General features: G+C 43.8%; 10 protein-coding genes and 1 long non-coding RNA gene across 25 annotated transcripts; 9 read left to right on the top strand and 2 right to left on the bottom strand.

The window, feature by feature from the left end:
- Nucleotides 1-3,607: 3,607 nt before the first annotated feature.
- Nucleotides 3,608-9,798, bottom strand: LOC115174038 (fructose-bisphosphate aldolase B). Of its 2 annotated transcripts, none has more exons than XM_029732654.1 (9): nt 9,686-9,798; nt 8,500-8,612; nt 8,049-8,254; nt 5,483-5,537; nt 5,159-5,319; nt 4,856-4,939; nt 4,448-4,622; nt 4,056-4,255; nt 3,608-3,860 (listed from the first exon to the last, which is right to left on the bottom strand). In XM_029732654.1, the coding sequence occupies exons 2-9, from the start codon at nt 8,609-8,611 to the stop codon at nt 3,765-3,767; spliced, it is 1,089 nt and encodes a 362-aa protein (XP_029588514.1). In that variant the 5' UTR covers nt 8,612; nt 9,686-9,798; the 3' UTR covers nt 3,608-3,764. The 2 variants fall into 2 exon arrangements, with proteins under 2 accessions (XP_029588514.1, XP_029588520.1); XM_029732660.1 differs by having other exon boundaries at nt 9,743-9,761.
- Nucleotides 9,799-16,410: 6,612 nt separating this feature from the next.
- Nucleotides 16,411-32,516, top strand: LOC115174023 (E3 ubiquitin-protein ligase BRE1A). 3 transcript variants are annotated; one of them, XM_029732643.1, is made up of 22 exons: nt 16,411-16,501; nt 17,243-17,429; nt 17,585-17,653; nt 17,763-17,861; nt 17,986-18,133; nt 21,486-21,671; nt 23,693-23,808; nt 23,938-24,084; nt 24,282-24,356; nt 24,522-24,641; nt 25,282-25,461; nt 25,606-25,741; nt 25,883-26,004; nt 26,178-26,334; nt 26,435-26,699; nt 26,805-26,922; nt 27,282-27,431; nt 27,884-28,096; nt 28,287-28,412; nt 28,565-28,705; nt 28,882-28,986; nt 31,337-32,516. In XM_029732643.1, the coding sequence occupies exons 2-22, from the start codon at nt 17,253-17,255 to the stop codon at nt 31,511-31,513; spliced, it is 3,027 nt and encodes a 1,008-aa protein (XP_029588503.1). In that variant the 5' UTR covers nt 16,411-16,501; nt 17,243-17,252; the 3' UTR covers nt 31,514-32,516. The 3 variants fall into 3 exon arrangements, with proteins under 3 accessions (XP_029588503.1, XP_029588494.1, XP_029588488.1); XM_029732634.1 differs by having other exon boundaries at nt 24,522-24,767; nt 27,887-28,096; XM_029732628.1 differs by having other exon boundaries at nt 24,522-24,767.
- A 1,632-nt stretch (nt 32,517-34,148) lies between these two features.
- On the top strand, nt 34,149-37,943 carry LOC115174013 (uncharacterized). Of its 2 annotated transcripts, XM_029732607.1 has the most exons (4): nt 34,149-35,260; nt 35,797-35,856; nt 37,006-37,108; nt 37,490-37,943. In XM_029732607.1, the coding sequence occupies exons 1-4, from the start codon at nt 35,027-35,029 to the stop codon at nt 37,846-37,848; spliced, it is 756 nt and encodes a 251-aa protein (XP_029588467.1). In that variant the 5' UTR covers nt 34,149-35,026; the 3' UTR covers nt 37,849-37,943. The 2 variants fall into 2 exon arrangements, with proteins under 2 accessions (XP_029588467.1, XP_029588477.1); XM_029732617.1 differs by lacking the exon at nt 35,797-35,856 and having other exon boundaries at nt 34,153-35,260.
- Nucleotides 37,944-50,670: 12,727 nt separating this feature from the next.
- On the top strand, nt 50,671-53,014 carry LOC115174008 (macrophage migration inhibitory factor). The gene is made up of 3 exons (XM_029732593.1): nt 50,671-50,896; nt 52,457-52,626; nt 52,715-53,014. The coding sequence occupies exons 1-3, from the start codon at nt 50,789-50,791 to the stop codon at nt 52,779-52,781; spliced, it is 345 nt and encodes a 114-aa protein (XP_029588453.1). The 5' UTR covers nt 50,671-50,788; the 3' UTR covers nt 52,782-53,014.
- A 1,485-nt stretch (nt 53,015-54,499) lies between these two features.
- Nucleotides 54,500-57,593, top strand: LOC115173995 (zinc finger protein 629). 2 transcript variants are annotated; one of them, XM_029732580.1, is made up of 3 exons: nt 54,500-54,726; nt 55,990-56,451; nt 56,530-57,593. In XM_029732580.1, exons 2-3 carry the CDS (start codon nt 56,133-56,135, stop codon nt 57,459-57,461), a joined length of 1,251 nt encoding a protein of 416 aa, XP_029588440.1. In that variant the 5' UTR covers nt 54,500-54,726; nt 55,990-56,132; the 3' UTR covers nt 57,462-57,593. The 2 variants fall into 2 exon arrangements, with proteins under 2 accessions (XP_029588440.1, XP_029588431.1); XM_029732571.1 differs by lacking the exon at nt 54,500-54,726 and adding an exon at nt 55,246-55,418.
- A 431-nt stretch (nt 57,594-58,024) lies between these two features.
- On the top strand, nt 58,025-66,710 carry LOC115173979 (uncharacterized). 4 transcript variants are annotated; one of them, XM_029732550.1, is made up of 8 exons: nt 58,025-58,388; nt 58,482-58,920; nt 59,092-59,599; nt 59,708-59,825; nt 59,971-60,038; nt 60,572-60,666; nt 64,214-64,323; nt 66,378-66,710. In XM_029732550.1, exons 2-8 carry the CDS (start codon nt 58,668-58,670, stop codon nt 66,702-66,704), a joined length of 1,479 nt encoding a protein of 492 aa, XP_029588410.1. In that variant the 5' UTR covers nt 58,025-58,388; nt 58,482-58,667; the 3' UTR covers nt 66,705-66,710. The 4 variants fall into 4 exon arrangements, with proteins under 4 accessions (XP_029588410.1, XP_029588400.1, XP_029588420.1 ...); XM_029732540.1 differs by having other exon boundaries at nt 58,478-58,920; XM_029732560.1 differs by having other exon boundaries at nt 58,025-58,920; nt 59,095-59,599.
- A 491-nt stretch (nt 66,711-67,201) lies between these two features.
- On the top strand, nt 67,202-71,021 carry LOC115173969 (zinc finger protein 436). 2 transcript variants are annotated; one of them, XM_029732517.1, is made up of 5 exons: nt 67,202-67,453; nt 67,995-68,348; nt 68,492-68,631; nt 68,840-68,897; nt 68,990-71,021. In XM_029732517.1, the coding sequence occupies exons 2-5, from the start codon at nt 68,072-68,074 to the stop codon at nt 70,336-70,338; spliced, it is 1,824 nt and encodes a 607-aa protein (XP_029588377.1). In that variant the 5' UTR covers nt 67,202-67,453; nt 67,995-68,071; the 3' UTR covers nt 70,339-71,021. The 2 variants fall into 2 exon arrangements, with proteins under 2 accessions (XP_029588377.1, XP_029588368.1); XM_029732508.1 differs by having other exon boundaries at nt 68,837-68,897.
- Nucleotides 71,022-74,628: 3,607 nt separating this feature from the next.
- LOC115173952 (zinc finger protein 500) lies at nt 74,629-77,628 on the top strand. Of its 3 annotated transcripts, none has more exons than XM_029732487.1 (5): nt 74,629-74,929; nt 75,299-75,623; nt 75,718-75,842; nt 76,002-76,140; nt 76,334-77,628. In XM_029732487.1, exons 2-5 carry the CDS (start codon nt 75,326-75,328, stop codon nt 77,116-77,118), a joined length of 1,347 nt encoding a protein of 448 aa, XP_029588347.1. In that variant the 5' UTR covers nt 74,629-74,929; nt 75,299-75,325; the 3' UTR covers nt 77,119-77,628. The 3 variants fall into 3 exon arrangements, with proteins under 3 accessions (XP_029588347.1, XP_029588355.1, XP_029588340.1); XM_029732495.1 differs by having other exon boundaries at nt 75,169-75,623; nt 76,026-76,140; XM_029732480.1 differs by having other exon boundaries at nt 75,169-75,623.
- Nucleotides 77,629-85,320: 7,692 nt separating this feature from the next.
- On the top strand, nt 85,321-104,680 carry LOC115173927 (serine/threonine-protein phosphatase 2A 55 kDa regulatory subunit B gamma isoform). Of its 2 annotated transcripts, XM_029732446.1 has the most exons (10): nt 85,321-86,006; nt 88,874-89,034; nt 92,175-92,272; nt 92,517-92,682; nt 93,124-93,236; nt 95,709-95,886; nt 98,128-98,292; nt 98,689-98,858; nt 102,459-102,550; nt 102,698-104,680. In XM_029732446.1, exons 2-10 carry the CDS (start codon nt 88,953-88,955, stop codon nt 102,975-102,977), a joined length of 1,344 nt encoding a protein of 447 aa, XP_029588306.1. In that variant the 5' UTR covers nt 85,321-86,006; nt 88,874-88,952; the 3' UTR covers nt 102,978-104,680. The 2 variants fall into 2 exon arrangements, with proteins under 2 accessions (XP_029588306.1, XP_029588314.1); XM_029732454.1 differs by lacking the exon at nt 88,874-89,034.
- A 457-nt stretch (nt 104,681-105,137) lies between these two features.
- LOC115173920 (wolframin) lies at nt 105,138-118,572 on the bottom strand. The gene is made up of 10 exons (XM_029732434.1): nt 118,371-118,572; nt 117,176-117,550; nt 112,932-113,008; nt 112,581-112,725; nt 111,294-111,467; nt 111,053-111,133; nt 110,804-110,961; nt 108,783-109,019; nt 107,656-108,531; nt 105,138-107,407 (listed from the first exon to the last, which is right to left on the bottom strand). Exons 2-10 carry the CDS (start codon nt 117,546-117,548, stop codon nt 106,622-106,624), a joined length of 2,907 nt encoding a protein of 968 aa, XP_029588294.1. The 5' UTR covers nt 117,549-117,550; nt 118,371-118,572; the 3' UTR covers nt 105,138-106,621.
- A 68-nt stretch (nt 118,573-118,640) lies between these two features.
- Nucleotides 118,641-122,228, top strand: LOC115173937 (uncharacterized). Of its 3 annotated transcripts, none has more exons than XR_003871697.1 (5): nt 118,641-119,229; nt 119,454-119,518; nt 119,756-119,962; nt 121,034-121,113; nt 121,599-122,228. It is a non-coding gene; the product is annotated as an uncharacterized LOC115173937 (long non-coding RNA). The 3 variants fall into 3 exon arrangements; XR_003871701.1 differs by having other exon boundaries at nt 121,577-122,228; XR_003871698.1 differs by having other exon boundaries at nt 118,641-119,241.
- The last annotated feature ends 450 nt before the right edge of the window (nt 122,229-122,678 follow it).

Genomic DNA, 122,678 nt, shown 5'->3' with positions numbered 1-122,678 from the left:
GCAGGCTGTTGATCATTGCTAGACAGCAATTTGTCTTGCCTTATATTTTCAAGCCGGTTTAAGTGTAAACTGTAACTAGGCCACTCAGGAACATTCAAAGTCGTCCCATCTATATTTGGCCTTGTGTTTTAGGTTCTTGTCCTGCTGAAAAGTGAATTTGTCTCCCAGTGTCTTTTGAAAAGTAGACTGAAACAGGTTTTCCTCTAGGATTTTGCCTGTGCTTATTAGCTCTATTCCAATAGTTTAAAAAAAGTTTTTTTGGTTTTTATCTCTTGCCGATGACAAGCATATTCAAAACATGATGCAGCCACCACCATGCTTGAAAATATGAAGAGTGGTACTCAGCAATCTGTTATGTTAGATTTGCACCAAACATAATGCTTTAATTATGACAGTTAATTTCTTTAACAAATATGTGGCATTCTGTGCAAGCTTCCTTCTTTTCACTCTGTCATTTTGGTTAGTATTGTGAAGTAACTCCAATGTTGTTGATCCGTCCTCAGTTTTTTCCTATCACAGTCATTAAACTCTAACCGTTTTAAAGTCACCATTGGCCTCACGGTAAAATCCCTGAGCGGTTTGCTTCCTCTCCGGCAACTGAGTTAGGAAGCTCCCGAGTGGCGCAGCGGTCTAAGGCAGTGCATCTCAGTGCTAGAGGCGTCACTACAGACCCTGGTTTGATTCCAGGCTGTATCACAACCGGCTGTGATTGAGAGTCCCATAGGGCGGCACACAATTGGCCCAGCATCGTCCGGGTTAGGTCGTTATTGTAAATAAGAATGTTCTTAACTGACTTGCCTAGTTAAAAAAAACAATTTAATGGAAAGATGACTATCTTTGTAGTGACTGGGTGTAAACTTCACCATGCTCAAAGGGACATTCAATATCTGCTTTCTTTATATTGACCCATCTTCGAATAGGTGCCCTTCTTTGCGAGGCACTGGAAAACCTCCCTGGTCTTTGTGGTTGAATCTGTGTTTGATATTCACTGCTCGACTGAGGGACCTTACAGATAATTGTATGGGTGGGGTACAGAGATGAAGTCATTTAAGAGAGAGATCTTCCATAATATTTGGAACCAAGGACTGATCACCCCAATCCACAAAAGTGGAGACAAATTTGAGCCTAATAATTATTGTGGGATATACATCAACAGCAACCTTGGTAAAAAATCCTCTGCATTAACAGCAGACGTGTACATTTCCTCAGTGAAAACAATGTATTGAGCAAATGTCAAATTGTATTTTCACCAAATTACCATACGACAGACCACGTATTCACCCTGCACACCCTAATTAACAAAAAAAGGAAAGGTCTTCTCATGCTTTGTTGATTTCAAAAAAGCTTTCGACTCAATTTGCCGGACATTGGTGTTGTAGGAAAAAATACGACAAAACCCATGTACACAAACAAATGTGGTAAAAAGACAATTCTTTCAACAAGGCAGTGAGGTGAGAGAGTGATGCAGCTTAAACACCGCCCTCTTCAACATGTACAGTACCAGTCAAAAGTTGACACACCACATTCAAGTTTTTTTTTTTATTACATTGTAGAATAGTGAAGACAACTATGAAATCATGTAGTAACCACAAATGTTAAATCAAATTGTATATTCTTCAAAGTAGACACCCTTGGCATTCTCAACCAGCTTCATGAGGTAGTCACCTGGAAAGCATTTGAAGTAACAGATGTGCCTTGTTAAGTTAATTTGTGGAATTTCTTTCAATGCATTTGACACAATCAGTTGTGCTGTGACAAGGTGGGGGCGTACACAGAAGATAGGGCTATTTCGTAAAAGACCAAGTACACGAAGAAAAACCCTTGTTTTGACTGGTACTGTGTGTATATATATACACACACACACTACCGTTCAAATGTTTGGGGTCACTTAGAAAAGCAAATTTTTTTTGTCCATTGAAATAGTGTAGACATTGTTAATATTGTAGCTGGAAATGGTTGATTTATGGAATATCTACAGAGGCCCATTATCAGCAACCACCACTTCTGTGTTCCAATGGCAGATTAGCTAACACATTAAAAAAAACTTCTGCAATTGTTAGCACAGCTAAAAACTGGCCTTCTTTAGACTAGTTGAATATCTGGAGCATCAAAATGTGTGGGTTCGATTACAGGCTCAAAACGGCCAGAAACAAAGGACTTTCTTCTGAAACTCGTCAGTCTTCTCAGAACAAGAATAATTAAGGCTATTCCATGCAAGAAACTGAAGATCTTGTACAATGCTGTGTTCTACTCCCTTCACAGAACAGCACAAACTGGCTCTAACTAGAATAGAATAGAGGCCCCAGTGCACAACTGAGCAAGAGGACAAGTACATTAGTGTCTAGTTTGAGAAACAGATGCCTCAAATAGCAGCTTCATTAAATAGTACCCACAAAACACCAGTCTCAACGTCAACAGTGAAGAGGTGATGCTGGCCTTCTAGGCATAACTGCAAAGAAAAAGCCATATCTCAGACTGGCCAATAAAAAGAAAAAAATGGACAGAAGAACACCAACACTGGACAGAGGAACTCTGCCAAGAAGGCCAGCATCCCAGAGTCACCTGTTCACGTTGAGACTGGTGTTTCGTGCATACTATTTAAGGAAGCTACCAGTTGAGGACTTGTTTCTCAAACTAGACACTGTACTTGTCCTCTTGCTCAGTTGTGCACCGGGGCCTCCCACTTTCTATTCTGGTTAGAGACAGTTTGCGCTGTTCTGTGAAGGGTGTAGTAGATAGCATTGTACAAGATCTTCAGTTTCTTGCCAATTTCTCTCATGGAATAGCCTTCATTTCGCAGAACAAGAATAGACTGACGAGTTTCAGAAGGTCTTGGTTTCTGGCCATTTTGAGCCTGTAATCAAACCCACAAATGCTGATGTTCCAGATACAACTAGCCTAAAGGCCAGTTTTATTGCTCATTTAAATCAGCACAGTTTCCAGCTGTGCTAACAATTGCAAAAGGGTTTTAAGATGATAAACTTGGATTAGCTAACACAGCCTGCCATTGGAACACAGGAGTGGTGGTTGCTGATAATGGCCTATGTAGATATTACTTTTTTTAAATCAGCCATTTCCAGCTACAATGGTCATTTACAACAATAAGTGTCTAAACTGTATTTCTGATCACTTTGTTATTTTAAATAGACCAAAATAAATGATTATTTCTAAGTAACCAAACTTTTGAATGGTAGCATATAAAATATATATATATTTTATTTGTTTTAAGTACCCACCTCATGAAAGTCACCATTACAGTTCAACATGTAGGTTCTATACATTGTTAATGTCACATTTTCAGCAAATGGCGTTGTTAAATGTTTTGTCCATTTATTAATTAACAGACAACACCCTAAATGTATTCCCCCCACACACAGCATTCGACACATTAACAGCAATTTTTTAAACCTTTATTTAAGTAGGCACGTCAGTTAAGAACAAATTCTTATTTACAATGACGGCCTACCCCAGCCAAACCCTAACCTGGACGACGCTGGACCAATTGTGCGCCGCCCTATGGGACTCCCAATCACAGCCAGTTGTGATCGAACCAGGGTCTGTAGTGACGCCTCTAGCACCGCTGCGCCACTCTGGAGGCCCAAGTTAATACATTTCACATTTATTTTATTTACTCAATCTGTTTATGTAGTAAAATAACTCATACAACTGGGTTGTCATAGGGGAATGTTGTCATTGCAGGAATGGGACGTGTATAGGTGACATTTTCTGCATTCTGTGGTCCTTGTCTGATGTGTGTTGTCTAGTTAGTAGACGTAGTTAGCTGTGTGCAGGGACTGCATGGAGGCCTGGTCAGCGCCGCTCACCGCTGTGTACTCTCCCTTGGAGGCAAGGCCATTGCTCTGAAAATGTACATTTGTGATTCAGTAATCAAGGTATGTGGTTCCAGAATGAAGCTTTGAGAGAGAGAAAGGAGAACGCAAATGGGACACTACTTCAGGATACAAGAACTCCACCATACAATGATGTCCATGTAGCCTGCACCTCTAAGCAAGGTGTCAACCCTACCCTAAAATAGCATAGCCCCTCCATCTTACCTTGGCTCTGGAGGTGAAGGCATCCTGTGCCGCTTTCTTGTTGGCGGCCTTGCCTTTCCAGGCGGCGAGGGCGGAGGCCTGGAGTGCACGGCCGTAGGAGAAGGAGAGCTTCCAGGGCCGGTGCAGGGCCGTCTGGTTCATGGCGTTCAGGTTCTGAGTGGCCTCTTCCTCACTCTGGCCTCCAGACAGGAAGGTAATGCCTTAGGGGGGGGTAGAATGTTTAGCAATTTGGTGATGGTTTCATTTTGGCATCACCGATCAATCAAATATACGTTTTTTTACTTCAAGACTACCTTTACACCTAACCCCACCTGTTTGGGACATTCATTGTATTGATCACATCCCACTACCTACATTACCATCACCTTGACAAACCCCCAACCCAGTCTCACCAGGCACGGCAGCAGGGACGGTGCGCCTCAAGGCAGTGACGGTGGCCATGCCGACCTCCTGAGGAGTGAACTTCTTGGGGCAGGAGTGTCCGGCGGTGACCATGTTAGGCTTCAGCAGGGTGCCCTCCAAGTAGACATGGTGATCATTCAGGGCCTTGTAGGTGGCAGCCAGGACCTGGTGAGGGGAGGGTTGGGTTTAGAGAGGCGTTTGGTTCAGGTTCAGTGATGTGAACTTAAATTGGAGCATGACTAAGAAGAGAATGAGGTATGAGTTTGTAATTACATGCTGGTAAAACAGTCCAGCACTGGCTTTGTGAAAGGGAGAGAAAATGAGGACAGAAATGTGATTCACAAGTGTTTAACTGAAAGCCAACAAAGTATTTGAGAGGATAACAAGGTTATGATCACCTTCTCAGTGACGTACTGAGTGCGCAGCAGGTCATGGTCTCCGTCAGGCAGAATCTCTGGCTCCACAATTGGCACCAGGCCATTCTGAGGAGAGGACAGTTATCACATGTGGACACAGTGTGTGGACAAACCTTGCCTTTGAGGAATTTCTCAGCTCATATGTTAGTTTTGTGCGTGAAGTCAGGTAGTGTATACAGTAGCAGTACTGTGCATCTAAGACAATTTCCCCCTCTGGGACATTATTTTATCCTACCCTAAACACTACAGTTTTAAGACGAAGAAGTTCTCACGGCATGCACACACCTGTTGGCAGATACTGGCGTATCTGGCAAGTACGTTAGCGTTCTCTGCAATGGCGAGGGTTGAGGGGCAGGCGTCTGAAATCTTGAGCACACACCTCCACTTGGCGAAGTCACAACCATCCTTCTTGTACTGAGCACAACGGCCCGAGAGGCCATCAAGACCTGATGAAAAAGGTTTTTATATTACATTGCTTCCATGGTCATGCCATCATGTCAAACTGACTAAATGTGGGCTATGGAGATTGGAGAAGCTGGTTGGTTTTAATGTATAGCTTTAATGCATTTGTTACTTAGAGTTGCAAAAGAAATGAAGAGCTATTCTTACCCTGTGTGGTCATCTCTCCATCTGTTCCATTCAGACCAGCTGTGCCACTGTCCACCTAGAAAACAAACGGTCAAACTATAACCCCTTTCCTAGGGTTGGGCGGTAGACAGATTTGCATACAGTGATAGCGATTTTGTACCATACCGGGGTATGTATTACTTGAAAGTGCACACAGGGGGCGCCATTTCCCCCAAACCTTTTATGGGGGGGGGCACAAAACAATTTAAATCTAATTTTATTGGTCACATACACATGGTTAGCAGATGTTATTGTGAGTGTAGCGAAATGCTAGTTCCGACAGTGCAGCAATATCTAACAATTCCACATGTTGGGTTCTGAGAATATGAAATATGCTTATTCATGTCACTGAGGGAGTGCTGAGGTTTAGAGGGTCTACACCAGAAGTTAATGGTTATAGGAGGAAGGTATATAGTGTGTGCAATTAAGCTTGGAATGTGTTGAGTGCAGGAAAGCGATTACATGTGGCAGGCATTAAGGGGAGAAAGCCATGGATTAGTGATGGAGTGGGGTTGAGGTCAGGTCACCTTTAATAAGGGAAAAATAAAAGTTTATGACTTATCACTTAGTGTCCTGCCTAGCAGTAAAGAACAATGTTTGTACAGAGGTGTAGGAGGAGACTCATCCTATGAGGAACGGTTAAATATCAGCGCTTGTGTGAAAATGTCTTTGTCTGATGCAGTTGCATTGACACTCTGGGAATTAGAACCTCACAACTACCTAATAAACACAAATCTAAGTAAAGGAAGAATAAGAATATATAAATATATGGATGAGCAATGACAGAGCGGCATAAGCAAGATGCAATAGATGGTATAAAATATAGTATATACACATATGAGATGATGCAAGATATGTAAACATTATTAAAGTGGCATTATTAAAGTGACTACTGATCCATTTTTTAAAAAGTGTCCAATGATTTCAAGTCTGTATGTAGGCAGCAGCCTCTGTTAGTGATGGCTATTTAACAGTCTGATGGCCTTGAGATAGAAGCTGTTTTTCAGTCTCTCGGTCCCAGCTTTGATGCACCTGTACTGACCTCGCCTTGTGGATGATAGCGGTGCGAACAGGCAGTGGCTCCGGTGGTTATTAGCCTTGATTATCTTTTTGGCCTTCCTGTGACATAGGGTGGTGTAGGTGTCCTGGAGGGCAGGTAGTTTGCCCCCGGTGATGCGTTGTGCAGACCGCACCACCCTCTGGAGAGCCTTGCCGTTGTAGGCGGTGCAGTTGCCGTACCAGGCGGTGATACAGCCCGACCGGATGCTCTCAATTGTGCATCTAAAAGTTTGTGAGGGTTTTAGGTGACAAGACAAATTTCTTCAGCCTCCTGAGGTTGAAGAGGCGCTGTTGCGCCTTCTTCACCACACCGTCTGTGTGGGAGGACCATTTCAGTTTGTACGTGATGTGTATGCCAAGGAACTTAACTTTCCACCTTCTCCACTGCTGTCTCATCAATGTGGATAGGGGGGGTGCTCCCTCTGTTTCCTGAAGTCCACAATCATCTTTGTTTTGTTGACGTTGAGTGAGGTTGTTTTGCTGACACTACACTCGAGGGCCCTCACCTCCTCCCTGTAGGTTGTCTCGTGGTTGTTGGTAATCAAGCCTACTACTGTTGTCTGCAAACTTGATAATGGAGTTGGAGGCGTGCATGGCCACACAGTCATGGGTAAACAGGGAATACAGGAGGGGGCTGAGCATGCACCCTTGTGGGGCCCCAGTGTTAAGGATCAGCGAAGTGGAGATGTTTCCTACCTTCACCACCTGGGGGCGGAACGTCAGGAAGTCCAGGACAAAATTGCACAGGGCGGGGTTGAAACCCAGGGCTTCAAGCTTAATGATGAGCTTGGAGGGTACTATGGTGTTGAATGCTGAGCTATAGTCAATGAACAGCATTCTTAGATGGGTATTCCTCTTGTCCAGATGGGATAGGGCAGTGTGCAGTGTGATGCGATTTCATCGTCTGTGGACCAATTGGGGCAGTAAGCAAATTGAAGCGGGTCTAGGGTGACAGGTAAGGTGGAGGGGATATGATCATTTAGGCAACAGGGATCTTGATCGAGGAGGGGATTGAATGTCTCGGCTGTAACCAAGAAGCTTGAGCTTGACATTTAGCAAACAAATGCATAGCTTGAGCCCTGAGCTGGAAATAGTTCATTTGACACATCATAGATTTCTTATAGTTATGCCACCACTTATTACAAAGTTAAGTATAACACACACTTTCAAAATACCCCAGTATATACAGTATAGAGCCCAAGCCTACCCTTTCCCAGTAGTGTTTGATCATTATAGTGCCATTAGATTACATCACACACAACCTTGATAAGTGAAACCAGTAGATACTCCAGGAGTGAGTTGTTGGCTGGTTGGGCATATGGTTATAATTGCCTTCACCTAACCAATCTTATCAGTAGACTATGGGAAGAGTGTGGCTGTGTCCAAATACCCATACTAGCCTACTACATACTTAAACTGCATACTAATTTCAGCGTTTGATCTAGTACAATTCACTGCCCTGATCAAGGATGGCATTGCTGGTCCTCACCTTGATGCCGACAACAATGCCCTTGTCCTTGACGACCTGGGGGAAGAGGACACCCTTGTCAGACTTCTGATACAGTGTCTCGTGAAAAAAGATGATTCCACCAATGCAGTTGGGGTCAACTGCAGAGAACAGGAGGTCGCGGAAAGTCCGACGGTTCTCCTCAGTGTTTTCCACGTTTATCTTCTGCAGGCGGTTACTCATGGTGCCTGGATGGAGAAATTATTGGCAGGAAAGAACATTAGTGGCATTTCAGGGGGGAGAACAATACCTAAGAATTACAGATTCCTACAACTTCTCAAATTAAGGCTACCTCCAACTCTTACACTTCAGATGCCAAACCCATACAGGCCACCACTACTTGCTGAGAAAATGCAACAGCTGTTTCCCACCTCGCCAACACCCTCTCCACCCCACTCATCCAGTCCCTCCATGGCCAGTTTGGCCTACTCACCTGTGGACTCGTCTGCTGCCAGAATGCCCTTCCCTGGAGCCACAATCCTCTGGGCTATGTCAGAGAGCTCCTTCTTCTGCGCCGGAGAGAGGGATGGGAACTGGGTAGTCATCCTGTGTAGGTGAGAAATGTCAGTTAAAAGAAAACAAAAAGGAATGTAATAAATTAAATCCAGTAACCTAAATCCAGTTATGTAGGCTAGTTTGTCCTGATGGTGGTTCAAGTATGGTTTATTCTCAGACACTGACAGTACCCACTACCACTGTACAGGACCTTCACCCTCCGTCGTTGTAAATAAGAATTTGTTCTTAACTGACTAGCCTAGTTAAATAAAGGTTACATAAAAACATTGGCTTTGGAATTTCCATTATAAAGCGGCAAAAATCAGTTTGTCATTTTATAATGCATTTAATATTTTTTTTAAAGTAATCAAAAACTGTGATTATCCTAATAGAACTGACAACGACCTCGAAATGCATTAATCACTCAGCACTATCGTTTATGTACCCAACAGCTTTTACGTCACATTTAGTGTTTGGTATAAAACGTTTTGCAACAGAATCTGATAATGAATACACCCCTGATAAATTACCCTCTCCCTAGGACAAACAGGTTCACAGTAAACTGGAGTCAGTCGAACCATTTAAATTATAATTGAAAGAGCGTTCCGGAGGACCATAAAAGTATATTTGCCAACACATTCGCGATAACAAGATTACCCTACATAATTAACACAAGTTAAGCCAGCCAGAACATAAGTGCAGGTAAAACGCGGATTTAAATCTACATTTTGTGGGGCATTTCAGACTACCTAAACACTGACAATCACGCGCTGTCGAATTACAGAAACCACGATTTCAATTATATACGTGTATAGTTACATTTGAGATAAGCAAAAAAATTGTAGGCTTACACTTGCATTAAAAATGGTTAGCCTACACTGTTTTGACTAGACCGAAGAGGTATCTGACGCATAGGTTGCAGAGTTTCGCATACTTCATTGAGCCTAAACAAAAAATGCTAACTCCAAAAGACTGTCTTGCAACATCGGGCTGAAACATTGTAACCTACTACAATTCCATTGCAACATTTCAGAGCATCTACTTTCAGCTCTGCTGTGCACCGGAAACCTTTTCCAACGTTTTAATACGTTTAGGCTAAGCATGAAGCTGAAAGGAAAACTTACTTAAAAGTATGACAAAGTCGACAGCTGCAGAAAATGAATAGACAAACGGTCACCTACTTCCAAGCAACAATTATGACTAGTTGAGAAGGCCGAATCCGTCTTACAAAGCATTATTTATTGGACGGGATGACGGAGGCGGGAGGCTGCAATTGGTCGAGAAAGTCGGACCGGGGCTTGTTAGTGTATCAATGCATCTTTTGTGTACTTTGAGTTGTATCAGAAGTTGATAGTATGACTTCCAAGATAAAAGGAACACCACATACACTCAGCAAACCCTTTGTTATACATTACAGCACGCATTGAGTGCATGATGATGGTGTTTATTTTTTTATTTCACCTTTATTTAACCAGGTAGGCTAGTTGAGAACAATTTCTCATTTGCAACTGCGACCTGGCCGAGATAAAGCAAATCAGTTCGACACATACAACAACACAGAGTTACACATGAAATAAACAAACATACAATCAATAATGCATTAGAAAAATCTATAAACAGCATGTGCAAATGAGGTAGGATAAGAAAGGTAAGGCAATAAATAGGCCATGGTGGCGAACTAATTACAATATAGCAATTAAATACTGGAATGGTAGGGTGTGCAGAAGATGAATGTGCAAGTAGAGATACTGGGGTGCAAAGGAGCAAGATAAATAAATAAATACAGTATGGGGATGAGGTAGATTGGATGGGCTATTTACAGTTGAGCTATGTACAGGTGCAGTGATCTGTGAGCTGCTCTGACAGCTGGTGCTTAAAGCTAGTGAGGGAGGTAAGAGTCTCCAGCTTCAGAGATTTTTGCAGTTCATTCCAGTCATTGGCAGCAGAGAACTGGAAGGAGAGGCGGCCAAAGGAAGAATTGGCTTTGGAGGTGACCAGTGAGATATACCTACTGGAGTGTGTGCTACACGTGGGTGCTGCTATGGTGACCAGTGAGCTGAGATAAGGCGGAGCTTTACCTAGCAGAGACTTGTAGATGACCTGGAGCCAGTGGGTTTGGTGACGAGTATGAAGCGAGGGCCAGCCAACAAGAGCATACAGGTCGCAGTGGTGGGTAGTATATGGGGCTCTGGTGACAAAACGGATGGCACTGTGATAGACTGCATCCAATTTGTTGAGTGGAGTGTTGGAGGCTATTTTGTAAATGACATCGCCGAAGTCAAGGATTGGTAGGATGGTCAGTTTTACGAGGGTATGTTTGGCAGCATGAGTGAAGCATGCTTTGTTGCGAAATAGGAAGCCGATTCTAGATTTAATTTTGGATTGGAGATGTTTAATGTGTCTGGAAGGAGAGTTTACAGTCTAACCAGACACCTAGGTATTTGTAGTTGTCCACATATTCTAAGTCAGAACCGTCCAGAGTAGTGATGCTGGACGGGCGGGCAGGTGCAGGCAGCGAACGGTTGAAGAGCATGCATTTAGTTTTACTTGCATTTAAGAGCAGTTGGAGGCCACGGAAGGAGAGTTGTATGGCATTGAAGCTCATCTGGAGGTTAGTTAACACAGTGTTTACAAAATAGCAAAATGTCAAACAAATACACCAATAACAAAAAATAAATACAAGAAATTGCACTTCAAATGGGGAGGAGGCTCACAGTAATGGCTGGAACGGAATTTCTGCTGATCCAGTTTCTGCCGTTTTGCCTGTGGCCATGGAACCTCCCTGACCTGTTTACCAGACGTGCTATCTTGTCGTGTTGCTGCTCCAGTTTCAACTGTCCTGCCTGCGGCTATGGAACCCCTGACCTGTTTACCGGATGTGCTACTTTGTCCCGGACTTGCTGTTTTCGACCCTTTCTCTCTCTACCTACCACACCTGCTGTCTCGACCTCTGAATGCTCAGCTATGAAAAGCCAACTGACATTTACTCATGAGGTGCTGACCTGTTGCACCCTCTACAACCACAGTCATTATTATTTGACCCTACTGGTCATCTATGAACGTTTGAACATCTTGAAGAACAATCTGGCCTTAATGGCCATGTACTCTTATAATCCCCACCCAGCACAGCCAGAAGAGGTTCCATCCTTTCTAGGGAGTTTTTCCTAGCCACCGTGCTTGTACATCTGCATTGCTTGCTGTTTGGGGTTTTAGGCTGGGTTTCTGTATAAGCACTTTGTGACATCTGCTGATGTGTTTAATACAATTTGAATGATGAAATGGTCTCAAACACATCAAACACCTGGTTTCCATCACAGGAGGTTGGTGGCACCTTAATTGGGAGGACGAGCTCGTGGTAATTGCTGGAGCGGATTTGGTGGAATGGTATCAAATACATCCAAAAAATCGAATACAATTTTATTTGTCACATGCACCGAATACAACATGTTCAGACCTTACAGTGAAATGCTTACTTACAAGCCCTTAACTAACAATACTTTAAGAAGTTTGAAGAAAAAAGTGTTAAGTAAAAAATAAATAAATAAAATAAATGTTTAAGGCCGTCCTCTGACACCGCCTGTTATAGAGGTCCTGGATGGCAGGAAGCTTGGCCCCGGTGATGTACTGGGCCATGGTTTCCATGTGTTTGATACCATTCCATTCACTCCATCCCATTCATTATTATGAGCCGTCCTCCCCTCACAAGGTATACTAAGAAGGATATGTACAGCAGTACATATATTAGAGCGAGCTATGTCAAGAATCCAGTATATAAACAAATATGCGGTGTGTGTATAAACAGTGTTAGCTCATTCTACTGTACATTGCATTTTAGTTATGTCGAGAACACAGTATTTAAATACACAGTACAAAACCCCTTGGCATCTGAGACATCTTTCTCTACGTCTGGGTTTGTCGGTTTTAGAATGGAGTTATCGTCTACAATGGATTGGTGTCGAAATTACAGAACCCCCTAAAACTCAACTAATAAGTAATTTATGTCTGCATAGGTCAGCAGTATCTGATATATTGCTCTGATAAGGTTCCTTTGGAATCACGCTATACCACTTTATAACAGTTCAGGAAGACAAAGGTCAACTGATGTGTGCCAACCAAGTAAGTCATGTTTGAAAAATAACTTATTTGGTGGAAATTGAATTGTGTTATGTGGTGCACACATTGTAATCATTTACTGGGGACAGATAAGTATTACTCTAATGGCCATGGGCAGGGACAACCTACAGTGCCTTCAGATAGTATTCACACCCCTTGACTTTTTCCACATTTTGTTGTGTTACAGGCTGAATTTAAAATGGTTTAAATTGAGATTTTTTTGTCACTGACCTACACACAATACCTTATAATATCAAAGTGGAATTATGTTTTTCTAAATGTTTACAAATTATTTAAAAATTAAAAGCTGAAATGTATTGAGTCAATAAGTATTCAACCCCTTCGTTATGGCAAGCCTAAATAAGTTCAAGAGAAAAAAATGTACTTTACAAGTCACATAATAGGTTTCACGGACTCACCTTGTGGGCAATAATAATGTTAATAATAACATGATTGGTTAATGACTACCTCATCTCTGTACCTCACACAAACAATTATCTGTAAGCTCCCTCTGTCGAGCAGTGAATTTCAAAAACAGATTCACCCACAAAGACTACGGAGGTTATCCAGTGCCTCGCAAAAAGGACACCTATTAGTAGATAAAAAAATTCTAATAAAAAAAATAACCTGACATTGAATATTCCTATGAGCATGGTGCAGTTATTAATTACACTTTGGATGGTGTATCAATACACCCAATCACTACAAAGATGCAGGCGTCCTTCCTAACTCAGTTGCCGGAGAGGAAGGAAACCGCTCAGGGACTTCCCCATGAGGCCGATGGTGACTTTAAAACAGTTACAGAGTTTAATAGCTGTGATAGGAGAAAACTGAGGATGGATCAACAACATTGTAGTTACTCCCCTATACTAACCTAATTGGCAGCGTGAAAAAAGGAAGAATGTACAGAGTACAAATATTCCAAAACATGCATCCTGTTTGCAACTAGGCACTAAAGTAATACTGCAAAAAAATGTGGCAAAGCAATTTACTTTTTGTCCTGAATACAAAGTGTTGTGTTTGGGACAAATCCAACACAACACATTACTGAGTACCACTCTACATATTTTTAAGCATAGTGGTGGTTGCATCATGTTATGGGTATACTTGTAATCGTTAAGGACTGGGGTGTTTTTCAGGATAAAAAAGAAACGTGATGGAGCTAAGCACAGTCAAAATACTAGAGAAAAACCTGGTTGTCTGCTTTCCACCAGACACTGGGAGATTAATTTACCTTTCAGCAAGACCATAACCTAAAACACAATGCCATATCTACACTGAGGTTGCTTACCAAGAAAACAGTGAAGGTTCCTGAGTGGCCGAGTTTCAGTTTTGACTTAAATATGATTGACAATATGGCAAGACCTGAAAATGGTTGAATAGCAATGATCAACAACCAATTTCACAGAGCTTGAAGAATAAAAAAAAAAGTAATGGGCAAGTATTGTTGTATCCAGGTGTGCAAAGTTCTTAGAGACTTACCCAGAAAGACTCACAGCTGTAATCGCTGCCAAAAGTGATTCTTACATGTATTGACTTAGGGTTGTGAATACTTATCTAAATGAGATATTTCTTTATTTCATTATCAATCAATTTGACATTTCTAAAAACATGTTTTCACTTTGCCATTATGGGGTATTGTGTGTAAATGGGTGAGAAAAACAACAACTTTTTAATCCATTTTGAATTCATGCTATAACACAACAAAATGGTGTATGAATACTTTCTGAAGGCACTGTAAATCCCTGTTCCACTAGAGATATCAGTCATGAAAGAAACGCTTAGATTGATCGAGATAACAGGCCAAAACAACAACGTTGTGTGAGAATGACATTGGGAAGGGGTGCTCTGCTACACAGCAGGGGTTGTGTGAATGACTGCATCAGACAAACGTATTCGAACCCTGGGTATGAGGTAGGCAGGGTGGGACGCTAATGCACAACCTCTTGCAAATCAAGCTTACACAAGATGGACCATGAACCCCTGATCAATGGTCTTACAAATACTCTCGGTCAAAGTACATTCCCATCAGACTCTCATTCACTTGAGAGAGGTGTGTGCATGTGTAGCGGGTCTACTATGCACCACAGGAGAACCAAGAAATGAAGAGCGACACCACGGCTGTCTTTTAGGCTTTTATGTTGATCTGCAATAGTATTGTGAAAAGACAGGACAGGAACACATTGTCTCCAATGCACCACCTGACAAGTTGTTCTTTCTCTCTCAGTGTTTTCTCACTCTCACAATCACACTCATACATAAAGCCATAATGTATAGTATAAAATAATAACCAGTCCTTAATACAAAGAATGTATAATCTTAATTCTTAGACAATAGAACCATACCTGCAATAGTATTGTGAAAAGACAGGACAGGAACACATCAGTCTCCAATGCAGAACCTGACAAGTTGTTCTACACAGGAGCATGAAGAAAGGTAAAACACATATCCTGTCTCACATCCCCAATACATTGCTAGGTGCTTTCAGTGTTGACAGTCCCAAAATACAACAACTCATGTACAAAAACACTGCAACACAAACAAGTTACAACGTGAAATCGCCTTTATCCCATTCAGACCTTAGAGGGCCAAAACTACATGTCCCATAATGCAACACCACCACTAGTCGGCAGCTCAGCTAGCCGTCTGCATCACAGAAAGGCATGCTAGCTAGCAACACTTTTAGCACTCTGTAAACTATATTAATAACAACAATACAACTCTGAAAGTTACGTGTTTCAATAGTCTCACACTCCCTTATAACAATATCTACAGCATTAACCTTGGGACGTTTTATTTATTTCACGTTACGGACTTCTACAAAGGAGTAATCTGCAACCCATACCTTTCTCTCAGTGTTTTCTCAGACTGAGGAGAACGGGAGCTACGGGTAGTACCAGAGTGTTAGTAGGTGACGCAAGCACCCAGATAAAATAAAATACATTTAATGAAACAAAACCCGAAGATGTTAACATCATTCAGCTACTGTAGCTGCCTACCTAACATCAACAGGCAGCACCAGTAGCGCAACAATTAAAATTAGAAACCAAAAGTAAAATTCCTGGCGATCATAGCGATCTGACTCCCCCCTTCTGTCTGAACTTGGAATATTCCTGTTCGTGGGTTTTGGCCACTGACCCTCAACCTGATTGTTCTGTTCTGCGTTGTGTACTATTCTAATAATTTGAAGTTTGATGGAATAACCATTTTAACTCTACTACACATGTGTTAGAACGAGAGAGCCACTTCTCCATCTGCATAAAGCCAAGCCTGTCTTCAGCTGCCCTCACTGACCTGGTCACATTCCTGGTAGCAATATGATCTCTCTCTAGTTCTCCAGCTGCAGTCTGCGATCTAGTCTAGTCTACACTACACTACACTATCTATTGCATCTTAGCCGCTCTGTCACTGCTCATCCATATATTTTATATTTATATATTCTTATCGCATTCCTTTACTAGATTGTGTGTATTTGGTTTTGCTGTGGAACTTGTTAGATATTAGGTTTTGTTGTGGAATTGTTAGATATTACCTGTTAGATACTGCTGCACTGTCGGATCTGGAAGCATAAGCATTTCGCTACACTCGCAATAACATCTGCTAAGCATGTGTATGCGACCAATACAATTTGATTAGTCTACATGATTGCTCATTTATTTTATCCCACCACGTGGTGGCGGCCTTTCAAATGATGAGTGGTTCAGCCAAAGATTGTTATATCTGTGGTTCGGCTTTCAATATCAGTGGCTACTTCCGTTTCTGGAAGACAGGCGAAACATCAACATTCACAGACAGAATCAGTAAATAACACAATTTTATCAAAATTGGTAAGGAATTGAAATCAAACCACTGAATATTCATGAAATAACAGATAAAATGTATTGATTGAAAGTGCCCCAGTAAAGTTTCTGCCCAGAAAGGCTATTTTATAGCATGTGGTTATTTGAATTAGCTAGCGTACTAACTGGCTAACATTAGCTAAACGTTACTGCTATCTAAGTTACAAAGTATTTGTCAATTAGCCAATTATCTAGCTAAATAGCTAAACGGGTTAATTGAACATGGCCAAATAGCCGAAATGGCTTTGGCATGAATTAAAACAAATGTCTGTTTTGAAATTATATAGCTAGCTTATGACTCTAGCTAGCTAATGTACCGTTAATAACGGCGTTATGTAGCTAGCTATGTGGGGTTTCCAAAACGAATATTTAAAGGTAGACTCAGCGATATGACGTATGTGCAAATAGTAAACAGCATAGCGGGTAAATGTCCATAATAACTAAGAGCGTTGAAGCCAATGATGTGTATAAACCCATCGCCTACAAGTGTGATTGGGGATTTCTATTGGAGAAGCAGTTTTAGCCTATCTTCATAGCGTACTGCCTTTGCTACCACGCTCTAACAACTTCAAGCTAACCCATGCGCAGATACTGTGCGTGACTGTTTTAGAACGTCCTGCATCTCACTCATTGCAATATCTGCGGTGCTGCTCGTGGCAACGTAATTTCGCTGAGTAAAGCCAGGATGTTAATGTACTAATATTTAATCTCTCCTTTTATCTACTGCAGTGGTGTGAGGATGTCGGCACAGAAGCGTCTGTGTGACTCCAGCATCCCCTCTTCTTCCTCCAGTGCTCCTCCCGAGAAACGGAGGGAGCGAGAGGGAGGAGAGGATGGGGGTCCAGGGGTCAGCTCTACTGCAGGAGGGAGCACTGCTGTGGAAACAGTCATCAAACTTGGAGGGGTGTCCAACTCGGTGAGAGAGCTGAAAAGTGCCTAGCCTGTATTTCTCCTGCTGTGTCTGTTTGTCAGTCTGTCTGCCTTTACATCTGATAGTTGTTATGACTCATCAGCAGTGTCAGTGATCATGTTGTTTCCATCATTTGATTGGTCTCTTTCTCTTGTGCTCAGGAAGAACAAGATGTCAAAGCTCTCCAGGTGAAGAACAGGAAGTTGGGAGAATCTCTCGATCAGAGACAGGTATATACAGTCGGTCTGTCTCACTCACTCACTCTCACACATACACACACAATCCCTGTTTTCATCCCGTACATCTATAATACTCAACAAGGGGATTGATGCTTTGCAGGTGATTGAGGACGAGCTGAGAGAGAGAATCGAGAGACTGGAGACTCGTCAAGCTACTGATGACGCAAGCCTACTGATCCTGAACAGATACTGGAATCAGGTAACTATTCAAATAATGAACATTATGCAATTAAAACATTGCACATAGATCAACATTTGCAAATTAAACTATTATCTGTATTCTTAATAACATCGACTTCCCCCCTCTCTCTCCTTCCTCTTAGTTTGACGACAATGTGTGCCTGATTGGAAGGCGCTACGATGAGTCAGGGAGCGAGTCTGTGGAAACCCCGGCTGGAGAGGGGCGGAGCCTGAAGCCTGACACCCCAGAACCCGACGGCGACTCCAACCAGGAGAGAGCCAAAGACAGAGGTACAGCAGGAGAGAGAAAGATGTGTAGAAAGGAGGGATGGAGAGAGGAGAACACTAAGAGGAGAGGACGGGAGTTTGGTCAGGAGCAAGAGACCGAGGAAGAGGGTACTCTGATGAGTTTGTGACAGGGTACCTAAAGCAGAGCAGAAGAGTACAACGTACAGAGATTGATTAAATAAAGCCTTTTTTGTTCAGAGTAGAGAGCTGTTATCTGTTGTATGCCTTTTACAGGGATGAAAACTCCCTTTTCGGGGGAATATCGTCGTGATGATTTCAAAATAAGTCATCCACGTGAATCGTGAAGATCTGAAGAAAAACATTGACATTTTTTGGTGGGGGGGTATATTTCTCATATTGAAAATGATTGACTGAGCACAGAATGCCACCCTACAGCTGCTTCTCTCAATCAGTTTTAAAATGTAATTTAGCCGTGATGTCCATCTGGGGTGTGCAGATAGTGATGAGGCTTCTGTTGTTACATTTCTTTACTTATTGGAGCGTCTCGCAGCGCAAGCGAAGTGGATGCAATGTATCTTTTAACTTTGTCTGTAAGAACAAGAGCAAAAGCCAGTCTGACTAGGCTTCACTGTCACGCAGCCTCTGAGTGCCAGAGGAAAAACAGAGCACAGTGACAGTCATGCTTGTGCCTTTACATTGCTGAAAACCGCATGTCTCTAGCCCAAACCCACTCAAAGGTTATGCACCGTATTACCGGAGCTATATCTTCTCCCCTTTCTACCAGCATTGGCGTACATGTGATATAATTCCAGAAACCATGTCACTGTCCCCATTTTGTCACTGATCCAAAAATGACGGAGGGCACTGTTTATCTGAATTAGAAATCTCTTTCTCTGGTGTTCTTTCAATTCTGTTTGGTGCATAACTTTTGTCTGAGAGTGGGAGAGAGAGAGAGCAAGAGGGTGTGTGTGTTTGAGGGATGTAGAGGGGGAGGAAGGGGAGGGAGAGTGTGCAGGCTATGTGTGTAGGCTATGTGTGTAAAGTTGTCTGAAGAGTAGGCTAAAGATGGTTTTCCCCCTTACTGCCACAAGGAAAATGCAGATCATTATGCATTTCTATTCTTTACTACATTCCTCCTGCTAAATCACAGGTAGGCCTTTGGATATGAGAAAACCTGCAATTTTCGCAGTAGCCTATTCTATTGAGCAGTAAGCAGTGTGAAGTTAAATTCAATGGTTTGTATTGGGTAGTGGTGTGAATATCAGGGGCAGGTTTTTGTGCAGAACGTATTGAAAACGGTATAGTGATACTTGACCTGGTATCACATCGTTAGTAAAATGTTGGTATCGTGATAACCCCACTCTGAAAATAAGCACATTTTCTTGCAATTTACTTGTGTTTGCGCCCTCGACAGTTTGCATCCCTGGTGTTAAAAGCACCAATTTGTCGTACTATTCACTTAGGCTCATTCTTGGTCCTTTGAGTTCAGTAGCCTACCTCTCCTCTCTTTTTATGAGCATGCAATATCATGTATTTAATATGTATTTTAATATGTATCATGTATAGCTAATATATATTTTCTCAATTAAATAGCCTGTAGGCTATATGCATGGGCGGCAAAGCATGGTGCAGTTGTCTTTCCATAGACATTCATTTCCTAAATATGATAGGCTATTATACAGGACTATACAAGACTAACATTTTCCCCTGGTGGCACTAACTTTTTCAGTTGGTTGCACCAGCCCCTAATTTGGTGGCACAGAGAAAGAAAAAAAAATGTTTTAGCGGTGTCGCACAATAGAATCAATTTGAGTCATCATCTTATAAAGTAGTTCAATCTTTTATTAAAGGGATACTTCTCATGCTAGACTTCTGGTCATTGCGCTAACGCTAGTTAGCATTGGTATGCAACACTAACTCTAACTTCCTTCATAGTGGACACAGAGACATAAAAATGGTATCCACAAGTTCGTTTGACTCTGGGGAAGTAGTTAAAGGGCCTCGTTGCCAAAATCCCGAAGTTTTCCTTTCAGAAGTGTATTAGACTACTGAGATGGTATTCAATAAAGAAGTTGTTACATCTAACATGTCCAAGCAGGAATGCATGATTCTAAATATTTTGATATGCAACCTAATCCAGTGATTGGGTTGACAATTGGGCTATTTTTTTATTAACAGTACCAGTCAAAAGTTTGGACATACCTACTCATTCAAGGGTTTTTCTTTATTTTTACTAAATTCTACAATGTAGAATAATAGTGACGACATCAACACTATGAAATAACATATGGAATCATGTAGTAACCAAAAAAAGTGTTAAACAAATCAAAATATATTTTAGATTCTTCAAAGTAGACACCCTTTGCCTTGATGACAGCTTTGCACACTCTTGGTATTCTCTCAACCACCTTAACCTGGAATACTTTTCCAGTAGTCTCGAAGGAGTTCCCACATATGCTGAGCACTTTTTGGCTGCATTTCCTTCACTCTGCGGTTTGTGCGCTCTGTATATTTCTTATAAGATATCTTGATTGTAAAACAGTGTGCTTTGAACTCAATAACAATCATTGTGAAATAAAAATCATACCTACAGAAAGCTAAGACCCTTGTGTCTTTTAAGAGTTGCATTTTTAAATTATATACAATCCCAAGGGAGGAGAGTGAGTGTGAGAGGCTCGCTCATTACAGCAGCCGGACTCTGCAAAACAGGTAGGCACAGCGGACACTTTCATTACAGGAATCATGAGGATAATGCGCCTTCCTGTTTTAACTTATTCATGTTTTTATCTGCCCAAAAAATAGGTTGTTTTGATTGAGGTGACCAGGTAGAATGTGCAGCTCGCACCAGTGCGGTCAATCAAACATTTAACTCGCACAGCCAAGTTAAAGGGACGCAAAATGTGACTAAATGGTCAGTCTGGAGTCCTGCTATAATTTAGGCTCTGACATTGACTAGAAATAAATATTAATAACACATTTATTTTACTCTGCCTGCAAATCGTCCCAACCCTAAAAGTTATCCAAAACATATCTCAAGTCAAGTGAAAGTGTCCGCTATGCTATTCTATTTTGCCTCAACTCTGCTCTTTCAAATTACGTCTAGCCTATTGGCTGATATAGCCCAATAATACCCATAGTCTAATATAATGGGCCACGTGAGAATCACTGGTCTTTAAACCGATTTCTTAGGCAATATTATTTACATTTTGGGGGGATCTTACACCTAAAATAACATTGTGGGACTGCGGTCGTGTTCGGGACCAGTTCTTGCAGAAGTAGGTGGGAGTTGGACAAGAAGTCAGCGGGCGGGAGCGGGATGAAGAAATCAGTCCCACGGAGACCTCTAGTTCAGAGTAGTATTAACTCCTGTCTTCACCTTGTGGTTGTCCTCCAGGCCACCAGGGGGAGACGACCACATCCTTCCTGGCCACGCTGGCCAGCAGCAGCAGCGAGGAGATGGAGGCAGAGCTGCAAGAGAGGGTAGAGTCCAGCCAGAAGCAGGCCAACCGCGTGGTGGAGATCTACGACAGCCTGAAGACCACCGTGGAGCAGCTAAAGAAGGACCAGGACTCTGGAGCAGGTGACAGGGGAGAGAGGGGCTGGGGGGAAAGGGAGGCATGGAGGGGGGAGAGGGTTGAAGACTGATGTGGGGTAGGGGTTAGAGGAGTGAGGGAATGAGATGTGAAGGAGTGTAAGCAAGTGAGGATTGTGGGTAGGTGTGGAGGGTAGGGTTTTCGGGATGGTGAGAGCAACAAGGGTGTTGAGTGTCTTTTGTCGTTTGGGGCAGGTACAGTGGGGGGAAAAAGTATTTGATCCCCTGCTGATTTTGTACATTTGCCCACTGATAAAGAAAGGATCCGTCTATAATTTTAATGGTAGGTTTATTTGAACAGTGAGAGACAGAGTAACAACAAAAATATCCAGAAAAACGCATGTCAAAAATGTTATAAATTGATTAGCATTTTAATGAGCGAAATAAATATTTGACCCCTCTCAATCAGAAAGATTTCTGGCTCCCAGGTGTCTTTTATACAGGTAACGAGCTGAGATTAGGAGCACACTCTTAAAGGGAGTGCTCCTAACCGCAGCTTGTTTCCTGTAAAAAAGACACATGTCCACAGAAGCAATCAATCAGATTCCAAACTCTCCACCATGGCCAAGACCAAAGAGCTCTCCAAGGATGTCAGGGACAAGATTGTAGACCTACACAAGGCTGGAATGGGCTACAAGACCATCGCCAAGCAGCTTGGTGAGAAGGTGACAACATTTGGTGCGATTATTCACAAATGGAAGAAACACAAAAGAACTGTCAATATCCCTCGACCTGGGGCTCCATGCAAGATCTCACCTCGTGGGGTTGCAATGATCATGAGAACGGTGAGGAATCAGCCCAGAACTACACGGGAGGATCTTGTCAATGATCTCAAGGCAGCTGGGACCATAGTCACCAAGAAAACAATTGGTAACACACTACGCCGTGAAGGACTGAAATCCTGCAGCGCCCGCAATGTCCCCCTGCTCAAGAATACATATACATGCCCGTCTGAAGTTTGCCAATGAACATCTGAATGATTCAGAGGACAACTGGTGAAAGTGTTGTGGTCAGATGAGACCAAAATGGAGCTCTTTGGCATCAACTCAACTCGCTGTGTTTGGAGGAGGAGGAATGCTGCCTATGACCCCAAGAACACCATCTCCACCGTCAAACATGGAGGTGGAAATATTATGCTTTGGGGGTGCTTTTCTGCTAAGGGGACAGGACAACTTCACTGCATCATTTGACGGGGCCATGTACTGTCAAATCTTGGGTGAGAACCTCCTTCCCTCAGCCAGGGCATTGAAAATGGGTCGTGGATGGGTATTCCAGCATGACAATGACCCAAAACACACGGCCAAGGCAACAAAGGAGTAGCTCAAGAAGAAGCACATTAAGGTCCTGGAGTGGCCTAGTCAGTCTCCAGACCTTAATCCCATAGAAAATCTGTGGAGGGAGCTGAAGGTTCGAGTTGCCAAACGTCAGCCTCGAAACCTTAATGACTCGGAGAAGATCTGCAAAGAGGAGTGGGACAAAATCCATCCTGAGATGTGTGCAAACCTGGTGGCCAACTACAAGAAACGTCTGACCTCTGTGATTGCCAACAAGGGTTTTGCCACCAAGTACTAAGTCATGTTTTGCAGAGGGGTCAAATACTTATTTCCCTCATTAAAATAGAAATAATTTTATAACATTTTTGAAATGCGTTTTTCTGGATGTTTTTGTTGGTATTCTGTCGCTCACTGTTCATATAAACCTACCATTAAAATTATAGACTGATCATTTCTTTGTAAGTGGGCAAACGTACAAAATCAGCAGGGGATCAAACACTTTTTTCCCCCACTGTAGTATTGTCATTGAGTGAGTGAGTGAGTTCCTTGTTGTGTGAGTGAGTGAGTTCCTTGTTGTGTGAGTGAGTGAGTTCCTTGTTGTGTGAGTGAGTGAGTTCCTTGTTGTGTGAGTGAATGAGTTCCTTGAGTGAGTGAGTTCCTTGAGGCAGTTCCTTGTTGTGTGAGTGAAGTCAGGAGTAGTAGTAATGTCATGACATCAAGTCTTGGTATTTCCAGAGGGCTCCGTGTGGCAGGTCGCCGCCCAGCTCAACACCCTCCTGTCCAGTGAGAATGACCGGCTGCGTCAGCTGACTGAGGACCTTCAGCAGAAGCACAGTCACATGACTAGCGAGGTGATTTGATGTCTTTCATCATAACACGTCGGGTCTGTTTTATTTATCTCCCGCTACACTATGTACATTACTAATGGATCCCCACCGCGATCATATTAACAGTGATTCTGGGTCCCTGTCCATCTGTAGTCTCGTTCTCTGGGCACGGCAGTGGCGAGGGCAGACACGCGGGTCAGTGAGCTGCAGGGCCTCATCGAGGAGCTCCAGTGGGACATGGAGAAGATCCGACGTAGAGAGAACCGCCTCAACACACACCTGGGGGAAATCCTGGAGAGGGTAAGACTGCGGCTGTATGTTTTTGTGAATCCACGTCAGACTGAGTGTCTCTTTCTTTGCAGTAATGTGTGTTTGACATCTACTGTGGTCTACCATTTGGTAATGAAGTATTTCTGTGTCGTGTTCATATACCACAGAACTATATTTATGTGAATGTAAAAGTGTTTATTCCATGGCCACTGTGCAATTCCTCTCAGGTGAACAGTAAAGGCTACAAGGTGTGTGGGGAGGCCAGCAGTGTGTGTGGAACCATTACCATCAACAAGAGAAAGGTACAAAAACATCCTCTTTGTTCTGCCATTTGTACTTGTCAGAAACTGCATGGACCTGGAGTTATAACTCTCTTTCATTCTCCATCCCTCTTCCTCTCCTTTCCCTTTAACCCCCTCTTTCTCTGCCCCCCTCCTCATCATCCCACTCTTCTCGCTCCCTGTCAGTTTGAGGAGATGAACAGTGAGTTGGAGGAGAACAGGGAGCTGGCGGAGAACCGTCTGAGCGAGCTGCAGCGGCGGCAGCAGGACCTGCAGACGTTTAACCAGGAGAACAACAACATGAAGGTGAGCCTGCAGAGCCTGACCCAGGGCCTGGGCCGCCAGAATCCTATGGCTCTCTCCCCCAACCCAGCCATTGGATTAGCTGAGGTCCCACATCCTTATTCTGCCATCCAAACCAGTCAAATGAAGGTAAATAGATAGGTGGAGGTTTTTACTGCTTTCTCTGTTGCTTTGCTCACTACCAATCTGTGTCTCCTCTCTCTCACTTCTCTCCCCCTTTCATGTCTCTCACTTCTATCCCTCTCTTTGATCTCTCACTTCTCTCTCTCACTTCTCTCCCTCTTTTCTGTCTCTCTCTCACTTCTGTCTCTCACTTCTGTCTCTCTCTCACTTCTCTCCCTCTTTTCTGTCTCTCTCTCACTTCTCTCTCTCACTTCTCTCCCTCTCTTTTCTATCCCTCTCTCACTTCTGTCTCTCACTTCTGTCTCTCTCTCACTTCTCTCCCTCTTTTCTGTCTCTCTCTCACTTCTCTCCCTCTCTTTTCTATCCCTCTCACTTCTATCCCTATCTTTGATCTGTCTCTCTCACTTCTATCCCCCTCTCATGCTGTCTGTATCTCTTCACCTCTCTCTCACTCCATTTCATTTTTCTCTTGTCTCCCTTTCTCTCTCCTTCTTTCTCTTTCTCTGCCTCTCTCTGTCAGGTGGAGTTGTTGAGTCGTGCTGAGGGGGTGGTGAGAGAGAGCTCAGAGTATCGCTGTCTCCAGTCCCAGTTCTCTGTCCTCTACAACGAGTCTGTGGGCCTCAAGTCTCAGCTGGACGAGACGCGCACACGCCTCAACACCACCAGGACGGCACGCCTCCGACAGCTAGAACACATGGAGGTGTGTTTGCGTGCATGCGTTAGTGCCTGTAAGCGCGTGTCTGACTTTAACGTCTTTTTAATCGAGAGTGACGTGTGTGAGTTTAGCCTCTTTATTCAACAACGACGAGGCTGTGTGTGTAACCGCCTCTTGTCTGTGTTCCAGAATGACGAGGTGTCTCTCCAGAGGAAGGTGCGTACTGAGGTGTTCCAGCTAGAGGACACTCTGGCCCAGGTCAGGAAGGAGTATGAGATGCTCCGGATCGAATTTGAACAGACCCTCGCTGCCAACGAACAAGCAGGTCAGCGTCTTCACCACAAATGAAAATAAATTTGGCCTCACGCTCACCGGCCAGTGTTTAGGCACAGTTTTGAGATACTCCTTCAAAACGTCATCTCTTTCTTTTTTTCATCTTTTCTCTCTCTCTCTATCCCTCTCTCAGGTCCTATCAACAGGGAGATGCGTCACCTGATCAGCACCCTGCAGACACACAACCAGCATATGAAGGGAGAGGTTGTGAAATACAAACTGACACTCAGAGAGGCACAGGCTGACCTCAGCCAGGTAAGGGAGGGAGGGAGAGAGCGAGAGAAAGAGAGCAAGAGGGAGATGGAGAGAGCGAGGGTGTAAGAGGCATGCAGGGAGGGAAGAAGAGAGACTGTAAGGGAGTGAAGACCATAAAGAGAAAGATATTGTCTATCTGCAAAATTAATCTGTGCGATTCCCTCCTCTCATAGGCTCGTACTACGAAGGGCAGTGCTATCCTTCAATCACAATCCAGTACGGAGCTGGACCTGAAGGAAGAGACCACCTCCCCCCAGACACCCGCTGCCTCTGCTGATGTCACCATCAAGATGGAGTCTGACAATGGTTCAGCCACGCCCACCAGCACCAGTACGTGTTATTAAGTGTTAATCATTCATTAACTCTTTATTAACTCCTTATTAACTGATATTCATCCTCTCTCTCTCTCTCTTTCTCTCTCTCTCTGTAGTTACCTCAGTGAAGACAGAGCCTGGGACAGAAACAGAGGGAGAAATCAAAGAGGAGGAGAAAGAAAAAGAGGTGAAGAAAGAGAAGGAAAAGGAACGAGAGAGGGAGAGAGAGAGGCCAACCCGTGGAGGGGGTGGGACCGAGGAGAAGGAGAAGGCTGGGACCAGCAACCAATTGGAGGAGGTTGCTCCGGAGCGCCCGTTTGTGATTGGAGGACCGAAGAGGAAGGAGGTGGAGCAACTGAAAATTGTCCGGGCGGAGCTAAAGTAAGTTTGATTGTGGTGACAGTCATGATTGGTGATTGATAATTGGGGTGATGATGATAATGAGGAGGACAGTAGTAGTGGCTGATGAAGGCTATGTCCCTGTAGGAAAGCCCAGGAGTCTCAGAGGGAGATGAAGCTACTGCTAGATATGTACCGCTCCGCGCCCAAAGAGCAGAGGGACAAAGTCCAGCTCATGGCCGCTGAGAAGAAGGCCAAGTCAGAGGTACACACTTGGCTGATGCTACTTATAAAAAGACAAGTTAAACAGGGCCAGCAAGCATTGTGTGCTGTTGATGGGTTTAATTGATTGGTTAGTTGTATGATAGTGATGATGGTAATGCTCTGGGGATTGGCTTGTTAGTATTGAGTGGTAGTAGTTGATTGATTGGTATAACAGTGATGTAACCACTATGTGCTCTCTGTATTTTGAGTTACTATTGAGTGATAATAACCCAGTGAGCACAAGATGTTGGAAAGCCATATTTTCACTGTCTTTTCAACCAAAAATACGTATTTTCAACATATTTTGCTCATAGGGAAGCGATTTATTGACGGTGATAACGGCTTTGTATTCACTGTCAGGCAGAAGAGCTGAAGCAGCGTCTAAGGGATCTGGAGGAGAGGGAGAGGAGGGAGGGGAAGAAGATGGCCGATGAGGAGGCACTCCGGAAGATCCGCTCTGTCGAGGAACAAATCAACATCCTCAACAAGAAGCTCTCCCTGGCCAAGCAGGTGTGTATCCGGGTTGTGTGTATCCGGGTTGTGTGTATCCGGGTTGTGTGTATCCGGGTTGTGTGTATCCGGGTTGTGTGTGTGCGGGTTGTGTGTGTGTGCCCGTGTCTTTGTGTGCATTTGAGCATCATACTTTTGACTAATTTCTCTCCCCGTCATTTCCCCCCTCTTTGCTCCTCCCTCCTTCCATCGATCCATTCTTCAACCTACTTTTCTGTCTCTGTCTACCACTCCCTCTTTACCACCCCTCCATCGCTCTTCTCTTCCACCCCTCCACTACCCTCTCCCTACTTCCCTCTATCCTTCCACCCCTCTGCTACCCTCCCCTCACTCTTCCTACCCTCCCTCTCCCACCTCTCTCTCTCTCTCTCTCTCCTTCCCTTTTCACCACACCAATACCCCCCCCTCTCCTTCCCCTCTCCCTCCCCCCTGTCTCTCCCCCTTCTCCCCAGGAGGAGGATGCGTTGCTGAGTGAGATGGATGTGACGGGCCAGGCCTTTGAGGACATGCAGGAGCAGAACATCCGGCTGATGCAGCAGCTCAGGGAGAAGGACGACGCCAACTTCAAACTGATGTCGGAGCGCATCAAGTCCAACCAGATCCACAAGCTGCTCAAGGAAGAGAAGGAGGAGCTCGCCGACCAGCTGCTCACGCTCAAAACGCAGGTGAGAGCAGGTGATTGAAACAGTGCAGTAAAGGGATTTGAACGTCTAAATGGCAGGTGCACAGTTCAGGCTGACTTTTGTGTTAGGGAAAGACAGTATCTTGACACTAGCAAATAATGGAGCCTATGTCTGGCCATCTCTCATTATTTCTCTATCGCTCTCTCTCCATCTCTCTATCGGTCTTTCTCAGGTGGATGCCCAGCTGCAGGTGGTGAGGAAGCTGGAGGAGAAGGAGCGCCTCCTCCAGGGCACCATCGGTACTGCAGAGAGAGAGCTGGCTCTGAGGACACAAGCTCTGGACATGAACAAACGCAAGGTATCAAAATCACACCTATGGAAAATGACGCGCGCGCACTCACACCATGGACACACACACAACGAGTATAAATAAGTACTTAACACAAACTTCCTTGAAAAATGCCAACGTGCAAAGTATCTGCTTTCTGCACCCCCCCATCCTCCCTCCAGACCCAGGAGTCAACGGTGCTGTCGGAGGAGGTGCGTAGTCAGCTGGACCAGGTGCAGCAGAGACTGGGCACCGTCAGAGAGGAGGTCATTGAGAACAGCATCTCCAAAGAGAAGCAGTCCTTCAATGCACGCCGCGCACAGGTCAGGCCACAAACACATGCTACATTTTGGTAACTGTCCATGTGCACGTGTAACCACGCACACACACACACACACACAGACAATTCAAATCCACTTGAACAAAATAACAATTCAGTTTATTTACTGATTGGAGCACCCTGCTGAACTATTTTCTTCCTTCCCCTGCTGTGTTTTAGGAGGACATCTCCAAACTGCGGAGGAAGATCGAGAAGGCCAAGAAACCTGCCGAGACCGTCCGCAACGGCGATGACATCCTCAATGAGGAAATCAACGATTACAAGGTAGTCTGAATGAACACGCTTTTTACACCAGGTGTAATACGGGTCTGTAAAAATGCCACTATAAAGTTAAACCTGGGCGAACACTACACGGTTTTAGCCTGATCTACATGTCTCGGTGCATTTTTTCAAATAAGGAAGAAAATCGAAGCAAACCCAAAGTAAAACGTAACGCTGCAGCCCATAAAGTGAAGCTCATACCCGATTTGCAGTTGATGCCTGCCACACTTTTTCAAACATGTTAAATATATTTGGCCTCATCTGCCATTATCCCCTAGTGTGAGGAGTGCTCAAAGCGGATAAGAGAGGCATGTCCCAACGTCAGCCAAAGAGCTACTCAGAAGTATAAAGTTTCTCTTCACCTACCTCACAAGTTCATCACTCCCTCACAAACGCACATACAGTGCCTTCGGGAAAGTATTCAGACCCCTTGACTTTTTCCACATTTTGTTACGTTACAGCCTTATTCTAAAATGGATTAAGTAAAACATTTTCCATAGCAATCTACACACAATACCCCATCTCTGCAGCACTCCACCAATCAGGCCTTTATGGTAGAGTGGCCAGACGGAAGCCACTCCTCAGTATAAGGCACATGACAGCCCACTTGGAGTTTGCCAAAAGGCACCTAAAGACTCGGACCTTTAGAAACAAGATTCTCTGGTCTGATGAAACCAAGATTGAACTCTTTGGCCTGAATGCCAAGCATTACATCTGGAGGAAACCTGGCACCATCCTATGGTGAAGCATGTTGGTGGCAGCATCATGTTGTGGGGATGTTTTTCAGCAGCAGGGACTGGAAGACTAGTCAGGATCGAGGCAAAGATAAACTGAGCTAAGTACAGAGAGATCCTTGATGAAAACTGGCTCCAGAGCGCTCAGGACCTCAGACTGGGGCGAAGGTTCACCTTCCAACAGGACACCGATCCTAAGCACACAGCCAAGACAGCTCAGAAGTGGCTTTGGGAAAAGTCTCTGAATGTCCTTGAGTGGCCCAGCCAGAGTCCGGACTTGAACCCAATTGAACATCTCTGGAGAGACCTCAAAATAGTTGTTCAGCGACACTCCCTATCCAACTTGACAGAGCTTGAGTGGATCTGCAGAGAAGAATGGCATAAACTCCCCAAATACAGGTGCCAAGCTTGTAGCATCACACCCAAGAAGACTCGAGGCTGTAATCGCTGTCAAGGGTGCTTCAACGAAGTACTGAGTAAAGAGTCTTAATATTTATGTAAATGTAATATTTCAGTGTTTTTAGCAAAATTGTCTAAAACCCTGTTTTTCTTTGTAATTATGCGGTATTGTGTGTAGATTGGGGGGGAAACTATTTAATCCATTTTAGAATAAGGCTGTAACGTAACAAAATGTGGAAAAAGTCAAGGGTTCTGAATACTTTCCGAAGGCACTGTATACACACACACACGCACGAGTTAGCTGGTCTGCTGGGCTATGTTGCATTTAAACCTGTTGTTTTCTCAAGCTCTTTTTGCAAAATCGACAATCCATATTGTCCTCTTCACGTTTTATGGGTGAAACGTCCATGCTGCATCTGCATGCCAACCAGTAGATCCCAATCAGTTTCATGGGAATATGTATTTGTGATCTTATTCTTCTTGAATTATGTAGGCTAAGTAACTTAACTACTGTTTAATTGGATTTTAGAGCAGAGGGAGTTAAGAAGCTACACTTCCATTTATATATATTGTTTTTTAAATCAAAGCATATTAAGCCTAGTGGCACGTACTGTTGAGTTCTGGCCGCATGCGTTTTTTTGTTTTGTTTACCATTTCATCACAATCATACAAATAAAATGTTGTAAGTAGCCTAATTACGTGTTTTTTGGTCTAACATTAGAGCCTAGCATACTAATGAATCATTAAGAGATCTTGCGAGACATTGATTTGGAAAAAATCGAAACTTTTTATAAACGAGAACCATTCTGAGAAGTGGAAGAGCGTCGCGCACTAGACCCCTGATAACAATGTACATAAAGGAACGCAGCATTTTCCTCAGTTGCCATGATGTTTTCCTTACTACACATGTGTAAACCTGCCCAGCAAATACAGCCAATTCTGTCCCAATTGTCCAATTGTACTGCCGCGGCGGCGCCTTTACAGATTACTAGTTAACTAGGATTTGGCGTTAAACGTGAGATGTTTTCTGATGTGTAGAGCCCGTAGACCCAGCAAAAAATCATGTGGTGTATTTCAGCCCTAACTCACCTGTTCTATCAATCTCTCTCATTGCCCTCTTTTATCTTTCTGGCCTCAATTTCTCTCTTTCCCCCTGTCTTTCTCTCTCCCTCTCCTTCTCCCTCTCCTTCTCCCTCCCCCTCTCTTTCTCCCTTCCCCAGGCACGTCTGACCTGCCCGTGCTGTAACTCCCGGGTAAAGGACGCCGTCCTGACCAAGTGTTTCCACGTCTTCTGCTTCGAGTGCGTCAAGACGCGCTACGACACGCGCCAGAGGAAGTGCCCCAAGTGCAACGCCGCCTTCGGCGCCAACGACTTCCACCGCATCTACATCGAATAGAGAGGGAGGAGGGGGGAGACCTAAATGCAGGGAACGTAGGGGGTAGGATAGTAGTGCCTGGAGGGCAGCAGTATCCACACAGGCTTTCTCTCCAGCTGAACAAAACTGTCTTTTATCACCCCCACTACTAGCATGTGAGATGGAGTGAGACTAGACACGTGGAAATCTGAGAATATCGGCTGGGCATGTAATCAATATGGAAATAGATCCACCTTGCGCTCTGATTGGCTAGGTGGAATTTCTGCCATGTTGCTGGGGGGAGGGGGGGGGTCTGCTTTGGGTTGTTTCTGGACTGGGCCTACATTACATTGTCTTATGGAGATCATGATCATGGTTATATTTGCTGGCTGTGCTTTGCCTGGCTGGCTGGGTTACAGTACATAGGGCCTTGTGTGGGGGAAAAGTGAGGTTTGACTTGAAGGGTTTGACTTGAAGCTTTTCCATAGTTGACTGTAGCTATTGGTGTTTATAAAAAAATACTATCGCCCTCTCCCTTCTTTTTGGATGGACTAGATAATTACAGACCTTTCACTGAATTCTAGTCCTGAAGGGCTGCAGTGATGCACTGAAGACCCTGATAACCTTTTTATAATGACTGATACTTTCAGCTTCTCTCTCCCCAGTACTCCTACGGCTCCTTCCCCACGGAATGAAACACCAGATAACCTTCTGGGGGCCCCTCTGGCTCTAGTTTTAGACTGGTGTGGTGTCTGTGCGTCGGCATGTCTGCTTACATGCGTGTGTGTGTGAGGGAGAAAGAAAAACGGACTAACCATTTGCTTAGATGGTTAGAAAATCAACGGTGAGTCCCTTGATCAGCATGCACCCTTGTGTGACCAGTCAATGTTTTCCTTGTATTTGTATGCATGTATTTTTTTTATTTTCATTTTTTATTTGAAAGCTGCCTCATCAGGGACACACTGACGGGCTACCAATACCTTGAATTGATGCTAATGTGTAATATTGCTGCTCCACAAGTTATTAAACTGCCATCAAAACTAGATACTTATCTTGCGATTAGTTCTTTATCAGTCTAGTTTGTGCATTTTATAAGCTACATAGCCTATTCATTATCATCAAAATCCTATTTCTGTTTTAACCTTTAACATGTGTTGAAGGAACTCCAGTGTGCAAATCTCAAAACCTTTCTTATTATACAGTGCCTTCTGAAAGTAATCACACCCCTTAACTCTTTCAACATTTTGTTGTTACATAGTGGGATTATAATTGATTTAATTGTAATTTTTGTTTGAACAATCTACACCAAATACTCTGAAATGTCAAAGTGGGAGAAAAATTTTAACTTTTATGAAAGATTTATGAAAAATAAAATGAATATCTTGATTAGATAAGTATTCACCTCCTGAGACAATACGTTAGAAACACCTTTGGCAGCGATTACAGCTGTTTTCAAGTCTTGCCATACATAGTCAAGCCGATTTAATTCAAAACAGTGACTAGGCCACTCGGGAACATTCAATGTTGTCTTGGTAAGCACTCCAGTGTAGATTGGCCTTGTTTTATGTTACTGTCCTGCTGAAAGGTGAATTAGTCTCCCAGTGTCTGTTGGAAAGAAGACTGAACCAGGTTTTCTTCTAGGATTGTGCTAGTGCTTAGCTGTATTTCGTTTATCTTCATCCACCAAAGCAAAAAACTCCTTAGTCCTTGCCGAAGACAAGCATACCCAACACATGATGCAGCCACCACCATGCTTGAAAATAAGACATGGTACTCAGTGATGTGCTTTGTATTCAGGACAAAAGTTAATTTCTTGGCTACATTTTTGTAGTGTTACATAAGTGTGTTGTTAGAAACAGGATGCATATTTTGGAATATTTTTATTCAGTACAGGATTCCATCTCGGTTAGTATTGTGGAGTAGCTAAAATGTTGTTGAACCATCCTCAGTTTTCTCACATCACAACCATTAAACTCGAACTGTTTTAATTAGCCTCATGGTAATCTCAGTTACCCAGAAGTAAAATTCTTGCAAAGTTGTCACTTCACTTGCCATTTACATGTGAATCTGTCCACGAGAGATTAGCCTCATGGTGAAATCCCTGAGCAGTTTCCTTCCTCTCCGGCAACTGAGTTAGGAAGGACGCCTGTACCTTTGTAGACTGGTTGAATTGATACACCATCCAAAGCCTAATTAATAACCACCATACTTAAAGGGATATTCAGCGTATGCTTTTTTATTTGTACACGTCTACCAATCGGTGCCATTTGAGGCATTGAAAAACCTCCCTGGTCTTTGTGGTTGAATCTGTGCTTGAAATTCATTGCAAGATTGAGGGACCTTACAGATAATTGTAAGAGATGGGGTTTAAAAAAATAATGTTAACCACTTATTTGTATACAAAATAAGTCCATGCAACTTGTGATTTGTTAACCACATTTCTACACCTGAACAGAGTATAAGGCTTGTCATAGAGTTTAATAAATTTGACTCAAGATATATAAGCTTATTTTTTATTAATTTGTAAAAATTTCGAAAAGCATTATTCCAATTTGACATTATGGGTTGACACTAAATCAAATTGTAATCCATTTTAAATTCGGGCTGTAACAACAAAATGTGGGAAAAATCTAGGGGTGTGAATACTTTCTGAAGGCACCAAACCGGTCTTGTCTCCCAGACCGGTTTGAAGGAAGAACTGTCGCATTGTACTAAACCAGAAGCCAGCGTCGCTTGACGGCAAGGTGCGCCTATAGGGCAGCAGCAACTACGGCGTAGTATACCTATAAAAACAAGCTTTTATGCAAGACAGTCGATCGTGGTGTTGAACTTGATGCAAACCCTGGAACAAAGGAATATATATATATATAGCAACATCCGTGTGGAATACTGAAGCCGAAGACGAAAAATTGAGGGCCCGCGCATGTTCTACACAACGTCAACGCGCCTGCAAAAACGTAGCTTTTTAGCGCAAACCTAAAAAGAAACTTGTAAAGTAAATCGATAACCTTAACGTTAAAATATACTGTATCCACCAGGGAAAGGATTCATTTTCAGAAATTAACGTCATTCTATTCTTAACCAGTTCAATACCAAATATAGGCATTGTGTTAATATTAAATGTCCTAGAACGGTGCCCTGGTTTGTGGTAACGTTGCCAAAGTTTAGAATTTAAAAAACACGTTGAGCTGATATTAAGTGATTTTAATAATTTGCGTGTTTGATCATACAACCAATGAGTAGCCTACTAGAGTATAGGGCCCAGCTAATTATGTTTTCTCAAGAAGTTTGCAAGGCTAGTGTTTCCATATTTTATTACCCCTGCAGAGCAAGCCAATAATAGGTCTAACAAGCTACAGCTCGGTCGCTTTGCTTGAATGACTGACTGTCAACAGAAGCCATTTTTAAACCTGCTTTTTAATACGCCGTTTGAAACATTTGCACATACATCGATCTGGGCTCTATAGATCAAGGCGCTGATCCTCAAGAAACCGTTTTTATATAATCGCCTATTCTATTTATCACCTGAATGAGCCTACATTTTGATTTCCCAACATGACTTCCTACAACCGTGCTGATTCATCCCCAATACCAGTTTTATTATCCACGCTTGTTTTGATGCTTGGCTTGGCAGCGCGATGCGTCGTGCAGGCCATGCCTTCGGAGGATAGCCCTCAAGCGGCCCAGGCATCAGTCAGCCTCCGGTCCCTGGTCACGGGGACCTGCAAAGATGTCCACAAATACGTGGAGTCCGTGGTGGGAACCAATGTAATCGAATCGACTGTTGAGGTAAGGAGGATTGGAAAATAAGCCATAAAATGTACGCTACCTAATAGTAGACTATTTGATTAAATCTAACCAGCACTTAATCCTGGGGCGTATCTATTACGCCGTTTCTTTTCGTAACGGTACGAAACGGGGAGGGACCTACCTGAATTTGTGGAATAAAAACTCTCGTTTGGACTAATGATTACACCCCTGTTTCCTGTGTTATTCTATTCTTTAATCAATTAACTATACTTAATTTATGTATTCCAACTATCTTCCTTCTAAGGGTGACATTTGCTCAATTTAAAAGCATTGCTTAATTATGGTTTTCTGTCAACTAAAATTGTCTTTCTCAAATCTTACTGTATCCCTTGCTTCGTCACCTCCCCTCCCCCATCTCCTTTTCTTCTCTGACCCATATCTCCCTCTCTTCCCTTGCCCCACTACCCGATAATCTCTCCTCTAATCACCCCCCCTCTACTCTGCCCTAATTTCATGTATGCTTATATCCATGCACCCTCTCCCCTGCTGCCACCACTCTGTGCACCCTGCCCCAGAGTGTGCTGTTATATCTAGAGTCAGTACTTGGTCAAGAGAACGTCTATACCATGGCCATGGTAAGAAACCACCAGGCTCCTCATCTAACTAACCTCTGCTCTGACAATAGGCCCAAAACAAAGCTCCTTATAGCTCTGTTTGCAGGGCACATGTCAATCACTTCATACAGCATGTGTGTTATACAGATAGGCAAATGACTACATCACTCTTACATTTTATGCCAATTGTGGGTATGGTTTATGTGTTTGTGTAACTGTGTATAGCCTACATTCATAGCCATGTTTTAGATTTTCAGATTGCCTTTTTAAAAGTTACATGCGGACACATTACAAGGTGACAGAGATGGACAGTTGTCTCTGGCCTGCTCTGACACACTAAACAGTGCTGCTTGTGTAGGGTAGCAACAGGTGCAGAGGAGTCAGGCTGTCCTACTATGACTACCCTTGACCTCAGCTAAGCCGTCTGTGGGGGGGTTGGAGAGGTTTAGGAGGGGCTGCTCCAGTATGGCAGAATGGGGGAAGTTATCGGTCTAGCTGTCAAGTCTTTTTTTTTTTATATAACAGGACAGCTTCGATCTCACACACCACACACACGTGTTACATCATCAACATTACCGCCATAATGCCAGCTGGGAAAGCCATTTGTGCATAGGGACCCAATAATTTCGCTCAATACAAGTGGATTGCACTTGTATGGTGACCGACTGGCCATTGTGTTTAACTAAATAAACTACCGGCATGCCTAGGTATGATCAAAGCCAACCTGTATTGTAGGAATCAAACATGCCTACCACTCATAAAAAGATCTAGGTCAGCGTTGAGTGGGACGATTGAATCGGTGACCCACACCTGCAGACGCCACCTGTTTATACTGATTGACAGCTGGCCTTGTAGCAACAGCTGGGGTCAATCTAATTGGTATTACTTGTCGCACTGTCAGTTGTGCTGCTCTATCACTCACTACAGGATCATGGTAAGAAATACATTTTACTGTACATAACGTAAGCTATAGGTTACAGGCAGGGGGAAATGAGCTGACTTCGTGGGCCACTTTAAAGTGAACGTATGTCCCTCTACTCTAGAATAGGACTAGAATATTTTTTTCACCAGAGTAACAGTTTTAATTCTCCCCTTACAGTACAAATATGTAAGCTGTACTGTAAGTCATGTCAAAATTCTTCTCACCCTTTCTCTCCCCCGCCCTCTTAGTTCTTTGAGATGTTGATCCGGTTTCTGGCTGAAGGAGCTGCCAGCGGCCTGAATGTCATCGCGGTTTACGTCACAGAGATCCTCAGGGTCACAGGAGTTGATGGTGGGTGACCGAGTGTGTGTGCATGTGTGTAGGTTCATCCTTTCAACATCACATCTACTTTGGGTTTAGAGAGCTAAAATCATCATGTATTGCTCTCACTTGCACACATTAAATGCTCACTTTTTGTCCGTCAAACCTGTATCTGAGAAGAACTCACACTCCCTCTCTGTAATATGGGAACTGGGAAGTGTGGGTTTGAATTCTTCCACTTGTCTTTGATTTGATCTCTCTAATAGGATCTAAACAGCACACAGGCTATTGGTTTTCAAAGAGATTGCTCTTCAAATTCACTCAAGTTCAAGAGTAAAGATAGTGACAAAATAATTGAATTACCCCTGGCGATATTTAAACACGCGTCCTCTCTCTCCCTCCATCTCTCAGTCCAGCTGCCGTTCCCTCACTTCACACCAGAAGGCGTGGCCTCGGTAGGTCAATGGGCTCTGCTGGCTCTGATTGGCTACTGGGTGCTGTCCATTGTCCTGCGCCTATTGGTGGGCGTGGTGAGGAGGGTGTTCTGGATGCTGAAGGCGGGCACAGCGCTGTGGCTCTTCGGCCTGATCGTCAGCGATGCCAAGGCTGGTTCAGACACCACAGCTGTCCGGTTGGCAGGCCTGGTGCTCGGGTGTGCCCTTCTGGGGCTTGCCAGCTACGGATCAGAAAAGACAATCCACGTGGAAGACCGCCTGAGCATCCTGGAGGGAAGGGTGAAGGCGGTGGAGAGGAGGAAGGGAGATGAGTGATGGGATGGGAGGATAGTTGGAAGGATGATGGTCTTTGTTCTCAAGTGAAAATAAAGCAATCTCTGGGATTTTTGATTGGAAATGCAAATAAGAAAGTGGTTTCTCATTTCTTATCCCATTAGGTGTGTTTGTCTGTTACATATAATAACATCTGAAATCTATGATACATGGAGAATACAGGTATTTAAAAAAAAAAAACAGAACGGGCAAGTATTAAAGTGGTTTAATACGTTTGTTTTACTCCAAGATACGTCACACAGACCATTTTAAACACAGTAGTTTGAAATAGTTTATATTCTCTCTTGCAAGGCTGTCAGTGTTTGCATTTACAGTGTCTTGCCTATATTGATAATAAATTATTCACAGAAGACATTAAAACAGTGCAATACATGAAACCACAAAGCCAAGATACATAAGAAAAAGTACATCTCTACAGTACAATTGTGGCCAAAAGTTTTGAGTTTGACATTCATTTCCACAAAGTTTGCTGCTTCAGTGTCTAGATATTTTTGTCAGATGTTACTATGGAATACTGAACTATAATTACAAGCATTTCATAAGTGTCAAAGGCTTTTATTGACAATTACATGAAGTTGATGCAAAGAGTCAATATTTGCAGTGTTGACCCTTCTTTTTCAAGACCTCTGCAATCTGCCCGGGCATGCTGTCAATTAACTTCTGGGCCACATCCTGATTGATGGCAGCCCATTCTTGCATAATCGATGCTTGGAGTTTGTCAGAATTTGTGGGTTTTTGTTTGTCCACCTGCCTCTTGAGGATTGACCACAAGTTCTCAATAGGATTAAGGTCTGGGGAGTTTCCTGGACATGGACCCAAAATATCGATGTTTTGTTCCAAGAGCCACTTAGTTATCACTTTTGCCTTATGGCAAGGTGCTCCATCATTCTGGAAAAGGCAGTGTTCGTCACAAAACTCTTCCTGGGTGGTTAGGAGAAGTTGCTCTCGGAGGATGTGTTGGTACCATTCTTTATTCATGGCTGTGTTCTTAGGCAAAATTGTGAGTGAGCCCACTCCCTTGGCTGAGAAGCAACCCAACACATGAATGTTCTCAGGATGCTTTACTGTTGGCATGACACAGGACTGATGGTAGCGCTCACCTTGTCTTCTCAGTGGACAGTGGATTCATCAGAGAAAATGACTTTACCCCAGTCCTCAGCAGTCCAATCCCTGTACCTTTTGCAGAATATCAGTCTGTCCCTGATGTTTTTCCTGGAGAGAAGTGACTTCTTTGCTGCCCTTTTTGACACCAGTTCATCCTCCAAAAGTCTTCGCCTCACTGTGCGTGCAGATGCACTCACACCTGCCTGCTGCCATTCCTGAGCAAGCTCTACTGGTGGTGCCCCGATCCCGCAGCTGAATCAACTTTAGGAGACGGTCCTGGCGCTTGCTGGACTTTCTTGGGCGCCCTGAAGCCTTCCTCACAACAATTTAACAGCTCTCCTTGAAGTTCTTGATGATCCGATAAATGGATGATTTAGGTGCAATCTTACTGGCAGCAATATCCTTGCCTGTGAAGCCCTTTTTGTACAAAGCAATGATGACGGCACGTGTTTCCTTGCAGGTAACCATGGTTGACAGAGGAAGAACAATGATTCCAAGCACCACCCTCCTTTTGAAGCTTCCAGCCTGTTATTCGAACTCAATCAGCATGACAGAGTGATCTCCAGCCTTGTCCTCGTCAACACTCGCACCTGTGTTAACAAGAGAATCACTGACATGATGTCAGCTGGTCCTTTTGTGGCAGGCCTGAAATACAGTGGAAATGTTTTTGGGGGATTCAGTTCATTTGCATGGCAAAGAGGGACTTTGCAATTAATTGCAATTCATCTGATCACTCTTCATAACATTCTGGAGTATATGCAAATTGCCATCATACAAACTGAGGCAGCAAACTTTGAAAAATAATATTTGTGTCATTCTCAACTTTTGGCCACGACTGTACAGTTTCAAACTTTCAGGGAACAGTTGAAGTCTGAAGTTTAAATATACTTAAGTTGGAGTCATTAACTTGTTTTTCAACCACTCCACACATTTCTTGTTAACAAACTGTACTTTTGGCAAGTCTGTTAGGACATTTACTTTGTGCATGACACAAGTCATTTTTCCAATTGTTTACAGACAGATTATTTCACCTATAATTCACTGTATCACAATTCCAGTGGGTCAGAAGTTAACATACACAAAGTTGACTGTGCCTTTAAACAGCTTGGAAAATTCCAGAAATTGATGTCATGGCTTTAGAAGCTTCTGATAGGCTAATTGACATCATTTGAGTCAATTGGAGGTGTACCTGTGGATGTATTTCAAAGCCTACCTTCAAACTCAGTGCCTTTTTGCTTGACATCATGGGAAAATCAAAAGAAATCAGTCAAGACCTCAGAAAAACAATTATAGACCTCCACAAGTCTGGTTCATGCTTGAGTAATTTCCAAACGCCTGAAGGTACCACGTTCATCTGTACAAACAATAGTACGCAAGTATAAACACCATGGGACCACGCAGCCGTCATACCGCTGTTAGGTTCTTATTTTTCAAAGTAAATAACTCACGGACACTAGAGAAGCTTTAACCAAGTTTAATTATTCCCAAAGGTTCTGTACAGCTGTATTCAGACAACCCAACATTTGTCCCATTCAGATATATATATTCCACTTAAGACCCTCCTCCTTCTCTCCAATGGTTACATCTTATGTTTTCACAGGAAGAGAATAAAGAGGGTAACAGGATACCAAACCTTTATTACTCCCAGATGAGAATCTGTCCTCACCTCCTGACCTCAACCCCTCCATCTAATCCACAGATGTCCATCTGTCTCCCCTGCATCAACACGTTGCTCTCCTCTTGCCACCCAACACATTCCACAGCTATCTGTCTTTCTACAGAGACCCAGTCTCTTTCACTCCTTAATATACTATGTGTCTGATCTATCATGTCTTTAATATCTCAATGTTCAAAATGTCGAATCCAACAGTCCCTTCTCTTGAACAATAGCATCCTAATGTTCAATTCATATAAACATGGAAATGACTAATAAATGTATAAACAATGATAATAAAACATGAATTAAAAAAACGAACAAATGATTATAAAACATTAACTAAACAAACAAACAAACAAATGAACAAACAGTCACCGCGAGGTGTACAAATGCAGAGACGTATGGCCTCTGAACTATGATCACACAATAAAATGCCATTCCAGCTGAATCTGCGGTCTCGTTCAATGGCAGATGGAGCAGCTTTTAGTTTATCCACTTCCCCCTTCTGGTTCCTAAGAGAGTGATAGCACAAGACTTGGAAAGCAACAAAAAAACATAAAACATAACAGTATTAACAATGTGATAAGCTATGCATAATTATATATGCATGACAACCAAAGTCTGAGACCATGACAATTCCCACTCTCTCTTCCCCTGACTCTATGCCTCCAGGATACTTTCCTGCTGAGTTCCACAAAAATGAAAGCTCTAAAAAGCTTCCTCATGCTTATGCCGTCTTCCCCTTTCGGCCCCAGGTTCCGAGAGGTGTTCCCAAGTCATGTCATTTTCACTTTGTTCCCCATCTCCTTCATTTCACCTGATAGGCACGACACCTGATATGCAAGTGCCTATCCCTAATCCACGTTCCATCCTCTTGATGTAACTCAGCACTGTATATGCTTTCACATCAATGCCTTCAACATTTTGTTAACATGCCAATTACCCCTCTATCCTCTATCATATGATGCATTAACCAATAAAGCAGCTAAACCCCAAACCAACTATGATGTTTATAGTAGTTCCCAGACCCAACCCATCTGTATGTCTTACAGTGGACTAGTCTCTCTCTCGCTCCGCTTCCTCTGTCATGGTGTCTTCACTCACCCATTATGCAGTTGGACCTCCCCAAGGAGAGACATGACGATCTTAACCGCTGCAGGTACTGTACGGAGTAGTCTCTGAAACCAATGCTGTTCCAACAACCTCACCTGGTGTCTCTTGATGTACACTCAATCTCCAGAATTCAGCCTGTGCCCTTGGTTATATCTCTGCTTTCACCTGAGGATATACACACTGCAACACATGGGTCATTTCCTGACATCATTTGTGATATTTGAATAACCGCATCCCCTGTCCTCCCATTGGTCCCCCAGTTACCAATAACCAATCCATGTGACATGAGTCGTCGTCAAACTGACATCCCAACAATGCTACTACAGTAACCATTGCTACTTCCAACATGGCCCATGACTATAGACTCACAATACCCCTCATTTGCGCAGTAGTCCAATTCCATGCTATCAATATAGCATCCTACGCTACTAGTACTGCTCCTTCAGTTACTGTCCCTACAGCGCCTCTGCCATCAACTCAACTCGCCGGCTGTTAGAAATTGGAGAAAAAATAATGAGTTGGGAATAATATCCAACCTAGCAAAACTCTGAGTCACAGGTGTCCTGAAAGTTTACCATAGTGTCTGAAATGCCACCACTATCTCTTCTACTCTCACCATGATCCAGGTATGTGTAATGTTCAATTAAATCTCCATATTGTGTACAGTTAGCTGCTCTCCCTCTTCTATGAGCTATCTCCTGTAACAATATACAGTCTCTGGGAATGATACTCCTCTATCATTACATCTAACCCATAACACACTATACAGTGAGGGGGAAAAAGTATTTGATCCCCTGCTGATTTTGTACGTTTGCCCACTGACATAGAAATGATCAGCCTATAATTTTAATGGTAGATTTATTTGAACAGTGAGAGACAGAATAACAACAACAAAAAAATCCAGAAAAACGCATGTCAAAAATGTTATAAATTGATTTGCATTTTAATGAGGGAAATAAGTATTTGACCCCCTCTCAATCAGAAAGATTTCTGGCTCCCAGGTGTCTTTTATACAGGTTACGAGCTGAGATTAGGAGCACACTCTTAAAGGGAGTGCTCCTTATCTCAGCTTGTTACCTGTATAAAAGACACCTGTCCACAGAAGCAATCAATCAGATTCCAAACTCTCCACCATGGCCAAGACCAAAGTGCTCTCCAAGGATGTCAGGGACAAGATTGTAGACCTACACAAGGCTGGAATGGGCTACAAGACCATCACCAAGCAGCTTGGTGAGAAGGTGACAACAGTTGGTGCGATTATTCGCAAATGGAAGAAACACAAAAGAACTGTCAATCTCCCTCGGCCTGGGGCTCCATGCAAGATCTCACCTCGTGGAGTTGCAATGATCATGGGAACGGTGAGGAATCAGCCCAGAACTACACGGGAGGATCTTGTCAATGATCTCAAGGCAGCTGGGACCATAGTCACCAAGAAAACAATTGGTAACACACTACGCCGTGAAGGACTGAAATCCTGCAGCGCCCGCAAGGTCCCCCTGCTCAAGAAAGCACATATACATGCCCGTCTGAAGTTTGCCAATGAACATCTGAATGATTCAGAGGACAACTGGGTGAAAGTGCTGTGGGCAGATGAGACCAAAATGGAGCTCTTTGGCATCAACTCAACTCGCCGTGTTTGGAGGAGGAGGAATGCTGCCTATGACCCCAAGAACACCATCTCCACCGTCAAACATGGAGGTGGAAACATTATGCTTTGGGGGTGTTTATGCTTTGGGGACAGAACAACTTCACCGCATCAAAGGGACGATGGACGGGGCCATTTACCGTCAAATCTTGGGTGAGAACCTCCTTCCCTCAGCCAGGGCATTCCAGCATGACAATGACCCAAAACACACGGCCAAGGCAACAAAGGAGTGGCTCAAGAAGAAACACATTAAGGTCCTGGACTGGCCTAGCCAGTCTCCAGACCTTAATCCCATAGAAAATCTGTGGAGGGAGCTGAAGGTTCGAGTTGCCAAACGTCAGCCTCAAAACCTTAATGACTTGGAGAAGATCTGCAAAGAGGAGTGGGACAAAATCCCTCCTGAGATGTGTGCAAACCTGGTGGCCAACTACAACAAACGTTTGACCTCTGTGATTGCCAAGAAGGGTTTTGCCACCAAGTACTAAGTCATGTTTTGCGGAGGGGTCAAATACTTATTTCCCTCATTAAAATGCAAATCATTTTATAACATTCTTGACATTGCTTTTTCTGGATTTTTTTGTTGTTATTCTGTCTCTCACTGTTCAAATAAACCTACCGTTAAAATAATAGACTGATAATTTCTTTGTCAGTGGGCAAATGTACAAAATCAGCAGGGGATCAAATACTTTTTTCCCTCACTGTACACTGAGTATACCAAACATTAAGAACACCTTCCTAATATTGAGTTACACCCCCTTTTTTCCTCAGAACAGTTTCAATTTGTTGAGGCCTGGACTCTACAAGGTGTCGAAAGCGTTCCACAGTATTTCTGGCCTATTTTGACTCCAATGCTTCCCACAGTTGTGTAAAATTGGCTGGATGGGCTTTAGGTGGTTGACCATTCTTGATACACACGGGAAACTGTTGAGGGTGAAAAACCCAGCAGCGTTGCAGTTCTCTACACAAACCAGTGTGCCTAGCATCTACTACTACCATACCCTCTTAAAAGGCACTGAAATCTTTTGTCTTGCCCAATCACCCTCTGAATGGCACACATACAAAATCCATGTCTCAATTGTCTCAAGGTTTAACAATCCTTTAACCTGTATCCTCCCCTTCATCTACACTGATTTAAGTGGATTTAACAAATGACATCAATATCATAGCTTTCACCTGAATTCACCTGGTCAGTCTATGTCAATGTTTTGTATACATATAGGTATATAAGTTTATTAGGTACACCCATCTTGTACCATGTTGGACCCCCTTTGCCTCCAGGACAGCCTGAATTATTCTGGGCAATAAAACGTTGCTCAATTGGTATCAAGGGACCTAATGTGTGACAGAAAAAACATTCTCCACACCAGTACACCACCGCCATCAGCCTATACCATTGACACCAGACAGAATGGGTCTATGGACTCATGCTGTTTAAGCCAAATCCTGACTATGCTATCAGCATGACGCAACAGGAACCAAGATGTCTTATTTATTATTATCACGAAAATGTTTCGCTCCTACAGACAGTGAGTCACATGGCCTGCTATATAAAACAGGCAGACAGGCATCGAGGCATTCAGTTACTGTTCGATTGAACGTTAGAATGGGCAAAATGAGTGATCTAAGCCAAGGGTTCCAAAACTTTCACTCAGGCCCCTCTTCCAGCATTGGGGAACATCCCGCGCCCCTCTTGTGCGCAAGCACACACCATGTCTATTTCTATGAACAAGCACTGTTCATGACACAAATTGTTCATACCCCTCTTGTTGCTGGAGAAAAGTTTGCCGTTTTAAAGCTAATTTTATTGCAATTCTATACATTTGGCCATGTCTAATGTGTATTCATGTGATATTTGAGTGACAAAAAAAAATTACAACAATATCTATGGGTTAAAAAAACGAAATAAATAAAAAGTTAGCGAACATAGGCTAGTTAATCGGGACATTTCTGACAAGTTATAAATAGCTCTCTAAGGTATGCAATCACTAACATGACAAGAGGAACTGATGATGCACTACCCAATTTCGAAATTGCACCTTGTGCCTTCTACGATTACAACTTTGAAGCGTAAGTTTAAAGCAGGACTGAGTTCCTTTAAAAAATATATATAAGAGAACGGAGGTGAGCATTCCTCAGCTAGCTCCAATCAGGCGTAGCCTATCCAACTGTAAACAAAATGTTAGCACATTATGTGATTGAATATTCCAATCAACTCCAGCCCAACGCACAAATACAATAGATTCTGGCTCTTTGATTGGACCTTCAATGTCCCATTTATTTCCTACATTCCGTAACCAAGACCCAGTACAGAGCAGATGTGCTGTAGCCTGAACAGCCGCCAGTGGTTGCTGTTTACCTGTCTCTTTTGACGGTCGTACCAAAAACAGTACAGTATGAAGAAAGGCCTTATTTCACTTTTACATCATAATGTAAACAAGGTGTTGCACTCTGCGATCGATAGGGGGGTACATTCTGTCAAATTCAAAAGGGCCCACTGTACCTGTGTGGCTGGGGCAGTCATGTGGCTGGACTTCTGTTTGGCCTTCTGGATACATTCAGCACCGGCATCAAACCTGCACCCCCAAGCTGCTGTTCCCAGGAGCAGAGATAGCACCAGCCCTCCAGAAAGGCCAAGAAAAAAATCTTAGACCTGTAAGAGTAGGTAAGTGTCCTGACCTGTGTCAGTGATTTTCCTATACAGTAAATATAGTAATATTGAACACTCTTGGCATTCTCTCAACCAGCTTCATGAGGTAGTCACCTGGAATGCATTTCAATTAACAGGTGTACCTTGTTAAAAGTGAATTTGTGGAATTTCTTTCCTTCTTAATGTGTTTGAGCCAATCAGTTGTGTTGTGACAAGGTAGGGGTGGTATACAGAAGATAGCCCTATTTTGCAAAAGTTTGGAAAATAGCCCTATTTTGTAAAAGCCCTATTTTTGTAAAAGTCTATATTATGGCAAGAACAGCTCAAATAAGCAAAGAGAAACGACAGTCCATCATTACTTTAAGACACGAAGGGCAGTCAATACAGAAAATGTGAAGAACTTTGAAAGTCTTCAAGTGCAGTTGCAAAAACCATCAAGCGCTACGATGAGACTGGCTCTCATGAGGACCGCCACAGGAAAGGAAGACCCAGTTACCTCTGCTGCCGAGGATAAGTGCACGAGAGTTACCAGCCTCAGAAATTGCATCCCAAATAAATGCTTCACAGAGTTCAAGTAACAGACACATCTCAACATCAACTGTTCAGAGGAGACTGCATGAATCAGGCCTTCATGGTCAAATTGCTGCAAAGACACCCCTACTTAAGGACATCAATAAGAAGAAGAGACTTGCTTGGGCCAAGAAATACAAACAATGGACATTAGACCAGTGGAAATCTGTCCTTTGGTCTGACGAGTCCAAATGTGAGAGTTTTGGTTCCAACCGCAGTGTCTTTGTGAAACACAGAGTAGGTGAATGGATGATCTCAGCATGTGTGGTTCCCACCGTGAAGCATGGATGAGGAGGTGTGATGGTGCTTTGCTGGCGACACTGTCAGTGATTTATTTAGAATTCAAGGCACACTTAACCAGCATGGCTACCACAACATTCTGCAGCGATACTCCATCCCATCTGGTTTGCGCTTAGTGGGATTATCATTTGTTTTTCAACAGGACAATGACCCAACACACCTTCAGGCTGTGTAAGGGATTTTTGACCAAGAAGGAGAGTGATGGAGTGCTGCATCAAACGACCCTGCCTCCACAATCACCCAACCTCAACCCAATTGAGATGCTTTGGGATGAGTTGGACCGCAAAGTGAAGGAAAAGCAGCCAACAAGTGCTCAGCATATGTGGGAACTCCTTCAAAACTGTTGGGAAAGCATTCCAGGTTAAGCTGGTAGAGAGAATGCCAAGAGTGTGCAAAGCTAAATATTGATAAATAAGATTGCATGGGAGACCTTAGAGATGTGAAATCATTGTGTTTGGTTATAGCTACCTTGGGTAGGAGTATATCCAGACATGCCAGAGACTGTAGTACTGAATGATGTGAAATCATGCACGCCCCACCGGCACACCACACCTTCAGTCTACAAAAGGAGGCCAGAATTGTATAGCAGAGCACACGGTTGAAAGATGATGTGCTTCCAGTAAGTGAGTGGGACTTTCCTTCCAAGTATACGCCACTGCTTAAGCCTGCCCATTAACCTCTCGACATGAATGCGTACCCTTGCAATGGCCACCAACTCTACCAACTCTGGTATGCCCATTTTGCCACTGCGGTGCGAGGTATCACAAGGCAAATTTTCTGCTTTGCCAGCGCCTCCCTCACACTGAACCCTCTATCTGCCATGATGGCATCATTTGCCTCAATTTTTCTTACCAGCCCACTTTCAAACACTATTTGGTTGTCTGAGATGCTACCCTCGAAGAGGTCAGAGATGAATGCGGGTATACGGTTTGGACTCATACCAATGAGACCTTTCATTATATTGCAGCCTTTCATAGTTTGAGTATGTGGCTGCTTGAACCTCAAAGTCTGAGGGTCTCTCTAGAGCTCTTGCTGTACACTCAATTAGCACTCTCACATCCTTATATAGCTTTGAAAAGACCTGAGGGCTATGTTTGCAAACTTTACCCTTTGACATCCAAATGTATATGCTACTCAAACCACTATGCATGAAGTTTACCCAGGTGACAAATATCCTGGTAACTTGGGCATTGCTTATTCCAAACCCATCATAGGGGTATTGGTTTGCTGAAACCTGCTTCGGTTTAACAAGAGTCAGAAACATCTCATCAACGTGGGGGAAACAGCGTTTTCCCCACACTTCAGTGAATCCTCTGATTTGCCCTCCTGACAGTTTTTAGATCGCCAATAGATCACGTTGGAAGCTTCAGACTAACATATGTGTCGAAGGTTTTCAGTGCCCCATCGCTGTAAAAGCCTGTCCAAAATCTAATGACATCATCAGGTCCCTGAAATCTGTCTAAACAAAACCTGCTATCCAAGTTAAGCTCCATGACAGTGTCAAGCTGTTCTTCTACCCCCTGTTAACAGCTTGGTTACAACCATCAATAGTTGATTTCATATTCGTAATGTCATTTAGACACTGTGGCAGTCAAGGAGATCATGATGCTGTTCAGCAGCTGGTGTTGGTCGTTGTCGACCCGTAGCTTTGTAGAGGGGTAGTAGTGTACATCAGCCTGAAAAAAAAGAGCACAGATTAAGGGCCTTGATTCAACTTATTAGACTCCTTATGTAAATGTTTTTAAAACTTAAGTTTGATCCTGTCCATTTTGCATTGTATAGTCAGAAAACAATGATTAACTGCTGTTACATCATTCAGTCAACACAGTGCTTGCGGTGCCTTCTCCCACCGTGTACAAGGATCCTGGATGAGCCTGAAAGCGACAGAAGGTATTACACTTCTTCTCCTCTCAGAAACATTAAACAATGCCTCTCTCACACACACACACGTACACCAGTTCTGAGTGAGAACAGAAGATATTTAATTTACTTTACCGCAATTAGGGAAATACAACTTGCGCATTCTTGTAGTATAGTACAATAATGTTTAACTGATCTTACATCATTGACTGTCCACAACGCTTGAGGTGCCTTCTCCAGATATATTATTCTTGACTCTCTCAGAGTCAATAACACTATGTCATTAATATAATAAAAAACAGATGCATCTTTACACAAATGGCCCACACAGCAAGATGTTATTATAGAGGTAAGTTATTTGGCCAATAGAGGTCTACAAGGTTTGGGCATATTCCTATTTCCCTTTTAACAACTGTGGTAAGAATGAATGAATAAATGAATGAATGAATGAAACAGACAAGAATCTTGTCCTTGTCCCAAACCTGAGACCTGCATATCAACACTCCAAACTCATGAAAGTCACATTGTCCAGCATGCTTTTTGTGGTGCGATAGGTAGCATGACTTCATGAATGCGTAGCAAAACATTTTAGTGGTCATTACTCAACACCTGAGAAAAGAAAAAGTGTGTTTGAACAGTGTCTCTACTCTCTTCATTTTCTTTTGTCGGCTAGCCCAATGCTTGTTGTTTGGAGTCAGTCGGTTAAATGTAACGTTGTGTTGACTGGAGTCTGATCGGGAGTACAGTACACAACAATAAAGCTAACATATATGCAATCTAAGCATACTTCAGTGCAACAAAAAACATTTAGATAATTTTTGATTGACACTATATCTGTCGGACTTCAGCACATTTCTTCAGATTGTATTGAAGAAAGCTCAGGACCCCTTTGAGAAATATGTTTTCTTTAGCTCTCTATCTACTACCATGGCATTCTCTCTCTCCTCCATGGTCCAGGAAATGTGGGCTATTTCCTGCTTAGGAGAAGGAATGCAAACTGGGATTGGTTGTATGTGCTCAGCTGTATGTGAGCGCTAGGAGGAGCATGAACACAGATCACGTGGATCACCATTGTTTGCAAGGACGTTTTGTTTTTGACCAATTACATTTCCCATCATTACTGCATCACACTAATATCATGATTGCATCACCTTCCTCTTTTTCAACAACAGACCTCCTTGTTCCTCCTCGGGATGCAGAGCTGATCAAGAATGGCACACAAAAGGTGGGAAAATGAGTAGTTGATGGACAGAGTCCTGATGAAGAATGTGGATTTAAAACTTTTAAAAACTTTTTGTTGTTGATTGACTTGAGTTTCATGTCTTATGTTTTTGTGAAGTTATTGTGTATTTGTTTGTCGGAGTTAATGATTGTCCTATGTTTACATTTTTATTTTATGACGCTATGTATATAGTTGCTTTGAAGTGGGTCCAATTGTATGAAATCAAATACTTCTTCTCAAAGGCTACCAAAGCATTTATCCACAGCAATTATGTAAAAATGTACATAAACCAAAATGCTTCTGTTTTTCGATCAATTATTTGTATATATAAAAAAAAGAAATCATGCATGGAAACATGTCTAACTGTCGTCCCATGCATGCCGTCAAATCAAAGGATTGCCTTCAGTTTGTCACATTCACGAGGTTGGAATAATAACATGTTCAACTACTTAAGACATTGTCTAGATTGTGCCTTTAGATTTGGAGAAAATTAAGAACTAAGGACGAATATTTCACTTCTCATTGACTTCTCGAACAGCAAACCACGGACTGGTCTGATTCGCAAGCGCTCATGGAAGTCCTGCGATGTTGCGCCTCTGGATTTAGAAACTGTGGTCGTACGTTTTCACCCTTCCTTAAAGTTTCTCCGTTTTCCCCCCACCCAGTAGGTGGCGGCACACATTTGCTGTTGTGGTCAGTAAATACAAATTTACAGAAGAAGAAGCTGCACTCAAGATTGCTCCAGAGCTGTGTTGATCACGGTTATTTCCCTGCGACAGAGAGAACGTTAGCGAAGCAATCATCATGCCTATGTTTTTGGTGAATACTAATGTGGCCAAGAGTGACATTCCTCCTGCTCTGTTGTCTGAGGCAACAGATGAACTGGCCAAGGCGATGGGCAAACCTGTGCAGGTGAGTCTTCCAAAGTTGGCACAGCAAAGCCCCCCGCCCCTGTTGTAGATAGCTAATTATCGTTCAATTGATACTGATGCGTTTTTCTGCGGTGAAGATTAAATTGTAGGAACCGTTTGTTGCAGTTGAGAGACCCATTTGGCATCCCATAACAAAACTGTTATAAAATCGGCCATGCGCAGATCTTATTCCTAAAATGGAACACGAGATACGTGCTGCGGGTCAAATCAAATGTTATTGGTCACGTACATGGTTAGCAGATGTAATCGCGAGTGTAGCGAAATGCTCGTGCATCTAATTCCGACAGTGCAGCAATATCTAACATGTAATCTAACAATTCCACAACAACTACATCTAAGTAAAATAATGGAATAAGAATATATAAATATGGCTGAACAATGACAAAGCAGCATAGGCAAGATGCAATAGAAGGTATAAAATACAGTATATACATTTGAGATGAGTGACGCAAGATATGTAAACATTATTAAAGTGGCATTATTAAAGTGGCATTATTAAAGTGACTACTGATCCATTTATTAAAGTGCCCAATGATTTCAAGTCTGTATGAAGGCAGCAGCCTCTGTGTTAGTGATGGCTATTTAACAGTCTGATGGCCTTGAAATGGAAGCTGTTTTTCAGTCTCTCAGTCCCAGCTTTGATACACCTGTACTGACCTCACCTTCTGGATGATAGCGGGGTGAACAGGCAGTGGCTCGGGTGGTTGTTGTCCTTGATGATCTTTTTGGCCTTCCTGTGACATCATGTGCTATTGGCGTCCTGGAGGGCAAGTAGTTTGCCCCCGATGATGCCTTGTGCAGACCGCACCACCCTCTGGAAAGCCTTGCTGTTGTGGGCGGTTGCAGTTGCCGTACCAGGCGGTGATACAACCCGACAGGATGCTCTCAGTTGTGGTGTTGATGTACTATGGTGTTGAATGCTGAGCTATAGTCAATGAACAGCATTCTTACCTAGGTATTCCTCTTGTCCAGATGGGATAGGGCAGTGTGATGGCGATCGCATCGTCTGTGGACCTATTGGGGCGGTAAGCAAATTGAAGTGGGTCTAGGGTGACAGGTAAGGTGGAGGTGATATGATCCTTGACTAGCCTCTCAAAGCACTTCATGATGACAGAAGTGAGTGCTACGGGGCGATAGTCATTTAGTTCAATTACCTTTTCCTTCTTGAGTACAGGAACAATGGTGGCCATCTTGAAGAATGTGGGGACATTGAGATTGAATATGTCCGTAAACACACGAGCCAGCTGGTCTGCGCATGCTCTGACGACGCGGCTAGGGATGCCGTCTGGGCCGGCAGCCTTGCAAGGGTTAACACGTTTTAAATGTCTTACTGACTGTACTTGTAATAGGTCCAGGACAGGAATACTGTAAATCAAACAACAAGTTCTTATTTATTAAAGGTTACTTGTGCAACTTCACTGTCACGGTTGGAATTTTTATCGTGGCTTAATCACGTGATTTTTCACATGATTGTTCCAGCTCCCACTCATTGTATGCTCTGTTTTCTCTTTGTGTGTGTGTCTCTCTCTCTCTCTCTCAGTACCTCGCTGTGCACATCGTCCCAGACCAGTTGATGATGTTTGGGGGGAAAGGAGACCCTTGTGCCCTCTGCTCCCTTCACAGCATTGGGAAGATTGAAGGAGCTCAGAAACAGTACTCTAAACTACTGTGTGGACTGCTTAACAAACACCTGGGCATCTCCCCTGACAGGTAATGGACACACACACACACACACACACACACACAGAGTAAAATCCACATGAAACGTTTGTACACTAACACTCCTCTTGTGTCTCAGGATTTACGTGAACTTCTTTGACATGGAGGCAGCGAACGTGGCCTGGAACAACTCTACCTTTGGTTGAGCAGGAGATCTACATTGAATTGGGAGCTGACCCCTCCTTTCCCTTACACCTTAACGGTATTATAGCACTAGAGTAGGCTGTGGAGAGACGAGCAGAGATGCCTTGTTGCTGGGCTGATGTTGAGCAGTATTGATAAATGCACTTAAAATGAACCCTTGCTTTATAACAGACCCTTGATTTGCACTGGACCCTTGGCTTTGATATTACAATAAAGTGATTCCCCTTGATCACAACTTGTTCTGTTTTCCCTGTTTTTTTTTTTACATGTTTTACAGACCGGATGCTTTGCACTGCCGTTAATTGAGAGCATGCCATAAAGCAGTCCAATTTGACCTCACACAGACAATCTATTGTGTTCAATTGTTAGGTAAAGATTGGTGTATTCACACTCCCAAGTGCACTATACAAACCACCATGAACAGGCGAAGACCGCTAGCTGGGCATTTACTTTTGACACGTTTTGTCATATCTGTGATGCCATGCATCTGTTCTGGGGTTCAATCAGAGTCAATGGATAGGTATCAAAATACATTGGATACTGTTCTGAATTGAGAAGCTAGTACTGATATTACATGAATAACTCCCGCTCTTGTGGCAGGAAGTATGTTGCCATTGGTGGATAAAAATCACTTCAGCAGCCACACGCAATTCTAATGGCCACAGTTGTCTATCGTCGAGTATCATTGTGAAGGTAAACCGCCTGTGCTGAAGACCAATTGTATACCTCAGTGGGACCAATACGTCTTGCTTCAAGTAAACTTACAACCATACCGGTTTTCATGATGAACACAAATTATGCCAAAGCTTCCGTACCAGCTGCACTTCTATCTGAAGCTACGGTGGAACTGTCCTAAGCTATGGGAAATCCAGGACCTGAGGTGAGTTTCAAAATCCATTGGCGATAATTGTTAATGTAAAGAACCCGTTTCAAGTACAGGGTTGCATACTGTGTCTCAACTTCTCCATAACTCACACACGTAATAGGAATGAATAAACTAAATGGAACTAAAATATATAGCTATAATCTGTACCTAAAACATGTAGGACCAGCGTCAGCTCTTAGAACTGAAGGACATTTGAGAAAAATGCTGTGACTGAGGCCACACCCCACTCACATGCACACATAATCAAAACTGTTTTAAGTGTAGCACTGTAAAGCTACATTTCCTGTTTTAAGGAGTAAAATTGAAGTAACCATTCATGCCTATTTTCTTGGTGAACACAAATGTACCCAAGGCTGCTGTCCCAGCAGCACTTCTTTCAGAAGCAACAGAAGAACTGGCCAAAGCCATGGGGAAAAATGGCAGAGTTAACTTTGAAACGTGTAGAGAAACGACATTATAATACAACATTGCAGTGTTATACTCACAATTATCATATTAAATTACTAATATGTAATTCTATGGTTATATTGTTGTTTTGTCTTCTGCAGTTCTTTGTTGTTCCCATCGTGCCAGATCAGCTGATGACATTCGGGCGAAAGACCGCCCCCTGTGCATACTGCTCCCTCCACAGTATTGGAGCTATAAGTGAGGAACAGAACCTGCAGTACTCCACACTATTCTGTGGACTGCTCAACAAACACCTTGGAATATCCCCCCTGTACAAAACCAACACACCCACTCTACAGAAGTCAGCCTCTCGCTCACTCTCTCTCTTGCACACGCACATACATTGACCCAAACTGATCCATCTCTCTGTTTCAGGATCTACATTAACTTCTGTGAAATGGTGGTACAAAACCTGGCCCTGGACAACACAATGTTCAAAGTTTTCATTGAGGCTTATCATGCCAAGAAGTGAAAGAAGAACCGAAGACGTCTGGTCAATGAATGACATAGCAAAACTGCACACAAATGACCTTTGTTTAATGTTACAATAAATAGTAGAACTTCTATCTGAAGCTACAGAAGAACTGTCCAAGGCTACGGAAGTACCAGCTAAGGTGAGTTTGAGAATCTCTATTTCAATCCTATATTGAGAATCTAGAAGGTCTTCGCTACAGTAAAGGCCTGTTTTATACTGTCTTAGTTCTCTGTCTCTCATAGGTCTTCAGCATAGGTAGTTCATTGAAATATTGACTTTGTTGGAGCTCATGAACTAGAGGGAATGAACTTTCATGGAACAATTTAGATAATAGGTCATCTATTGATTATAGATGCTGCATCCAATAAAAAGGGTGTAGCTATTTGTTTTATTGCCCTACGTTGTGCGTCAACACGGGTTGATAATGATAATTTTAGAACAAAGACATAATATATGATAGATATAGTGACAAGTCAACCATTATTTCTGCGAACAGTTTTGCGCAATCACATAAGGATGATGATCCTCTTGACGGCATGTGCTTGGGGGACGCCCATTTCTACAATTCATCTTCTTAAAATGTGATGTTAAACCTAACCCTAAAAACACAGCTAAATGTATGGCTAACCCTAACCTTAAACAAAGACCAAAGCTAATTGTTGTTTTCATACATTTTTACGATATAGCCGTTTGTAATTTGTGGCTGTGGTAACTAGTGGAAACCAATGTAAACACTAGCTAGCTGCTACTTTGAATACAGACAACAAATATTACACCATTTGTGGCACTGGGATGAGAGATTGAACGTTTCCGGCTAGCAGATTGACAACGGCAAGTAATAAAATCATTTTTCTTCGAGACAAATTAAGACGCTATCGTTATACCCCTGTGTTATAGCTAAGTAGCTAGCTAGCCAAGTTAGTTCAGCATTAGCTAATGCTAGCAAGGCAAGCTGGACAAAATTCACAATGTGAGGCACTGGTATGAGAGATTGAACGTTTCCGACTAGCCGATTGACAACGTTTGGCAAGTAATAAGATTATTTTTCTTCGAGTCAAATTAAGATGCTATCGTTATACCCCTGTGTTATAGCTATGTAGCTAGCTAGCTAAATTAGTTCAACATTAGCTAATGCTAGCAAGGCAAGCTGGACAGAATTCTGCTATCTAGCTAGTTAAGTACCTAACGTCAGTATCTCTGGTAGTACTGTTGGTCTACATGAAAGAGTAATAACTAACAATTACACCAATAATTTCCGAAATATCTAGCTAGCTATTACTAATGGCTAAGCATTTTGCTGGCTATTCGTCGCTGATATTCCCTGTTTCACTGACAAGATGACAGTCCACACTGCATGGTCACCCTTATAGTCATGTATTTGACAGTTTGTCCCTGTTTCCAGGTGTACTCCCTGGGTACTGGTGTAATCTGGAAGCTACGTGCCAGTTTCCCAGCTTGTTGAACTCACTGGGAGGCAAGGCAACTGTGAAGTTTGGAAGGGAAGTGGGGTTTATTTTCCAGTGTTGAGCTGATGCTGTTGCAGCTATGTCAGAAGCCATCCTCACCTTCCAGTACCAACTCAGTGGCGTTATGGAAACAGTCCTCAAAACCGCCATGCATGAGATCACTCGGCTGGTGAAGGAAGGCTTCCTGGAGGAGGTGACACGGAGCAAGCAGGAAGCGGACGTCTTGAGGAAGAAGCTGCAGCAGTGGGAGCAGAAATGGAGGGACAGAGAGGAGGAGAGGAAGAGGAGGGAAGTTGAAGAGAAAGAGCAAAGAAAGAAGAGGGAAGCGAGAGAGCAGATGGGGATGTGTGTGAGTTGCAGTTGTGCTGGAGACACTGAGAAAGGAGAGGCTCTGTCAGGTAAGTGAGGAGAGATGCATGCACACACACACACACCCCTGATATAGGATCTCTGACTTTGTTCTGTTCCATCCTCAGGAGCAGAGGAGGGTTGTGTTATCAAACAGGAGGAGATGTTCCAGTCAGAGGGACCCAACACTCTCCCAGAGAGAGAGGGTCCACAGGAAACGAACATGTCCAGCTCTTCCTGTGTCTCTGAAAGGATGGAAGAGAGGGAAGCCCATGTGGTCCACATCAAACAGGAGCCCGATGACTGGGGGGATCTAGTATCCCAGATGGTCACATCCACAGATACTACCATAATGAGCCTGAGTCGTCTGCAGAGATTGAGCTCCCATGCTGGGGCATGGACCAGTGAGCCTCAACCTCCACTTCCAGCACCATGGGCCAGAGAGCCTCTACCTCCAGCACCATGGGCCAGGGAGCCACCACCGCTACCTCCAGAACCAACACCATGGACCAGGGAGAAGCAGCACCTACTCCCAGGGTCAGGTATACCCACCCAGGCAACAGAGTGTGCTGTGGGAGCCCTGGAGTCCAGTCCCTATGGTCTCAGCAACAACACAACGGCACAGCTGGGGGTCAAACCCTACAGCTGCCCACACTGTGAAAAGAGCTTCCCTCAGCTCCGAAACCTGAAAGACCACCAGAAGTACCACCACACAGGGAAAAAGGCCTTCACCTGCTCCCAGTGCGGTAAGGGCTTTGTGTACATGTGCCACCTCAGGGTACACATGCAGTGCCACACAGGGGAGAGGCCGTTCAGCTGCTCTCAGTGTGGTAAGAGCTTTGTCTACCTGTGCAACCTGAAGTCCCACCAGCAGTATCACACAGGAGAGAAACCGTACAGCTGCTCTCAATGTGGGAAGAGCTTCAGCCTTCAGAGTGGCTTGAAGAAACACAGGGTCATTCACTCAGCAGAGAGGCCTTACCACTGCACGAACTGTGGGAATAGATTCTATTCTAGAGCAGACCTGAAAAGACATGAACAGATTCATGCAGCAAGGTAGAACTTTGAGATGAAGCTGGTTGATTTAGTAAATCTGAGTGAAAAAAATAACAGCACACGTGTACTATGTTCAATGTATTTGTAGTTGCTGATGCATTTCATGTTGAAAGGAATAAAACCCTTAATGAAGAAATGATTCTCATCCTTAAATGATTTGTCAAACGGTGTCATTAACTGTTACATACAAAAACAGCGGTCCCGTGTGGCTCAGTTGGTAGAGCATGGTGTTTGCAACGCCAGGGTTGTGGGTTCGATTCCCACTGGGGGCCAGTACGAAAAAATATATATATGTATGAAATGTATGCATTCACTACTGTAAGTCGCTCTGGATAAGAACGTCTGCTAAATGACTAAAATGTAAATATATTAAAAGTAAAGTAGCCATATCTGATCCAGAACGGCCCATAGATATCATACTCAGGCAAATAAATAGACTTGGTACAGCGCTTCAGACAGTTGTCTCAAAGAATATGTTGAATTCCAAAGATTCTTGACAAGATTTCAACAAAGATTTAGGAGTTCTGCGCAATTGCATTGGCAGTATGATCACCTCGATGCCACAGATCAGGGGGGTGGAGCCGCAGGACCTCTCCTCAGCTAGGTAGCTGTTAGCTTATTATGTTAGCTAGTACCTGGCTTTGTTACTACAGGCAATGAGAGATTTGACGTTTGTAACTAGCTTATTTGTTGACGCACAACAACAACCAACGTCTAGGAAGTGGTAATAATATTTTAGATTTGAGTCAAATGGTTGGAAAGTTGTTACTACACTGTTGTTCATATACAGTCATTGGTTATTAAGTTAGCTTAGCTAAGCAGCTAGCAAGCTTGAGAAATGCGTTATTTGGTACGCATAATCACAGGCAAAAAGGGATGTATGGGTTCATGAATTTGTTAGTTACACGCATGTTGCTGGGCTAAATCATTGGTAAGTGACCTTCCTATTACTGGCAAGATATTTGGGGTATATCAAGACCACATTTGGTGTATTTGACAGCTTGCCCTTGTTTCCTGGAGGAAGATTCCTGTCTCTGGGCAGTGGTGTGATCTGGAGGAGGCTAAATCCAAGTCTTTCCAGTATAGTGACCCAAACTGGGAAACAAGGGTAGGAAGCTCAGCCAAAGAAGACTGTCTCTGTACTCTGGGACTGGTACCAATAAAGGAAGTGGGATTGATTTGCCAGTGTTGAGTTGATGTTGTTGCAGCTATGTCAGAGGCCATCCTCAACTTCCAGTACCACCTCAGTGGCATCATGGAAACAGTCCTCAAAACCGCCATGCATGAAATCACTCTATTGGTGAAGGATGGCTTCCTGGAGGAAGTGACACGGAGCAAACAGGAAGTGGATGTCCTGAAGGAGAGGCTACAGAGATGGAGGGACAGAGAGGAGGAGAGGAAGGGGATGTGTGTGAGATGTGGTTGTGCTGGAGACACTAAGGAGAAAGTAGAGGCTTTGTCAGGTGAGTGTTTTTTCACCGCTGAATTTCCCCTCTGGGATTGATTAGGTATTCATCTGTCTAATTACCATGGTTATACCATGTTGATAGTTTAGACAGAGGTAACAGAGCTGTAACCTGTATAGTCTGACACACACATCATGTATACTATCACTGGTTCTGGTATTTCCTCAGCAGCAGAGGGTTATGGTATTAAACAAGAGGAGATTCTCCAGTCAGAGGGGCTCATTGCTCTAAGGGAGGCCCATGAGATCCATGTCAAAGAGGAGGCCGATGCACAGGGAGACTGGGGGGATATGGTAACCCTGACAATCCCATACACCGATGCCCCCCATAGTGACCATGGTTTGTCTGCACCATGGGCCAGTGAGCCCCAGCCTCTATCAACACCATGGACCAGTGAGGAGCAGCCTTCACACCCAGGGTCAGTAATACCAGTCCAGGGGATAGAGAGCTCTATGGGGTCCCCTGAGTCCATGTGCCACCTGAGAATCGATATGCAGTGCCACACGAGGGAGAGGCCGTACAGCTGCTCTCAGTGTGGGAAGAGCTTCAGCCATCAGAGCGTCTTGAAGAGACACAGGGCCTATCACACCGGAGAGAGGCCTTACCAGTGCACGGACTGTGGGAAAAGATTTATCGCTAGAGCGGACCTGAAAAAACATGAACAAATCCATTCAAGGTAACATTGGACAACATGTTTTGGAGTACTTGTGTACCAGGGAGAATTAGTGTGCTTGCTAGTTAGCAAAGGTTAACTCGCACTGTTCCTGTTTTTTATATTTTCCAGGGGCATCTGTACCATTTCCAAGGCAAAACTGACGAAGGGAGTCCAAGATAATGAAGATTACGCCGCGCCAGTTCATGTTACATCAAGAACTGGAAGGATTATTCCACTGGCATTATTAGTGAGTTTGAAATGAGCTGAAACTTCTTACACTTCGGCCAGGGTTTGTTGTAAAGCAAAGTAGCTAGCTATACTCTTAGGTTTGTTAGCCTCTCCAATCTCCACTTGGTCAGTTATCTTACTGTGTATTTATTTATTCCTAATAGGCATCAGTAAGACAGGCCCATAAGCAGCTTGGGGAGGAGCTGAAATGGAGATTCGGCCCAAATGACTGGTATGCACTTTATTAACAAGGCTGTAGTGATACTGCTCTTTGAAAAGCTGCTTGATTTCTTTGTTTGATTTATACTTACAGGGATATTTCACACAAATTACAAAATGACATTGGTTTCCTTACCCTGTAAGCAGTCTATGGACAAGGTATGACGGCAATACATGCTTGGGTTTAGTTTCCCTGGCACTGCTTCCCATGCTAAAACGTTAGCATGTGGAACAGTTCCAGGGAAACTTAACCAAAGCATGGATTGCTGTCATACCTTGTCCATAGACTGCTTACAGGGTAAGGATGTCATTTTGTGTTTTGGGTGAACTATCCCTTTAAATATTCCATTAGTTGTTTTCAGTTGGTTGCACCATTGCAGACATGGGTTCAAATTCTATTTGAAACTTTGCTTATCCTGCCTTGAGTGTCAAGTGGGTGGGGTTTGCACTTTTGGGATGTTTTGATTTCAATAAGTATAGTCAAGTTTATTACATGATCATCACACTCGTCTTTCTTTCAATAATCATAACATTATGGTTTTTCAGCTTCAGGTCCCCTCACAACGAGGAGGTGACCAAAGCAGTGATGCAGATTGTAAAGGATGGAGGCAAAAACTGGGGTCCCGACAGCCTCATCAGAAGTGAGTCTTAGCTTTAGTAGCTACCGTATAGTATACATTTACAGAATGTAACAATGTAAAGAATCCATATCTCTTCAAAAATATATTGTTAGTATGTTATGTCGTCTCCTGCTGCAGCAGCCTTCCATGTATTTCATGATTTGAAACTGAATTAATTGAATATTACATTCTGTTTAAAATATCAATTTAATTCAATATTCAAATTCAATAATTACACTGAACAAAAAAATATACGAAACAATTTAATATTTTACTGAGTTACAGTTCAAATAAGGAAATCAGTCAATTGAAATAAATTCATTAGACCCTCATCTATGGATCTCACATGACTGGGGTGTAGCCATGGGTGGGCCTGGGAGGGCATAGGCCCACCTACTTGGCAGGGGAGCCTGGCCCAACCAATCAGAATTACTTTTTCCCCACAAAAGGGCTTTATTACAGACAGAAATACTCCTTAGCACCCCCCCTCAGACGATCCCACAGGTGAAAAAGCCAAATGTTGAGGTCCTGGGCTGGCGTGGTTACGCGTGGTCTGTCGTTGTGAGGCTGGTTGGACGTATTGCCAAATTCTCTAAAACGACGTTGGAGGCCGCTTATGGTAGAGAAATGAACGTACAATTCTCTGGCAACAGCTCTGGTAGACATTCCTGCAGTCAGCATGCCAATAACACGCTCTATGAAAACTTGAGACTTCTGTGGCATTGTGTTGTGTGACAAAACTGCACATTTTAAAGTGGCCTTTTTGTTGTCTCCAGCGCAAGGTGCACCTGTGTAATGATCATGCTGTTTAATCAGCTTCAGGTGGATGGATTGTATTGGCAAAGGAGAAATTGTCACGGGCGTCGTAAGGATTGGACCAAAATGCAGCGGGAATGTGTATACTCATCTTCTTTTTTATTGGCAGAAAGAAGGCAAAACAAAACACACACATACAAAAACAACGACGACAAACAGTCCTGTAAGGCATACAGCTATACACGAACCAACTACCCACAAATCGCATAGAAAAACACCCCTACTAAATAGGACCTTCAATTAGAGGCAACGAGGAACAGCTGCCTCCAATTGAAGGTCAAAACAATAAACTAGACATAGAAATAGAAAAACTAGAAAATAGAACATAGAAATACAAAACATAGAACACAACCCAAAAACCACGACAACACAAAACAAACACACCCTTGCCACGTCCTGACCAAACTACTATTACAAATAACCTCTTTTACTGGTCAGGATGTGACAGAAATGCTCACTAACAGGGATATAAACATTTTTAAGAAATGCGCTTTTTGTTAGTATGGAATATTTCTGGTATTTTCTTTATTTCAGCTCAACAAACACTTTACATGTTGCGTTTATATTTCTGTTCAGTGTATATTCAGTTTCAATATGGTATATTTGGAAACTTGATACACAGACAATGATTGCAATCTATCATTTCAAGTTTATCAAAGTTTAATATGTTCAACTCGGACGCATCCAAGTTCAGTTCTTTTTAAATTCAGATTCAAAATCAAGAGACAACATCCTGGTTCTTTGCAAGGCAGGAAAATATAGAATTAAACGCTCACTGTGGTTTCTGAAGTCAATGTGGCATGTTGAATTTATTTTCTTCCTATGAATTTGGCTCTAGCATTTGAACCGTTTTGGCCTTAATTTAAACTACTATGACCCCATTCCTGAAAGTTAAGACTGAAATATGGATGTGCTTTCTGTTCCCATCTATGATGATCACAGGCCACGTTAGAAGCGAGTGCCACAAAAACCACAATTTGGTCCACATAAAAATACAGTTGAATTGCCCTGTCATAGCCCGTCTAAGGATAGCTGTTCCATTCCCTATTTAATCTTGCTCTTGTGACTGACTGGGTTCGAACTAGATCTCCTTCATGTCACAAGACTGTTAGCCCACTTATCTAAAGCCTATAGGGATAAGTTCAGGAAGTTGATGTAAAGGACGACATGTTGCTTAACGAGTACCGCTTCCACCCCGATTCAACTCATACGAGACTCAAACTCAGGACTTCTGCCTCACAAGCACACGTGACTGCCTTCCTGAAGTGTTCCAACCCACCATGCTATTGTAGAGGTACTGAGTCATCGGATGCCACCTTTCCAACGAGTCAGTTTGTCAAATTTCTTCCCCGCTAGAACTGCCCCGGTCAACTCAAGTGCTGTTATTGTGAAATGGAAACATCTAGGAGAAACAACGGCTAGGCCGTGAAGTGGTAGACCACACAAGCTCACAGATCGGGGCCGCCGAGTGCTGAAGAGCGTAACGCTTAAATATTGTCTGGCCTCAGTTGCAACACTCATTACCGAGTTCCAAACTGCCTCTGGATGCAAGGTCAGCACAAAAACTGTTTGTTGGAGCTTCAAGAAATGGGTTTCCATGGCTGACCAGCCGCATACAAGCCTAACATCACCATGCGCAATGCTAAGCGTCGGCTGGAGTGGTGTAAAGCTTGCCGCCAGTGGAAACGCATTCTCTGGGGTGATCACGTTTCACCATCTGACAGTCCAACGGACAAATCTGGGTTTGGCGGATGCCAGAACACCACCTGCCCGACTGCATAGTGCCAACTGTAAAGTTTGGTGGAGGAGGAATAATGGTCTGGAGCTGTTTTTCATAGTTCTAGTGAAGGGAAATCTTAACGCTACAGCATACAATGACATTCTAGACGATTCTGTGCTTCTAACTTTGTGGCAACAGTTTGGGGAAGGCCCTTTCCTGTTTCAGCATGACAATGTCCCCGTGCAGAAAGCGAGGTCCATACAGAAATGGTTTGTCGAAATCAGTGTGGAAGAACTTGACTAGCCTGCACAGAGCTCTGACCTCAACTCCATCAAACACCTTTGGGATGAATTGGAACGCTGACTGCAAAGTGTTCCAACATCTAGTGGAAAGCTTTCCCAGAAGAGTGGAGGCTGTTACAGCAGCAAAGGGGGACTAACTCCATATTAATGCCCATGATTTTGGAATGAGATGTTCGACGAGCAGATGTCCACATATATTTGGTCATGTAGTGTATTTCCAAAACGATTTGAGCGCTCGAGCCAAATTCATAGGACGGAAATAAATTCAACATGCCACATTGGTTTCAGAAACCGCCAGAAGCTTCCGTTTACCACAGTGAGTGTTTAATTCTTTCTGTTCTCCTCTGCTTTTCCTGGCTGGCAAAGTACCAGGATGTTGTCTCTGGTTTGAATCTGAATTAAAGAACTGAATTTGAAAACTGAATCTGAATGCATCCTTTAAGTTGAATATATGAAACGTTGAAATGATAGTACCATATTGAAACAAATATAAATATTGAATTTGAATATTGAATTAAGTTGAAATTGAATTTGAAAACTGAACGCAATATTCACTCAATTCAGTTTCAAATCAGGAGGAAATACAAGTTCAATTTATGAATGCAATTATTGAATTTGTGCATTACAAATACAATTTATGTTGGCACTGAAATCGCTCCATACATACAACAACTTATCAAGTTGTATCACATCCACAGTATTTTAATATAATCATTGTTCCTTTCCATAGAGGCATGCAACAGGGCTTATGAGTATTGGAAGGCTCAAGGGAAGATTGAGCTGGAGGGCAGTGTGGAGGTCATCAAGAAGAAGAAAATCCTCACCAGCAGGCGAAGCAGGGTATGTTATCATTAACACACTACTCAGACATAAGAACATGTTATTGTGCATCTAACTTGTGGAATTTTTCATGTAGGATATTATTCACGTTGAAAGCTTATATATACACAATATCTGTACGCACAATTTCACCAATAACTTATGTATTGCTAGTCTGAGTACCAGTTTCTTTAGCGAACTGTTGCCAGAAGCTCAGTTAGTCACTAACGCTCTAGTTAACATAAAAACAGCCTAACCAGCTCTGCCAGGGCGAGTCAAATGGTCAGAGTGCGATGTTCTCTCATTTGTGTCTGGAAGTAGCTAGCAAACTTTAGCCAGTTAGCTTGGGTGCTTGAATGCCATTGTGAGGTCAGGTCCCTCGGATCAACCCTACTCCTCGGCGAGAGCGTCCGGTGTGCGCTCTAAATGCTCCAAGATGTAAACATTCAGAATTTAGGAACAGACAATCTGATAACGCTCTGAATTTACAAATGACCCAGAGCACACTCTGACACACTTGAGGCAATCTATGAACGCACCCTAAATATGTGCTGGAGTTGCTCATTGATGGTTGTAAATAACGTTAAAGGAAAAAGCCACTCATTCCTTTAATCTACAGTGTTAAATAACACTTATGTTAACAATATTTTTTCTGAACAAATGTTTCATTTTGGCGCAATAATAAGGTTGGTAGCAACATGGAAAATCGTTTCAGCTCAAGTCAACTACAAAATCCACAATGCAATGCCCTCTATGGGCTGGCTTGCTAGCAAAACGTACCTTCACACAATAATACCAAAGACAATATCAGCATGTGACATAGCTAGCTGTAAAATCACCTAAACAAACTGCACTATCAATTTAGAAGTCTACCATCGCACCATGTTCAACCTGCAGATCGATGTGCCTCACAGAGTGGAGTCTAACATTTGCAACGGTGTATATTATTTTGAGGAGATGGGAAACGTTGCCCATGCTACGTCAATGGCCGATTCTGGGACAAGGAGCGCACTCCTTCGAGGAGTGAATGGGAATCTATTGTGCGCTAGCTCCAAAACCCAACATTAGCACGAATTTCCTCAGTAAGAATTACAACATTACAAATCGTTTCCGAGATTTGAGATAATTAACTTGCTATCTGTAGTACCATATAGTTTTTGATTCGTGACATTACGTACTTTCGAGGAAAATAGGCACGTTTCTCGACATATATACTGACTTTGAAAAGGGGTTGATTGACGCAGCATGACAACTTCAACGTGATTGGTCTGCTGGATGGGGAGTTATACATTCCTTCATTCATTGGATTCCCATCTACTTTCTATAATATTTCTGACAATGGCACCATGCAATGCACCCTGGACTAAAGAGGCAGACAAATATGAAACATGTGGTAGACCCTCTTAAATTACACATTTCTCTAGGAATTAATATTGCAAAAATATGATCAATGCCCTATTCGAGAGAAGACATAATCCCGAGTTATGACCGGTGCATGCGGAGGAGTATTTCTGTCAGTAATAAAGCACTTTTGTGGGGGAAAAACTAATTCTGATTGGCTAGACCTGGCTCCACAGTGGGTCGGCCTGGCTCCCAATGGCTGCGCCCCTACCCAGTCATGTAAAATCCATAGATTAGGGCCTAATTTATTTATTTCAATTGACTGACTTCCTTATATGAACTGTAACTCAGCAAAATCATTTAAATTGTTGCGTTTATATTTTTGTTCAGTATAGTTTGAGAATTTAGAGTGAGCTAGCAAACTGGTTTCATCTGGACAAATAACCGTTGCTTCTCAACCGGATACCAAAGTGTTCTTTAAAGAAAAAAAGCTTTAGTTCCAATATGTGTATAATCGTTGTGATTGGAGGATAGCTGTGAGGATTTGATCCTGACTCGAGCACCCTATGTTCTTTTAGAGCTCATAAATGATAGAATGTTCATATTTGAAGACGGCGGAAAGGCCAGGCTCTTTGGCACATGACATGGAGTACAGGGAGTGGATTATCTAAAGAGACTGGTACCCAGGCTAATGTATTGCTGCTTATTCAAGTCCTTTCTCTGTAAAATTTCAGCTCTTCCAGAAGAGAGTAAAGGTGGGAGGAGAGCTCCTCGCCCCAGAAGATCTGGACTTCCTGGTTGGAGCAGACCCCAACTTCATGTCGGACGAGGAAAGTGATGCTGAAGACAAGTTCACCTATCATGTGCTCCCTCCCAGGTGGCGTTGCTCGAGGTTGACCCAGATCGTCCGACTCTGTCAGATAACCTTAGATGACAATCGCCTTAAGGGCGTCGAGCCAAAGTCGGCTCGCTCCAGAAAATTACAGGGGGGTAGATTTACCTCCCGCCATCCCCCAAAAGGAGAGGCTAAACAAGTGTATGTGAATAAAAATGATAAATGAACTGAATTGTTGTCATTATTTCTTAAATGGGTTAAGTGAATGGTCAAACGCACTATGAATCAAGACTTCTTACTGAAATTTCCTTCCGTTCATTTTTTAAGTGGAGAGTCTCTAGATTTAAGTTGCCTCTAACCAGTGATTTAGGATAAACTAAACCTAACCCCATCCTGAGCAGTGATTATAGGAAGTGGAAAGCAAAATTGACCCTAGATCTGTGTCACAGAGGTAAAGGGCTGTCCATTTTTGGTTGTGCCAGAGGTAGGACCAATTTAGCAGGAATAATGGTTTAATTCAGGCCACAATGTTGATACCTGCCATTGAACAGTTCTGGTGTTATGAGACTGATGGTTTCTTGACACAGATGATTTGTTTACATAACAGGTTAGGGAAATGGTTAGGCGTAGATACAACGCTACAGTTGTCAACAACCATTGTACCCGGCGAACAAGCCACAGACCAATGGCGAGCATCAACGGGTGTCAACTTGATATCAAGAAACGCCTTTATCAGAAAACGCCCCTAATTGCGGTCTGCCAACGCAACATCGAAATTCTTAGGTAAAATCGCGATGATAGGTCGCCAACGCGAGGAGGTCCACATGGAAAAATGGTGGCTATTCGAGTAGAGTTTGCATTACAGCGGACAGTTCAACAACAGTAAACATTGTTATTGCATTCTACATACGTTGAAGATATACACAACGACAAATTCAACGGAGTCCGTTGTTTTAGGGACCGTTGTTTTTGCAGGTTTGTGTTTTCCGTTATAGTCATCAATGTGACATTCTTCGCTGACATGTTTACTTTTAGCGCGCGGATCCTCCTCTATCTGCATATTCCAGCATGTTGTATTCAACTTGCTCGTCTGTAAGCAATGCATAAAGCTTTGTGAATGATGGCAACCTTATAAACAGTATACCATGCAAGTATAGACGTATTTTATCCAGTTAACTAGATAGCTAGCTATTGTGACATGGCATCTTACATCGTTTATGCTAGTTAGCCCACAATGTCTTCATGAATGTTACATAAAAGTATTTGAAGTTTGTAGCTAGATGACAAAAACATCCCATTACTAGCACCTGCTGCAAGACCGCTTTGATCACTAGTCAACTATTACACAGCATCTGTCTTTTTAGTTTGAAACAGCTTTATCTACCGACTTTATTGTGTTAAATAAACACCCCAAATACTTCACCTTACCTTGGATACATTACAGCGGTGGTCTACTGTATGTAACTAACTATACCACCTTGCCTGTGGCCTTGACATGATTCTTCTTTATTGACAGTTGAGCTTCCAGCTGGTGCAGCTGGGTGACTTCACACAGACCTGAGTCAGGTGGAGGCAGAGCCACTTAAACCAGAAATGTCGGAGAAGGTGCAGAAGGCCTTCAGGGTGCAGCTGTCCTCTGTCATGGACTCCCTGCTCACAGCTGCCGTGTGTGAGATCGCCAAGATCTTTGAGGGCAGTCTAAATGAGCAGCAGGAGGAGTTGACACAGAAAGGAGACGAGATCTCTGCATTGATGGAGAAGCTGAAGCAGGCAGAGAGGAGGTTGAAGGAGGGAGCAAAAGGAGGAGAGGACCCGGACAATACCTCTGGACAAACAGTCTCTTCCGTGACGGCAATTTCTGAGACGGAAGGTAAGTTGATAATGCATAGACAAATAGCAACATCATTTCAGGGATTGTGGACTGTGTAGATATGCATGTTTTCTCTCCCAGTTGGTGTCAGCTGAGCTCTATTATGTTTCTCGTTAAATTTGTATCGTTGGGTTTCTATGCAGTACCCGATTGGTGCGAGCCTCTTCAGTCAGAAGATTCCTTAATTCCGCCCTCAAAGATCAAAAAGGAAAATGACTGGTCGTGTGTGGACCTGCGACCACTGAGTGTGTCTCTATGGCGCATCCCTAACATCAAAATAGAGGTCAGTGACCGGTCCGGTGTAGGAAACCTGAATAAATAAACAGACGGTCATTATGCACACCCGAATGTAGCCAATGGGCTGAACAAAATAAGTGGCTTCTGTTTAGAATTAGGTTAAATGTCTGCTTTATTCGTACTTTGGTGGTGTATTTGGTTGCGATCAGAGACATGAAATTCTTATCATATTCATTATGAGTGTGTTTTAGCAGGCTGAAGATTTTGATAACCACCTGCTGACGGCCCTAGCCAGGAGTCCTCCACGAAAAGGTAAGAGTAAATCATCCTTGGCCCTCGTAATTGTAATTCAGCTCCTGGTGCAGGACATCACTGACTCCACGCTTTTTGCTCCTATTTTGCAGGGTTGGCTGCGGAGTGGTTGTTAAACAGACAGTTAAGAGACTTGCCTGAACTGAGTGCGACCGGGTCAGGGTACAGTCATGTTTCAGTGGGACGCGGTCGGGGCCAGGGGCTGAGGAAGACCCATGGTCGTCTGCTGAGCATGTTCGAACAAGAAAACCCTGAACCCCAGAGCAACCCGGAACCCCAGAGCAACCCGGAACCCCAGAGCAACCCGGAACCCCAGAGCAACCCGGAACCCCAGAGCAACGACCTATCAAACAAGTATGTCTTAAGTCACCACACAAGACAAGGAAAAGATAGTGACTTACAAAACAAACACAGCGAGGGGAGTCAAGGGAAAATGAGTGACGTAGTGAAGAAGGTAGGAAGGAGAAGAAAGCATTTCAAAATGGAACCTGATGCGGACGGACAAGCGGTAATCAGTGGAACTGACAAGAGTTTCAGCTGCAAATACTGTGGGAAGGGCTTTGGCCGTGCGTTTGGTCTTTCTGTGCACATGAGGTCTCATAAAAAGGTGAAAATCAAGGGAACATACAAATGTCCTAAGTGTCCCAAAAAGTTTCAGTACCCAAGTGCTCTTAGTGGGCACACACGGGACAGCCACGAGAAGGGGAAACCTTGCTCCAGCGTCAAAGAAATTTCAGACTCAGTCAAGTACGAAGTGAAACCCCTCTCCCCCAGCAGAGCCAAGCCTACTTCCTGCGACAACAAACCTCTCTCTGCCAGCAAGGCTAAACCTCTCTCCCCGAAAGACAAACCCGTGTCCCCAATCAATAACGCTGGCACGCCCAAAGAAAGCGGCACACATCCAAAAGTGTATTCTTGTTACGTTTGCCATAAGAAATACACTTCTGCACATTCCCTGCGGGACCATGGGCGTATTCACACAGGTGAGAGGCCATACCCTTGTAACCAGTGTGGGCAGAGGTTCCGTGTAAAGCAGTTCCTGATATTACACTTGCGTAAAGCCCATGCGGACGTGTACGGGGGTGAGGAGAGCAGCGGAGACCTCTCCTGGACTGCACCAGTGGAGGAACCCATGTCAAACAGTGCAGAGCAGCAACCTGCCATCAAGTCAAAAGGCGAAGATGATCTACGAGCAAACGGCAAACGGAAGCAAATGACAGAAACAGACGGCCTGTTCCAATGCACAGTGTGTAAAATGCTGCTAAATTCACAGATGAGCCTCGTTCAACACATCCGCATCCATACAGGTGAGAAACCACTGAGCTGCGAAGTGTGGCAAAACATTCCGCTGCCATCCCGTCTTGATCAGCCACTGGAGGTCCGCCCACCCGGGGAAGAAGTACTGGTGTGTGAAGCAATTAGAGACGATGGCAGAACTTAATAGACATTTGCTACAAGTTCACCAGTTCAAGAAACAGATCCCGCTGTCTTCGCTGTAGCAGGACTTTCCACAACACTAATTACCTTAGGATCCACTAAGAAACTGTCCATGCCCGAGTCCACATGGCTCCGCCCAGTCAAATTGGAGTATTCAGTAGGGCTGGGGGTCAACTCCAATTACATTCAGGAGATACATTTGTTACTTCTATTTGCAGTTAAATTTGGGATTTGAAAAGTGCTGTTCATTTTCAACAAAGGTTTTTGTAATCATTGACTGATGAAAAAGGAATTGACCCCAAACCTAGTGCCCCCGCGAACTAACATGATGCTGAGAGAGGATGAAGAAAGAGAACTCAACTTGATATGGTGATCAGTCAGTTGTCTTGTGGGTAACTTAGCAGGTTCTCAGCTGATCACTTTTATCTTTTTTTTATGTCAGTGCCAGACTGGTTTATGATTTTGATTTTAAAAGTCTTGGCATGGTATTTGTTTTTGTTCCATGTAAATGTGTCTATTGATTTATATTCTGTATTATGACAAATGTAACATTAATTGTACTGTATATTCCCCCTGTTAAGAAAATCACAGGGCAGAGAAGACCCATGTTTCTATCTCTTCTGATAATATGTTTGCTCCAACTGCTTTTTTAAAAACAGAAATAAAATCATTTTTTAATAAGGCATACTCCAATTACAGTTTTCAATGATTACCAAGATTCTTAGTGACCTTTTTATGAATTACAATGATTTTACTTTTTTTTTAATTTACTTTATTTAACTAGGCAAGTCAGTTAAGAACAAATTATTTTCCATCTACTTGCCACTCTCAACAGTTCTTCTGCCAAGTTCTCTGAGGTGTGTCTGTCGCTAAACTCAAAGCAGTCCAGAAGACGGCTAGAAAAATCTTCAATGAAGTGACATGTAACCGACATGTAAGAAGTGGTTACCCTTGATGTCCAGCAGTCAGTGGTAAGGCAAACTGCAGTAGCTTTTTGGACTCTTTCCCACACTGAAGCCTGTGTGCTCTCGTACAGTTGTGGAATAAGAGCCGACTCGTTCGCAACCGAACCATCAATAGGACAGTCTGTTCCCACACTCTCTATTGGTTACACGGACGTTTGGACTCCCATCCTATTCTAACCACCGCTCGCTGGCTTTGTATTCATTGTTACCTGATGAAATTGCTGTATAATATGATCTTGTTGCCATCTAATGCACATTCAAATGTCATAAATCAACACTGCAGAGGTCTCCCTGTCCTCTGTCGTGCCTTGATTGTATTACTGTTGATGATATCTGGAAATGTGCATGTTCACCCTGGCCCATCTACTGTAGCTAGCCCCAACTCTGACTTGTGCTCAGTTATCTGTTTCACTGATTTCTGCTCTTGTAAAAGCCTGGGTTTTCTGCACGTTAACACTAGAAGCTTATTACCTAAAATGGATCAATTGAAAGTGTGAGTTCACAGCTTCAATCCAGATGTGTTGGTCATTACTGAGACGTGGTTAAGGAAGAGTGTTTTGAATACTGATGTTAAACCTTCTGGTTATAACCTTTTACGCAAGACAGATCTTTCAAAGGTGGGGGAGTGGCAGTCTTTACCAAGGATCACCTTCAGTGCTCGTTTGTCTCCACAAAGTCTGTCCCCAAACAATTTGATTTGCTGGTTTAAGCATTAAACTTTCAAATAGCTCTTCGTTGACTGTTGCTGGGTGCTATCGTCCTCCATCGGCACCGGCCTGTACCCTACCTGCCCTAAGCTCTCTCCTGGCCCCTTACCCTTAAGTCTGAATTTGTCCTGCTAGTTGACCTAAAATGGGACATGCGTAAACCACCTGGCCAAGTCCTAAAGCAATGGGACTCCCTAAATCTTTCTCCGATTATTACCAATCCCACAAGGTATGACTCCAAACCCCCAGAAAAGGCTACTCTCCTTGATGTTATCCTCACAAATAATCCTGATAGGTATCAGTCTGGTGTTTTCTGTAATGACCTTAGTGATCACTGTTTTACAGCTTGTGTTCGTAATGGCTGCTCAATGAAATTACCTGTCCTGATTTGTCATAGACATGTGCTAAAAACACTTTCATGAGCAAGCCTTCCCTCTTGACCTGGCCTCTGTAAATTGATACAGAATCAGCTTGATCCCATCTGTCGAAGACGTTTGAACCTTGTTTTTGATATTTTCAGTAGTATTGTTAACATGCCCCCATAAAGAAAATTTTAATTAAAACATGTTCAGCCCCTGGTTCGACCGGGATCTTGCAGAGTTACTCCACCTTAAGAATTGCATTTGGCGAAATGCTCAGCACACGCATACTCAGGCTGACTGGCTCTCGTTCAGGCAAATGAGAAATAAGTGCACTCAGGCTATCCGGAAGGCCAAAGTTAGTTACTTTAAGCAGTTCTCTCTCTGTGGGTCTAAATGTTGAAGCGGTTTCTTGAATCAAAGGATGCCATCGTCTCTACCCTGGCCATTGTCAATGCACCTGTTGATGCTCTGACCCAAGAGGAATGGGAGGTGGTGGAGGAGGTGTGCAGAGTCCTGGAACCCTTTGAGCAGGTCACTGGAGATCAGTGGAGAGAGGTACAGTAAGCAGTTATTACGACATCATTATTTAATCCAGTATTATATATGTATATGAGCAGTAGATGAGAATGTAGTATCAGTAGACAAAACACGAACCTGAACTAATAAGTTACTGTTCTCTCTTTTCAGCTATGTGACAGCCTAAAAAATTATACTCCTGTGTAAGGGTCTGCAGCGAATCACAGCTAGCCTCCAGAGAGAAGCAAATGTAACCATAGGACATGTGACACAGTTGACGGACACCATATGTTCATCAATGGACAGAAAGTTCCATAGAATGGAATATAATCACATACTATCAGAAACTGCTGCACTTGACCCCAGGTTTTAGAAGTTAGCCTTCAGTGATGCTAGAGCGACTGATGGGGCTCTTAAAAGAATAACCTCAGCAGCAGGGAGGGATAGCCCCAGCAGTCAGCTGGCTCAGGCACTAGGGCAACAGAAAGAAGAGGGATCAGATGGAGCAGAAGCACCAGCAGTAGTGCCACAAATGTCTGCTGTTTGACGAGAGAGAAACGGGATGCAGCACGAAGGAATCCCTCAGTAGATGCCATAATGGAGGTCCAATCCTATTTGGAGGTGGAAGAACAAGGCCTCTGTCTACCCACGGCTTACTAAAGTCATGACAGGGAGACTGCATAGTGGCCACATCCATTCCCTCTAAGAGGGTCTTCTCGAAAATGGGACAAATAATTACTGAGAGAAGAAACCGCATCAGCCCCTCAAAAGTGAGGCAGCTTGCATTTCTGAATGCAAATCTACCATAAAAGCAAAATATGGTCAGCATTGCTGTGTGCTGCTGGTTATAACATGGCAGTAAAGAAGAGAGATAAAAGAGGGACAAGTTTAATGTTTTAAGTGGGATGCTGCAGTTTTGCACATTGTTATTTATTTTTCTTTGATATGGTGCAATATTCCATTATGTTGTTCAGATTGTATTTGTTTTGAATTGTTACATTTATATGCACTTTGTTTATATACATTAAAAAGTTATACTTTAAATGCACATGTGTAATAGCATCCTTCTTTTTTTACATTTATTTCAATTTGTGGGATGCTGCAGTTCTGCAAATTGTTATTTTTTTTGATATGGTGCAATATTCTATTATGCTGTTCAGATTGTATTCGTTTTGAATGGTTAGATTTATACGTACTTTGTTTATATACATTAAAAAGTTATACTTTTATCATTTTTAATAGCATTATTTTTCATAACAAACCAATGCAATTTTTAAATACATTGTGGTTAAGGTAGAGTATGATTTCATTTAATCATTTAATTAGATTTGTTTTAACACCAATCATAGTCAAACTATCGCACACTGTTTGACTTGAAAAAAATACAAAACATATTTTTTTTAAAGAGCCGTTTGGGAGCCAAAAGAGCCGTCTCTTTTTGGTGAGCTGATCCGAACGAGCCGGCTCACTGAACAGAGCCAGGATGCCCATCACTAATCCCACTGTTGGGTAAACAAGAAGGTTTGTGATTGCACAAACATTGACAGTAAAAACCTCAATAACAAATATGAAATGTTCCCCGTTTGCTTGGTCATTAATTATTATTTCAAGCCATTGGATCTTCAGGTTGATGTGTCGTTTCTGTTTTGTCAATGTGCAGTATAGCTCCATACTCTGGTCACCGTTGGTTCCACTGCTATCCATCTCCCATCACCCGTTTAGTGAACTACGAGAAACTGAAGTCACGCTATCGCGAGACTGAGAATCAACATGGCTTGCTTCCATAGATTTCGCTAGCCATTTTAATCAATAGAAAAATTCTAAATTCTGCAAATTTGAGTTGTCTACTCAAATTCCAAATGACTCGGCTACTACAGCAAGTACTGTAGCTACATGCAGAAGTTGCTCTTATAGGTTTCTTGCATCTCTGTTAACGAGCTAGCTAGATAACGTTAGCTGAGCCTGCCATCCAGAGCTAACCTTGTTTAGCCATCCAACGTTAGCTTGAGTCGCCTGGTTGCAGTCTTCATAGTGCTTGTTTTGTGGTAAGTGTCATCTTTTATTATTAGCATGTAGACTGGATGCTAGTGGTCTAGCTATCTAACGAGAAGAGGTTCTGGACGGGTGTTGGCTATGTAGCTAACGTTGGCTAGGTAGTTATGCTTCAGACTGGCTCAGAACAAGATTATTGTGGTGGAGAGGAGACAGACGCAGGTCGACTCCCACATCACTGTATGTCAGAGGGTCAAATCTTTCTAAAATACTGCTGCGTCTTCTACCTTAGTGACCTCCTCCTCTTAACCACGCACCTGGGTAGCACACCCCACCTGATTGACAGCACAGAAGTCCTCCTCTCCTTGAGTCTCGGTGTAACCATCCGCCCTATCTATCTACCCCTGGTTCTTCCTGAGCAGGGGGTAAGGGACACCACTATCGCCACGATGCTGGACTCTGTGAGGAATGCTTTCCACGCCCAGCTAGCCACCGTCATGGACTCTCTTCTGGCGGCGGCGGTGTGTGAGATAGCCAAGATCTTCGAGAGCAGTCTGTGTGAGCAGCAGGAAGAGCTGATGCAGAGAGGAGAGGAGATCACAGCCCTGAGGGGGAGGCTGGAGCGGGCAGAGAGGAGGCTGAAGAAGGAAGGAGATGGAGGAGATGGCCTACTGGATGTGATAGAAGGACCAGCAAGGAAAATAGGAGGAGAAGACAGCCCAAGGCAGCAGTCTGAACCTAGAGCTGGTAAGAGAATCAGATGTGTCTCTTGTAATGATTTTAGGAACATTTATTTTGAAACTAACATTAAACTACTGTCTGTCCTACTCCGTCTGTGTAGGTTCAAGCTGGGAGTCAGATGCCGCCTCTGAGACCCCCCCACTGGTCCAAGACAGGGGGTGTAAGGAGCCCCCCAGGATGAAAAAGGAGGAGACAGAGCTGGAGGGGACTTCCATCAAAGAAGAGGTCAGTCACAGTCATTCTAATGATAAGAATGTCTGTCTTTCAGTCTTGTTACTGAGATAGTCATGTTGAGTTGTTTTTTCAAAGATTAACTAATTCAAATGCTTTTAACACTGCAATGATGCTAGCCCCCACATTAACTTTTTTATTTTCTTCCTTCAGCTTAAACATTGCCCTCTTCCACAGTTTGGGGAGTCCCACCCTGCCCCTGTGGAGGGGAAGGGGCCAGGGGGGAGCTGTGTTGCTGGGGGCCAGAGGCTGGGAGACCCCCTGTCTGATACACCAGGGACCAAGGCAAAGTGTAAGGACTTTTAACCTTTAACCAATTAATCTGCACATTTGTGCTTTAGATCAAGTGAACCTCTGTTGCATTGGGCTTATGTCTGCAAACGTGGAGTAATTATAGATGTAATTATTGTGGAGTTGTTGGTTTGTATGTTTTGTCTTCCATTCTTGATGTTTCTTTAAATATCTCTGTTCCTATCTCTTGCTAGTATCCCATTGGGAGGGAGACCATAGACCTCTTCAGAGCCAGAGCTCCACTTCCTTCTTTCAAGAACCCCGGGTTGGACATTTTTCCCCCAGACCTGACCACAGGTCTCCTGGGCTTGACCCCTGGGCGAGTGGGGTTCCTCTAGACCTTCAGGATCCTAGCTTCCTGGACCAGAGCCCAGACCAGGTACTAGAGCAGAGAGAGCCCCGACAGTCACAGGACCAAACCAACCAATCCCAGAGAGGCCAGAGACCAAGAGACGACAGAGGGAGGGGCCTAGTTCATCAGAACCGCTGGTCATTGGCTTCCAAGGACCCAATCAGACCACACCCCAACACACACGCTCACAAACATGCACACGGTCACGCACACACACTTGGCGGGGCAAGACCCTACACCTGCCCGTACTGCGGCAAGAGCTTCAGCTACCCATCCCACCAACGCAGGCATCTGCTGCGCCACACAGGTGTGAGGATGTACCCCTGCTTGGTATGCGACAAGAGCTTCCTGACTCCGTCAGAGCTCACAGTGCACACCCGCGTCCACACAGGGGAGAGGCCATTTGGCTGCACCCAGTGTGGGAAGCGTTTTGCTCGCAGCGGGAACCTCCGGGCCCACCAGCGAGATGTCCACCTGGGGAAGAGACCCTTCGTCTGCCAGGAGTGTGGCAAGCGGTTCGCCCACAGGGGCAACCTGAGGGTGCACCACCAGAGGGTACACCCGGGCCTGCCATACCATGAGGATGAGTATGACCAGGATGGCATCGCTCTCCCCTCTACTGGGTAAAGGGTCAGGATAACAGGGTCAAATTCAGTAGGCGTTAATGGGAGAATATATTTTAAGATGGAAAATGAGTGTTCCTATTTAGCATTTTTGTCTTACGTGAATTAAGCCTGCCCTGTAACTCTCTTTGCATTTTGAACGAATGTCCCGTAGGAATGACTTTACCTGTCGAGAGACAATGTTGAAGAGACAGGAAATTGAGAGGCAGAGAAAGAAAAGCAGCACTCCCTACAAAGAGGAATAGGGGGTATTTCTAAGTGTTACATCATTTCAAAGGATGGCTTACCTGAAGTTGTTTTTATACTGAGAGGAACGGTGCTTCGTTTTCCTTTAACCCTTTAGTTACTGTACATGGTTGTGTATGTTAGCAACAGTGATACAAGTACACGCTGATTATGTATCGTATGATATAACGTTCCCTATTTTGTCTCAGTGCTGTTCATCCTCCGTGTACTGTTCATATAAAGTAATTAACCATAATAAAACATGGTGTATTTATGGTCAATCTTAAAATGATGATACAGTATCTTATTTCTGAATATGCTTTCTTTGGTCCTTAAGGTCAGGGTGTTTGTCAAAGGGAGAGAGGAAAAGCAGGAAGAAGATATTGGTTTCTGGGTACGTGCAGTACCATTGATTGCCACCAGAGAGCATTCTTACTGCTGTATTCTCCATTGTAAATGCATAGAAATCGAATCAAAATGTATTTGTCACATGCGCTGAACAGGTGTAGACCTTACAGTGAAATGCTTACTTACGAGCCCCCAACAATGTGTTTTAAAAAAGGAAGTAAGAACAATTTGCTCAACTAAAGGAAAAATAGTAACAATAACAAGGCTATATACAAGGTGTACCGGTACTGAGTCAATGTGCAGGGGTACCGGTTAGGCAAGGCAATATGTCATATGTATGTAGGTAAGGGTAAAGTAACTATACACAAATAATGATCAGAGCGTAGCAGCAGCGTGTGTGAGTGTACAGTAAAAGTCAAAAGTTTGGACACACCTTTTCATTCAAGGGTTTTTCTTTATTTTTACTATTGTCTATATTGTACAATAAAAGGGAAGACATCAAAAGTAGATTTTTAATTTGAGATTCTTCAAAGTAGCCACCGTTTGCCTTGATGACAGCTTTGCACAGTCTTGGCATTCTCTCAACCAGCTTCATGAGGCATTCATCAGGAATGCATTTCAATTAACAGGTGTGCCTTGTTAAAAGTTAATTTGTGGAATTTCTTTCCTTCTTAATGCGTTTGAGCCAATCAGTTGTGTTGTGACAAGGTAGGAGTGGTATACAGAAGATAGCCCTATTTGGTAAAAGACCAAGTCCATATTATGGCAAGAACAGCTCAAGTAAGCAAAGAGAAACAACAGTCCATCATTACCTTCAGACATGGTCAGTCAATACAGAAGATGTCAGGAACTTTGAAAGTTTCTTCAAGTGCAGTCGCAAAAACCCATCAAGCGCAATGATGAAACTGGCTCTCATGAGGACCGCCACAGGAAAGGAAGACCCAGAGTTACCTCTGCTGCAGAGGATAAGTTCATTAGAGTTACCAGCCTCAGAAATTGCAGCCCAAATAAATGCTTCACAGAGTTTCAAGTAACAGACACATCTCAACATCAACTGTTCAGAGGAGACAGCGTGAATCAGGCCTTCATGGTCAAACTGCTGCAAAGAAACCACTACCAAAGGACACCAATAAGAAAAGGAGACTTGCTTGGGCCAAGAAACACGAGCAATAGACTTTAGACCGGTGGAAATCTGTCCTTTGGTCTGATGAGTCCAAATGTACGATTTTTGGTTCCAACCGCCATGTCTTTATGAGACACAGAGTAGGTGAATGGATGATCTCCGCATGTGTGATTCCCACCAGTGGTGGAAAAAGTACCCAATTTTCACACTTGAGTAAAAGTAAAGATACCTTAAAAGAAAATGACTCAAGTAAAAGTCACCCATTGAAATACTACTTGAGTAATAGTATTTGGTTTTAAATGTACTTAAGTATCAAAAGTAAAAGAATAAATCATTTAAAATGTATTATATTAAGTAAACCAGACACCATTTTCCATTTTTTTTAAATGGATAGCCAGGGGCACAAAATTCCCAAACGAAGCATTTGTGTTTAGTGAGTCTTCCAGATCAGAGGCAGTAAGGATGACCAGGGATGTTCTCTTGATAAGTGTGTCAATTAGACCATTTTCCTGTCTTGCTAAGCATTGAAAACGTAAAAAGTAATTTTGAGTGTCAGGGAAAATGTAAGGAGTAAAAAGTACATTATTTTCTTTAGGAATGTAGTGAAGTAAAAGTAGTCAAAAATTGTAATTATAAAGTACAGATACACCAAAAAACTACTTAAGTAGTACTTCAAAGTATTTTACTTAAGTACTTTACACCACTGGTTCCCACAGTGAATCATGGAGCAGGAGGTGTGATGGGATGGGGGTGCTTTGCTGCTGACACTGTCTGTGATGTATTTAGGCCTTGATTTGTTCATTGCATAGAGATTGAGGACTCTAGTGCCCAAAAGACCGTTTTAGCATGGGCAGCACCATTGAGCACTTTCACCATTTTGAAGTAGTCAACTAGGTGGGACTTCCTATGGGTTAGTTCTATCCAGTACACCAGGAGGGATCAGCCAATTAATTATACTCATGAGCAAACATTCCATATCTACAGGTAAACCTTGGCTTTATACCTTTTCAAACAACACACTTCAGGTGGCAGTATGCACCCTTTCAGTTTGTTTGCCAACTTGTAAAAATATTAGAAGAAAATGTACTACTTTAAAATGGAGATGGCCTCAATGGTGCTGTCCGTGCTCTCACAGATGCCGTAATGTCACAGATACAATGATGCAATGTATATCTAAGTCTATGGTTCATTGAAACATTACATTATCTGACCCCCCCCCCCCCGTGGAGCTCTCCCCTCCCCCAAGGTCACCAGGCTCTCTCTGGGGTTGAACTTTTCCATTACCGACCTCTGACCCCACTGCATTGTGTTCCATTAAAGACCACTGACCCAAGGCTTTAGTGTTATAGTGTTATACCAATCTCTCAGCCCCCCAAATAGACCACATAGAGAGAAAGGGAGAGGGAACATGTACAGGGAGCAACATCTATGGTGTGTGTATCAATGGAACACTATCAATGAGTGTTGGATATTTGTGTACACTGGGTGTGAGTTAGGTCCACGGGTGATGTGTGTGTACACTGAGAGGGAGGATCATCTTGTCATCCGTGTTTGTGTTTGTGGGGAGTAGAAAGAGTGGAATCAGACAGAGACACAGATAGATTTAGGGCAATAGAATAGCTTTGCTCTGTGTGCGTATATGAGTGTATGTGTTAACGGGAGGGTCATAAAAGCTTTGCTGTGTTTTCTGTTTATATATTTTGGGGCATTTAATCGCCTTTCAGCCCCTGTGAGCATAAGCAGCTTTGCAACCAGTGAGAGGAAACAAATGAACATTTAATCAGACAGATTGTGTGGATATGTGTGTGTTGGGAATAACATCACCCAACTATTATCAGACGTTTGTATGACCTAAATGGGGTGGCTTTCAGTGGGAATGTCCTTAGTTGTAAATGTAATGTCAATTTCCGTTGTTATTGATATATTTCGACTAGGGATCTAACTATAATGCCATGTTTTCATTGATGTTGCGTTTCACTTTAGGCCTATGTCTTCTCTGCCTCTGGCTGCTTGTTAAATTTTCCAGATAACTATTCCGTTGCCTCTCCCCTGCCCAAGGTTCCATTCCATCACAATCTCCACTTAGGAGTAAAATGATCCACCCCTCAAAAATGTCAGATGGAAGCAATTTGCTTCCAACTGTGGCTCAGTTGGTAGAGCATGGTGTTTGCAACGCCAGCATGGTGTGTGCAACACCAGGGTTGTGGGTTCGATTCCCACGGGGGCCAGTACAAAAAAATAAATAATAATAAATGCGTGAAATGAAATGTATGAAATGTATGCATTTACTACTGTAAGTCGCTCTGGATAAGAGCGTCTGCTAAATGATTAAAATGTAAAAATGTTAAAAAAATGAAAAAAACTTATGGAATCAATCTAATTATCGCTCCTCTGATGGGTATGTGTTTGTTGGGTGTCTGTGTGCCGTACACACGTTCCTGTGTGTGTGTGTGTGTGTGTGTGTGTGTGTGTGTGTGACTTAACAGTGGGGGTTAGGGGTTCAGTGTCGCGTAAGGCTGCTCATAATCTACTCTAATGTCTGGTCCCCAGGGGCCATATTTTCATTTAGGTTGCCATTACTGACGGTACTGAATCCTGCTTTAGGAGATTACAGTGCTGTCTGTAGCTGAAGGCAGCGTGTTTTTCCATCTACCAGACTATACTCAAGCACTCACTTGATGGGCTAACAGTGTTAGCGGATGCTGGTTTAAAACATTCATCTCTGGCGTTTATCTTGTAAGCCCTTTTGTGTCTGTGGAAATGTAGATTTTGACACTGTTTTGAATCCCGAACCATTGGAGATCATTTGGTGTCACTGCATTGCATATAGAGCATTCTAGATCTGGTCATACTTTATTTGGGTAGTCTGGGCAGTCCGCTAAAGATGCTCTATACAAATGGTCCTACTGTCAACAAACTGTCTGTTGATAAAGTAACTGCTTGCTAAGGGAAGGACTGGGAGACAGGAGGGATTAGAGGAAGAGTCAGTGAACAGACTGGTGTTGGAACCAGTCCAGAGGAACACTGGCAAAGTTCAAACCTCAACTGTCAGACGTAAACCTCAACACGAATCCACTGTTCTAACAAAGTAAATAGATGATATGATGGGATGACTTGATGGTGAACTGTTGTTTCATGAATCACTGATGATTCAGTAGAATCTCACATGGCAAAAAAACATTTATTTATAGACACTTAGTCTACAGATTCTGATGAACCCCAATTTGTGTTATTTACAGTGCTTGCTGGACAAATGAACTTTGTCACATAAAGCACACAGCATGATAATGGGGCTAGCACTATTATCATGGGCACCAAGTGATCCAATCAGAGAGCCTGATGCTTGTGAGCGACTGTCTGTTCCTAGTGACCCCGGTGCTCTTCCCTCTCCCCTCCTCCAACCCCCACTCTGGAACACTCCGCTCTGCTCAGACACAGAGTTGCCTAGCAACCCGCAGAGGGAGGAGCCACTCTGAAAACATAGGAACTCGAGAGCATCGGGAGAATGAACTCCCACTCCATCCTGGCATCCCTCTTCCCAAACGAAAATTGGATGCAAATTTACTGTAATTCCATCTATGTTTTTCCCAAAGGGGGAATACACTACACGCCAACCTAGTCAGTCCGGTTTCACCCCTTTCATACAAACTGGGTCGATGTTAGAAATGTTTCTAAATCCTATAGACATCCTGTAATTTATTCTATATGCAATTCTATGATAAATCCACAGTTGTTTGCAGATAGTGCTAGAATGCTCAAGATATTTAGATGATAGATCTAGGGTAACACTTTATTTGGATAGTCTGTAGAGCATCTACAGATAACCTATCTTCAATCTATTAGTAACATTTCAACTATCTACTAACCCTAACCTTAACCCGTATCATAACCTTAAACTTACCCCTTACCCTAACCTTAACCCTTATTCTAAACCTAACCCTAACCTTAACCTTTAGGAGGATGTGCCCCGTAGTTTGGGACACCATGGCTGCATCTCAATGGTCTTGCTCGGTAGGTCTAACTTGCTCGGTAGGTCTATGTCCTCATTGTGGTTTTACAGAAGTGTTTAATACGTCTTATTTACACACTTTACTCGAATATTTATGAAATGCATATTGTTATATTTGGTAGCACTTATTTGTTGTTCCTTCTCCGCCAACCCCTTTCGATGCGTGGAACGGGTGTGGGCGGGGCTAGGTCTACATAAGATAAGGGCGCTAATTTAAAAAAAATTCACAAAAGCTCTGACGAATGGCCGTGAGGCCGATATGTAAAGCTTAGTAAAGATCAGTGATACTATCAAGAGCAGTGTGCAGGTTTCCTTTTTACTCCATCTCAATGGTCTAAAATGTCTGCCTAGCCCTTGTCTCCTTCTCTTAATCTGTACTGACATGAACGAACTGGACAGGTGGAAGTGAATTCCCAGTAGGTATAGTCCCACCGTGTTGCTGTCACCTTCTCTGCCTTTGCAGATCAGTGCAGATGAAGGGGAGAGGAGGCATGGAGAGGAAGCCACATTAGACTATTGAGATACGCCTGGTGCCTTGGGTCCAACCTAGTGGCTCTGCGTTCCAGCATCGCCAAGGCAACAGGCTCAGTCTGTGGCCAAGCCTTCACGGTTGAGTGGCGGCGGCACCGCGGGATACGAGCCCAGGGTCTGTCCCTCTCATCTGCACACATGCAGGGCCAGGGTCAGGGATGGCAGCCCGTGAAGGACACTGCGCTGGAGCGGATGATGATGGAGCGGATGATGATGGTGCTGGACTATGGTGTGTGGGTAAGATGTAAAAAGGTGTGTTTGTGTATATGTACAATACCAGTCAAAAGTTTGGACACCTACTCATTCAAGGGTTTTTCTTTATTTGACTATTTTCTACATTGTAGAATAATAGTGAAGACATCAAAACTATGAAATAACACATATGGAATAATGTAGTAACTAAAAAAGTGTTAAACAAATCAAAATATATTTTATATTTGAGATTCTTTAAAGAAAACACCCTTTACCTTGATGACAGCTTTGCACACTCTTGACATTCTTTCAACCAGCTTCACCTGGATTGCCTTTCCAACAGTTTTGCAGGAGTTCCCACATATGCTGAGCACTTGTTGGCTGCTTTTCCTTCACTCTGTGGTCCAACGCCATTTGTTTAACACTTTTTTGTTTTTACATGGTTCCATATGTGTTATTTCATAGTTTTGATGTCTTCACTATTTTTCTACAATGTAAACATTTTTAAAAATAAAGAAAAATCCTTGAATGAGTAGGTGTGTCCAAACTTTTGACTGGTGCCGTATGTGTGTGTGTGTGTGTTTGAGATGATAGATTATATTTTTTAGGGATACGTTGAGGATGTTTAAGTGGGATGGCAAGACTATACGGTAGTGGGTTAACGTAAGATAATCATTTCATGGGATTTGTAAGGAGCTGTGGGCTGTATTGGTTGTGGGGGTTGTAGCTGTGTTTATTGGTTGTGAAAGCTGATGAATGGGGGTTAGAGCTGATAAACAGGCCTTATATTCTCCACTGGGGATTAAAACCTGATGGCAGTCGTCCAGAAGCAGAGATGGCACCAACTGTCTCTGGCACTTTCATGCTCTCTGCCCCCTCCTCCTCTTGTCTTTCGCCCTCCATCCCCATCTCACTCCCTCTTTCCTCTCCTTGATCCCCGTTTCTGTCTCTCACACCCCAATGAAAAAATGATATATATTGCAAGATTTCTGTGCGTTATATAGTTTGTAATATTGATGCATTTTGACTAGGGATCTAACTATAATGCCATGTTTTCATTGATGTTGCATTTCACTTTAGGCCTATGTCTTCTCTGCCTTTGGCTGCTTGTTAAATTTTCCAGATAACTATTCCGTTGCCTCTCCCCTGCCCAAGGTTCCATTCCATCACAATCTCCACTTAGGAGTAAAATTATCCCCCCCCCCCTCTTGTCTTTCACCCTCCATCCTCATCTCACTCCCTCTTTCCTCTCCTCGATCCCCATTTCTGTCTCTCACAACCCAATGAAAAAATTATGTATTTTGCAAGATTTATGTGTGTTATAGTTTGCAATATTGTGCGTGCTTGTTAATGGAAAATAGTGTAGTCAAGGCTCCAGGTAAATCCTCCGGTCACTGTTATGCTTGACTTCTGCTGTATTTCATTCACTGCTAGCTGAACTGGTACAGCATACCTTCCTCTTTTCTCCTCTCTCTCCCTCCATCCCCCTCTTTTCCCCTCTGCCTCTCTCTCTCTCTCTCTCTCATCCATCACACCTCTTTTCCCCTCTGCCTCTCTCTCTCTCTCCCATCCATCCCCCACTTTCTCTTTTTCATCCTCTCTGTCTCTCTCGTCTCTAATCACCTGCAGTCAGTGGTCATGCACATCGCAGCTCGTCTCTGATTGGCCGAGCTGGTAGGAGTCTATTCTGATGTGTCACACACGTACTACAACAGCAGGATAGAACCTCCCTCTCTCCCTCCCTCCCTCTCTCTCTCTCTCTCTCTCTCTTTCTCTCTTTCTACCTCTCTTTCTCCCTCACACACACACACGCGCTCTCACACTCACACATACGCCAAAGCTGACACTGCAGCAGAAAAACAGGCCGGCAGGATTTCTCCCCGGCTGTAGCGTAGCGTCAGAGAAGGACTCCATTGGCTGAGAGAGAGAGAGAAGGACGGTCTTCGTGGTCGCTCTATCGAGGAGTACCCGACCAGAGGCAACGGGCTGCGTGTGTGTGTGTTAATGTGTTAGGTCCGTGTGTGTATGTGAGCACCGCAGCAGGAGCAGCAGCACTGCAGATGCTGACTGAGTCCGGGGCTCGGCTCAGCGCCTCATCCTCCCCTCCCCCCTCGGAGCATCGACGTAGAAAAGAAGATCCGCCGCTCTCAACCTCTGTGTGAGTGTGTCAGTGAACGTGCGTGCGGGTGTTAGTGTAAGAGCAGAGCTGGTGTGTCATTCACTGCTCTGCCAGCGTGTCCGCGTCGTCGGCCCTCTCCCTGTCCCAGAATGCTTCGCTCTGCGCCCCTGTGCTGAGGCGGCGTTGGGCAGTATGGGCGCTGCGCTGGCTGGGACCCCCCCCCACGGATCTAAGCTGCCCCCCAGGGACGGGCGCACACCGCACCCCTGCTGATGGGCGAGGACACTGACACCACCCGAACGCTCAACCACGGCTTCCTCCGAGACCACAACTATGTGACTGAAGGTAATTACATTTTTTATTTATTTATTTAACTAGGCAAGTCAGTTAAGAACAAATTCTTACTTACATTGACGGCCTACCGGGGAACAGTGGGTTAACTGCCCATGTTCAGGTGCAGAACGACACATTTTTTACCTTGTCAGCTCAGAGATTCGATCCAGTAACCTTTCGGTTACTGGCCCAACGCTCTAACCACTAGGTTACCTGCCACACCAGGTAAGAGAGAGGGTAAGGGTTCAGTGCGCGTGTGTATGTATGCGTGTGATCTATATATTGTATGCGTTGTGTGTGTGTGTGTGTCTGTTCTATGACTGTTTATGTAAGTTTATGTGTGTGTGAGAGAATGATTTATTTTTTGTTAATATAGGATGGATCTCTAATCTTTTATAAGAGGATTAATGATATTTCTTACAAGTGAAAGTCACTTATAGTTGCTATAGCAGACCTAAACAGGGCCTGGAGCACTTCTCTCTCTCTCTCTGCTCTTTTCTTTTGTACTAATCTCTTTAAAATACCGATTTTGTCCTCTATTCTCTCCTCCCTCTCTCCTGTCATCCCTCTCCATCCTTTAGCTCGGATCTCTCCTTTATTTCTCATTCTCTCTCTCTCTCTCGTCCCTCTGTGGTTGTGTCAGTATGTGATACTGTTCAAGGCCACACCTTTACCGTCAGAGCTCTGAGTCTGTCTAGGTGCGTGTGTACAGTATGTTGGTGTGTGCAGGAGGGGGACTGTTTGTATCTGTGCATTGTGCATACAGTACATGCATATCTGCAAGTGACTCATTTGTTTTTTTTCGGTCAAAAATGAAAGCACACCAGACGTTTTTACTGAAATCTAACATTATTGTATTACATGCGTCCAAGTCCCCTCTGACATGGTACATTTATAGGATATATACTAATAACACATTTAATACCGGTGAATGTTTAGCTCTAAACCCTCTCGCTCTCTCTCTTTCCCTCTCTCTCTCTCTCTCTCGCTCTCTCTCTCTCTCTCACACTGGTTGTTGTTGAGTGTGCGTGGGCGGGCACCTGACCGCCGAGTGACGTGCGTCAGAACAGAGGAGGAAGTTGTCTGTGTTTCATCATGGTATCAGAGTTCAGGATTAATCTTCCAATATCCCTCTGTACTCCTGTTAATCTGAACTATACACTGCTAATCTGGCGGGAACACTGGGCTGTTTTCACACAGCAACATTGTTCAGCAGCAGGACTCGGAGAGGCAGAGATTATAATTCCAGACTGTTAAGGGGGTCGTGAGCCTTGCATGTCCCTCTCTCGATAATCCCATTACATCCTGTGTTTCTTTCTGTTGCTTATATAATTTCACTTACACTGGACTGTGTTTGTGTCAGTGTGTATGAATGAACAATGCCTCATACAGGAGTGTGTGCGAGTGCGTGTAATACTGCTGCCTCTGAAATACTTCTTTCTCTGTGTGTGAATGGATACTGAACGTGTTTTCCATTGAATGCACTCTGTCTTCCATACATCATCCATCCATCACCATGGAAACTGAACAGGAAGATAAACACGGTGTGTTCGGAGTGGCCTTGGGTGATTGACAGGTTAGCCCCGCCCTCTAATAATAGCCAAATTAATTAATCAAATCACAGCCAGTCACTGATTATTCACAGAGAAACGCTGATGAGCAGAAATACAGGCCTACGTGACTCCTATCCAGACAAAGAGGTGTAATGTATTAGCGGGACCATTCACCTAGTCCTCAAGCATACATCATAGTATTTGCCTACTATGATGGTAATATAGTATGTCTCTGAAAATCTTCAAGAGAAGATAGTTTTATAGAATACATACTATGGCGTTTTAGTATCTTTGGAGTGTAGACACGAGTGTAGAAACACAGGAATAAACAGATCCCATAGTCCCAGGAGGATTAGGATGTTGTATGTCCCCCTCCTCTTCCACCCGACTCTATCTCTCCACTTCCCCCAGTCTTCCTCCCATCTAACCCTCTTTCGTCTATTCCTCCACCCCCTCTCCATTCTTCTCCTGGTGTTACTCATTACATAGGCTAGTGATGAACAATTAACAGAACTATATTCATCCCTATTCAATAACTTTTTGTCTGTGTCTGTGTTTTTGTGTGTGTGTGTGTGTCTGTGTTTTTGTGTGTGTGTGTGTGTGTGTGTGTGTGGTGTGTGGTGTGTGTGTGTCTGGTGTGTGTGTCTGTGTGTGTGTGTGTGTGTGTCTGTTGTGTGTGCAGGGCTCTACATTTTTTTATTTTATTTGTAGTAGTGTTTGTGTTTTTCTGTCTGTTACTGTATATACAGTATGTGTTTGTGTGTATGTCTATCTTTTAGTGTGTGTGTTTGCTGTACGTGTGTGTGTATGTATGTGCACACACAGCAGTGTATCTGTAGCAATGTCAGGATTGAGGCCTCTCCAGTCTCCAGGGGTTTTCTGCCCTAGGCGCAAAGAGGGGAGGATATTTAACCCCCTCACACTTTCCCCCTGTCCCACTCCCCCTCTCTCCCCCCTCCTGCCCTATAGAGTTTTTCTCTCTCCCTGTACAGCACTCTCCTCTCCTCTCATCTCCTGTCCTTTGGCTGCGGGTGCCAGGACAGTGGCGTTAGAAATGGTGAAACAGACACATTAATGATAATAATATCACAAAACCATGACAACGTGCATAATTTGTTTGAATCAGTCACTACAGTACTAACAATGTCACCATTACTTTCATAGTAGTGCAGATGAAGGAAAGTGGACACTTTAGACATTTGAGATGCACCACAAGTCAACCACCCTCCCTCCCTCCCTCCCTCCCTCCCTCCCTCCCTCCCTGTGTAATCCCTTTGGATGGTTGTGATGCAGTGTAATGGAGACCCTACTGCCCCCCTCTTGCAGGGCTGCTCGTGGCTTTTGCCTGAAGAGCCCCGCCCCGCCAGGCCCCGCCTCCTCCCCTCTCCCGGACTCCTCCCCCAGGATGTTGAACCCCATCCAGGTCCTGTGCTCCGACATCACTTCCCTCTCTCTGGAGCCCGAGCCGTTTGCCTCTTACACTGAAGGTGTGTTTATACTGTATACCGTATAAATGAATGACCAATGAATCACTTATTCAGCTACATCGAGACCCAGAGCACTGTGTGTGCGTGTGTGTGCACATGTGCGTGCATGCTTGTGTGCGTGTGCGTGCGTAAGTCTATATGTCTGTCTGTGTGTGTCTTTGTGTGAGTGCGTGTACGAGGGACGGTCTATTTGTCCATCTGTGTGAATATATGCGGGACTGTTTGTGTCGAGTGTGTGACTGTGTGTCTGTCTCTGTGTGCATCTGTCTCTGTGAGTGTATGTATCTCAGCGTGTGTATGTGTGCGTGTGTGTCATTGATTTCCTGAAATAGAGTTTGACCAGACGAACTCCAGTCTCACAGAGGACGTGTCTTTTCCTACACTCATTATCGCCGGAGTCAGTGCTGTAGGGCAGAGGACTATGCCTGCACACACCTATCCATCCATTCCTCATGGGGATTTTAGACATCTCTATGGATAATATGGATTCGGTATAGATACGGTATAGTTTTGACATAGAATCTAATCCTTGACATGTATAGGGGCTATATGAGTATATATTGTAGATATATGACATATCAGAGCTCTCCTCTCTCTCTCTCTCTCCTCTCTCTCCGGTGCTAATAGATTGTTTCCATAACCAAGCATCTCCCTCTTTATTTCGGAGGGTGATTGAGTGTATGTGGACAGACACGTACAAACACACAGCCCCGCCCGCCCACACGTCCCCTGCTAGGTGTTGGGTTTGGTATTATTAGTTTGACCATGCTGTTAAGAGAGTGGTATTGGCAGTAATGTTTACCCAGACCAGAGATTGCTATAATTGGAACAGTGGGACGCCTCATCCTCCCCTCGTTCTCCCTCCCCCCCAAAACGGACTACCTACCCTCCTTATCGACCCTTCAGCACTTTGTGTCCGTGTTGGTGTGTGCGTCACAGTGTGTGCACTCGTGCTTACGTGTTGGTGTGTGAAAAGTATCTTATGATTTGGTTCTGGGTGCTGAGAATAGTGTGGGAAGGACACGTTCATTAGCGTGCACGTTTGTATGTAACAGAGGAGGCCGGTGGGAGGAGCTTTACCACATATTTGACACCATTCCCATCATTCCAGCCATTACAATGACCCCGTCCTCCTATACCTCTTCCCACCAGCCTCCACTGGTATGTCTGTGTGTGTACGGGGACAATGCGTGCTTGTGTATACGCTCAGAGTGTAGTTAGGTGATGAGTCAGTCAGCACGGCCACTGTACCAGTGTTCTGGATCTCTGGTCGGTGGGTCTTGATGGTAATTGAATGGGAGACCAGGCCTGCTATGACACCACAGGACACATCCACTCAGCTTCCCACTGCGCCACAGAGCTGTGATATGGACTCCGCGGGGACTCTGCGCGGGGAGGGAATCTCTGCTTGGACCAACAGTACTGCTGCGGTACACTTCCATAGGGTCGGTGATGTGTGTCGCAGTAGTGAGAGAGAGGAGAGAGAGAGAGAGAAAGTGCTCCATATTCCATTTAGCTACTGTATGTCTGCTCTCTGGTGATGCTTAGATGAGCTTGATGTGCGTGTGCTCGGAGAAACTGTACGTGCTGTGTGTGTGAGCGTCTTGATGTGTGTGCTCTGAGATATATGGGTGTGAGAGCAACTGCGTATGTACTGTGAGGCCTGGGTGTCCTGCTGTGTGTGTGTGTGTGTGTGTGTGTGTGTGTGTGTGTGTGTGTGTGTGTGTGTGTGTGTGTGTGTGTGTGTGTGTGTGTGTGTGTGTGTGTGGGTGTGTGTGGGTGTGTGTGGGTGGGTGTGGCGGCGGCCCGTGCAGTGAGTTGCTGCGACGGCGCTCCAGATTTAATTTGGGCTGTTTTGTGGGCTAGACACGGCAGGCCCATTATGTCCCCCAGATTGATGATTCCTGCTTCCCCTGCTACTGTCTTCCTCTCCTACCGGCCTGCTGCTGCTAGAGCCAGACCACTTCAGCCTGTTGCCATGGCAACCCCATGCACGAGCAATACTCCCCCCACTCCTCCAGTCCTCCACTCCCCTGTGCACACACACACAAACACGCAAACGCACGCACATTGCTCCACTATTTGTCAGGCAGAGAGAGAGAGGGGGAGCGAGCGAGAGACAGAGACAGAGAGAGAGAGAGAGAGAGGGGGAGCGAGCGAGAGACAGAGAGAGAGAGAGAGAGAGAGAGAGAGAGAGAGAGAGAGAGAGAGAGAGAGAGAGAGAGAATTATTTTCATAACAGCAGTTCTGTTATTATTATCAGTACTATGATTTATAGACACTTTACTAATGGTTAATGGTTTATACACAGTTTATAAGCAGACCTAATTCAAATGACCTATTATCAATAGAACCAGTTAGGCTGTGTGCACCCTCAGTGGGGTCGGCTACAACCGGATGCATCCGTTTTCTTTAGGGGAAATGGAACGCGAGCCTGTGACGCGACTTCCGCTTTTGGGCGTTAACAAGGCGACACTCCGTCTTAACTCCTCCTCCACATTCACTGGATTGGTTGAACAGTGTCGAAGACGACCTCTCCCGACAGTTTTTTTCCTTCTCTCTCTCGTCAGGCCATTCAAACTGAATCAGGCTTTCCACTGACTGTGAATACCACTGTAATCGAATGTAAGATTGAATCAGTCAGCGGGAAGTAAGAGATGCTTTCTGACAGGAAGGTCCCTGTCTGCTACAACAGGCCTTCTCCTCCTCAGACTGGCCTGTAGTGTCTCAGGAAGACACTGGGACGGTTAGTAGAGTTCGGAGGGTTAGGAAAGTTCACGTAGCAACATTCACTCTTCACTCACCGCCGTTCACTGTTCAGTTTGTAGCTGGGCATCAGTGTTGTCGCAGTATGTCAGAAGCAAGCTTAGATAACAACACCTGTGTCTGATGTGAGATTTTCTGTGTGTGGGTGTATATTTGTGTGTGGGTGGGTTTAGTTAAATGTTCCTTTTTATTCATTTGTGTCGTTACTTGCTGCATTGTTGGGTGATGCTGCTTACAGTGCCAGCTGATAATGAACAATTCATTATGGTGAATGTTTATCTTCCTTCTGTTTGCTTATAGCTACTCTTTCTCTCCCTTCTCCCCTCTCTCTCCCTCCATCTCTTTCTCCCTCCCTCTCTCTTTCCCGTCTGCAGCTGATATCATCTCCACTGTAGAGTTCAACCACACTGGAGAGCTCCTGGCCACAGGGGATAAGGGGGGGCGAGTGGTCATCTTCCAGAGGGAACCTGAGGTAGGTACACACACACACACACACACACACACACACACACACACACACACACACACACACACACACACACACACACACACAGCCACCCACGCAGACCTGGTACTGTGTGTGTTCATTCAGGGTTCGCTTCAGTTTTAAGCAACTTCATGAAATAACTACAGTTCAGATCGAATTGACTCCAGCACTACACTACACGTGTATGTGTGTGTGTGTTGGATCGAACTCTCTCTCTATCTTGCTGCAGTGTAAGACAGAGCCGTACTCCCAGGGAGAGTATAATGTCTACAGCACATTCCAGAGCCACGAGCCGGAGTTTGACTACCTTAAGAGTCTGGAGATCGAGGAGAAGATCAACAAGATACGATGGCTGCCTCAGCAGAACGCCGCCCACTTCCTCCTTTCCACCAATGGTGAGGGACCTCTGCCTTAGCACCAGGAAGCTATTAGAATGTTAGTGTAATAACATGGCAATATCATTTGCAATCCTCCATACATTGTCAATGTAATTCCCATATGACCTGCTTCATACACTGGTAGATGCACCACTCATGGTCTACATTGAATCTACCTATCCCTCTAGCTTTTTAACTGACCACAGATGAGATGATTTGAAACATATGATAGTTGATTGCCGTGCCTGTCTCTCAGATGAGATGGTCTGAGGCATATGATTGGTGAATTATCCTGTCTGTCAGACAAGGATGTTTGAGGCATATGCTAGGTTCATTGTGCTGCCGGTCTCTCAGATAAGTCGTCTGAGGCATATGATTGGCTGATTGCCCTGTCTGTGTCTTAGATAAGGTTATTGAAGTTGTATGATTGGTGTATTGTGCTGTCTGTCTGTCTATCAGATAAGACCATTAAGCTATGGAAGGTGAGTGAGCGGGACAAGAGGCCTGAAGGCTATAACCTGAAGGATGAGGAGGGCAGGATAAAGGACCTCTCCACTGTCACCTCACTACAGGTAGACACATTTTATTTTCTCAGCCTATCTATCTATCTATCTATCTATCTATCTATCTATCTATCTATCTATCTATCTATCTATCTATCTATCTATCTATCTATCTATCTTGTCGTTATCATGTCACCCTGGACCTTTTCTTTCTTTCTCTTTCTTTCTTTCTTTCTTTCTTTCTTTCTTTCTTTCTTTCTTTCTTTCTTTCTTTCTTTCTTTCTTTCTTTCTTTCTTTCTTTCTTTCTTTCTTTCTATCTTTCTTTCTTTCTTTCTTTCTTTCTTTCTTTCTTTCCATTGTATCTGCAGTGCCTTGCAAAAATATTCACCCCCTTGGTGTTTTTCCTATTTTGTTGCATTACAACCTGTAATTTAAATAGATTTTTATTTGGATTTCATGTAATGGACATACAAAAAATAGTCCAAACGAAAATAATTACTTGTTTAATTTTTTTGTTGTTGTTTTAAACGGAAAAGTGGTGCGTGCATACGTATTCACCCCCTTTGCTATGAAGCCCCTAAATAAGATCTGGTGCAACCAATTACATTCAGAAGTCACATAATTAGTTAAATAAAGTCCACCTGTGTGCAATCTAAGTGTCACATGATCTCAGTATATATACACCTGTTCTGAAAGGCCCCAGAGTCTGCGACACCACTAAGCAAGGGGCACCACCAAGCAAGCAGCACCATGAAGACCAAGGAGCTCTCCTAACATGTCAGGGACAAAGTTGTGGAGAAGTACAGATTAGGGTTGGGTTATAAAAAAATATCTGAAATGTTGAACATCCCACGGAGCCCCATTAAATCCATTATTAAAAAATGGAAAGAATATGGCACCACAACAAACCTGCCAAGAGAGGGCTGCCCACCAAAACTCACGGACCAGGCAAGGAGGACATTAATCAGAGGCAACAAAGAGACCAAAGATAACCCTGAAGGAGTTGCAAAGCTCCACAGCGGAGATTGGAGTATCTGTCCATAGGACCACTTTAAGCTGTACACTCCACAGAACTGGGTTTTACGGAAGAGTGGCCAGAATAAAATAAGCAAACATGTTTGGTGTTCGCCAAAAGGCATGTGAGAGACTCCCCAAACATATGGAAGAAGGTACTCTGGTCAGATGAGACTAAAATTTAGCTTTTTGGCCATCAAGGAAAACGCTTTGTCTGGCGCGAACCCAACAACTCTCATCACCCTGAGAACACCATCCATGATGCTGCCACCACCATGCTGTGGGGTTGTTTTTCCATCGGCAGGGACTGGGAAACTGGTCAGAATTGAAGGAATGATGGATGGCGCTAAATACAGGGAAAATCTTGAGGGAAATGTGTTTCAGTCTTCCTGAGATTTGAGACTGGGATGGAGGTTCACCTTCCAGCAGGACAATGACCCTAAGCATACTGCTTCGATTGGTTTAAGGGGAAACATTTAAATGTCTTGGAATGGCCTAGTCAAAGCCCAGACCTCAATCCAATTGAGTATCTGTGGTATGACTTAAAGATTTCTGTACACCAGCGGAACCCATTCAACTTGAAGGAGCTGGAGCAGTTTTGCCTTGAAGAATGGGCAAAAATCCCAGTGGCTAGATGTGTCAAGCTTATAAAGACATACCCCAAGAGACTTGCAGCTGTAATTGCTGCAAAAGGTGGCTCTACAAAGTATTGACTTTGGGTGATTGAATAGTTATACACGCTCAAGTTTTCAGTTTTTTCGTTTTTTTCTTGTTTATTTCACAATAAAAAATATTTTGCATGGTGGTAGGCTTGTTGTGTAAATCAAATGTGTAATTGTGTAAATCAAATCAACCCCCCTCCAAAAATCTATTTTAATTCCAGGTTGTAAGGCAACAAAATATAAAAAAGGCCAAGGGGGTGAATACTTTCGCAAGCCACTGTATGTTCTGTATCTATGTTATGTCTGTGTTACATGCACACACACGCATACACACACACAAACACGTACGCACACACACACACACACACACACACACACACACACACACACACACACTCACACACGCACGCACGCACGCGTTCTAGGTCGGACAGCATAAGTAGGTCAGTGGTGCGTTTATAAAAGTGGGTCATTGGCACAAGGTTTATGTATGTTTGTCTGCTTGGCAACAGTAAATACTGCCAGCTGTTATGGCCAGAGAAAATAACAGACTATCATTTTCTCCACAAGCGATATCACATTTTTGCAGGTATTCCTAATGGTTTTTCTCTGTGGTTTTCCATTTGTGCTCCCTTTAAAGGTACAATTATTTCGAAGCTCCCATTTTGGACAAATCTTGATTCTATGAATGTAAAATCTTATTTGATCTCATAATTTTGAGTCTACTCACCACATAGTACATTTCTCTGTGTTTTGTGACTGTATCTTCTGTGTTGTGTTTTCTGACTGTATCTTCTGTGTTGTGTTTTCTGACTGTATCCTCTGTGTTGTGTTTTCTGACTGTATCTTCTGTACTCTGTCTAGGTGCCGGTGTTGAAGCCCATGGATCTGATGGTGGAGGTGAGTCCTCGGCGTGTGTTTGCCAACGCCCACACCTACCACGTCAACTCCATCTCCGTCAACTCCGACCACGAGACCTACATGTCAGCTGACGACCTGAGGATCAACCTCTGGCATCTGGGCATCACCGACCGCAGCTTCAGTATCCTTAAGATCAGTCAATTGCTCAACACACACACACACACACATACACACATACACGCACAAATGAACCTACTCACATATAGACACAGATTCCAACAGAACACACAAAGTGACATGGGGGAGGGGAATGGTTGCAGAGGAGTGAAAATGCAGCTTAATGAATTATTAAAACTGTTCCATGAATATTTCACTCCTTTTCTGGATTATAATGCTGCTGAATAGAACACTCACACACACTCCTCGCCCCAGACAGGATTTGCGTTGGTACAATTCAGATACATTTGGGATTATCCTCCCACTACCCCTAGAGGTGTATATGTGTATAATAGTATATGCATTGATATGTGTGTTTTCACATATAATTTTGAATATGCACTGCATGTACAGTACCAGTCAAAAGTTTTAGAACACCTACTCATTCAAGGGGTTTTCTATATTCTTACTCTTTTCTACATTATAGAATAATATTGAAGACATCAAAGCTATGAAATAACACATAAGGAATCATATAGTAACCAAAAAACATGTTAAACAAATCAAAATATATTTTAGATGTTAAATTCTTCAAAGTAACCACCATTTGCCTTGATGACATCTTTGCACACTCTTGGCATTCTCTCAACCACGTTCACCTGGAATGCTTTTCCAACAGTCTTGAAGGAGTTCCCACATATGCTGAGCACTTGTTGGCTGCTTTTCCTTCACTCTGCAGTCCAACTCATCTCAAACCATCTCAATTGGGTTGAGGTCGGGTGATTGTGGAGGCCAAGTCATCTGATGCAGCACTCCGTCACTCTTTTTTTTTGGTCAAATAGCCCTTACACAGCCTGGAGGTGTGTTGGGTCATTGTCCTGTTGATTAAGAAATTATAGTCCCACTAAGTGCAAACCAGTTGTCACGGCTGTCAAAAGGATCGGACCAAAGTGCAGCGTGGTTGTAGTTCCACATTTTATTAAATCCATGAAACTTTTGCAATACACAAAACAACTGAATTTACAAAAACAACAAACCGTGACGCAGAGCGAAACAGACACTACTCAAAAGAATCACCCACAAACCCAGGAAGAAAAACCCCTACTTAAATATGATCTCCAATCAGAGGTAACGAGGACCAGCTGCCTCCAATTGGAGATCAACCCAAAAGCCCCAACATAGAACAACTAGAACTTAAACATAGAAATAGAAAACATAGAAAAACACAAAACACCCCCTGTCACGCCCTGACCTACTCTACCATAGAAAATCACATCTTACTATGGTCAGGACGTGACACCAGATGGGATAGCATATCGCTGCAGAATGCTGTGGTAGCCATGCTGGTTAAGTGTGCCTTGATGTTTTTTATGACTGCACTTGAAGAAACTTTCAAAGTTCTTGAAATGTTCCACATTGATTGACCTTCATGTCTTAAATTAATCATGGACTGTCATTTCTCTTTGCTTATTTGAGCTGTTCATGACATAATATGGACTTGGTCTTTTACCAAATAGGGCTATCTTCTGTATACCACCCCTACCCTGTCACATCACAACAGATTGGCTCAAACAAAATTCCACAAATTAACTTTTAACAAGGCAGATCTGTTAATTGAAATGCATTCCAAGTGACTACCTCATGAAGATGGTTGAGAGAATGCCAAGAGTGTGCAAAGCTTTCATCAAGGCAAAGGCTGGCTACTTTGAAGAATCTCAAATATAAAATATATTTAGATTTGTTGAACAATTTTTTGGTTACTTTATGATTCCATATGTGTTATTTGTAGAAAAAAGTAAAAATAAAGAAAAACCCTTGAATGAGTAGATGTGTCCAAACTTTTGACGGGTACTGTATGTGTACTATGTTTTTAATCAAACACAAACACACAAAATCAAATTAGTATGTATGCTGTATTATATTGTATATTATAAACTGGGTGTTTCGAGCCCTGAATGCTGATTGGCTGACAGCCGTGGAAAATCAGAACGTATACCACGGGTATGACAAAACATTTATTTTACAGCTCTCAGTTGGTAGCCAGTTTATAATAGCAATAAGGCACCTCGGAGGTTTGTGGTATACCACGGCTAAGGGCCTGTATCCAGGCGCGTCGCGTTGCGGCAGGCATAAGAACAGCCCTTAGCCGTGGTATATTGGCCATATACCACACCCCCTCGTGCCTTATTGCTTAATTGTTTGATTATTATCATAACGTGTGTGTATACAGTACTCTCTGCTGTAGTCCTGAACCCCTGTGTCCCAGACATCGTGGACATTAAGCCAGTGAACATGGAGGATCTGACAGAGGTGATAACAGCAGCAGAGTTCCACCCTCACCACTGTAACCTATTGGTCTATAGCAGCAGTAAGGGAACTCTACGGCTCTGTGACATGAGAGAGGCCGCACTGTGTGACAAACACTCCAAACGTGAGTACTCCCACACACAGACATAGACATACAGACAGACATAGCCTACCATCAGACATACACACACATTTTGTTCTTCTATTCCATTCAAAATGAACCCTAACCCGTAAAGCAAACACTAAACCTAACTCCTAGCCCTAAACCTAACCACTAACCCTTACCCTAATTGTAACCCTAAACCAAACCCCTAAGCTTAAAATAGACTTCGACCTCATGGGAACATGGGAAATGTCCCCACTAGGGAGAATTTTCCTTGTTTTACTATCCTTGTTGGGACTTTTGTGGATTTTAAGTCCCCACAAGGATAGGAAAACCAACCCACCCACCCACCCCCACACACACACTACCCCCACCTCTACCCCCAAACACTCATCCCCCTCTCCTCTCCTCCTCTAGTGTTTGAGGAGCCGGAGGACCCCAGTAACCGCTCCTTCTTCTCGGAAATCATCTCGTCTGTGTCGGACGTCAAGTTCAGCCACAGCGGGCGCTACCTGCTGACCAGAGACTACCTCACCGCCAAGGTGTGGGACCTCAACATGGAGAACAAGCCCCTGGAGATATATCAAGTGAGGAGCCCAACTTCACTATCAGCACAAAGACATAGACAGTATAGTATTACTATCACAGAGACATAGATAGTAATAGTATACTATCACAGAGACATAGACAGTAATAGTATACTATCACAGAGACATAGACAGTAATAGTATACTATCACAGAGACATAGACAGTATACTATCACAGAGACATAGACAGTATACTATTACTATCACAGAGACAGTATACTATTACTATCACAGAGACATAGACAGTAATAGTATACTATCACAGAGACAGACAGTATACTATTACTATCACAGAGACAGTATACTATTAATATCACAGAGACAGTATACTATTAATATCACAGAGACATAGACAGTATACTATTACTATCACAGAGACATAGACAGTATACTATTACTATCACAGAGACAGTATACTATTACTATCACAGAGACATAGACAGTATACTATTACTATCACAGAGACAGTATACTATTACTATCACAGAGACATAGACAGTATACTATTACTATCACAGAGACAGTATACTATTAATATCACAGAGACATAGACAGTATACTATTACTATCACAGAGACATAGACAGTATACTATTACTATCACAGAGACAGTATACTATTAATATCACAGAGACATAGACAGTATACTATTACTATCACAGAGACAGTATACTATTAATATCACAGAGACATAGACAGTATACTATTACTATCACAGAGACAGTATACTATTACTATCACAGAGACATAGACAGTATACTATTACTATCACAGAGACAGTATACTATTACTATCACAGAGACATAGACAGTATACTATTACTATCACAGAGACAGTATACTATTAATATCACAGAGACATAGACAGTATACTATTACTATCACAGAGACATAGACAGTATACTATTACTATCACAGAGACAGTATACTATTAATATCACAGAGACATAGACAGTATACTATTACTATCACAGAGACATAGACAGTATACTATTACTATCACAGAGACAGTATACTATTACTATCACAGAGACAGTATACTATTAATATCACAGAGACATAGACAGTATACTATTACCATCACAGAGACATTGACAGTATACTATTACTATCACAGAGACAGTATACTATTACTATCACAGCAACAGTATACTATTAATATCACAGAGACATAGACAGTATACTATTAATATCACAGAGACATAGACAGTACACTATTACTATCAGAGACATAGACAGTACACTATTACTATCACAGAGACAGAATACTATTACTATCACAAAGACATAGACAGTATACTATTACTATCACAGAGACATAGACAGGACACTATTACTATCACAGAGACATAGACAGTATTCTATTACTATCAGAGACATAGACAGTACACTATTACTATCACAGAGACAGTACACTATTACTATCACAGAGACATAGACAGTACACTATTACTATCACAGAGACATAGACAGTATTCTATTACTATCACAGAGACATAGACAGTACACTATTACTATCACAGAGACAGTACACTATTACTATCACAGAGACATAGACAGTACACTATTACTATCACAGAGATATAGACAGTACACTATTACTATCACAGAGACATAGACAGTATACTATTACCATCACAGAGACATAGACAGTACACTATTACTATCACAGAGACATAGACCGTATACCATTTCATGGACAGTATACTATTACTATAGCAGAGATATAGACAGTATACTATTACTATAGCAGAGATATAGACAGTATACTATTACTATAGCAGAGATATAGACCGTATACTATTACTATCACAGAGACATAGACAGTATACTATTACATAGACAGTATACTATTACTATCACAGAGATATAGACAGTATACTTTTACTATCAGCACAGATTCATTACCCTAACGTAGCAGGCGTAAAATAAACGCCTGAAACCAGATCCCCTACATACTAGTCTTGACGAGAAGAACTTAAACTGACCCGGGGAAGGAGGTTCTTTTCTGCACTGTTCAACCAATCCAGTAAATGTGGAGGAGGAGTTAAGATGGAGTGTCGCCATGTTACTGTCCAAAAGCAGAAGTCACGTCACAGGATCTCTTTCCAGAGACTACGGAGACGTAGACCGTTTGTGTACTACTACTATTAGCATACACAGTAAGCTATGCGAGTGTGCGTGCATTGTGCGAAGCAGACGTGGGCCAAATATGTATTGACATATTATTAGGATTGTGGAACTGTCGAATAAGCCATGCATTGATGTCAGTCGGGGAGATCTGTCTGAAAATGGAATTGATGTTTTCGGAGCTCAAGTTGCTGGGCTCTCATATGCATGTGTTTAGTATGTGTGTGTAGCGTGTGTTACACATGTTTAGCCTCTGGGCCTGAATGTCAATGCCTCTATACATACATAGGGTCTACCACCACTCACTTTGCTGATAGCAACTTCATTGAGGAAAAGTTGAACTTACTATGACTGTGATATGTGATTGTCTCGCCTAGTTCCCTTCAGATGAATGCACTAGGCTGTTAGTCAATCGGAATAAGAGCGTCTGCTAAATGACTAACATTGAAAATGCATGTGTATGTAACATCTGTATATCTGTATATGTTGTGTATGATACACGCGTTCCTGTATGTTCAGTGTGTGTTTAGCGTGATTAAGGAAATAATGAGTGCACGTGATACGTGTGTAGATAGGCGTGTGCGTGTTGTGTGCCCGTGTGGTGTGTGTGCGTGCGCGTGTGGCATGCTCTGCTGTGCAGTGCAGGAGTGGGTGGTTAAGATGCGCTGGTGCTATTTATAGCCAGGAGCTCCACTCATAAACTGCACTGGGAGAGGGGGGGATACCTTACTGAGACCTACCCATATCTGCAATGCAGCAAGGAGACAGAGAGAGAGAGAGGTGGGAGATGGGTGAGAATGAGGGACTCTCAAACTCTGTATTTCCTCATTTGGCTGGGTTTACTCATGTATTGCCTTCATTGAAATGAATTGCGAAAGGCAGGGGAGGGAGAGAGGATGAGGGGGAGAAAAGGGTAACAGACAAAATAATAAAAGGTCAAAAAGGAAAGAAATGAGGGAGTGGAGAGGGGTGGGTTGTCAGGGGAGAGAACAGGCAATATTCACTTTAACACAACATATTTTCATTGGTCAGCGAGAACGGTATGGAAACAAACATGTCAATATGGTTTGATTTACAACCAAACTGTGACCATGGTTTGGTCGTAGAGGGATTGACCATGAATTGACCGCTGACCCTATGCAGAGAGTCCATTAAGCTTAGTATGTATAAAGATATCATTGTACATCTCAGGCCCTTGCATCACCATGCACAGAGAGAGACAGAGAGACAGAGTGTGTGTGTGTGTCCGTGTCCCCTAAGTGGATTAGATTACAATGTGGTTCGGTAGTTCTCCACATTCTCAGAATGAATATCCTGTGTTAACGTTAGTTGACAGAGCTACGTCTGTGTGAGTACTATGCCGTGGATTCTGTGTCCGGTCTCTGTGTGTGTGTGTGTGTGTGTGTGTGTGTGTGTCTGTGTTGGCTGTGAACGGTGTGTTGATTAAATCTTGGTGTGTGTGTTCCTGCAGGTGCATGATTACCTCCGCAGCAAGCTGTGCTCCCTTTATGAGAACGACTGCATCTTCGACAAGTTCGAGTGTGCCTGGAACGGCTCAGACAGGTAGGTGAAGAGAGTGTGTGGTTTTTTTTGTTGCCCTTGCCGTTCTTACTACCCCTTTTAATTGTTCAGGGAGTGAATGTGTGTGTTCAGAGTGCATGAGGGCAGAATTGGGCTTCTAGTCTTTTCTCTCCATCCCCCCTCTCCCAGTGTGATCATGACGGGGGCCTACAACAACTTCTTCCGGATGTTTGACCGGAACACAAAGCGTGACGTGACCCTGGAGGCGTCCAGGGAGAGCAGTAAGCCCCGGGCCGTTCTCAAGCCTCGCCGCGTCTGCCAGGGTGGGAAACGTCGCAAGGATGACATCAGCGTGGACAGCCTGGACTTCACCAAGAAGATCCTGCACACAGCCTGGCACCCCACGGAGAACATCATCGCCATCGCTGCCACCAACAACCTGTACATCTTCCAGGACAAATTCAACTAGGAGATGCACGGCCGAGAGAGGGAAAGCGCAGGAGGCTGGCAACACACACACACACACACACTCTCTCCAGGCGATACTGTGGAGACACACTCCAGAGTGCTGCCTCCCACACTTCCAACTAATGAAGTCTATGAAGTCTCTCTCCCCCCCCCCCCCCTGAAATACTGGATGGACCCGCCTCACCCTTGGGCCAAACAGGGGGAGCTGAATTACCCAATGAGAATGATGTTGGTTTATGGTTTCTCTTAGTCTTAATCATGGATGTGTTGACTGTTGACCTCTGGATTGTGGCTGATCTGATTGTGTTTGTTTCGCTATTGGTCATTTTTCCATTCCGAGGGATTGACCTCTTGGCAGGAGGAGCTTTTACATGCGTCTGTCTTTTTCTGTTCATCTGCCTCATCCTCTTCTCTCCATCTGTACGTTTGTGCTCAGTCCAACCCCCCAGTCCCTCTCCTAAACTCTTAGAAAAAAAGGATTTTTCAGCTGTCCCCGTGTCTCCTTTTTGGTTCAGGGTAGAATCCTTTTGGGTTCCAGGTAGAACCCTTTTGGGTTCCATGTAGAACCCTCTGTGGAAAGGGTTCTGCATGAAAGCCAAAATGGCTATACCTGGAACCAAAAAAGGTTATTCAAAAGGGTTGTCCTATGGGGACAGCCAAAGGACCATTTTAGGTTCTAGAGTGTTTCTAAGAGTGTACAGTCGGATTTGATCCTTGACATTGGTGTAAAAAACCCTTTGTGGTTCCTGGTGGTGACTATCGTGGAAACAGAACGTTTGCGTAATGTTGGATGGATGTTTCAAGTTTTATTATAGTTTTTCCCAGTTAAAAATCACCAATTCACATATTTTTGTAAATTCTCGTTAATGATGGTGGTAATATTGATGGTGATGACAATGACAGTTATTGGTATACGTATAACAGTGACATGTCACAGTTGGACTTGGGTTCCACTAGGCTGTCTGTCACAGCTTGGTGACATTTACTCCTTACGTTTCTGTTGATTGTGGACACTGCTGGGGATCTTGGCTGTGTCGTGCGCTACTTTTGCAATGAAACACAATTAATAAAGCAAAAACAAAGTCCAACAATCAAGCAAAAAAAATATGCTGCATGATGAACAAAAATGATGTGTTTATATACATTTACTGGCTGCCTTTCTAATCATAAACAGGCTGTAAAAAGGCTTCTGGAGCTCTGCCTCTACACAGCACTAGTTACCATAGACAACAACAACGAGCTCTCCTTTTGTTTGTGTTTACAAGACACAAAAAGCATGTTTAACAGTGTTCGGTTTTTACGGTGTACATTTTGAAATGAAGCCGAAATTAAAATCAGTTAAAAATGAAAGAAACTGAACCAGAGGAATTGGGAATGTTTTATCAGCGTTGTTATCTAGACCTTTAAAGGGCTGATTGGCTCTGCGACATATTGATAAGAAACAAACCTATCATCTGCAATGATGATGGTGTCCATGACAATGTGAGAGAGATTATTGCACTCTTCTCTCCAGCAATTTCATTTATTTATATATATTTTTGGAAACACCTGTCACTTGTGTTTGATTCCATGTCCTGCTGCCCTGGCATTGATTGACATCTTTTTTTTGTTCACGTAGAAGAAGAAAAAAGTCAAATGAACAATTATAAATATGTTAATATGTTTTTTTTTTTTTTCCTGAATAAAGATTTCAACAAAATTGCATCCTATGGGTTAGGGTTAGGCTGTGGTGTGTCTATTAAACGTCTGTCACTGCAGCCAAATCAATTCTAATATGATCACTATTCAAAATCGGTTTTCATTCACGTATCGTGCTTAAAGTATTAACGGCTGTCTGTGTACTTTGTAGATCCAACAGTCTTCATGTGGCTCAATAGATTTGAAATACATCACTAAGGATTACATGATATCACTAAAACAAACCTCTGTCCTGTAGCCTGGGGAACCACCTAGTGTTAATATACTGTCATTACATACACTAATGAAGCAGAATCAGCACCTTGTGTGTGTGTGTGTGTGTGACCTCTTCTGCTGGACAAGCTGTCCATAGCCCTGGAGAGAGTAAAGATCCAGACTAAACGACAAGATCATGCTCATTAAGGTATACGGAGTGAAAGAGAGAGGGAGTGTGAGATTGCAATAACCTTTCAGGAAGCAGAGATTTCCATGGTTGGTTTATTAGTTACAGCAGTGACGTCACGACCTACAACAGTGACATCGTCATTAGAGGCCTGCAGACGAACTGTGGGATCAGAACAGATCCAAACCCCTGCACAGCAGGGAGAAGGAGGGAGGTAGAGGGAGGTGAGGGACAACAAGGCAGACAAGTAAAAGAGGAGCAAAGATCAAGTTGGACATAAGTGCACTTCGATACATGTGAACTAATAGTGTGGTGTCACAACAAGAAGGGTGTGAAAAAGACACACAATAATGATTAAAGCATAATATTTAAGGAGACAACCGGAAACTGTTTAAGTCCATTTGTTTCTCCGACATGATGAAAATTACGTTCGAAGATAACAAAAGAAACGATTCAATAACTGTAGAATACAAGTAACTAAATAATTCAACTGAAATAAGGCCTCAAATTGTGAAAAGAACAAAAGTTACGTATAAAAAAAAAAAACGTTTGGGCTTCTTGCGGTCAATTTACAGTCTACAAATGATTTATAACTACGCTCCGAACCCCTAACCATCCACTCAAGAAATCGGCCCACAGCTGAATGTAAATGGAGACCCCTTATCTACAGTATGCGAGGGTGCAAACAGTAGGCCTATATGGTTGAATAGCACGCAAAATGTTAATAAACTTAGTGATCACATTGTTGATCGGTATTATCCCACACATTTCCTCTGAAATGTTGACGGACTAAAAACACTTGTCTATGAATTAGGAGTTTGAGGCCGTGTGTATTTGTGTGTGTGGTTGCATGTATGACAGTGTCAAGTCTTTGTGTAAACTGTCTCCCTCCGTTGTAATTAAGTGGTTTAGTTTAGATTCTCCATTATATTACCCTCGCACACTTTGGTTCTGCAGCTATGAAAACACTCATACACTACAAACACGCCTTGTTTAGCAATACACACAACACAGCCACGTGTCTATGCCGGCTTTACTACGGTAGGGTGTGAAGAACACACAGCCACATCACTACAAGCAGTTCAATCCCAGTACTGGAACTACAGTAAAGTGGAAAACATCATGCAGAACCATAGATTTGGGCTCTATTTAATATGCAATGCTGAATCATTACAGATTCCGCAATAGAATTTTAAAGGTAATTTCCGATTGAGCCGACATATGCAGCGTTTACCGTGAATGCGCTCTCCGGTAAAGCGGGAACATTGCCTTTAAATTTCAATCACGCCGGAAAGCTGAACTTCCGCGATGCGGACTGAATAGAGACCTTACTGTAGGTAGACATAATGCATGTCCTACTGACAAAACTACTGTGTGTATATTCAGTTCTCCCAGTGTACTTACTTCCTCCCCATAGTGTACACTCAGCCACTCCTAACAGTGGTCGACATAAGGCATTACTTACAATCCTTAGTGAAGTCACTTCTCCTAGTGTACACTTATTGACTCCACATAGTGTACACTTACTCACTTCTCTATATTGATCCATTGCTCTTCAGATACACTCATCCACCACTACCCCTCACCTGTGTCTCAGTGTCCTGCTCCAGCTGTGCAGTGAGGAAGGGGTTAAAGAAGAAGTCGAACCCAAACTGCAGAGCCCCCTGGGCCGAGCGCCTCCAGTCGTGTTCTATCTTATACTGCCTGCCGCTGGGCACGCGGGCGTCCGCACACGTCAGACAGTGAATGGCCTTCAGCTCAAACACAGGCCACTTAGAGCCCAGGCGTCCCTCCAGAACTGTACTGAACTCTACCAGGCTCCCAGCGCTCAGGTGCAGCAGCACGGGGCCAAACTCATTACTGGCCCTCAGGACGATGTCCTTCGTGGCGTCTTCGTCCTCTACGACGGTCCCGTTCTTACTCTTCCTCTCCAGGGGCATGCCCAAGGTCACCTCGAACTTGTAGCGGTCGAAGCGCTTCACGTGGCACTCGTGCTTCGCCAGCCTTTTCAGTTTGCATAAGGGGTCTTCTGGAGGGGGCTGGGGTGCGGGTAGGGGCTGGGGAGGGGCAGTGGGGGTGGAGGGGTCGGTGGGGTTGTCACAGAGTGGATAGGCCTCACCGTAGAGACATCTCATCCAGTCCCCTACAAACACAGGGAGTAGGCCAATGATGGACTGGGCTCCGTTCTCGATGTCGGTGACGCGGACATATTTGAAGCGTCCTGTCCAGGTGACCCGGTGGCCCTCCAGGTGAGAACACAGGATCTGGGTTTGGGCCATGTTGTATTCCTTCCAGGCTTTCGGCCCACACAGGTTACTGTACTCCGGCCACGTGAGGGTGGAGTTATACACCTGTTCAAGACATTTGGTTAAACTTCAATTTTGATGTTGTTTATTATACAGTTCATGTATTCCATTGAACACTTTTCATACATTTAGGGAATCCTTCATTTAGTTACATTTTAATACTGTAAATAGTACTCTGCTGACTGCAATTTCATCTTGTTCTGTCATTCGGTTAATTTCTATTAGGTTACTACCTGTATTTTGTTTTAATTAGCGCTTTTGGCATAATGTAGCGAACTAGTTATTGTGATTACCTTCATGCCCTCGGAGCGGTAGACATACATCCAGCAGAACAGCACCACAGCACTCAACCACACCAGGATGAGCTTGACTATGCTGCTCCGCGACAGAGACCTCGCCACCACCAGCGGGTTCAGGCTGAACCGCGTCCACAACCGCAACACCACTGGGACCGCGCACACGGTCAGAGTCACCAGCATCTTGGTGATCTCCAGAGCCATGAACCACTGGAGGACCTGGAAGAGCAACATGGCCGCCAAGCCCAAGGTGAGAACAGGCAGGGCGAACAGGAAGAGGAGGTAGCCCACACAGGTCCGAATCAGACCTATGGTGGAGGAGGAGTGGAGCAGTGCCAGGCACAACTCACACCAGACGAAGCACACCATGTAGGGCACGAGGCAGAGGTAAGTGCCCCTGAAGCCCCTCAGCTGGGCCATGCGGAACAGCAGGTAGAAAAGGTGCCCGTAGAGAAGACAGGGCACGCCCACGTTCAGAGCCACCATCTCCCCTAGCGGCACCGTCACAAACGTTGTGCCTAACACCCGCAGGAACCAGACGCTCTCCGGTAATAGCTGTGTAAGGGCACAGACCCCCGATAACACCTCTGTGAGCAGGGCGCGGCGGGCAAAGAGCTCAGCAGAGGCATGGAGGCTGAGGAATGAGGTGACGGTGAAGAACAGAGCCACAGTGGCCAGTTCGGAGCAGGGGATCCAGGCCTTGTCAGCCACGGGGAAGGAGAAGACCACGAAGACCACCGACAGCAGGAAGTAGAGGTAGGGCTCCAGGTGGGTCCAGACGAAGTTAGTCTCAGCTTGTTCCTGGTCCAGGCCCGGCTCGAAGCGAGACAACAGGTCTGTCAGAGCCCGGAAGTTCTCCCACGCCTTGGAGTTCTGGAAGAACAACACCAACAGCTCACATACTGAACAGACATTATTCTATAGCTAACTGTCATGGAATAACTTTAACATTGTAACTATAGTTACATAGTACTAACCATTTTAATTCGGTTTTCCAAGAAAATACCAAATGTTAGGTGGTAAGCACTCCCTAAATGTGTGTTCTTGCTAGTTTATTTCCGCATAATGTAATTACATCGGTTATCCTCTTTCAGTTCCTCTGAAGTGTGTGAAGTGAATCCTACCTGGAAGACGCGCAGTGTGCAGATGACCATGGAGAAGAAGGAGAGGTAGAAGACGAGTAGGGGGATGAGGAAGATGAAGAAGTCGATGGTGAGGTTGCTGATGATGAAGAAGAAGATGAGGGCATTGACGTGGTGAGTGGGGATGAGGGCGCTGAGCCACTGCATACCCGCCCGGGATGCCCAGTCTATCAGGTGCTCCTTGATCTCCAACAGGGCGTGTAAGGGAAACTTCAACACCTAGGAGAGGAGAGGAGGGGGAGAGAAAGGGTGCGAGAGAGATTACACATAATTCCAATGTTCACTCAGTGGCCAGTTTATTAGGTACACCACCCAGTTCACAAAAAAAAAAATGGTTCGCTCCTACAGACAGTGAGTCACATGGCCGTGGCTTGCTATATAAAGCTGGCAGACAGGCATCAAGGAATTCAGTTACTGTTCGATTGAACGTTAGAATGGGCAAAACGAGTAATCTAAGTGACTGAGAGCGGTATGAGCGTCGGTGCCAGGCGCGCCAGTTCCAGTATCTTAGAAACGGTCGGCCTCCTGGGCTTTTCACTCACAACTGTGTCTAGGGTTTACAGAGAATGTGCAACAAAAAAAACAACAAAAAACTGCTCGTTGATGAGAGGGATCGAAGGAGAATGGCAAGAATCGCGCAAGCTAACAGGCGGGCCACAAACAGGCAGATAACGGCACAGTCCAACAGTGTTGTGCAGAACTGCATCTCGGGAACGCACAACTCGTCGGTCCTTGTCACGGATGGGCTATTGCAGCAGACGACCACACCGGGTTACATGCTGAACAGACCGGACACGTCGCGTGCGTTGCAAAATAAATTTAGAAATCCATGTTATTCAATTATTGCACCCACACTGCTCGCGAGCGCCAACGAGCGTCTGCGTTGCCAAGAGCTAAAATAGAAGTCATTCCTATTTCTGACGCAGATTGCGCTGCAATTGTCCTGCCTCTCCCATCTCCTCATTGGTTTATAGAAGCAGATACCCACGTGCCACCTCCTCATTGGTTATACCCACGTGGGTGATTGAAAGATTTACTGTTTTGCCGGTCGTCGTGTTAATACCATGAAAGTTTAGATGCCAATCACCATATAAGTTCAAAGATGAAAAAGCCTAGAAGGAGGAGAGATGACTAGAAACGATTCGGTTGGCTGTTTTATGTGTGCATTAATTGTCGGAGTAGAGGACCTTGTGCATTTCAGGTAAAATAACAACTCAATGTTTATATCCCAGGACAAATTAGCTAGCAACAGCAAGCTAGCTAAATAGGACAAATTATCTAGCATGTGCAAGCTAGCTATCTAAATTTCCATACATTTAATGCTTTTCGACCTGTCCCCAAATTAATGTAATTGGTTCAGAGTTTGTTTTGATATTTTAACCTGCGTGTCGTGATCACCTTTTTGGTGTGGGGGGACAAAATAAATTTATGCACGATGGCGCACCCGCGCAGCCGGTTTGGGTTCCGTGTTACACTTCTATCAGCTAAAACAAGAACAATCGGCTCAAGTGGGCACGCGATCACCAACACTGGACAATTGCGGAGTGGAGAAACATTGCATGGTCCAACGAATCCTGATACCTGTTGCGTCATTCTGATGGCAAAGTCAGGATTTGGCGTAAGCAGCATGAGTCCATGGCCCCATCCTGCCTGGTGTCAACGGTACAGGCTGTTGGCGGTGGTGTAATGGTGTGGGGAATGTTTTCCTGGCACACGTTAGGTCCCTTGATACCGACACCTTGTATAATCCATGCCCTCAAGAATTCAGGCTGTTCTGGAGGCAAAGGGGGGTCCGAACCGGTACTAGATGGGTGTACCTAATGTGTATATGACTAAATGCAGTTGCAACATTGATGGTTTGGAAATATTTACTCAATGTTTGTCATGCCAATAAAGCAAATTGAATGAGAGAGCGTAAATCCATGAGCAAAATAATAACAAATATAAAATTGTGAAGATGTCATGAACACACGCATTCCCAGAGAGAGAAAAAAAGTTGAGACCTTCTGATGAAGGGGCAAGTCATCTGGGTTCTTCACAACTTCGTCATCATCGTCATCGTCACCTCCGGCCCCAGCCATAGTGGGACTAGGCGGGATGCCCTGAGCGTACTTCTTAGTGATATCTACAAAGTCATCCAGACCCACGTCGTAGCAACTGACTGCAGAGACACAGAGAAAGAGGGAGGTAGTCTTAACTCACTGTTACAATGCCTTTTCATTTGATTCTATATTACATTAACATACACTGACCTTTGCTGGTGACGAGACTCTCCAGAACTCTCCTCTGTTTCTGCGTGGAGCTGGATATGGGGCTCTGGGAGGCAGCGTCACCTTGGGGCGGAGGAATTACAGAGGAACACAGTTTAGAAACTAGCTAAATAACAACTAGGCCTCTTCGGTGTTCATGAACAGATAATATTACATTATTGTGTCACTGTTGTGTGGCCATATATGTAATGTATGAGTGTGTGTGTGTGACTGTTCCCTGTACCTGGTTCTGTGTTGACATATTCCACGTTCTCCAGCAGCTCAGACACAGCCACCCTTCTCTTCTTCTCTGGGTTGAGCTTCCAGTACATGACCAGGGCAGCCCTCCTCACTCCTCTCTCAAACCTTGTCTCCGTACACAGCTTCTTTACCTCCTCAAAGTTCTCCGACGTGATGCCTAACGGTGACAAAACACAACCTTGATGCCTCATAATGAACACCATGCACTGAGACGAACAATCACTTCAACTGGTTCCACAATCCCAATGACAGTTGACTCCTGATAAGTGCATATCATTTAAACGGCATACTCCATTTAACGGCACGCTGTACTTTTTCAGTCCCAATTCAAAAAAAGACTATTGAATTGCTCTGGATCTCTCCAAATATACACAGTTCAAGTCGGAAGTTCAAATACACCTTAGCCAAATACATTTAAACTCAGTTTTTCACAATTCCTGACATTTAATCCTTGTAAAAATGCCCTGTCTGAGGTCAGTTAGGATCACCACTTTATTTTAAGAATGAAATGTCAGAATAATAATAGAGAGAATGATTTGGAAGTATGCTTGGGGTCATTGTCCATTTGGAAGACCCATTTGCAACCAAGCTTTAACTTCCTGACTGATGTCTTGAGATGTTGCTTCCATATATCCACATCATTTTCCTCCCTCATGATGCCATCTTTTTTGTGAAGTGCACCAGTCGCTCCTACAGCAAAGCACCCCCACAACATGATGCTGCCACCCACGTGCTTCACGGTTGGGATGGTGCTCTTCGGCTTGCAAGCCTCCCCCTTTTTCCTCCAAACATAACGATGGTCATTATTGCCAAACAGTTCTATTTTTTTTTTTTTTTCATCAGACCAGAGGAAATTTCTCCAAAAAGCACGATCTATGTCCCCTTGTGCAGTTGCAAACCGTAGTCTGTCTTTTTTATGGTGGTTTTGGAGCAGTGGCTTCTTCCTTGCTGAGCGGCCTTTCAGGTTATGTCGATATAGGACTCGTTTTACTGTTTTTTCCAAGCTGTTTAAAAGGCACAGTCAACTTAGTGTATGTAAACTTCTGACCCACTGGAATTGTGAAACTGTCTGCAAACAGTTTTTGGAAAAATTACTTGTGCATGCACAAAGTAGATGTCCTAAACGACTTGCCAAAACTATAGTTTGTTAACAAGAAATGTGTGGAGTGGTTGAAAAACTAGTTTTAATGACTCCAACCTAAGTGTATGTAAACTTCCGACTTCAACTGTATATATTTCCTGTTTAGTGGATAAGGCCGCGCCCCCTCACCTTTCCTGGTTGCTAGGCAGTGCTGTAGCATCTTGACGGCGTCCTTGCGACCCTGTTTGGTGGCCTCTACCAGCCAGCTCACCGCTGTACAGTTGTTCAGCTCCTCATCTCTCTCCTCGGCCAGGGCCAAGTAGTAACGGCCCACCTACACACAGATACAGCATATCATGTCAAATATGTGCTCATTCTTGTCAGACGCATGAAGACCCATTGTAGCTCATATATAGGACTCAGAGATCTTATTCAATTCTGAGTTTTAATATTTGATTCTATGGTAGGACTTTTCAAGTTTGCTATGGTGGTCAAACCAGGGTGGACCATGGGAGTTGGCTAGGAGGGGTTAGTACTCACCCTAGACTGGGCTTTGGCGTCTCCAGACTTGGCGCTCTCCTCCAGCTCTTGCACACTCAGCTCCACCTCTGGCTCCTCTACATAGAGACAATAGTCATCTGATTGATGTATTCATTTCTTAGGAAGGTTACTGCCAAAGGGGATATTACATGGTGACTGGCAGCATTGATACACACAGAAACATGTGCCGCATAGCATTTGGGAACAAGCATACTACTAATGAACTGTAGTGTTATTCATTATGAACAGGATGTTCCGCCCTGCAGACAGGTGGTAACCTCTCACAACAACTGTCCAGGTTCACCCCCCCCCCCCCAAACAGAGGGACCACTTCAGCACACAGACCAACAGTGATTCTTTCTGACCCCCACCCACCAGTCCCTCTAGGCCTCTACCCATGAGGACCACCATCTGTATATAAAGCTATAAGTGGTATACCGTATCTGTACATCTGTAATACCTATGTAATAACCCTTTCTGTCATTTGTAAATTGGTAGAGCCCTGTGTAAGTGAGGTAGTGCTCTTGATGTAGTGGCTGGCAGAGGTGGTAAATCTGTGTTGTGTCACTAAGGAGCAGAGGGAACCGACCGTATGTGCTATGCTGATGCTTTACGTATCCCGTTTCTTTCCTTGCATGCCAGTCGATAGCCCAGCCCTGCGCCTCAGCCCTAAAGCAACTGTTTATTTAGCTCAGTCAACAGCTACTCCTCACCCCCATGAATCTACACACTCACGCACACTGACGCGCCAACAAACACATTGCATGCACACACATTTATACTGAATCTACATACACACACTCTCACATACAATCTTCATTTTACGCTGCTGCTACTCTGTTTATCATATATCCTGATGCCTAGTCACCTTACCCCGGTACATATCTACCTCTATCACTCCAGTATCCCTGCACATTGTAAATACGGTATACCTAACTGAGGAACTCAATTTAACCTTGCGCAATACCCTAGATGCAGTCGCATCCCTAAAAACAAAAAACATTTGTCATAAGAAACTAACTCCCTGGTATACAGAAAATACCCAAGCTCTGAAGCAAGCCTTTTCCAGATAATTGGAACGGAAATGGCGCTACACCAAACTGGAGGTCTTCAGACTAGCTTGGAAAGACCGATACTGCACGCACGGTACTAAGAGCCCTCACTGCTGCTCGATCAACCTATTTTTCCAACTTAATTGAGGAAATAAGAACAATCCCAATTTTATTTTTGATACTGTTGCAAAGCTAACTAAAAAGCAGCATTCCCCAAGAGAGGATGGCTTTCACTTCAGCGGTGATAAATTCATGAACAACTTTGAGGAAAAGATCATGATCATTAGAAAGCAAATTACAGACTCCTCTTTAAATCTGCAAATTCCTCCAAAGCTCAGTTGTCCTGAGTCTGCGCAACTCTGCCAGGACCTAGGATCAAGGGAGACACTCAAGTGTTTTAGTACTAGATCTCTTGACACAATGATGAAAATAATCATGGCCTCTAAACCTTCAAGCTGCATACTCTATTCCAACTAAACTACTGAAAGAGCTGCTTCCTGTGCTTGGCCCTTCTATGTTGAACATAATAAACGTCTCTCTATCCACCGGATGTGTACCAAACTCACTAAAAGTGGCAGTAATAAAGGCTCTTGAAAAAGCCAAACCTATATATATTTTTTAAACTCTCTCATTCCTCTCAAAACATTTTGAAAAAGCTGTTGCGCAGCAACTCACTGCCTTCCTGAAGACAAACAATGTATATGAAACGCTTCAGTCTGGTTTTAGACCCCATCACAGCACTGAGACTGCACTTGTAAAGGTGGTAAATTACCTTTTAATGCCGTCAGACCGAGGCTCTGCATCTGTCCTCGTGCTCCTAGACCTTATTGCTGCTTTTGATACCATCGATCACCACATTCTTTTGGAGAGATTGGAAACCCAAATTGGTCTACACGGACAAGTTCTAGCCTGGTTTAGATTTTATCTGTCGGGAAGATATCAGTTTGTCTCTGTGGATGGTTTCTCCTCTGACAAATGAACTATAAATGTTGGTGTTCCTCAAGGGTCCCTTTTTTGGACCACTATTGTTTTCACTATATATTTTCCCTCTTGGTGATGTCATTCGGAAACATAATGTTAACTTTCACTGCTATGCAGATGAGACACAGCTGTACATTTCGATGAAACATGGTGAAGCCCCAAAATTGCCCTCCCTGGAAGCCTGTGTTTCAGACATAAGGAAGTGGATGGCTGCAAATGTTCTACTTTTAACCTCGGACAAAACAGAGATGCTTGTTCTAGGTCCCAAGAAACAAAGAGATCTTCTGTTGAATCTGACAATTAATCTTGATGGTTGTACAGTCGTCTCAAATAAAACTGAAAACTAAAATAAGACCTCGGCGTTACTCTGGACCCTGATCCCTCTTTTGACGAACATATCAAGACTGTTTCAAGGACAGCTCCCCCCCCCCCCCCCATCTACTCCCCCCCCCCCCATCTACATTTCAGTTAGTGCTAAACACAGCTGCTAGAATCTTGACAGAAACCAAAATATTTGATCATATTACTCCAGTGCTAGCCTCTCTACACTGGCTTCCTGTTAAGGCAAGTGCTGATTTCAAGGTTTTACTGCTAACCTACAAAGCATTACATGGGCTTGCTCCTACCCATCTTTCCGATTTGGTCCTGCCGTACATACCTACACGTACGCTACGGTCACAAGACGCAGGCCTCCTTACTGTCCCTAGAATTTTTAAGCAAACAGCTGGAGGCAGGGCTTTCTCCTATAGAGCTCAATTTTTATGGAATAGTCCGCCTACCCATGTGAGAGACGCAGACTCGGGCTCAGACTTTAAGTCTTTATTGAAGACTCATCTCTTCAGTAAGTCCTATGATTGAGTGTAGTCTGGCCCAGGAGTGTGAAGGTGAACGGAAAGGCACTGGAGCAACGAACTGCCCTTGCCGTCTCTGCCTGGCCGGTTCCCCTCTCTCCACTGGGATTCTCTGCCTCTAACCCTATTACAGGGGCTGAGTTACTGGCGCTCTTCCATGCCGTCCTTAGGAGGGGTGCGTCACTTGAGTGGGTTGAGTCACTGACGTGATCTTCCTGTCCGGGTTGATGCCCCACCTTGGGTTGTGCCGTGGCGGAGATCTTTGTGGGCTATACTCAGCCTTGTCTCAGGATGGTAAGTTGGTGGTTGAAGATATCCCTCTAGCGGTGTGTGGGCTGTGCTTTGGCAAAGTGGGTGGGGTTATAGCCTGCCTGTTTGGCCCTGTCCGGGGGTATCGCCGGACGGGGCCATAGTGTCTCCCGACCCCTCCTGTCTCAGCCTCCAGTATTTATGCTGCAGTAGTTTATGTGTCGGGGGGCTAGGGTCAGTCTGTTATATCTGGAGTATTTCTCCTGTCTTATCTGGTGTCCTGTGTGAATTTAAGTATGCTCTCTCTAATTCTCTCGCCCTCTTGGAGGACCTGAGCCCTTGGACCATGCCTCAGGACTACCTGGCCTGATGACTCCTTGCTGTCCCCAGTCCACCTGGCCCTGCTGCTGCTCCAGTTTCAACTGTTCTGCCTGAGGCTATGAAACCCTGACCTGTTCACCGGACGTGCTACCTGTCCCAGACCTGCTGTTTTCAACTCTCTAGAGACAGCAAGAGTGGTAGAGATACTCAATGATCAGCTATGAAAAGCCAACTGACATTTACTCCTGAGGTGCTGACCTGTTGCACCCTCGACAACCACTGTGATTATTATTATTTGAGCCTGCTGGTTATCTATGAACATTTGAACATAGGGATGCTGGTTATCTATGAACATTTGAGGATAGGGGTAGGAGAGATGTTTTTCTGCCTTACACAGCAATCCCTGATTGACTACTTTACATGGTCTGGTCAATGTCTGCTGTTGTCATGGAGATAAGGTCACGTGCCACTGGGGGAGAGGCTCTGATTTGAGGGTAAGGGTAGGGGCGGAGAGGATGAGGCAGGAAGTGAAATAAGAGTCACCATTAGAGCCATGTGCCCTACCCCAAAAGCCTTAACATAATAGGCAAACAGACAAAGCAAAGGGGTTAGATTAGGGATGTGGTATGGTTTATATTTATTGTTGTGTGAACTTTTGTGCGCGAAGGGGGATGTCCTTGATTGTTCTTAGTATTAGGGTTGGAGTGATTGTGTTGGGTTGTGTTACAAAGCCCTTAGCAGGGGTCCAGAGCTCTGTGGTGAATGTGTGTGTGTCTTTGACTGTACTCACCTGGCTCAGCTATTGAAGCCTGTCGTAGAGGGGTAGTAGGGTGCATGGCCGAGGTATCTCCAGCAGCACCAGCCCCCCTCCTCTCATCCGTAGCCCTGCTGGCTGCATTGAGCTGGGATCGTCCCGCCTGGGAGACAGGTCTGACTGGCTGCCGCAGGGGGGAGGCAGGAGGGTTGGAGAGGGAGGATGCGGGGGGAGAGAGAGGGGGGCCAGGACAAAACGGTCTGGAAGGTGAGACCGGAGAGGTCGGGGGCGATTTAGACAGGGTAACAGTGGGTCTAGTGCCCGGGGTAGATGGGGAACGAGAGGAGGGTGGCAGGGAGGAAGGGGTAGGTTTCAGGGTGGTTGGGGTGTTGGCGGGTGATGGTTCCATGCCTGAAAGACAGAGGAAGATAAAACAATTTACCGCTGTCTGGCTAAATGAGTTTTAACCTTTATAGACAGAGCTTTTCAGAATCCTAAAAAAAAAAATCATGTCAGTATTCAATCATGGAAGAGATAGCCCGTGCATGAGGGTCGCACGTGTCTGTTGACACAGCTACAGTAGAGTACAGCCAGGGGGCAGAGAGAGTGAGGAGGACACCTGGTGCAGTGACACAACAGCTGCATGGCACAATCCTCTTCTTCTCCAATCACTCAACTCTCACTGCCAAAGGGAGCCCATAGCTTCCCTTCTGGACAAAGTGTTAAAATGTGTCTCTCGACCAAACAACATGCGGCTGTGTCACTTTCAGTGCTTTTCTTGACCCCCCCCCCCAAATATGGTCCAAGTTGTTTTATCCCAAACTAACAAATGAAGAGCCTAAACCAATTCGACTTTAGGCAGCATGAAGCTCATACCAAAATAAGTGGCTACTACCACTATTATGAACAGGGTGACAGGTTGGCAAGCAAGAGATGGAGGCACCATGACGTGTTCTGCTGCAATGCAGGGGATTTCCCCAAGCCAATGACTTTGATTTGACCGGTGGAAAGTATAAGCAAATGGACTCAGTCAGGTCACTCATTGTTTTAGACTACAGTTTAAAAAAAGTTGGTGACCAGTTTAAAATATAATGCGAAACACGCGCCTGTCGCTTTAAAAATGACTAACTATTATTTTATCAATGCTAAATTGTGATGACAGTAAACCGGCAGTTCTTCCTACGGACAGTACAGCAAGTCCAAAACAAACATGTCAGCGTTGTTCTCTCACCTTTGCAGTCAAAGACTCGATCTGTGTTTCATCTAGTCGACAAGAAGCTACTAGAAATGTCCCGATGAAGTTGTTCAGGGTCCCCTCTCATTCATCCCTTTCACTTTTTCCAGTTCGGTGCCACAAGCGCATCTGTGATCAAACTCCACTTTTTTGCGAGGACAGAACTCTTCCAGCTGTCACAACATAATAAACGCCCACTTTATGTGTTATGATTGGACATTTTTTTAGTGACGCCTTCATCTTCTCTTAAAATGATTGGCTACTGATACAGGAAGTCGACATTTCCCGAGCTTTCTCTTTCAGGCATCACCAGTATACCGTCGAAATGTTGTCGCGCAGAGAATAGATTGCTTGGATGACGTCTTTATATATTTTCCGAACATGATTTATGTGCCATAGCCTACATGCATCGATAAGAACTATACATATACTATTCAACTATACTATACAACTATACATACGTTCATGTACGCGTAAAATGTAAATGCGTCAGTCACACCATGCCATAAGAATTACAAAAACATCCAGAGATTCTCCCTATATAAACGTTCCACTGAAGTTTACATAGCTCCATGCTCGATTGCTCTACCTGGCTACTTCATCATGTGGCTGTCTCCTTGTTCGCAGGGAATTGCCAATGTCCGAGCCTTGAGCTGACGCTGAGCCCGGCGACAATCAACGAGGTCTCTCGTATCTTCTACCACGGGTTCGCTCTCGTCCCGGTGCCCACCTTGGCCGCCGCGACATTGCACCTGGCGCTGGGCTCGCAGGTGATTCCGGGAACACCTCCAAGTGTCGCCTTCATCAATGGGGCACCTGTCACCTTGTCCGTCCAGAATGTGGGCTGTCAGTAGAGGTGGGTCGGGGAGTGAGTGCCAATCTTTTTTATTTATTTTTTATAATTTGTGGATCTCAGTTACTGCAATGCACGTTTTAACACAGCGTAAGGCATTCGAGTGTTGATGTTATTTCATTTTGCAGATTATTTATTCATGTGTTGACAGTCAGCATACGGAGTTTACTTGTGTCAGTTCTGAGAACCGTTTTATGCACTGCATGTTATTTTCTTTTGCTTCTCAGAATTGTATGTGTGTCCTACCTGGGTCAGTTCACCTCAGAGGCAGGGATTGAACTGCAGTCAGATGGTAAGAGCAGCCCATGTAGAAACATCTTCAAACCTGTGTCACATGATCATAATGATGATGAGAATAATATTTTGTGTGTTTGGTATTTTATTAGGATCCCCATTAACTGTTGCGAAAGCAGCAGCTACACTTCCTGGGGTCCACACAAAACATGAAACATGACATAATACAGAACATCAATAGACAACAGCTCAAGTACAGAATTACATAAACTGTTAATCTGCATATTTACAACAGCACATCCACAACCCCTTCTGCTGGAGAATGACATGTCATCCCTACATGCCAGTGTGGAGCTCCCCTGTCTCCCCTCCCTCCTCAGGGCCTGAGGGTGCCCCTGCCCCCTGTCTGCTACTGGAGGAGGACCAGGAACCACTGGAGTCTTATACACAGATTGAGCCAAAGGTGGAGAGAAAGCAATAACACTCATCTCCATACACACAGGTAAATCATACTTACAAAAGCTGTTGCAATTCAAATCAAGTCAAATTTTATTTGTCACATACACATGTTTAGCAGATGTTATTGCGGGTGTAGCGAAATGCTTGTGTTTCTAGCTCCAACAGTGCAGTAATATCTAACACTTCACAACAATTCAAGTCTATGTATATGGGGCAGCAGCTTCAAAGGTGCAGGGATACGTAACCGGGTGGAAGCCGCCTAGTGATGGCTATTTAACAATCTGATTGCCTTGAGAGAGAATCAGTTTTTCAGTCTCTCGGGCCCAGCTTTGATGCACCTATACTGACCTCGCCTTCTGGATGATAATGGGGGGAACAGGCAGTGGCTTGGGTGGTTGTTCTTCTTGATGATCTTCCTGTGACATCGGGTGCTGTAGGTGGCCTGGAGGGCAGGTAGTTTTCCCCCAATGATGCGTTGGGTAGACCGCACCACCCTCTGGAGAGCCCTACGGTTGCTGGCAGTGCAGTTGCCGTACCAGGCAGTGATACAGCCCGACAGAAGGCTCTCTGTTGTGCATCTGTAAAAGTGTGTGAGGGTTTTAGGTGCCAAGCCAAATTTCTTCAGCTTCCTGAGGTTGAAGAGGTGCTGTTGCGCCTTCTTCATTATACTGTCTGTGTGGGTGGACCATTTCAGATCATCAGTGATGTGTATGGCGAGGAACTTGAAGCTTTCCAACTGCTCCACCGCGGTCCCATAGGGGCGTGCGCCCTCCACGATCAGATCATTTGTTTTGTCTACATTGAGTGAGAGGTTATTTTCCTGTCACCACGCTCCCAGGGCTCTCACCTCCTATCTGTAGGCTGTCTCGTCATTGTTGGTAATCAGGCCTACTACTGTTGTGTCGTGATTGAGTTGGAGGCGTGCGTGGCAACGCAGTCATGGGTGAACAGGGAGTACAGGAGGGGGCTGAGAACGCACCCTTGTGGGGCCCCTGTGTTGAGGATCAGCGAAGTGGAGGTGTTGTTTCCTACCTTCACCACCTGGGGTCAGCCCGTCAGGAAGTCCAGGACAACTGCAACAACGGTTTTTTATGGATGTTGTTTTTTGCCATAGAAACGTAAAGGTGGGTGGCCAAAGGCAAAGAAGAGGCAACCTCAGAGAGAGTTAACTGCCCCCAGAATTCCAACAACAGGGTGAGAGATGCACACACACACACATCCGAACATAAACACACTTGTTTTTTGGGAGAGGAGATGTTACTCTCATTGTGAAGAGCTCGTGTGTGTGTGTGTGTGTGTGTGTGTGTGTTACATAGTGTCTAGACTCTAGGGTGTAGTAGTTATGTAATTAGATGTGCTCTAAGATGATTGCTGTTGGTGGTTGTTGTTGTCAGGAGGACTCTTGGGAGGCTCTTGGGAGGCCCTCACAGGTCTGTATGTGTGTACGTGTCTGCGTGTGTGTGTGCGTATGTTCCTGTGTGTGTGCATGCGAAGGGGTGGTACATATGCAATTTCGTTCTCTGCAAGTGTTTTTTTTTGTAAGCTGATGCAATAGCAGTGTTTCACCAGTAAGTGGCTGTAGAGGGCTCAAGTCAGTTGTGTTCTCTTTTCAAAGTGCTGTTGAGAATGCTTACTGTGTTCTATGTCCTTTTGAAAGCTTTGTGTGTGTTTCTGCTCAGAGGAGTTTGAGAAGGACAGAGGCAGCCGGCAGCAGCCTCCAGGGATGGAGAGAAGCCCTGTGGGTGAGGAAGAGGAGGCAGAGTTGGCTCGTATGTTGGGTCTGTCCTCGCTGGACATCAGTGTGCCGCAGGAGCTGCTGCTCGGACACATACTGACCAGCACTGACCGCTAATTGCCATGACCACATTTATGACTTGGACAAAGCCCATTTCTAAAAAGGCTGAAGCTGCGGATCCATAGCTAAGCTCCCCGTCTCGCCTGCCTGGATCCGTTTTCCCCAGAGCTGAAGAGCCGAATCACGTTCTGCGCATGTGTTTCTTTACCTGAATTTAGATCTTCTTGAGTTATACAGTGTTGTTTTGAATTATGGACAGTGATTGTTTCCACCAACTGCTCTAAAATTCAGTCTGTCGCATAGTCTACCTGTGTTTAGTTTCAATCACAGCACATAAATGTGACCATTTGCACAAACATCCTAAAGTTTCATAAGAAATTAGATTGTTTTCTGTCTTACGGTAACCTTATACTATGCTATTATATTTGGTTATGTTATATAGAATCAATAAGTGATCTTGCAGACATTGATTCAGCTTTGATATAACTTTATTAAACAAATACTATTTATGTCAGACTAGCCTGATCTCTACGAGACTGTGCAACAAGTAGAGGATCCCGCACATGCACAGAAGTTGTGAAGATGGCCCGAAAAAACCTATTCCCCCTCGGGAGACTGAAAAGATTTGGCATGAGTTCTCAGATCCTCAAAAGGTTCTACAGCTGCACCATCGAGAGCATCCTGACTGCTTGCATCACTGCCTGGTATGGCAACTGTTCGGCCTCCGACCGCAAGGCACTACAGAGGATAGTGCGTACGGCCCATTACATCACTGGGGCAAAGCTTCCTGCCATCCAGGACCTCTATACCAGGCGGTGTTAGAGGAAGGCCCTAAAAATTGTCAAAGACTCCAGCCACCCTAGTCATAGACTGTTCTCGCTGCTACCGCACAGCAAGCGGTACCGGAGTGCCAAGTCTAGGTCCAAGAGGCTTCTAAACAGCTTCTACCCCCAAGCCATAAGAC

This window comes from Salmo trutta, chromosome 3, assembly GCF_901001165.1.
Source record: "Salmo trutta chromosome 3, fSalTru1.1, whole genome shotgun sequence".
NCBI lineage: Eukaryota > Metazoa > Chordata > Actinopteri > Salmoniformes > Salmonidae > Salmo > Salmo trutta.
This window is presented reverse-complemented; position numbering and strand designations above follow the sequence as displayed.

What these genes read in the sequence shown, in the direction of transcription:
- LOC115174038 (XM_029732654.1), bottom strand. Translation starts at nt 8,611, where the DNA reads ATGACTACCCAGTTCCCATCCCTCTCTCCGGCGCAGAAGAAGGAGCTC. An exon ending in GCATTGTTGTCGGCATCAAG is followed by an intron (nt 5,538 to 8,048) that starts GTGAGGACCAGC and finishes TTTGTTTTCTAG; the next exon opens with GTGGACAGTGGCACAGCTGG. An exon ending in CCTTCACCTCCAGAGCCAAG is followed by an intron (nt 3,861 to 4,055) that starts GTAAGATGGAGG and finishes GTACATTTTCAG; the next exon opens with AGCAATGGCCTTGCCTCCAA.
- LOC115174023 (XM_029732628.1), top strand. Translation starts at nt 17,253, where the DNA reads ATGTCGGCACAGAAGCGTCTGTGTGACTCCAGCATCCCCTCTTCTTCC. An exon ending in TCCAAACCAGTCAAATGAAG is followed by an intron (nt 24,768 to 25,281) that starts GTAAATAGATAG and finishes TCTCTCTGTCAG; the next exon opens with GTGGAGTTGTTGAGTCGTGC. An exon ending in AGAAGAAGGCCAAGTCAGAG is followed by an intron (nt 26,923 to 27,281) that starts GTACACACTTGG and finishes ATTCACTGTCAG; the next exon opens with GCAGAAGAGCTGAAGCAGCG.
- LOC115174013 (XM_029732607.1), top strand. Translation starts at nt 35,027, where the DNA reads ATGACTTCCTACAACCGTGCTGATTCATCCCCAATACCAGTTTTATTA. An exon ending in TAATCGAATCGACTGTTGAG is followed by an intron (nt 35,261 to 35,796) that starts GTAAGGAGGATT and finishes ACCCTGCCCCAG; the next exon opens with AGTGTGCTGTTATATCTAGA. An exon ending in CAGGGTCACAGGAGTTGATG is followed by an intron (nt 37,109 to 37,489) that starts GTGGGTGACCGA and finishes TCCATCTCTCAG; the next exon opens with TCCAGCTGCCGTTCCCTCAC.
- LOC115174008 (XM_029732593.1), top strand. Translation starts at nt 50,789, where the DNA reads ATGCCTATGTTTTTGGTGAATACTAATGTGGCCAAGAGTGACATTCCT. An exon ending in CGATGGGCAAACCTGTGCAG is followed by an intron (nt 50,897 to 52,456) that starts GTGAGTCTTCCA and finishes TCTCTCTCTCAG; the next exon opens with TACCTCGCTGTGCACATCGT. An exon ending in CTGGGCATCTCCCCTGACAG is followed by an intron (nt 52,627 to 52,714) that starts GTAATGGACACA and finishes CTTGTGTCTCAG; the next exon opens with GATTTACGTGAACTTCTTTG.
- LOC115173995 (XM_029732580.1), top strand. Translation starts at nt 56,133, where the DNA reads ATGTCAGAAGCCATCCTCACCTTCCAGTACCAACTCAGTGGCGTTATG. An exon ending in GAAAGGAGAGGCTCTGTCAG is followed by an intron (nt 56,452 to 56,529) that starts GTAAGTGAGGAG and finishes TTCCATCCTCAG; the next exon opens with GAGCAGAGGAGGGTTGTGTT.
- LOC115173979 (XM_029732550.1), top strand. Translation starts at nt 58,668, where the DNA reads ATGTCAGAGGCCATCCTCAACTTCCAGTACCACCTCAGTGGCATCATG. An exon ending in AGATTCGGCCCAAATGACTG is followed by an intron (nt 60,039 to 60,571) that starts GTATGCACTTTA and finishes ATGGTTTTTCAG; the next exon opens with CTTCAGGTCCCCTCACAACG. An exon ending in TCCCGACAGCCTCATCAGAA is followed by an intron (nt 60,667 to 64,213) that starts GTGAGTCTTAGC and finishes TCCTTTCCATAG; the next exon opens with AGGCATGCAACAGGGCTTAT.
- LOC115173969 (XM_029732508.1), top strand. Translation starts at nt 68,072, where the DNA reads ATGTCGGAGAAGGTGCAGAAGGCCTTCAGGGTGCAGCTGTCCTCTGTC. An exon ending in TCCCTAACATCAAAATAGAG is followed by an intron (nt 68,632 to 68,836) that starts GTCAGTGACCGG and finishes AGTGTGTTTTAG; the next exon opens with CAGGCTGAAGATTTTGATAA. An exon ending in CAGGAGTCCTCCACGAAAAG is followed by an intron (nt 68,898 to 68,989) that starts GTAAGAGTAAAT and finishes CCTATTTTGCAG; the next exon opens with GGTTGGCTGCGGAGTGGTTG.
- LOC115173952 (XM_029732487.1), top strand. Translation starts at nt 75,326, where the DNA reads ATGCTGGACTCTGTGAGGAATGCTTTCCACGCCCAGCTAGCCACCGTC. An exon ending in GCAGTCTGAACCTAGAGCTG is followed by an intron (nt 75,624 to 75,717) that starts GTAAGAGAATCA and finishes CCGTCTGTGTAG; the next exon opens with GTTCAAGCTGGGAGTCAGAT. An exon ending in ACCAGGGACCAAGGCAAAGT is followed by an intron (nt 76,141 to 76,333) that starts GTAAGGACTTTT and finishes ATCTCTTGCTAG; the next exon opens with TATCCCATTGGGAGGGAGAC.
- LOC115173927 (XM_029732446.1), top strand. Translation starts at nt 88,953, where the DNA reads ATGTTGAACCCCATCCAGGTCCTGTGCTCCGACATCACTTCCCTCTCT. An exon ending in CTTCCTCCTTTCCACCAATG is followed by an intron (nt 92,683 to 93,123) that starts GTGAGGGACCTC and finishes TCTGTCTATCAG; the next exon opens with ATAAGACCATTAAGCTATGG. An exon ending in GTGTGACAAACACTCCAAAC is followed by an intron (nt 98,293 to 98,688) that starts GTGAGTACTCCC and finishes CTCCTCCTCTAG; the next exon opens with TGTTTGAGGAGCCGGAGGAC.
- LOC115173920 (XM_029732434.1), bottom strand. Translation starts at nt 117,548, where the DNA reads ATGGAACCATCACCCGCCAACACCCCAACCACCCTGAAACCTACCCCT. An exon ending in GGCTTCAATAGCTGAGCCAG is followed by an intron (nt 113,009 to 117,175) that starts GTGAGTACAGTC and finishes GTCTCTATGTAG; the next exon opens with AGGAGCCAGAGGTGGAGCTG. An exon ending in GCACACTGCGCGTCTTCCAG is followed by an intron (nt 108,532 to 108,782) that starts GTAGGATTCACT and finishes TTGTTCTTCCAG; the next exon opens with AACTCCAAGGCGTGGGAGAA.